Below are 144,179 nucleotides of genomic sequence, written 5' to 3' on the forward strand. Positions count from 1 at the left end.
AAAGCCCGGCCCTGCAGTGGCACACCTCCCAACACTCCCTCCCAGCTCAGATGGCATGGACTTAAGTAGGCCCATCCACCCACCTCCCTCCCATGTCAGCATGCTAGCGCACTGCATGCACATGCATCCCATCAACAAATATGATGACAGGGGTGTCAACCCCTTAGGGATGCCCCCACTGCATGCATCCGCAGCATGCCAGCATGTTGATGCAGCAACATGGGAGGTAGGTGAGTCAGGTGGATCAGGCAGGCTTATTTAAGCCGACACCACCTGTATTGTGTGCATGTGTTGCCTGGAAGCTCCCACTCTGCGATCCACAGCCGTGTCAGGGCACTGGGTCCCACAACCCAATGCTGGCGTGGACTTGGAGCTCCACCCTCCCAGCCTAATGAGGGGGCATTCAGAGGCCCTTCTGGGCCATAGGGGCCATCAGCCAGGGCCTGACTTGGCCGCCCACTGGTGCCAGGCCTGAGCACTTTTATAAATGGGGTTAAAATAGATAAAACTGCATTTAAATTGAGTTTATATGCTGACAATATTATTATCTACCTAGCTAATCTAGAAAAATCTTTTTGGAAAACTGCTGTCTTAACTTGAAGAACTCAGTAGAAAGTCTGGGTATAAACTCAATCTAAAAAATTCAGAATGGATAGGGTACAACTTAGAAATATAAAGGATAAAATAACAAAACAGTATGTTGTACATTGGAGAGATACCCTCTTTGTCTGTGGATATAATCATCACAGACTTATGTAAGAGGCTATAAAAGATTTAAATGAATGGGTACATTTAACAATCTCATGGATGGGAAAGATGGCTACTGTTAAGACTGTGATTTTGCCAAAGATATTATTTTTGCTATTTAATATTCCACTGTAAATATCCTTGAATTTACTGGTAAAATGGCAAAAAACTGTTGATTTTGTGTAGGGAGAAAGGAAACCCAGACTAACTGAAGAGACACCATTTAAAGCTTTGAAGATGGTGGTTTGGCATTCCCATGCATGCAAAGATATTTTGAAGCAGCAGTGCTCATGCATGTAAAGTTCTGGCATCAAACAGATAAAGTGCAGGATCTTAAACAATATAACTTCACAACTATTTGAAAAATGTATGACGGTACCAAAGCTGATTTGACAGGGATAGGAACAGAAAAAACTCACGCTTAAAAAATTTGTTTAGTATTTGGAATAAGCAGGAGTATCTCCATGCATATTATAATGGAGATGTACATTATAATGGAAAAGTTGATGATGTAATCTTTTGGGGGAATCTACTACAGTAGGGCCCCACTCATACGGCGGGTTATGTTCCGAACCCCCGCTGTAAAGCAAAAACAGTTGTAAAACAGAACCCATTGAATAGAATGGCACGTGATGCCCAAAAACCGCTGTAAAAGCGGAACAAGCGCCACATGAGTGGGGCTTTAGTCTAATTGCGTCTAATTGAGACCGCTGTATTAGCGAATCGCTGTAAAGTGAAGTGCTGTAATGTGGGGCCCTACTGTACTAAGGAAAAAATATCAGTTAATTAAGTAGTCTAAATTAATAATGGGAATTTTAAGACATATAATGAGATTGTTAACATTATGGAATTAAATTGTCCTTTATACCTCTAGTATCTTCAGTTAAGGAATATTGTAAATAGTATAACAATTTAAAATGGTCCAATTTGAGAAAAACTGAATTTGAGGATCTATTAACAAAAGATGTCAATATAAACTATTTAAGCAAGTTATATAAAATAATCATGACATTCAATGCAGTACTGAACAACTATCAGATTAAATGAGAAATGAATATGGGACAGAGTATTTCACCTGTCATTTGAAAATGGCTTTGGAAAACTGCCCCACAACAAATCAGCGTTACTTTAAAAGAAAACTTGTATAAACTTCTTTTGTGGTGTTATCTCAACCCAGCCAGACTAAATCAGATTTACTCACCTTCTAGTAATATGTGCTGGAGATGTAAAGCCACACATGCTGATTGTTTGCATGTTATTTGGTCATGTTTAAAAATAAAACTTTTCAGGGCTGATGTATTAGAGGACATAGAAAGGGTTACTTGATATATTTTACCAGCAAATCCTTTAATAGTACTCTTAAGATATATAAGAGATTATGTATTAGCAGAAGACAGGAAAGTGGTCACACATCTCTTGACAGTGGCTTGGCTGACAATAAGCCAGCATTGGGGAAAAAATAAACCCTCCAAGTATTGGATAACTGGATTGTAAAATTATGGGATAATGCTCTAATGGTGAAATTAACCAATATAGTCAGAATGAGAGAGGAATGGCAAATAAATAATTATTTTATGGAGCTTAGACCTCTTTTGTTATGTATTCATGTAACAAAATACAGGAGAATGTGGAATCACAGATATTTAGGAACACTGTAATAATCTTATTTCTTCCTCTTCTCTTCTGCTTTTACATTTTTTAAATATTTATTTTTCCGCATTTTCTTCTTAGTCTTTTATTTTCTGACTTGTTAATGGTTTATCTTAAATGGCATATGTTTCATTTTTATTGGTTACTGGGGGCTCTGCCCCCCTCACTCTGCTTGCCAACCCCCTCGCCACCTCCCCAGGCAACCCCACTCCTCTTGCTACCCCCAGACAACTCCCCTCCCCTCCCCTCTCCGACACCCCCAACTCCCCTCGCCACCCCACTTGCCTCACCTCTTCCTCCACTGCCACTGCTGTGGAGCAACAGTGCTGTTAGGCTGTGCAGCACAGCTAGGCCGCAGACAAGCCTCCCACCTACCTGTCCAGGTTGCTGCTGCTCTGCACCACCACCTCCCCTGGGCAAAGTTCACCACCATGCAGTGGGCTGGCAGGCCGCCGCCACCACCCTGGCCAGGCTGCCTCTGCCGCTTTTCCTGCTTGCCAAGGCGGGCAATGGCAGGCAGTCCAAGCCGCAGGCAAGTGGAGGGGGGGAGTGTTCACATTACAGTTCACAGCCTGTTTGCAGCCACCTGCCTATGGAGTTGCAAACTGCAGCATGACAGATTTTTATTTAGATTGATATTTGTATCTGTGTAAATACAGTTAATAAATAAATAAAAAGAAATAAAATTTCTTACATGCTTTTGAAGTTCATTGTGGGCTGATTCTCATGTACTAGGGTTGCCAGACCTCCATTTTTCAGCCTGAGACTCCGGTTTTTGGGGGTCCCCTCTGGCTCTCCGGCTGACTCACCTTAATCTCCGGACTTTCAGCTTTCATTTTTTAAAAAAATTAAGTTTCTAGGTGGTCTGGTTCCAGATATACACACCAAAATGTCAGCTCCCCCCACAACTTCTTGATTGCTCTAAGTTCTGCTCTAATCCCTGCTCTTTCAGGTTTTTAGCCAATAAGAAATCAGGGTTGTGATTGACAAGGAATGATAAAGATAAAAATGTAGAGTCAAATTGAATTGTCTGCCTTCAAGTCGATTCTGAGTTATGGCGACCCTATGAAGAGCGTTTTCATGGTAAGAGGTATTCAGAGGGGGTTTACCATTGCCTCCCTCTGAGGCTGAGAGGCAGTGACTGGCCCAAGGCTCAGAAACATGCTTTTTCCTGCTTTTCTGAACATCTTCACAGATTGAATAAGCAAGCTTTCAGTCTTTTTCTCTCCTGTGCGTAGGAGTCAGACAGGTTTATATTTTGAAGAGGGCAGTGTTTTGCAAACTTCCCAAATTAAAGCTTTAACCCTCTTTTCTCTTCTCCCAGGCATTTTAACAGCATTCGAATAACATGCGTTTTTAACTTGCTTATCTGTTTTTATCGCTTTTAATGGTTTAAATTTGTATATTCGTTTTTAGTGTTTTTAATTGTTGTAAACCGCCCAGACAGCTTCAGCTATGGGGCAGTATATAAATGCTATTATTATTAATAATAATTAATAACCTCCAAGACAACCTGGTTGCTTTTCTATACTCATCAGCCCTTCTAAATTGGCAAAAACAATTTTTAAATTCTAATGCCCCCTTGGACTTTTATAGAACACTTATCGAGACATTAAGACCTCGATTGTCTACCTCTCGCCCCTTATCTAAGAGACCTAATGGATGGTATGACAGCAGTTGTGTACAACAAAAAAAGGTCTTAGCTGGTGCTTTACGAGCCCTGAGAAGAGTAAACTCCCCTGAAAACTTAGCCTCCTATATCTGTAACTGCAGGGCTTATAAAAATCTACTGCACAGTAAAAAGAAAAAGTTTGTCCACCAGCAATGGGCGGACTTGTCCCTAGCCTTAACGGAACGAAATTCAACTAGGTTCTGGGCTATCATAAGGGGAGGGATTAAAGGAGATTCCTCTGCTATTGACAACTCAATCACTCCCTCCCAATGGTGCCTACACTTTACAGCCCTTTTTGCCGGGGATCCCGGGACAGATACCCATCTTAGTTTACTCAAGGTGACTCTGCAAACCTGTATGGAATGGCCACCAGTGTGTCAGGAAGAAGTGTCTGTATTGATCAATTCTGTATCTTCCAAGAAAGCGCCTGGTCAGGACATGGTTCCTGCTGAGCTCTAGAAAGCTGCTCCAGGTTGGTGGGCACCCATTTTTGCAAAATTATTCACTTTTATCAATCAGTCTGGTTCTATCCCGAAGGGATGGTCTGATAGTATTGTGGTTCCAATTTATAAAAAGGGCCTTAAATCCGACCCCAAAAACTATAGACCTATCAGCCTCATTGATGTGGCTGCAAAATTATATTCTAAATATTTGCTAGAGAAATTACAGCTTTGGGGCATTGAGAATAAGAGCATTGCAGAGGAACAGGCGGGCTTTGTGAAGGGTAAATCTACTTTAGATCATTGCTTTACCCTTACTCACTTGATCCAGAAATACGCCTTTCAAAAGAGGAAAGAACTTTTTGTGACCTTTGTAGATTTTTCCTCGGCGTTCGACTTGATCGATAGATCGAGACTCTGGCAGAAACTCGCAGCCACTAACTTCGACCGCCACCTGCTATGTCTGCTACAAATATTCTATTCCAACACTTCTCTCAGGGTTAGAGTTGGTGCTAATGGATTCCTCTCTGAGACAGTGCCTATTCATAAAGGGGTCCGGCAAGGGTGCCTTTTGGCGCCACTTCTTTTTAACTTATATGTTAATGGTATTGTAGATGCCTTAGCAGGCTCGACTTCCCCCCTCCCCATGATCTTAGGTAACACACTGTCAGTACTCCTCTATGCGGATGATCTAGCATTGATCTCTATTACCCAGGTGGGTATGAGGTGACTACTATCTGCGCTAGGTTCCTACTGTCGAAGTGAACATCTTGAAATTAATTATTCTAAGACAGTGGTGATAGCATTTGGGAGAAAGCATAAGCAGCATGTTTGGAGGCTAAACGACCAACCTATACTCCAACTGCGCCATTTTAGATATCTTAGCCTTACTTTTACTCAGTCTCTCTCCTGGAAGTTACATTCTGAAGCAATGAACCTTAAGACCTCTAATTCTATCCACTCGTTATATCGTTTTTTCCACCTTAACGGTGGAAAACTAGTTCCGCCTGTAGTCGAGGTCTTTCAAAAGAAATTCTCCCCAATCCTACTTTACGGTGCTGAGATTTGGGGTTATGCAAAGATCCCTTCCTTAGAGAAGCAACAAAATGCTTTTGCCCGTAGGATCTTAGCCCTCCCTAAAGGGACCCCATCTGCCCTTTTAAGATCGGAACTAGGACTATATTCCCTAACAGCGTTAGCTCATGTAGCCCTCGCCTCCTTTTGGCTTAGATTAGCTGGCATGGATGATTCAAGGTTACCAAAAAAATGCTATCTAGAACAACTTCGTAACCCTGATCCAAACAATTGGCTTACTAGGACTAAATCTATTTTAGCCTTTTATGGGATTAGTATTGAAACTGCCCCCTCATATGTTTCCTCTAGAGCTAGAGCACAACTCAGGGATAGAATTCTTTTTTATGCCTCGAGGTGGGATATGGCATATGCCTCCCAGTCCTCCTTCTCGCATTGGTTTCCAATGTATAAAACAGCATTCTCTCTGGAGCCCTATTTTTCTTTTTTAAAATCACCATGGCTGAGATCCATTTTTACTGCCCTTCGTTTTCAGACCATGCCCTCAGCATATCTGGAAAGGAGATATAGCCAGACTCCTATACACCTCCGATGCTGCCCATGCAACTCAGGTGAAGTGGAAGATATCTCTCACTATTTGTTGTTCTGTACCCTTTATAAAGACCCTCGGGCCAAGTTTCTATCCCCCATTAATCTTAAGAATAGGACCCCTCTGGAACAAGTTTGCATTTTACTAGCGGGAAATGCCCCTTTTATAACACATCAAGTTGCTCTTTTTGGTCATGCGGCTGCCAAAATTAGAGCTAAACTTTTCAGATAGCTTTTTTTATTTTCTAATTTTATAACGGCTTTTTAAGTCACCCATAGTTTTCCATTGATGTAATTATAGCTATGCATTCACTTATCCAATACCTTTTATGTGATTTTAACAAATGGTGTAAATTCTGTAAATGTTTGTTTTCTTAATCTATGTTTTGTATGTGTTTGCGGTGGCTCATGAGCTGTAAGCAATAAAGATTCTTCTTCTTCTTCTTCTTCTTCTTCTCCCAGGCATTTTAACAGCATTTGAATAACATGCGTTTTTAACTTGCTTATCTGTTTTTATCGGTTTTAATGGTTTAAATTTGTATATTTGTTTTTAGTGTTTTTAATTGTTGTAAACCGCCCAGAGAGCTTCAGCTATGGGGCAGTATATAAATGCTATTATTATTATTATTAATAATAATAATAATAACAACAACAACAATAATTAATAATCTAGTACTTGATTTTCCAGAGTAAACATACCCAGAGTAAACCCCATTGAATTCAATAGGACTTCCTTTTGAGTAGACATGGTTAGGATTGTGTTGTAAATTGATGGGACTTTTGAGTGAACATAGGAAAAAATTGTGTTTGTGCTGTATATCTTTCTCTCCTCCTCCAATCCTATTTTTAAAGCAATTAGGCAGGGCTTACTTAGGTATCACTGTTTTTATTATGTTGGAAACTAATACTGATTTTATTTTTTTAATGTTCTGCAATGATCAACTGGTTTTAACAATAAACTATTACATGGGGTGTATGTATTTTTACATCTACAATGCGTGCGTGTGTATGGGAATCTTTCCAACAACCCTGTGAGGTTGGGTTGCAGTCTGGAAACCAAGGCAGCTCACAATAAGAAATAAATCCCTTTAATATCCGATAGCCATAAAAACAAGTATAAACAGTTGTAAAACAGCTTAAAGTGGCATGATTCTGAATTTTGGGTTGGGTGAATGAAGTTGCTTATCACTTGAGGTTGCAGCTCTGTCCCTGTGAGTAAGCCCCACTGAATACACTGGGACTTGCTTCTCAATAAATAAACGTAAGATTGCACTATAAATATCTTAACAGGTTGTGTAAATAATAAATATATTTGATAGTCATGCTTATACAAATATTTCTTCATTTATCATATTTTTGGTTAGGAATCCTGACTAGTTGTGAGATGCTTAGTTTTCTGCCTTACTCATAGGAATCTTGTTGTGGTTGGTATGGTGTTGCATTTAAGAAATCATCACTGTTTTGTTCTTTTTCTATTTGCATTTCATTTACCTTTATCCTCACTCCCTTTCATCCAGAGAAGCAACAACAGTGGTTCCATGTGCACTGTTCAACCTTCTTAAACCCACTGATTATTCACCTTGTTGTTTGTTTCTTGTCCAATAGTGGTAAAAGAGAATTCACATACTGGGCAGCATGGCTGCAATTTGTGTTGTTCCTAAGCTACTGCCTATGAAGGTAGACCAAATCATGTGTGCTTTCTCTCTGTCAATTATATTCACTGGGATTGGGTTGGCTGATAAAGTGAGCTCATAGCAGCCCACAGGGGAGACAGAAAAGGGCAGAGAATCTTCTTACTCATTACTCAGACCTCTTTCTGAAGTGAAGGGTCAAATCTGTAAAGAAATTTGGATGTTAAAAGGTAGGGGCAGGGCATTCCAGGCAGGGGGTTGCCAACCCTACTTGGATATGGATATCTTTGCAGAGGATCCCTTGTCAAGCTTTACCAACAACACAATCTAAACCATATCTACTGAGAAGTAAGTCTTATTGAGTTCTAATAAGTGTGTTTAGAATTGCAGCCCTTCAGAGGCATCCATCTTTATTCCTGAGTGCTCCCATCTAACATGTCCAAAACACTAGGCTCCTTTCTTCCTACAATTGCCTTCTCGTGACTGGCCTGGCCTGGCCTGAGGGCACTTGAACCCTTTTTGCCAGAAGCTAATTGGCTAGATTAAATGTTCCCTATCCAGGCTCCATCTTTTAGCTAAGATTTATGTCTTAATTTCCAATCAGATAAATGTTTTTGTATGAATTGTATGCGCCAAGCAGCTGTGGTTGATGCTTAAGGTATCATGCTTAATGACATCACTTTGACCTGCCCCATGATGTCACTTGGACCCATCCCATGACATCACTTGGACCTGCCCCATGACATCACTTGGGCCCGCCCCCAAAGTCTCAGGGTTTGGGATGCTTCTGACCTGGCAACCCTAGCATGTACCCCTAGCAAAGTGGGAGCCACTTCCCTATGGTGTTATCCCACATTGTCCTAGGAGTATGTTCAGGACGGAAGATGCTCCTTTCTAATGCATGCACTCTGAACAGAAAGGAATTACAAAACAGGGAAGCATCCAGTAGTGCATATGAATCAGTCCCTGAATTGCACACACACACACACAAAATCGATATTGTGGCAGCATGTTGTGTCACTTTCACCAGGTATGGCTTCTTATAGGATCCTTAAAATAAGTTTTTTGGGTGCAGAATGCCTGTTCTCCCCCCGCCCTTTCAGGTGTTGCAAAGCTAGCAGCTAGGGCAGGACAACAGAGCAGTTGCTTATGAGAAAGCAGCTAAAGAAAGCTAAATCCCAGCAAGGGCTCCCTAACAAAGAGTGACTAAGCACTGACTCAGAGGAAGCAATTGGCAGTTTGAACAGAATCACAAGGGCTGTGGTGGGAACGATGCTCCCTTTCAATCAGTACCTCTTGCACTGATCTCATTCCCTTCCTGCTTCATTCAACTCCCTATTCATGCCCCTCTTTATTCTCATCCTATTCCAGGACTGTAAATCTTCCCACATCATATTCACAGCAGTTTGTTGATTCACTGCATCCCCAAACCATCTTTTCATTGGCACCCTATGTGAACGAACTTTCCATTTTTATCATTCTGTTAGTCAGCCATGCAGTAAAGATACACCAGAATCGAAAAGCATATTAACAGCTGCTGCTTTCAGCAAGAAGGGCCTTTTATTTCATACTGACCAAGCGTTCATCGCTATGATACGTGGAAATGTGCATGGAGGGAGAAGCTGCGTATTACAGGGAGCCCTCAAAGAAAGGTTGCAGACCCCCACCCCCTACAGGCCACATCCGTCCGTGTGAGGAGCAATAAGCATGCTTCGCCCCACAACAATGATGTTCTCAACTGGAGTGCTCTACTCTTCTCCCATCTCTCAAGAAACACCTGGGTCCAAGTCAGTTACGAGTCCACCAAGTCCCATCAGCCTCAACCAGCATGGCCAGGGGCAGGGATGATGAGCTAGTGAAGCAGTCAAACAACAACTAAGGTTCCCCATCTGTGGCTCAGTGTTGTTTCTCTATCAGCAAAAGGCTGGCTGCACCATTCCACACTCTCCAGGTTTCTCGCATCACCAATGGCAAAGTGGCAGGAATCTCCCTTCACTCAATGGCTCAGCCTGCCAGGAATAGATTGGAAATCTCTCCCACATGTTACTTTTTTACTGCCACCTTCCTGGATTATTGAAAGGTGTCAATTGCCTATCTCCTCAGGTGTTCCTTTCTGTACACATGGGCATACCCTGTCCCTAGTATCAAAACTCTGCACCCAAAGATGTGTCCAAATTCCTCACTGACCCCCTCTCCCTTTCAAAATGACAGTTTTTCATAGCAAATGATTCCCATCATGGGTGATTCTTGCTCCCCACCAACAAAGCTCAGATTCCCCTTTAAGCTTATGTTATTTCAAGAGTAAACTTGGTGGTGGTTTTGTTATACTACCTGATTTCCCCTCCTGTCCCCTGATAACTCCATCCCTGATTTAATACAGCTTCTTAATTTGAAACTTGTGGCCTAGTTCTGCACTTTCAACATGCCCAGGGATTTGTCCCCTGAAGAGACTTCCCGCTACAGGTTTGGAGGGGGGGAGTGAAAACCAGGCTCAGCTTGTCCTGTGGTGAGACAGTCACTGGTTACCACTGCCAGCCACCCCTCCCTTGGATGGAAGCTTCTTGGGATGTTTCTGAACCACGAGCAGCGTAAAGTGAGAGGGTATGATCAGGAGAGCTGTAGGTGAGGCTGTAGGCAGGCTTGATCCAACCCACAACCCCTGCATGACACCAACATTCAACTTTTAAGGAAGAAAGTACAGGAGGGTCCTATTGGGATGGGAGGGAGGAGAAATAAACCTGCACTTGAGTCCCCAAAACTTGGGTCACAGGGAAAGGGAGTGTTGTGGAAAAACAGAGAGTCTGACCACATCAACTGTGCTACAACTGAACAGCCTGTTTACTTTGTCCCGTGCAACTCACTGGGAACAGAGACAGCCCTTTTCTTCACAGAGCAACTGTTGGCTCCTTTCTCGGCCGTTATTATTATATGCCTGAATGGGGCTTCTAGTGTGTCAGAAACGTGATTTGATGTAGAGTTTATGCAGTTGGCAGTGTTTACAACCCCTGCCGCCATGACTCATTTTACTGAAGTTTTCCACTCATCCCTGCCTGAGACAAGCTGCAGAGATGCTGGCAAAGTAAAATCCATTGCCAGAAATATGGCAAGCGATACTGAGGCTTGAAAAAGAGCCTCCATTACCCATGCCCTGATAACCTCCTGCTTAGAATACTGGAGTGGGTCATAGCGGGAGCTGCTCTTCCCAAAACTCATTCCTGACATCGACTGATGTGGCCTCTACCAAAAGAGATGCCGTTGAAGTGGGTAGAACATTCTGCTGAGGGCTGCTGGTGGTTTAGCAGCTAGAAACCCACTCATCAGGGTTTCCCCCCCCTTCCCATAGGTTGTTCTTCTGATGTCAAAAATCCAAATGTGTCAGTTTCTAAGCACATGATAGTCCTTATTTTGATGCGCTACAGAAACTCATGTCCATCAGAATCTCCTGCCTGAAGGCACAGGAATCAAAATGGGATTCCAAGTGTGGGCAACAAAATGGCAAAGGGCATCAGTTGTACCTGCTGATAATGCTTTGTGTCATTATAGTGGGAAAACTGACATGGTGGGTTTTTAATTGTTACCCCGGTCCATTTCTAATCAATTCCCTTTGCAGTCATAAATGGCTTGAGACACTGCAGGACTGCTTTCTCCCATAGAAGCCTGCTCAAACTTTTATGATCATCATCAGAGGCCCTCCTTCAAATCCCTCCACCTTCTGAAGTTAGGCAGGTGGTCACTGGAAAGAGGGCCTTCACAGTAGTGGTACCTTGTAAGTGGAGCGCTTTCTCCAGGCATGCTCACATAGCACCAAACCTGATGCCTTTTTAGTGTCAGATGAAGACACTTGAATTTGTCTAGGCTTGCCTGCATGTCATCAAACGTGGTTTAAACTGACTTTTTTAATTGATTTTTTAAAACTGATCCTGATGGTTCTAATCACTCTGCTGCACTGTTATTGCTTGGGCTAATTAAATATTGACTTATGTTCTATTTGATAGTGTTTTAGTGTGTGTTTTTCCTGAGGCCCCTGGGACCTTTGTAAACTGAACAGATATGGTGTTTCCAATAAACACGTTACTTCAGTGAGTCAGAAACAGCATCCTTTCAAATAAAGACAGGGTTAGTCTCCCAGTACATGCCCCCTGTGGTAAGGGGAGCAGAGGAAGGAGTAAGCCCTGAGCCTTCCACTGCTGGACATACAAAGAGCTTCACATGTCAACATAAACACCTTGAATCCAGCTCACCAGCAAATTGGCAGCCATCGCAATCCTTTCACATGGGTCCAATACGCACAGTGCAGATTACATCACATGGCAGCATGGAGCCTTAAGCTAGGAAAAGACACTGTTAGCCACAGAGGTCACTTGCACCTCCAGTGGCAATTATGGATCCAGAAGCACTCCCAAACTACATACCTGTTTCTTCAGAGGGAGTGCAACCCCATCTGAAACAGACAACCTGCCTAACTACCTTCCTTGTGAACCACCCATCTTACAGGTGAGCCTCCACCTTATCAGGATTCAGTCTCAGCGTACTGGCCTTCATCCAGCCCACCACTGCATCCAGTGTAGGCTGGTGGCTCCGATGTCAATGGGGGCAATGAATCCGCTCTGAATTTTAGTCTGAACTTTCAAGGAGCTGTCCAAGGTGCTGTGAGAGCTCCTTGGAAGTTTGAACTAAAACCCGGAGCGGATTCACTGCCCTACTGACATTGAAGCTACCAGCTTCCACTGGATGCATCCAAGCACCAATCCAGGACCTGCATGGCCTAACCTCAGTGCTGAGAGAGTGGAACCATGCAGAGGCCTAACAAAGAAAATACTGCCCTTTCTTCCACACCTTAACTGAGCAGAGCCTCCTAGGACAAGTCGCAGCAGATGCTAAGAGTGAGGGTCGCTTCTGATCTCATCCTGAATGAAATTCCAACAGTGGCAAGAGGGGAAGAATATCAACAGCAGAACAGGCCTTAAAGAAAAATATTTATAGGACATTCATTTAATAACTCATCTGAAGGCAGACACTGAAAATTGAGCTCAGTGCTCTGGCTCAGTTTTATAGAGATAAGGCTGAAAGCTCCTCTGTCTCCAGCACATCTCCACACAGGCAGTGAGAAGTATTTCAGCACACACTAGAATAAAACGAGCGCACACTCCTCTCTCCAGCAAAAAAATTTAAAAAATGAAACGTGGGTTACAGTTCAGATCTTTGCACTCTGAATCCTTCAAAACAAGTGCATCTGATCCCTCAGCCCCTTTTACAGCAGGCCAAGGCTAGAAACACACACACACACTCACAAAAGCTTCCTGATTGCACAACGCACAGGAAAAAACTAGCAATTAAAAGCAATTACATTACAGTGTGGAGTTAGAGGTGGTTTCATTAAGAGCAATTTGGCAATTTCCATATCAGTTCATGGCATTCATTAAGACTGTAAAACATACCTTTTCAGAAAAGCTCAAGAGACCCTAATGATCCAGTCTTGTTCTAACAATCACCATCAGCAAGGTGTGACTGAGCTGTTATTAGCAAAACTAAAATTAACATGGGGGCCCTGAGGCCTACTTGGCATTAGGAAGGCAGGGCAGACACAGCTGTACTCCATCCCTGTGGCCCACTAATAAGGGCACAGGATACAGGGCTGTGTATGGCAAGCAGTTCCATGCAAAGGCAGGGGGAAAGCCATAATGTACTTTTGAGATAAAGAGGGTCTTTTTTTTGTAAAGCAAATTTCTAGCTCTGATAGTTGCAAGCACAAAGCCAGAGCTATTTTTGCCAGATACTTATGCTGCTAGCAACCAAACAAGCTAAGGGCCAAGCATTGCTGCTATTTAAGATGGGTTTACGCCATGCGTGTTTTAGTACTTGACATGATGACTGCATCATCAGATAGTGGCTTGCATGTGTGAGCAACGCATCATAGATCTAACACCATGGATAGAATGTTCATATCGCACATCCAATTCAGCATTTTCCAAGTAGTGTTTAGACCTTCCGCTGCAACCGGCAGAATGAGGTCAGCCAGAGGAACAAAACTGGTGGCACAAGAAATGCACCCCAAAATATATGGTGTGACAAAAGGACCTGATCTCTATGCACTATTCTGCCTGGGTGAGGAAGGCTTCTTGCTTTTCCCCAATCCACAGGTTACAGATTAGACTGTGTAGCAGAGAGATAAGGAAAACTGGTGATGACATGACTTATGATTGGCTGGCCACCTGTGAATCAAGGCCCGCCTGAGCCAGATACTCTTGAAAGATGACTGCTGTGATGCAGTCTTTGTCCTTCACCAACCATCAGAGAAGACTGCAACTGACCATCTATACTGTATTGCTCATGAGGAGACCAGAAGCCTATTTGTAAATAAGATCAGGGTAGATAGACTTGAGCTAATAAACTTTGTTCAGTTGTCCTCTTCCTTTCCTTTGTTTATTCCTAATAAAACTTCATACACTTTGGCTGTTGGAGTCTTGTGTACATTGTTGCCAAACTCAGGATTGTTATAAATGCCCCTCAAGCCTCAGTCACTTGGTTTATGCCACAGATGTAGAAGATTTGGGTTGACAGAGAAAGGCAGGTTGTCTGATTTCTGGAAGAGGCTGGAGGCTGTCTCTGCCCCCTTGTAAGCTGAGTGGGATCTTGGCAAAGAAAAACAAGTTTCCTGCACCCTGGAGAGGCACAAGTAAGCTGGATGCTATCTTTGGGTTCCCATTTAAGTATTTGCTGTAAAGCCCCAGAAAGCACCTGTCTGGAGTCAGAAAGAGTGTAATGAGTGGCAGCCTTCAGGAAACATTTGGGACACAACTGACCTACCTTGCAAGGAAGATTGTAAGCAGGCTCTCTTAGCCTTACATATGGTAGGAAACAAAATACTAAAATTGTACTAACAGTATAATCATGACAGATAGACGTCAACGGTAATCTGTAAGGATACAAACAGGTACAAATGACAGAGATAAGAGTCTGAAAACATAACAAATATGCTTGCAGCACATTACTAGAAATACTGAAATCTACAGTCCAACATGTATGTAAAGTTGCTTGAAAGCCCATTAACAGAGGGAAGATTGCTTATCTTCTGGATAAATTCCAATGGGAGGTTGGTCCTTTGGTTTATTTCAGATTATCTTATTCATAGGAAAGATAGCAGCAGGAAAACATCAATCCTTTTGTAAATCAACAGTAATGTACTAAACATTAACAGTTTATAATACTGTGAAACGCAAAAATCTTGACTTGTTAAGTTTCTCCTACAGAAGGGGAAGGAAGAAACTAGAGGATCAGCTGTGCTTGACTTGATTCTAACTAATAGAGATGACAGTGGATGAAGTGGCAGTTCTGGGAACTCTGGAGGAAAGTAACCATGTTATACTTGAGTTCTTGATTTTAAAAGAACTAAAAGCTGTGAGTAGCCATGTATGTACCCTGAACTTCAGGAAAGCCAATTTTGATAAACTCAGAACAATGGCAAGTACAGTTCCGTGGCATGCGACCCTAGTGAGAAAAGGACCCCAAGATGGGTGGGCCTCTAAAAAGGAAATTCTAAAGGCACAATGGGAAACAATTCTAATAAAGAAAAATGATGGAAAAGCAGAAGAAGCCAATGCACAAACAGCTTAGAAATTACCGGAAACCCAAAAAGGACACATACAGGAAATGGAAGGAAGGCCAGGCCACAAACAAAGAGCACAGATAGGTAGCATGGGATGGCATCAGGAAGGCTAAAGCTGAGGATGAGCTGAGGTTAGTGAGAGATGCCAAAAGCAACAAAAAAGCTTTCTTCAGGTACATCCATAGTAAAAGACAGAGAAAAGAAATGGTAGTACAGCTAATGAGGATGGCAAAATGATAACAGATGACAAAGAAAAGGCAGAAGTGCTCAATTCCTACTTTGGCTCAGTCTCCTCCCAAAAGAGGTTCTATAAGCCTCCTGGCAAATGTGAAGTACACACTGAAGGGGCATGCTTGAGAGAGAGAGACAAATGGTCAAGGAATACCTAATCACTTTGAATGAGTTCAAATCTCCAGATCCTGATGAACTGCATGCTAGAGTAATGAAGGAACTGGCTTGGAACCACTATTATCTTGGCAAAATCATAGAGGATGGGTGAAGTGCTGGATGACTGCAGGAGGGCTAATGTCCCTATCTTCACAAAGGGGGGGGGGGAGGAACCTGGGAACTACAAACCAGTCAGCTTGACATCAATCCCTGGGAAAATTCTGGAACAGATCATAAAGAAGTCAATCTGTAAACACCTTGAAAATAATGCAGTGATTACTAGAAGACAACATTGATTTATCAAGAACAAATCCCACCAGACTAATCTTACCTCATTTTTTTTAATTGGGTAAACCTCCCTGGTAGACTGTGGGAATGCTGTGGACATAATATATCTCAACCTCAGCAAAGTTTTTGACTAAGTGCCCCATGGTATTCTGATTAGCAAGCTAGCTAAATGTGTGTCCTGTTCAGAGCAGGATTCATGAAGCTGAGACGCAGGTGCAACCAAATTTTGTTTTATTAAAGTAATGGTTACGTCAAAAGCGGTACGCTTCATAGAAATCTCTAAGCTAGCTCACTAGAATTCCCTAACTGCACTCTAGACATGCTCTGCAACGCGTGAAGAAAGTTGACTCAGCAACTCAACCCAGAGAGCTGCAGTTTTAAGTAGGGAAAGTTTTAGATCGTAATCTCTGGCTCCTGCGCAAGTCCTGCCTCTGTCCTGTCCGCTTCTCGCGGCATCGAGAGCAGGGTGACGGGGGCTGCGCTTCCAACGGCTTGTCTGAAAGAACCGTCTCCTTAGCAACCAGCTTGAGGTCAGGGGCGGTGACGCGCTTGAGGCATCCCAAGAACCGCTTGGTAAAGGGGGAGTCAATGCCCCCTCTGGAACATCTTCCAATGGCTCCTCTGACCTGTCTGGGGGCGGTGCACTCTCCACTTCCAAGACCGCGCCATCCGTGGGAACTGGCCCGGAGTCAAACTCACTCCCCCTCCCAAGGTCTTGCTCAGACTCAACAATTCCTTGGTCTTCCGCAGCTTCTGACAGCTGGGAAACCTAGAACTCATGTCTCCCCCCCTGGCCCTTGTGGGGAAGCGGAGGCTCAACATCATCCCCCCTTCCATGCATTAACCCTTCCCACCCCCGAGGTCTGGGCTTCTCTGGATATGCCTCATGGAAGTCTCTCACCAAATCCAGGGCGTACACATCCTCTGCCATTTCCCACGAACGTTCTGACGGATGATACCCCTTCCAATGGATCAAGTATTGGAGTCTCTCCCAGTGCTTCCGGGAGTCTAATACCTGCTCTACCTCATATCAAAGGAGGAGCAGCTTAATCCACGGCCAATGGGGGTCAGGAGGAGAGTCCTTGGTTAGTAGGGAGGCAGTTTGAGTCAGTAAGCCACGGGGTTAATCTGTGCCTCCACCTCAAAAGGTCCCACTCTCCAGTCCTGCAGTTTACGACACCGGCCCGTCATAGGTAAATAACACATGGACACCCACACCTTGTTGTCCACTTGTATGAGGGGCCCCTCTTGACGATGCTGGTCGGCAGCCCGTTTGTAATCTGCCTTGGCTCGTTCTAACTGCTCCTGGAGTAACTGTTGCATAGCTTGAAGTTCTTGCATAAATTCCTCGGCTGCCAGGACAGCTGGGAAACCTGGAACTCATGTCTTCCCCCCTGGCCCTCATGGGGAAGCGGAGGCTCAACATCGTGGACTGAATGGAATAATCATCAGGTGGAGCCACAGTTGGCTACAGAAACATATTAAAAGGTGCTTATCAATGGTTCCTTTACAAAGTGGGGGGAGGTAATGAGTGTGGTACTGCAGGGCTCAGTCCTGGGCCCAGTGTTCTTTAACTTTTTTATTAATGACTTGGATGAGGAGGTGCAGGGAATTTTGCAGAGGATACAAAATTGGAAGGGATAGCTAATACCCTGGAAGACAGAAGCAAATTTCAAAGGGATCTTGATAGGATGGAGCATTGGGATGAAAACAGAATGAAATTTAACAGGGATAAGTACAAAGTTCTACACCTAGGAAAAATAAACCAAAGGCACAGTTATAAGATGGGGGATACTTCGCTCAGCAATACTACATGCAAGAAGGATCTTGGAACTGTTGTTGATCACAAGCTGAATATGAGCCAACAGTGTGATGTGGCTGCGAAAATGGCAAATGATATTTTAAGCTGCATTAAGTATAGTTTCCACACTGTGTGAAGTACTAATTTCCCTCTATTCTGCACTGGTTAGGCCTCATGTCGAGTACTGCATCCAGTTCTGGACACTGCACTTTAAGACGAGACAGACTGGAATGGGTTCACAGGAGGGTAACAAGGTTGATCGGGGGACTGGAAACAAAGCCCTATGAGAGTGAAAGAACTGGGCATATTTAGCCTTGAGAAGATTGAGGGGAGGTATGATAGCACTCTGAGAAAGGAGGGCCTGGATCTCTTCTCAATTATCCCACAGTTCTGGACACGGAATAATCAGCTCAAGTTACAGGAATACAGATTTTGGCTTTCTGTTAGAGCAGTACAACAATAGAACCAGCTACACCTAGGGAGGTTTTGTCGTTCCATCACTGGAGGCATTCAAGAGGCAGCTGGACAGCCACCTGTCGGGTATTGGATTCCCGCATTGAGCAGAGGGTTGGACTCAGTGGGCTTATAGGCACCTTCCAACTCTACTATTCTGTAATTCATTGAGAATTCTGCTGGTGAAAAGACTGCAGCATCGGTCTAAGGGTTCCCTTTCAACTGAAAGAAACATACCTTCTTGCAATCTAACACACAGCACAAGAGCTCAGCTATGACCAAATAGTATACAAATCACAGGTATTCTTGAGACAGCAATGCCAGTTTGCCATCATCAGAATTTTGAATAATTAATGTCCAGTCCACATGGCATATCCCCCCCCGCAACTAATCTTTCTTACAAATAATGGTAAGCTTACTGAAAACCTTCCTCTTTCAACAAGCCTTTTAAATAGATAATTTATCCCAGTCTGCATCTGTGCTGGAATTACTTTGTTTTTTTAAGGATGTTTAGTTTTAATACATTGTTAAAGATGCTTTGTTTTAATATGTTTTAGAATGTTTTTATTTGCCACCCTGGATTCCTCCTAGGAGGAGGGGCAGGATATAAATTTCATAAATAAATCCATTTTGGAGTAATACACCAGCCTTCCAGCAGGCACCTGGTTGGCCACTGTGAGAACAGGATGCTGGACTAGATGGGCCACTGGCCTGATCCAGCAGGTTCTTCTTATGTTCTTAGGATTTACTGAGCACATTGGTACTGGTGGTTGGGGAGCACCTTTATATCCATGCTGGACAGCGGATGTTGATATTTCTGTGTCCTGCATGCATAATTTGGTTATTTGTATTTTTGGCATTTTCTGTCTTTTGTACATATTAATTGTAATCCAGATCATCACAATTGTCCAATTATCTTTCGTCACTTTTTTTAGTTTAGTATTACTCTTGTTGCCTTGCATATATTGGGTGGATTTCTTCTGCTTCCCATTTTTTTAAAAAATAGACAAATCCATGGAAAATAAGTGTATTAAAAACTTCTAGGTATTCTTTGTATGATTTCCTCGTATCTTCTTCACTTTTCCACAGTCTCTTTATTTCTCAAGTTTTTCCCGATGGATCTGTTGAGAGTAAAGCACCAACATGTGTAACAATTAACCTGGAGTGAGGGGGGGTAGATGGAAAGGCAATCTATTACTCCCTTGCTGATTGATTCCTTCTTTAGTAATCACTTGTTTTTCTCAGGCTTTGCTTCCTTCCTTCCTTCCTCTTTCTTCGTGTGTGTGTGTGAGTGTGTGTGTGTGAGAGAGTGTGAGTGTGTGTGATAGCCTCATGACTATAATGGCAACATGTACGTCTGCACTTAGAATGCTTTGTTTCCCAGACGCAATAAACCTTGTTTCTTTACTCTTTCAACCAGCAGTCTTACTTACCAGACTATTCATTTCTATACTCTGATGCTATGTAAACCAAACTCTGATAGGATCAACTGTGGTTTTCTGCTCCTTTGTCATTTGCATTTACTTTGATTACCTCCACTTAGAATGCTGTTGGCATGATGAGATATAGTCCATTCATTCCCTTCCAGCCATTAAAAATTCATTTTAATACACATGTTATTGTATACTTTGTTTGTGTATCAGAGCCCTTGAGAATGTCACCCCCTTCCCCCAGTGCTACTGACATGGAAACAGGATACATTTTGTGACAGGTGTGTGTGAGTGAGAATTGGAGGCACAGATGTGCATCTTCATGTGCAAACATCAAGGAGGGCAGCACACCAAGTTGGATTCCAGAAACAGCCTAGATGCTCAGCACCCTTAAAACAGCACAACTGAGAGCCAAATTAATCAAAAGGGGGGGAAACTTTATTTAAAGCAGAGAAATAACTTAAGTACAGAACCCACACAAACAGTGAAAGAAAACATGGGCTAAACACAAGTTAAAATGAGGACAGAAGTTGGAAACAAGGAAAAGTTGCCAACATTGAAGTGCTTGCTGTACTGATCCTTGCAGTGCATTCAATTTCTGCTCTGGACTTGGAATACTTCTTTTCTCTGCCCCAAATCAACTATTATTGCAACCCACAGTCTTGGGAGCTATCGTTTGAGCCCTAGCAATAGACCTTGTCCTTTTGGCTTCCTGACTGGAAGATTATCCCATACCTTTTAAGGTTGAAATTCAATGCAGGTTTACCTGGGACAGGGAGTAAACTCCACTGAACATGGTGGGGCTTCTAAATAAGCATTCACAGGATTGTGCTGCAAGTCAACGCAAAAAAAAAAAAAAATCAACCCAGGCTTCAGTTTGTACAGAGTAAAGTCAATAGCTTAAGGAACATCATTTTAAAACTATTAAATGCTAATCCAGTTTGTTATCAAAGCACCCAATTCTCCTGACATTTCCTAGGAAATATCTAAGGTCAACACCTCATTTCTTCAAAACTGGCAGAATCTAATTTTTTCCATTACAATTAAACTGCTTACCACCACCCCATATCAAAATTCTAAATTTCTGGATATTCTCTTCACATTTTTTTTTCAAAACATCCAAGTTGTGCCACCCAAAGTTTGTTTCCATGGTTGACTTTACACAAGTAATAAACCCGTCACAACTCCTCAAGATACATCAGCTTCCCCCTTTTTAAAAAAAAGGTATATTCCCCCTCTCATGGTTTCCATTTTAATTTTCAGAAAGCCTTAAAGCAGAAAATATGTGATTTAGGGCTAGCTGAGAATGCTCCCCTGAAAAGTGGTGTGGTGTGGAGGGAAGAGAGAAAGACAGCCTTTATGGCAGGGGTAGGAAAACTTCAGCCTGCAGGCCAAACTTGACCCACCAGGCTTCCCCATTTGACCCATCAAGCCGTTTGGGGCAAGTCACGCCCACCTGCCCTACACCTGACATTATACATGACATCAGGTGTGGGCAGGTGGGGCATGGCTGAAATGGGCTTTATACTATGCCTACAAATTCCCTTGTACAGCTTCCGAAGTGCCTGACAACAAGTTGGGTGTAAGGAACTCCTGAAGCTTTATGCAAAGCAGGATTGTGCTCCCACCCATCAACTGATACGCAGGGAGGTCATCCTCGCTTGCTCCGGGTATGCAAGAAGGGAACTCTCTTCCATACCTGAACCAAGCGCTAAGCACGATTGACCTGTGCATTGTCCAGTGCAAACAGAGGTCCACCCAGCTAGATTTGAGTACGCAAATGAACTCCCTGCAGAGAACTCTTTTGTACACCAGAACCTAGCCCTAAGCAGGACTGATCTCCCTGCTGATTGCTGTAGAGTCTACAGGGAGAACCTAACTGTCACAGATAATAGTTCAGCTTAGAAAAGTAGTATGCCTGGGAGAAACTATGCGTTTTATATTTTCACCCTTCAGGGTAAGCATACAAATATGCCATCTTTCCATGACACTCTTACAAACAATTGCACTCTGAAGTGCCACAGTCCAGGAAAGACATTTGCTACATGATTCTACTGACAACGTAAAGTGGCTAAATCAATGGGCTGCATGTCATACTACAAGTAAGCAGACCTTACACTGTATAGTTTAAAAGGCAGTAGGGAATTTGAATTATAATGCATTAACCCAATTAAACAAAATGGATGCTGAGAATGCTTAAAATAATCTTGAGCTTAAAGGTTCACACATGGGATATTCTGCTATGACCTGAGGAACTGACGCAGCTACCCGTCTGATTGTCAAAAGGGGGGGGTAAGGGAAGGGGGAAGAAATTGTGCTTCCAAAACACTTGCACTAGATATAATTGGGCACAATAATCATGTCTATTTGCTTTCTGCAGCAAATTCAAAGGGGCAGTGCGGCTGTTTCCTGCTTCCCAGAAGAATTTCCTTGTTAGACCAAACACCTGACAGTTGCATTGCAAACCTCTTGGGAAGCAAGCTGTCTTTGAATAGCAGGAGGTCTCACGAGCACATAAGCTAGTTAAAACAACATTTCAGTCATGGGGAAAGCTGCTGTTCTTACATTCAAAGCCCATTCAGCAGAGATGTAGCTGAAGAGAACAGAACTGAATTCTAATGAAAAAACAACCTCCTGTGCTGAAATTATATTATGGTTTGTTTTCCTTGAACCATGGTTTGAAACCATGGTTTGATGTGGGCTTGTAAACCATGGACAAAGAATTGCATTTGCGCCAAATACACCATAATTAAAGCAGTTTCTCTACCCCTCCAACCTTTCTGCTTTCATTGTGACTAGCAGCAGTTGTCATACCCTCTGGGGACAGAGCTTAGATTGCCAAGCCAAACTACAATTTTTATTATTATTATTATTTATTGAATTTATTAGTCACCCATCTGTCTGGCTGTCCAGCCACTCTGGGCGATGTACAAAATAGGTATACAATACCTAGACATTAAAAATCTAAAACCAATGAAGATAAAATCTAACCCACCCCAAAAGCCTGCCTGAAGAGCCAGGTATTCAAGGCCCGGCGGATCATGGAAGGGGCATGGCGGAGATCATTTGGGAGGGAGTTCCACAGGGTGGGGGCCACAACTGAAAAAAGCCCTCTCTCTAGTCCTCACCAGTTTGGCTGTTTTGACTGATGGGATGGAGAGAAAGTCTTTTGAGGCTGATCTTGTTGGGTGGTATAGCTGATGATGCTGGAGGCGCTCCTTTAGATAGACTGGGTCAAAACCGTATAGGGATTTAAAGGTCAAAACCAACACCTTGAATTGGGCCCGGTAAGCAACTGGTAACCAGTGCAACTCTTTTAGCACTGGAGTGATATGATCTCACCGGCGGCTGCCTTTAATCAGGCGCGCCGCCGCGTTCTGTACCAGTTGCAGCTTCCGGACCATTTTCAAGGGTAGCCCCATGTATTATATTTAGGGGCTTACTCTGGATTAAGACAACAAACCATGTTTAGCACAAAGCATGGCTAACCATTATGTCCATGCCAGACCTATCTGGAGAACAAAATGAACAGAAGTGGTTTGGAGAGTTGTCATAATATCACTTAGCCTTCTACTATTCTCCCTTATTTGAGCAATAGAGCTCAATCGGCTTCACACATTATGCAGCAGCAAATCCAGAGTTGCCATGTAAAGTACAATTCATGCTTTTAAGATCTAAAGTTGGATACATGCAGAACCATGTTTATACAGCAAAATACATTTGTAGCACTGCATTAAACACAGACGTATAAGCCATTTTTTCCCTGATCGAGTTTTCTCCCTTCCATTCCCTTTCTTTCTTATAATTTTGTTTGTAATCATGCTCCCGACAAGTCTTTTTCTTTTTGGTTTATGTTACTGAGTAAAGCACCATGTGGATAGATGGTGCTAAAGCAATCATGATAATAAAACAATATATGCTGGTACATGTGCCAGAATTTAAGCGGTAAAGGGTGAAATCGGCTGGTTCACGCATCAGAGAAGTGCAGCCAGTTCTAGTTCCCTGACATGCCTACTGAAATGAGATTTTTTTTGTAAACACATTTGTTACACGCACACTTTTATAATTTTGGTATACTTATAAAATGTTTTTATGCACACAAATAAAAACCTGTTTGTGAAAAGGAGTGAGCAATTCCATGCATTCACTCATTTTTCTTAACCCATTTTTGGAGTTCTAATCTTTCCTGGCAAATGGGCAGTTTTACTAGGAAAAAAGAATTGCATATAGTTTAACAAGCCACAGAAGTTGCCTCTTTTCATCTGATCCTGCCTCTTTACCTGGCAACGTATTTGTATAAGGAAATCCCAGTAAAAATTCAAAAGCATCAGTCAATTATAAACGTCTAGTCTGAAAAACCAGATCTGATTTAAAAATCAAGCTTCTGACGGTTTAAAATTCACATATCTCCTGAACAAGGACACCTTCTAATTGGTGCTGTGAACATGTAAAACATACTGATTTACAACTAAATACAACCTTTATATAGCCTAGGACCATAATCCAAAGACTCTGGTCATGCAGCCCGTAACTTTGGTACTACAGAATTTACATATGCTTAAGGGCAGAGGGGCAGTTATGAAATTAAGTATTGCTATCCTATTTGGCTTTCTTTATATACACACAAGATACTACGCAAGATCACTTATTTGAAGACTAAGTGCTCAAAGGACTGGTAGTTATTAGGCAAGAGATCTCTGTGGAGATGAAAAGGCAATGTGGTTTAGTTCACTAATACATGATTTATTGTGCCACTCTTACAACACTTGACTTCAGACGTCAGATATTTTTGCCACAGGTCATTCTTTTACATGGAGAAAGCAGGCTTTAGTTTATTGGACCAGCAATGTGATGACTGAACCAAACCATGGTTTTCTGAATTAGAAATGCACCATGTGCATATGCAATCCCTCCTGCCTTCACATGCCCAGCTTAGTCCAAATGTTCCTGGCTTGCTAAACCAGTTTGCTATGAGATTTAAACCAGAAAACTGTTGTTTGAGCCCTCCCGACAAACCATAGATTAATCCTGACTTCCAATCTTGATTTGTAGGGAGAGCTTGTTTCCCCATGGCATGATGAACGGAAAAGACATTCATGGACTCAGTTTTAAGTGAGACACTAAGGGTAGGTTTTAAAAACATGTTTATAGTACATTCATGCTGCATTTTAAATCAGGTTAATGGCCAAACTGGAAATAACATGGGAGATCTGTGATCAGAGCCCAGGTATTGGAATGGGCTCTAGCATGGGAGAAAGGGGCAGCTTAACCACATGCACAAGTTGTTATTTGCCCTGTGGAGAAGATATTGTGTGTTCCCCACCCCCAAGGCCAATAGCAGCATAAGGAGTTAAATCTGCCTCCCCCCAGCACCCTGACCCCAGTCTACTTGCTGCCTTGGAGAAAAACAGAAAAACCCTGGGAGATCTGTGATCAGATCTCCTGAACTGAGACAAAACCAAAGATTTTTATCTAACCTATGAAAAACAGTGCCTGAAAAGCTGCCATACTATCTAAAATATTAAGCTATATACAGGCCAGAATGCTTGTTTGGATAAGTTCAAAAGTTATTTAACATATGTCATGATGTTTTTTATAAACGATTTTTCTTTGTGGTGGAAAAAGGCTCAAGTGGTCATTTAACCCTAGCACAGTAGTTCGCCAAACTGCATGGTGGTGCACACTGGAGTGCTGCAATAGAAAGATAAAAACGATTAGACCCCGACGAACCCTATGTACCTGCATGCCATGTCTCTGAGGGTCAGTTCAAGGTGTGAGACACACACACAAAGTGGCCTCTGACAGCTTCCACACACAGAGCAAAATTGCCTGTCCTCAGAGGAGGCTGCTCACAGGACCTCTGCTCTGGTTTTACCTCCTTCCAATCAGAGGAGAACCAGAACATTAACTCACACTGAGATGTGTGTGTGGGAGGCTCCTCTGAGTTCCCTTTGGAAACCAATGCTTAGAAACATAATGAGAGAAAGAGACTAAGCTTCTAAAAGTAAGAAGAATATTAACACTGCTGTGGTTGTTTGCCAGAACAGTGCTTTGCTGCTGCTTACCATTCCAACAGATTTCAATAGCATGTAAATAATCAAATGCTTTCAGAATCGTGTAGCTTAAAACAAAGAGATCAACAGCTGCACGTGCAGAGATGCTACAGAAAATCCATTATTAGCCCGTTTGCATTCCTGATCTGTATCTCCGTAGGAAGGAATAAAAACACCTTGTAAATCACTACTGCTCATAATACACAGCATTTCACCTTTCACTGCAGAAAAAAAGGAAAGTATATCCTAGTTAGACATTTAGATCTGACACAATTTCATGAAAGGTGATCAGCTTGAACAACATGGGACCTGAGTGCACAATCTGAGTATATTTGCTAGTTTGGACCAGGCTGTATTATGGACCAAGTTTGTATTGTGTTGATGGGCTTTTCCTGCCTCCATAATCAGCCCCACCCCTGGCAAATCTGAGAAGGGATAGTACAGGCTGATAAAGGCAGAGTGCCCCTGTTTGAACCTTATGGGAGTGCTTATAATTGGCTTCCGCTCATACCACACTGACTGGACTCTCAGACAGGTAGCATCTGAACGAACCTGAACAACAGCAACAAAAGGTCTCACCCAGGAGAGTTCAAGTTAGCATAAATATAACTCCTTATTAAAAACATAGATTTTGCATTTCTTATTTTATACAAAACTTGTCAGCTGCAAGTATACTGACATTAGTTGATAGATTATTTATATAATTACATATATAATATGTAACATTTCCATGCTACAATTCAGCTATCAAAAATAATGAAATGAGTTGCTGTTACCTATAACTCTCCCCCTCATTCCATTAATGCTCATAATTTCACACATATTTACATATATGCCAGCTGTTTAAGCCTCCCAGAGCTTTCATACTCTCTGATTAACGTTTGCAGAAAATGACAGGAAACTGTGTAAGCTGCATTCATATAACTGTGACATGTGCATAATATATATGTATATACATGTATAGTTTCTTACATTGTACACACAAGCCATCATGTTTGGAGTACATCAAAGAAACCAAAGACAGGCAATTGGTCTGGGGGAGACGAATATTAGAGATGCATTATGTCATCCCCTAAGTCTGGGACCTGGCTTTGTAACTCAAAGGGGAGAGGAGGCATTTCTGACTTGTTCTACTCCATCTCCAACTGAGAATCTAGCTTTGGGATGCATTGCTACCCACCCCCTCAAAGGCAGCCCATTGATCTGGGAGGGTGAAGGATAACATTCATTTTCCCCCAAGCTAGTTCTTGGATTATGGGAAGGCACTATGACATAGCATGGCTTTGGAAATGGGTGTTCTGGAAGTAGATGTGCTGAGTGGGGGCAAGAGAAGGGTAGCATGTCATAAATAAAATCTGTCAAAACAATTCTAACAGATTAAATGGAAACACTGTTCTCTCTCAAGTTCAGAAAACTGATTTAAAATGCAATTTCTGGAGCCTGCAAAATTTGTTTGGCTATTTAATGAGAATTCATCCCAGTTTGTCTGTGGGGAGATTAGACAATGTTGTGTCAAGCAAGGGTTATCCCACACTTTCCAGTGCATTTTCCCAGAACTTTTATTTTAGGATCACAAATTTATTTCAGAATTTCTATCTCCAAAAGCAAAAAGCAGCCATAGCAGTCCAAGGTAGGCAAACTTCATAGTTTTAGCCTTTGGACCAAGGTTCATCAGCCAGCTTTCCATGGAATTTGATAAGAGGATAAAAAACCTAAGTTTTAAAGATATGATTAACATTGAAGCAATGAGAAAATGGCAACAACAGTGAAATAAAATGTCAACAAACAAGCATAGTGACCCTGCCCCCCGCAATCTATTAAAGCCTGGTAGATCATTATCTAAAATGAAACAACTCCAATATGAAGGAATGAAAACCAGTAAGAACTCCTTTGAGGTACAATTGTTTAAAACCAGATACATTTGAGCTACTGCACATACAATAGGGGTGAACTCTCAATTACAATTCAGAGACTGGGAGTAGACTGTGACCTCTCTCCCCTTCCAGCACCAAATCCCACTGACTACCTTAACCACAGTTAGATGGTCAGCATGGATATTAGTCATAACTGAGCCTAGCCAACTTCACATTTAACCAGAGCCTGTTAACCAGCTTCAAATTCTGGTTCAAAATCATGATTAAGCACAGAATTTGATTAGTTGAACTGTGATTAAGGCAGACCGTGAAAATTAGCTCTGGAAGAGAAGTGATCTCGCAATCCATGTGTAGCCTTTTAATTACAGTTTACAGACAACCCCTTCCTCCCCATCACATTTCGCAACAGCACTTGATGGACTCTTTGTGACAAGGCCGATTTTTATACATACACACACACGTTCGCTAAAAATAGATTACCTAGTGAACTTTAAGGATCGATCTAAAGGCAAGAATCCACATTCCAGAGTAGAAATTCAGTCAGTTGTTCAAAATTATGTAAGGTTCTGCCTAACAGTTCTTTCAGTCTTAGACTTTACGCAAGTGGCTGTGATCCATGGCTGTGAAGAAGGCGCATATAGCTGCTGTAATGAAGACATGCACCCCCTCATAGAGAAGCTTTGGTGAGAAGACACTCCAGATGAAGAGGTGGTACCGCAGTCCTGTGACCATGATGATGTACACTGTAACAGGAATGGAACGTAGGAGCGCGTAACAGAAACAGCCATGCCCCATGGCCGAAGAATTCCTTTAAGTAAACAAACAAACAAACAAAAACACAATCTGTTTAATCTCAGCGTGTGATGATGCCCTACCCAGTAATGTTCTTTACATATGAGTGGGTTGGTATATATATAAAAAAGTCTCCGTGATCCAAGAAGCAGCACATTTAGGAAACATGGGGTGATTAGTCAGTGTTCTATTCTCCTCTTGTATAAACCCAAAAAGCACTAAGGTGGAGCTATGCAGAGTGGAAGCACGATTCTCAACGGCTTCTGTCGGTGGCGCCATCACAGTAGGACTTTGAGGCCGATGTCCAGGGCCCTACTCAGCAGTATGAGCAGATGGGCCCCACATGCAGTAGCGCTGACTTACCATATGTTGGAATGAGTGAGTGAACACACAATCCCATCTAAAGAGCAGGCAGCCTGTAAAATCATTAAGTCGAGTGTATTACTGACTTCCATCAAGTCATATAGGACAAAAGACTACAGTCAGGAAGGGTGTGTGCGCGTTCCTGACCTTCTGGGAATCCCATTCCGCACCCGGTACTGCAATCAGTGGTACACTATCTGGACGACTTCCTGTTTGCGGGCCCTGCAGCCTCTGGCACCTGTAAGGCATTTATGGCTTATTTCACGGGGCTGGTGGAAGAACTGGGTGTCCCCCTTGCAGCCAAGAAAACTGAGGGCCCATCCACCACTCTCACTTTTTTGGGCATCGAGACAGATGCCGTGGGCCCAATGCTTTAGGCTCCCTATGGATAAGCTGGTAGCCCTGAGGGGGAAAATCTCGGAGATAGTCAGGTCTAAGAAGGTGACATTATTCATGCTCCAGGAGCTGGCGGGCCATATGAACTCCGTGTACAGGGTTATAGCACCCAGGCGCACATTCCTGCGTTGAGTATATGACGCCATGTCAGGCCTGTCATGACCCCACCACCACACGCGGGTTACGGCCGCTCTTAGAGCTGACCTGGCAGTGTGGTCTACCTTTTTGTGAGAATTTAATGGGGTCTGCCTATGGAGAAGGGATTGCCTGTTGGAACCTGAGCTACAGGTCAACTCTGATGCCTCAGGTTCCTTCAGTTTTGGGGTCATTCTCCATGACTCTTGATGCCATGGCAGCTGGCCACAGCACTGGCCACAGGCTGGGCTAACCAGAGACCTTACTTTCTTGGAGTTCTTTCCCATTGTCGTGGCCGTACACCTCTGGCCCGACAAGTTGGGTAATTCCTCAGTCCACTTTCGGTGCAACAAACTTCCTATGGTCCATGTCATCAACACACTGTCCTCTAGAAACTCCAACGTTATGCGCCTTGTGCGAAGGTTCGTGCTCCAATGTCTTCGCTATAATATCCAGTTCCTTGCACACCATGTTCCGGGTATTGACAACAGTATTGCTGATGCTCTATCACGGAACCAGATGGAGAGGTTTCGCCAGCTGGCACCATGGGCAAGGGCTCAGCCAGACATGGTCCCCCCAGAGCTATGGGAGATTGGAGGACCGAATCAGAAAGGGTCATAAGCCTGTCTGTGGCACCCAGCACTTTGGCCAGCTACCAAGGGGCAGGTAGGGAACTGTCAAACTTCAGGGAGACCAGAGGCTACACCCAGGAGTGGCCCATCCCTGTGGAGCATCTTATGGAGTTCTGCGTGGAAGGAAAACTGAGGGGCCTTTCAGTCAGGACCATCAGAGGTAAGCTCTCAGGTCTCTCTTTCTTGGCGAAGGCACGGGGTTTTCAGGACTACTCGGGTGACTTTAGGGTCCGCCGTATGCTGGAGAGTTGGTCCCGTGAGTGCCCACGCCCCCCCCAGATGCCCACCTCCCCTTTTCCCCAGAACTACTGTTCGGCTTGCAGGGACAGTGGAAGGACTTGTGTTCTTCCCCTTCTGAGATGCTGCTATATCATGCTGCGGCCCTCACTCTGTTTTTCAGGGCCTTTTGAATTGGGAAGTGGTGGCGGGTTCTAAGACTGATGAGACCCTCCGGGCTCTTCTGGTTTCCGACCTCAGCTGGAAGGCAGAGCGGGCCTCCTGTGACTCAGATGGTCCAAAATGGACCAACATCATAAATGGCACCTGGTTGTATTAGCCCCTTGCCAGCAGGAGGAACTCTGTCCGGTGACAGCCCTGCAGAGCTTTGTGGCAGTGCGGGGGCCGCAGTCAGGGTACCTATTCATACACAGGGACTCCCAGCCCCTTACCAGGTATCTGTTTTGGTCAGTGGCAAAGGCCGCGCTGTGAAACTTAGGAGTGGACCCCCGTAAGTTCGGGACACACTCCTTCCGGATAGGCATGGCCTCCACTGCGGCCCACCTGGGTTTCTCCAAGGAGAGGCTACAGGGAGTGGGCAGGTGGTCCTCAGACGCATACAAGGCTTATGTTAGACCACTCGCTGAGATGCATGAGGCCAGCGGCTAGATGTTGCCCCCTTTACCCTGATGTCGTTTGTTGTTGTTTTGACAGGCTGCTGGAAAAGATCAGAGTAGGCGCGCATCCTCCTCTGCGGCCACAGCATAGTTTTCTGGGCAAGCCGCAGGGCGGCAAAGTCTTGCTTTAGTATGCAGCTGGGCTCAGTCAATGGGCCTCAGTGCGGTGGCTGGGACGCCAGGGGATGCGTTGGGACGGGCTCCTACCTGCCTTGTTCCAACCGACTGTGGACCTGGCGGTACCCCAGGTGCTGGTCATCCACCTTGGGGGTAATGACTTGGGTCTGTTGAAGGGCTAGGCCCTAATCTAACCGGCTTGTAGTGACCTCCGGGCCATTGCACATCACTGGCCAGGGGTGCACTTGGTGTGGTCAGACATCCTGCCGCGCAGGAAATGGAATGGTACCAGTGATCCACGGGGGATGGACAGGGCTCGGAAAAAAGTTAATAGGCAAATTCAGAGGGCCCTCAGGGACTTGGGGGGTTCTGTCATCCACCACCCAGAGATCGGGCACGATAGGTTGGAGCTGTTTCGGCCAGACGGCGTGCATTTGCTTGACAGGGGCAACGACATCTTTCTGATGGACCTGCAGAGTGGCTTACAACAGATTCTTATCAGGTGTGGGGTAAAGGGAGACTAAGCAGAGGCTTGTCCCCCTTTGGTGGCAAAGAAGTGCGGGGAAAGCTTAAAAGGGAAAGGGCAGCTAGGTGACACCTTTAGGCACCTTTGGGGGTAATAGGGAGTCCAGAGGCCTGCAGCTCAGGGCTATACGGCCCGGGGGCAGAATATGGGCCGCCTTTGGGGCCAACGTGCCTCATCCGCTCGGAGTTTCAGGGCTTGGGGGCGGTGATGCAGGTTGGACCCCCTACACATCTTCAGGGGTGTGCCCTGAGCTGGGGTCTGGCACAGGGCAGCCCCGGGCTCAGGCAGGGTTTGGTTGCCCTATAACTGCAAGCAGGCTTTGCCTGGATCATCAGAATGCTCCCGCGCTTAATTTTCCCTTCTGCAGGTTCATTATTTGAATTGATTATGTTTAATAAAGTGGCCCATGATTTAACCCAATGAATGGTGTTTGTGTTTTATTTTGGCAATGGGCCCCAAACTAGCATCACTAGGGGCAGTGAAAGCCTCAGAGTGCTTCCAGACAACTTATTTACTGAACATTCATCCTGATTTGTTTGTGGAGAGATTAGAGGATTTTGGCAATTTCATAAGCATTCATCCCAATTTGTTTGTGTGGAAATTACACAACATTCTGTGCACTTTCCTTACTGCAAAAAGTCCAGAGGTCATTTTGCAAGAGAGCGCTCCAAATCAGCTTTTACACGCCTGAATGTGTTGGTATGTGATTGAAACCCACCTGAAAATAGTGACAGTCTGGACCCGCACTAAGCCCCCACCCCAGCAGTATTCCCTTTATTCTGAGAGCTGTAGTCTACTGGCTAAAAAGACTGTGCGATAAATCAGAAAGCCCTCCCACATTGAATCTCATATCTGCCATGCACTTACTAGGTGGTCTTTAGCCCTGCTCTCGGCCTCAGTGCTAACTACATTAATGTATCAGACCAAAGCGGCCAGCCAGGTGCCTCCAGGAAGCCCACAAACAGAACAAAGAAGGCAATAGCACTCTCCCACTCTTGTGGCCCAACAAACTGGTATTCAGAGGCATGCTGCCTCACATTCTGGAGATAGTGAACAGCCATCATGACTAGCAGCCATTGAGAGCCTCATCTTCCATGAATTTGTCTAATCCCCTGATCTACGTAGGAGGGTTGCAAGAGATCACAATGAGGTATAATGCATGGAACACTATATAAAAGTGATAGCCATTATTTTTCTAGCCTATCACTGAGAGTGGCTACATCTCCATCCTCTCCCTGACAGGCCTGAATGATCTAGTGCTGCATTTGGGGGACAGTTATGACCTGCTCCTGACTTTGGCTATGTGGCCTGTTCCCAACAGAGGGATTTGGGTGGTGTGTGTGTGTGCTTACATGCATGTGTAGAGCCAGGAAGAGATACTGCACCCCACAAGCTCCCTACAACAATCAGGTTCTCTTTTTACACAAATTTGCCCACCCCTAGGCCCATCGTGAGATTGCAAGGGGGATCTACAATAAAAGGTTGCAGTGTGAAATGCTCCTGTACCGGATTCCAGCTATATAACACTTCTTTTAGCATACTTTATTCCATTTAGCCTTTTCCTCTCAGTTCCCATTCCGTAGCCATTAAGCAAGTTCGCTCCCCACTGGGATGTTTTGGGTTCCCACCCTAAAGATTTTTGTTACTTTTGCAAGCTTTGGTGTTCCTCCAAGTCTGCCAATGCCCTCCCCCTTTGGTGTGTGACTGGTGCCCTTGTAGCTGTAGAAGGGTTAGGACTTAGAGAATACATTCATGATTAGTGTACATGGCAGAAATAGAAAAGCAAATGCTTGCTTAAGCATTTACACTGATCAAGCACCTCTCCATGTTCCATATGGAGAATGTTGGTGTTTTACACGGGGAGAGACAGCTCTTTGCTTCAGAAGGGCTTCTGATGGAGGGCTTGCTGCTGCTAAAGACAGCAGGTCCAAGAAACCGATGGAAACCATCTAAGTGCCAGACAGAAATCCAGATGTCTACTTAAGAGTTCAAGAAACGCTTTGGTAAATTCTAGACGGCAATTCTAGAAGCAGTGTTGCTTCAACCCCCTCCCCCCCAAAACCCCCTTCACACACTGGTGCTCCCAAGGCTGTAAAGATTACACACAACCTTTTGTAATCCCTGTCATAAAGAGGAGGCTTTATCATCATAGCAGGATGAGCCAGGAAATAAAACAAAATGACAAGACTGCTCATAGATGCAGGCAGCTTACATTGAATGGGTAATTGGGTAGGAACCAAAAATGCAACATGCCCAAAGGGAGCCATTGCCGCCAAGCACTACTAACGTTTCAAAGCAGCGGTTCTCCACATGCATTCCAGAGAACTGGGGTTTTCTTGAAAGTATGCCAAGGGCTCCTCATTGGAGCAATCAGTAATGAATAATTGGAAAGATAGCCTGCCCAGCGCTACTGATATACCCTGACAACCTGAGGCCATGGGAAAGTATTGTGTGTTTTCTTGGGTATATCAGTTCCCACTGGGCACTGGCAAACTGCAACAGACTTCACAGTGGCCTGTGTAAACCCAGAGTGTATCCCAGAATCCCCTGCAATGCATAGGTGTTCCATGGCAGACAAACAGGGATCTCTCAGCAGACAATTATATAGGCAGAGTGCGCATACAGAGTATGATCAATCACATTCTGTAGTCAATGCAGTATGTTGCACAATCAAGTTCAGGCACTAATGCTCACTCAGTATTTTTATAGTACAACAGAATCATTTTTACATTTACACCCTGAACTCACTTCCAGTAGCTAAACACTCCTAACATTATCCAGAATTTGCCAATTCTGTTATCTAGCTGGCTTCAGCATCCATTTCAGTAACGCATTTCTATCCCTGCCCTTCCTCCAAGGAGCTCAGGGCACTATATGTGGGATTGCCACATACTATCCTCAAACAGACTCACACCTGGAAGTAAAGCAATTTATGAGTTTTCTGCTTCTCTCTCCCTGCCCTCCCCTCATCCCAATATCTCACAGCTCTCTAAGTCTCATGATCCTGGAGTGATACAACTCTGGCTGAGGAGTTGGGATCAACAATACAACTAGGACAAAATTTATTATTTATTTAATTAATTTATTTAAATCCTGCCCTTTCTCCCAGGGCAGCAAACAAAAACTCTAAAATATCATACAAACAGACTTTAAAATATATTAGAACAAAACATACTTAAAAACATATTAAAACAAAACATCTTTTTCAAAGAGCTTTAAAAGCATATTAAAAAGCAATTCCAACACAGACGCAGACTGGGATAAGGTCTTTACTTAAAAGGCTTGTTGAAAGAAGGTCTTGAGCAGGCGCTGAAAAGGTAACAGAGATGGCACTTGTCTAATATTTAAGGAGAGGGAATTCTAAAGTGTTGGTAACACTACACTACAGGTCCGCTTCCTATGTTGTACAGGATAGACATCCTGATCAGATGGTATCTGCAGGAGACCTCACCTGCAGAGCTTAGTGAATGACTGGGTATATAAAGGGTAAGACAATCTTTTAGCTATTCTGGCCCCAAGCTGTATAGGGCTTTATACATTAAAACCAGAACCTTGTACTTAGCCCAGTAGGTAATGGACAGCCAGCAAAATACCTTCAGCAGCGAGGTGACATGTTGGTAATACCCTGCCCCAGTGAGCAGTCACGTCACCGCATTTTGCACCAACTGCAGCTTCCGGACCAACCTCGAGGGCAGCCCCACATAGAGTGCCTTACAGTAATCCAGCCTGGAGGTTACCAGTGCATGGACAACAGCGGTCAGGCTATCCTGGTCCAGAAATGGCCAAAGCTGTCTCACCAGCTGAAGCTGGTAAAAGGCACTCTTAGCCACGGAGGTCACCTGGGCCTCTAGCAACAAAGATGGATCCAGCAGCACTCCTAGACTACAGACCTGCTCTTTTCAGAGGGAGAACGACCCCCTCCAAAGCAGGCAACTGACCAATTATCTGAACTCAGGAACCACCAACCCACAGCACCTCCATCTTGCTAGGAATCAGGCTTAGTTTATTGGCCGTCATCCAGCCCACCACCAACTCCAGGCGCTGGTCCAGGGTTTGCATGGCCTCTCCTGATTCAGATGTTATAGAGACACAGAGCTTGGCATCATCAGCCTACTGCTGACACCTCACCCCAAATCTCCTGATGACCACTCCCAAGGGCTTCATATAGATGTTGAACAGCACTGGGGACAAGATGGCACCCTGTGGCAGCCACAGCACAACTGCCAGGGGGCCAAAAGACAATTGCCCAATGCTATTCTCTGAAAATGACCCTGGAGGTAGGATCAGAACCACTGTAAAACAGTGCCTCTGATACTCATCTCACTAAGTCGGTTCAGAAGGATACCATGGTCAACTGCTGAGAGATCAAGTAAGAATAACAGGGTCGTCCTCCCCCTATCCTTCTCCCGATAAAGGTCATCCATCAGGGTGACCAAGGCCGATTCAGTACCATAACCAGACCTGAACCCAGACTGGAATGGGTCACGATAATCTGTTTCATCCAAGAGTACTTGCAATTGCTGTGCCACAACCCTCTCAATCACCTTTCCTAAAAAGGAGATATTTGCTACTGGGTAGTAGTTATCACAAGCCAATGGGTTTAAGGTGGGTTTTTTCAGGAGTGGTTGGATCACTGCCTTGATCAGTTGGAACCATTCCCTCCTGCAACAACACATTGACCACACCCTGGATCCACTTGGTCAAACCCCCTCAGCAAGTGTTAATAAGCCAAAGGCAAGGATTGAGATGACTTGTTGCTGGCTACATCTACACAAGCACCTTGTCCACGTCATCAGTGTGTATCCACTGAAACTGATCCCAAGAAATTGCAGAAGACTTTGCACTGGACACCTCACTGGGGACTACAGTAGATGTGGATAGAGCATCAAGATTGCTACAGAGGCGAGCAACTTTACCCTTAAAGTGCCTTGCAAACAATTCACAGTGGGCCTCCAAAGAGTCTAAAACTCCATTTCCTGATGTCAACAGACTCCAGACAATACGGAAAAGCTCCACTGGACCATTACTTGAGGATACAATGGTGGCAGAGAAGTGGGCCTTCTTTGCTGCCCTCAACACCGCACAGTTTTAATGTTTTACTCATGACTCATCAGACTCACAGCACATCTTTCACCACTTACACTCTAGCCATTGTCCAGCTTGTTTCATTGCCCTTAGCTCACTGGTGTATCAAGGTGCAAACCAGGCTCCACAATGCTGGAGAGGGTACTCAGGGGCAACTGTGTTAAGAGTCCAACATGCCTCACTGTTCCACAGTGTGACTACGGCTTCAACAGGGTCACCTGCTCTATCTACTGGGAACTCCCCCACAGCATTCAGGAATCCAGTAGCTTCCATTAGTCTCCATGGGTGGACCATCTTAATCTGTCCACCACCTGCAGGGGAGGATTGGAGCCGTAAGTCTAAATGTAAGTCTAAAATGACAATAGGACAATAATGATATGCTACCATGAACACACACATACTCTCTTAGGATTCTAAGCAGTCCCTGCTGAAATTGTCTCCCTCTGGCAGTGCCATAGCAGCTCACAGCAGATGACAAGACGTTTTAGGGAAGGAACCAAAGTTTAGTCACTCTACTGGTCCTGCAACAATTTTATTCCACATTTTCCTCTGTTCACTGCCTCCATACAAAATTAATAGTCTGAATGCATCACTCGGCCTACTCTACCTTAGTCTCTCTCTAGGTTTAAATTGCTTTGCACGTGGGCTACATCAAGCAAAGTTACACTGGGCATCTGGCAGGTCAAATATTGTTGATTCTTTAAACACATTTTTTTTAAAATAGTTGGTACTGCAAATCCAAATACTCTTCAATAGTTGAGCATTGAAACTGGAAGATAGTAGCGTGTTGTCCCACATCAATTGTCAGGAAGATTTCACACAAGGGTTACTGGATGAGATTTGCAGTTTGATACTCAAGGCCAAATAGGGAAAATGCAAAGAGAAGATTGTATGTTTTTGGCAAAAGACCCAACAGCCCACTACATCCGATGGAAGGGGAAAAAAACCCGACTTGGACTGCCAAAAAGTGACAGGCCAATCCCACTACATTAATGAAGACTAAAGAGTCAAGAATGCAGCCACTTAGCTGGCAGAAAGCCTATCCTTCAGCTCGAGCCATTTGGCTCTGCTCACCACTGGTCTTTTGCCAATTTGATCTTCAAAAGTTGTCACAATTTAGGCAATTTGTTCCATTTACTCTGCGTGACAATGCCCCACTGATATAAAGGCATTCAAGATTTAAAGGAACAGTGACTTCAAATCTTTGATTCTATATACATCTCTAGTGCTCGCCACCAATCATCAGCTGGGCGACCCACCACAGGGACCTACTTACACCACATTATAATTAAGGTTAAGGCATATGCCAAACAGCACAAAGACATCTGAATGTAGGGTGCATAAGGAAGTAGTCAAGACAAACAAGTGTGCCTAAGAGCCCATGGTCTTGCAGGGTCACTACATTCATTAATTCAATTGCTCTCCAATCCTTAAACAAAATCTGTGTTCTCCCAACTTCCAATACTTGTGGGATAGGGTTATTTCTGGATTAAAAATAGAGTCACATGTCACCGTTGTTTATTTAAAACATTTATTTGCCACTCTTTAGCCAAAGGGCTCTCAGAGCAGCTTACAACCTAAAACATTACATATATCATAACTACGGGAGGATTTTCTCCTTGCAGCTGCCTGCTAAATCCCTGTACTTAGCAGGGAGGTGGGAAGGTTGCAGAACACAATGCGATTTGGAAACTCAAGTGAGCCCTCTCGAATGCTGTACCTCGATAGGGGCTTCTTCCCCCTCCAGTCTTAGCCTATAAATGAACTAAGGTCAGCTAAAAGCTCTCTACGTGCTAGTCTACATGAGGAGCATTAACAGGGTCAGGAATAAGCTCTTGCAATTCTATAGCTGCGGCTACAGGACTGACAACACAGCCTCTGCATCCAAGAAGAACATATTTATGCAGGCTTTGCAGCTAGCACTGGAATTGTGTACTGCACAAAAAACAGCTTATTACATTTAATAAAGGGATTGAGGAGGGGGAGAAATATGCTGCAGGTTTTTGTAACGCAAAACAGAATTACACACACGCAGGCAATCTCTCTGATGCACAGTAGTTGCTCGATAAGTCTGTAGAGATGCAGTACCAAAGTGCTTGGTAAACAAAATCAAGTGCCAGTGAACATACTAGCCATTGGATTTACAAGCAGAGGAAAGGTTGTTGTAGGCCTAAACACAGATTTTTATATTGTGCAGTAGAGCGATGAACCCATCTCTAGCGTAGCACAAAAGCTGAGCAACTGAACTGTGAAATCAGGAAGGCCCCAGTTCATATTTCCTTTCTCCCACCCAGAAAGTTTGCAACATGGAAACAGCAGTAACCAACCTGATGGTTTACCATCAACCTAAGACCACCGGTGTTGAAACAATTATCCTCCAACAACAACTTCGCTGGACCGGCCATGTTGTTCGAATGCCCGATCACCGTCTTCCAAAGCAGCTACTTTACACCCAACTTAAGGATGGAAAATGGAATATCGGTGGACAGCAAAAGAGGTTTAAAGATGTTCTCAAAGCTAATCTAAAAAAATGTAACATGAGCATCGAGAACTGGGAAACCTTGGCCCTTGAGCGTCCCAATTGGAGGTTGGCCATTATCAAAGGTGCTATGGACTTTGAAGGAGCACGAGTACAGGGCGAAAGGGACAAACGAGCTAAGTGGAAGGCACGTCAAGCAAATCCTCATTGTGACCATCTTCCATCTGGAAACCTATGTCCTCACTGTGGGAGGCTGTGTGGATCCAGAATTGGCCTCCAGTCACTTATGGACCCACTGTTAAAGACCTTATCTTGGAAGACAATCAAAAATCAGAGTAAAGGTAAAGAACAACAACAAAGCAATCATAAAATGCCAAAATACAATTTAAATAACATCCCAGAAGAATATAAAGATCAAATAAGGAACAGATTTGAGGCTTTAAACTTAGTTGACTGAGAACCAGAAGAACTATGGAGTGAAGTCAGGGACAGGGAAGAATGCAAAAAGACAATACCTCTAGTTAAAAAGAGAGAAAGACCTCAACAGATGACTGAATACACTGAAGAACTCTAGAAAAGAGATGACAGGATGACAGATTCATTCACGGAGGAACCGTATGATGAAGAACCAGAAATTTTAGAACGTGAAATGAAACTGCTCTTAAAATACTTGGAAGGAACAAATGGCATACCAATAGCGTTGCTACAAGCTACTGAGACTGAATCGGTCCAAATTTTGACAAAAATTTGTCAACAAATATGGAAAACTAAACAATGGCCCACAGACTGGAAGCGTCCGATATACATCCCAATTCCAAAGAAAGGGGATCCCAGGGAATGCTGTAATTATCGAACTATTGCCTTAATATCCCATGCAAGTACAGTAATGCTCAAGATTCTACAACAAAGGCTCTTACCATATATGGAGCAAGATATACCAGATGTCCAAGCTGGATTTAGAAAGGCAAGAGGCAGTAGAGATCATATTGCAAACATACATTGGATAATGGAACGGAGCAAGGAATTTCAGAAGAAAATCACCCTGTGCTTTATAGATTACAGCAAAGCCTTTGACTGTGTAGATCATGAAAAACTATGGAACGCTTTAAAAGAAATGGGGGTGCCACAGCATCTGATTGTCCTGATGTGCAACCTATACTCTGGATAAGAGTCTACTGTAAGGACAGAATATGAAGAAACCAATTGGTTCCCAATCGGAAAGGGTGTGAGACGGGGGTGTATTTTATCGCCCTATTTATTTAATCTGTATGCAGAACATATCATACAGAAAGCGGGTTTGGACCAAGATGAAGGAGGTATGAAAATTGGAGGGAGAAATATCAATAATTTAAGATATGCAGATGATACCATACTACAAGCAGAATCCAGTAATGATTTGAAACGAATGCTGATGAAAGTGAAAGAGGAAAGCACAAAAGCAGGACTACAGCTGAATGTCAAAAAGACTACACTAACGACAACAGAAGATTTATGTAACTTTAAAGTTGACAATGAGGACATTGAACTTGTCAAGGATTATCAATACCTTGGCACGGTCATTAACCAAAATTGAGACAATAAAGAAATCAGAACGCAGCTAGGACTGGGGAGCGCAGCTATGAGAGATCTAGAAAAGGTCCTCAAATGCAAAGATATATCACTGAACACTAAAGACAGGATCATTCAGACCATGGTATTCCCGATCTCTATGTATGGATGTGAAAGTTGGACAATGAAAAAAGCGGATAAGAGAAAAATCAACTCATTTGAAATGTGGTGTTGGAGGAGTTTGACTGCGAAAAAGACCAATGGGTGTTAGAACAAAGTAAACCAGAACTATCACTAGAAGCTAAAATGATGAACCTGAGGTTACCATACTTTGGACACATAATGAGAAGACATGATTCACTAGAAAATACAATAATGCTAGGAAAAACAGAAGGGAGTAGAAAAAGAGGAAGGCCAAACAAGAGATGGATTGATTCCATAAAGGAAGCCACAGACCTGAACTTACAAGATCTGAACAAGGTAGTTCATGACAGATGCTATTGGAGATCGCTGATTCCTAGGGTCACCGTAAGTCGTAATCGACTTGAAGGCACATAACAAAAATCAAATTGAGTTATTTGTTGGATTGTTATGTTTTGAAATGATTTAGTATTTGATTGTTTTGATATAGTGGTTTGCATTTTTGTTCTGTTATGAGCCACTTTGACCATATTTATATGGAAAAAATGGCATAAAAATGAACAAATAAGTAAAAATAAGTAGAATCTACCCCTAATTATTTAAAACATTGGGCAGGGGAAAAGCTTATTTACTAGGTGTTAACTCTGTCAAAAGTTTCAGAACTCTAGTTAGTGGCCTTGCTCTTTAAACCAATTAACCAATTATTATTTATCAATAATTTAAAAGGGTATTTTATAACAATGTTATCAGTGACGGTATTTGTGCAGTTTCATGGATTTTTAAAAAATATTATATATTGATTGCTGGTACTCTTTAAGATAAAAAGTGTCTTATAAATACAAAACTTAAATAAATACTGGTTTTGAAATAGGTTGCATTGTTCCAACAGCCCCCATCAGACATTTTCTTGCACAGTTCAAGTGGCATTATGCAGTAAATAGAATGCAAACCCATAAGAAAAATGTTGGCGGTGGCCCTAAAATTGCTAGAAGGCTTCTTGTTTATCACCTACTTTAGGATGATTTCAATGAGAAATAAAAGATTAAAAAAACTGAAGGATAAATGTGGAAATGACTTTGGAGTCAATATATGAGAAGAGACAAGGCATGCCATCTTTATGCAAGGAAACAGCAACACCACTTCCATGAGCTTGAAGAGGAATATGTCTACCGATTCTGTAGACTGACCATGTTTACTTTCATTCGGTTTAAGATAGATAAAACACTGTTTGAACATTTCAGCTTCTGCCTTCTTCAATAAGCATAGTAGGGATTTCATATGAACGTTGAGAGCCAAAGTGACAGTCTAAAGAACACTCACAATGGAAGAATTAAAACTGCCACTTTGGCTCCCGGCATTCATTTGAAATCCCAGCTGCATTAGTGAGGAAGGTAAAAGCCCAAACAACAGTGTTAAACTCTGGTCATGCACTTATTTTCACATATTGTACCTTGCAGTTTAACTGTACCCTTTTAGGAACCACAGCCTACTTGTTCACACTGCTGTTTGGTTGCTGTTAATTTGTGTATACTAGTGTGTACACCAACACAAGCACGCACGCACACTCCTGCCCCTGGTTATTTTTCTACTTAGCTATTTAAAGGTTTTCAAATAAAAATCGTTAAGAAACGGGTGTTAATTTGACTGCCACTGCAAGAATTGAATTAGCTAGTCAGTAGGAATCTGTGGTCTAATACATATATATAGGATCTGAACTACACTGCATATGGTGAAATTCACCCATCTGGTAAGGTTTTACGAAAGTAAAGGAAACACCCAACTAAACCAAGATTCTCTTTTAAGAACATGAACAGTATTTGCAGCTTAGTGAAACTAGAGATTTAATCAAGCAGTCCAGGCAAGAATTGTCATTCTCATATAATGTAATTAACCTTTTCGCTGTATTTTGGGGTGGTTGTTTGAGTTGATAATAATGCTTGAATTATTATGGAAATACTGAGATTTAAAATTTAAATCACTTTTATCCCATCAGGGCTGATCTAAACATGACTTAGAGCTGATGTTAAAATATTTTAACATAGTTCTAATGAATGAAAAATACTGTAAATTCATTCTTCTTAACTGTTTAATTGTTTTAAGTTATTATTTAAACTGGCTTTATAATAGATTATAAGTTGATATTAAAAAGTATAAACATTCTACTGGGCATTTAGAGCTGGCTAACAAATATTGTCAAGTTCTATGTGACTCTTTTCAATGCTGTCATTTAAACCCTAATTGTTGCCCTGGGCTGCAGCAACAACAACAACAACAAATAGTTATTGTTGTTATAGTATTATGTTATTGTTTTTTAGCTTTCATTTTGGAGTTTAATAGGGCATTTATTTGATATTTGTAGCATGAACAGCTTTGAGGATCTTTATAGGGGAGAAAGGTGGTTAAATATATATAAAATGAACAAATGTATTAAAGAAAAGGAGAAAGACAATATATATCTTGAGTTAGAAGTTTTCCATAGCACTTACCAAAGAGCCCTAGCGATGGATTCAAATTAGCTCACAATTCATGAGAAAGCTTCAAAGTCAGTGATCAGTATTCAAAGCTGATATAAATTCAGCAACAACTCCTTTACATTCTGAACAAACACAGTCGCTCCATATGGCAGTCTGCAATTGTTTGCTGGCCTTGCTAGCCAAGCCCCAAAATGTAGTCACCAGCCCCCTTCTCTCTGGACAGGTCTTCCACCCAAGGGCAGAGTGGTAGGGGAACTAGTCAATTGGGTGATGCTGCTTAAAGACACCTTGAGTGCCTTCAGGCTGTGGCATCCAACGCTCCCCCCTTCCATCTTTGCTACTCTGAAGCAGCAAAGGCCTGTGGGGGTGAGGGTTGCAAATTTGGCTCTGCCATAGCCAAGATCCTCCATAAACCTTGGCCACATATCTGCTGCCCACCCCACCCCCAGCTTTCCTCCCACAAGATGAACTCTGTATATGTCCACAGCTTCAACGCTGGGAGGAAGGCTGGGCACTTATCACACTCACTAAAGGCTTGTTTTGGAGAGTGCAGTGAGCTGAATTGTTGAAGCCCAACTCCATATTAATGTAAATACTAGTTCAAATCAGGATTTGTGTGTGTGTGCATGCGTGTGCATGCGTGTGCACGCGTGTGCTTGCGTGCATTTTTGATATGAAAAATGGGGGTCCTCATGAAAGCTCAAAAAGCTGAGCACAGCAAAGCATAAATATAATCTTAAATATTTAGTTCAACAAAGAACGGATTATTCTTGGCATCAGAAAATTTATTCCCAGAATTCCCTCCAGAGATCCATCTGTTCAACCTGTCTGCCATGGAACCTGTACAACACCAGGGATGGGGAACGAGTGGCCCTCCAGTTGTTTCTGGACTACAACTCTCATAATTCCTGATCCCTTGCTGTCCTGGCAGTGGCTTATGGGAGGTGGAGTCCAACAACATCTAGCAGTTCTCCATCCCTGCTCTAGAATTTGCATAGGATTTGTTCACACAGGGTTCCCACCAGGTCTAGAACACGTTTCTCTCACCACCTGAGTATCCCAACCCCCACCCCGGTCCAGTGGCGGTAGCGAGTCTCCATCTTTTTTGTCACTTCTCAAATAGCTCAGCTCCCTTTTGTCCCCCGTCCCCCAGGAAAGTAACTCTCCATTATCTCCTTCACCTCTTAAGAGAAAAGTGTCACTGGCCCTGGAAAGATGCATCTTCAGGAAACCAGCTAGCATCATGAGAAGGTCCCTTTCCCTACCCGCAAGCTGCAAAGACTCAGGTTAAGGGGATGAGGTGGGTAAAGAGGGATGAAACAGGAAGAGTGAAAAGAAAAGGAATCTCCCTCCCTTTGCTCTCTTCTCCTAATCCTCCAGAGGCCGGCCACCGCACTATGACATCATCAGTGCTGCAGCTTTGCCTTGTGTTCTGCTGTGCATTAAACGTGTATTCATCCCTCCTTCCCTGCTCTCCTTCATCAAATGACTTCCATGTGTGTTACTACAGGCCAAAGTTGATGAAGCAAACACAGGTCTTCTAACCCAATAAGCCTTTTGTCATTCTGATATGGGGGCGAGGGTGGACCACTGCAACAAAGAATCAGCCGACAAGCAGGTTTATCCCTCCCCCTGTCCATCAATTCTCTTCCCACCCATCAGTAGTTAACATCTTTTCTCCAGCCAGGCTCTAAAAACCCAATGAGTGGGCAGGAAAAAAATGAACCTTCCTGCTTGCTTGCCTGCTAGTCCCCTCCCCCTCTAAATGCTCCATTATCTCAGCCAATGTAAGTCTGGGCCCATATATTTGCCTAAACATCTCTAGCTCGCCCCTTAGGCTTGCTAAGTTCACTGGAGCATGGACGGTGACATTCAGCATACAGACAGAAAGAAATTGAACAGTGAGCAGTATTCATAAGCTATGATCAGTGTAAAAATGGATTACCTGCTAACTTCAGAGCTCAAATAACATAGCAAGTGAGCGGCCCACAACAAAGGTCCGGAGTAGGTCGCAAATCCAGTTAGAAAGACAGCTGGGATTTCTACATAGCTATCAAGCCCAACAAAACCAGCTGAAATGTCCACAGAGGCAATGCTGTTCGAGTTGCCCTGGAAGAAAAGAGAAATGCTGAATAATGAGATACAGTCCACACAATGAAGATTTAAAGCTACCATGCAAGGTCAGCATATCCAAAATTCACTTTGCAGTCTCGTGGGATTGGCTCTTCTGTGCTATAGCTCCATCTTTACACCTTTTCCTCAGACCAGGGGTAGGGAGCCTTTTTCAGCCGAGGGCTGCACTGCTCATAGCAGGCAGTCTTCCAGGGCTCGCATGCTAGTGGTGGGTGGGGACAACGGATGCGACTCTCATCTTTGATCAAGTGGCAACAGTCCGGCCCCTCAAAGTCAGAGGTTTCTACATGTAAATCTCTCCATCCAACAAGCAAGAGACATTATTACAGGACAAAGACCATTCCACCTAAGCAAAAGAACTGGTGGGGGGGAGTGTGTAACAGGGTCAGCGAGAAGTGTGGCCTTTGGAAGAGTCCCTAGGGCCAGTCAGAGAGGCCTAGGGGGGCACATTTGGCCTCTGGGCCTGAGGTTCCCCATTCCTGCCCTAGACATTAGACAGGTGCTGACCACATCATGCTTTTGGTGCCACCTTAAAAAACTTTTCTGTTTACCAAGCATTCCAGATTGTTTTTGTTAGCTACAAATGCCACTGATTACTGTGCAATCTGGCCTGCTGTTTTTATATTTCATTTACACTGCTTAGAGATTTTTTTTAAAAGCAGTTTTATTTATTTTATAAATACATAAAAGACAACCATTAAGAGTAGTAGCAGGCAAATATTCTTGGGGCTTTTTAGTTTAGAGAAAAGGCAAGTAAGAGGAGACACGATGGAAGTGTATAAAACTATGCATAGCATGGAGAAAGTGGAGAGAGAGAAGTTTTTCTCCCTCTCTCATTCATAACACTAGAACTTGTAGACATCCAATGAAGCTGAATTTAAGAAGATTCAGGACCTACAAAAGAAAGCATTTTTGTCATACAACGCATAGCTGAAACGATGGAATTTGCTGTCACAATGATGTTAGGGATGTCCACTAACTTGGATGGCTTCCAAAAAGGATTAGACAAATCCATGGAGGATAAGGCTATCAATGGCTACTAGCTCTGCCTCTACAATCAGAGGCAGTATGTCTCTGAATATCAGTTACTGAGAACTTTAGGAGGGGCAAGTGTTCTGTGAGAACAGGATGCTAGACTAGATGGGTCATCAGCCTGGTCCAGCAGGTTCAGAGCCCTCCATCATTATGCACCTCACTCACTTTCCTAAACAGACCCAAGCAAAGGGCCCTTTAAACCTCTAGTCTCCAGTGTGAGTAGCAACAGGGACCTTTGAAGGCCAAACTAGATGTGACATCAGGAACTGTGTTAATTGAATTTTTAATAGGCTAAATGCACCAGTCCATGGGTGGAGAGAAAAGGGTACTGATTATGGCCACAACACCGCAGGAGATGAGGTTTAACCCTTTCAGTTTTCTCAGTCCAAATCCAACCAACCCCCCCAATCACACTTGCTATTTACTTCATTAGGGGGACCATAAATGTATGGTCATGGATACCTGTGTGCTTTGACACATAGGGTAAATAGCAGCTCGAAGAGGAGAGAATTTGGATATGATCTCTCATCTAATTTAGCCTTCAAAGTCCTCTGTTATGCTCCTCATTCCCACTTGCTAGTGTCCTAGCTCACACATGGAACTGAGTAGCTGTTGCTGTTCCTATTCAGGACTGGAGTGCTAAAGAGCTCCTTGATCACATCTCAGTCAGTGGGAGAAGCCCATGTCACTGACCCTTCAGCCCTCACTCAATTCAACTCAGGGACGAAGAGGACAATATTAGATACCTCCAGTTTTTAAAAATTTCTGTATAAATCACAAATAAGTTATTTATTTTTAGTTTGCTTTATATGAAATATTTAATATACTCCCCTACTTGAAGTCAATCTGTTTTTGGTTCCTTATTTGATTTTGCAATTTAGAACATGGTATACCTTAAGGTAAAGTGTACTGTGCAGATATTACATTTTAAATATTTAAGCCATGCTATGCGAATTCCATTTCGAGGAGGATGTCAGCTTCACAAAGCCCTATAAACTCACAGACACATACAAATCATGCCTTCAGAGAAGACAAACCATCAGTATGGAAGCACTATATGGAAGCGGCTGCCATATAATCTCTCTGTTACAACAGTAAGTCTAACTGGCCAGATAAAACCTCACTTTTTTTTATAAATCTTTGAAGATGCATTAGAAAAAAAATGAACAGAACAGTAATACTTAATGAAGACTAGGTTCTATATTAAGAGGTGGACAGAACAGGCTCCAAGCAGAACATCTGTGCAGTAGAACAAACATTCAACATCACTGTCACGCTGCTTTGAGAGCCAGTTCACAAAGCACCCCGGTAGATTTTGTCTACAAATAGTGAGGTGAGAGGGAAAACCTCTGGCTTGTGCCCGCCTGCACGGATACAAATGCACCAATGCCAGCCACATTTAGAGCATGAGATGAGGCCTGCACATCAACCCTTTAGACCATCTCTCCGGATTCATCCCCCCACCCTTGTTTGGCGGATGCGCATTTGGTCTGTATCACGTCTTCCTCTATAGCAGGAACTTGTAGCCCAACAACATCTGGAGGATGTTCCCCACCCCTCCTGTACTCACACTGGCTGGTAGAAGCAAGAGGTTTGCTCTGACACATCACCACACGTAAAGCAGATACATTTCTGAATGTTTAGGGAGGGGCCATTTTATTTTATTTTTACTCAACAAAATTTATCTATCACTTGATTGTAGAAACCTTCTAAACAGTTCACAATTTTTTTAAAAAATTATCAATAGAAAGTTAAAAACAAGTAATTAAAAACTTAAAACAATTAAAACAGCAGTAGACTAAAAAGAGATTAAAACACATCAGCATCTATGTATCTGGATATTGTTATTATTTATTAAATTTATATCCTGCCTTTCCTCTCAGTAGGAGCCCAGGGCGGCAAACAAAAACACTACAACACTCTAAAACATCATTAGGCTTGCCTAAACAAAAATGTTAGCTCAAGCGAACATTCTTTGCATGCAGAAGATCTCAGGTTCCAGGGATGGCACCAGCCTGCACAGGCCCTCAGGCATCAAGCTGCTGTGGCCCAACCTCCCCCAAGTGTGTGTTCACATGCACACGCACTTTAATATGCCTGGTTGTGCCACCATGTATCAATGTGGATGCCTGCCAATCACCCAAGATGGCAGCAGGGACATGTTGACTCCCCCCCCATCTTGGGTGATGGCAGGCATGCCCACTGACATACGATTTGAAACGACTGTCATATTTAAGTGTGTGCCAGCTGCGCACACATGTGGGGGAGCTGTTGGCTGGGAGAGCAAAGTACCTGCTCCGCAACCCACAACCAGATGCTGGTGGGGATCATGGAGCAGGAGCTCCACCCTCCCAGCCCCAGGGCCCCTCGGGCAGTGCCCAACCTGGCCACTCACTGGCACCAGGCCTGCCAGGTTCAATCCCTGGCATCTCCAGTTAAAACACTCAGGTGGACAGGTAATGGATATGATCGCTGCCTGAGACCCTAACGAGTTGTTGCCAGCCAGGATAGACAATACTGGGCCAGCTGGACATTTAGTCTGACCTGCTATGAGACAGCTTCCTATGGTCACCAGTGCCAAAGGAGACATTGGTTAGTTTTCAAGAAGCAAAGCCAGAGATGGCACAGTTTGGTCCTACAGGCAGCAAATCCAAAATGTGTTCCCCATGGTGATAAACTAAATAATTTGCTTCTTTTTATTTAACCACCCTGCCTCAAAAAAACCCCAAAACACAATCATCATCATCATCATCATCTGGAGCCTGAGAGTAGATGCCTCATCCTGCTCATTTATTATTTATTTACAACATTTATACCACATCCCTTAACCAAAAGAGGCTCTCAAACTAGCTTACATGAATTAGTTCTAAGACAGTCCTTACCCTCACAACCCTAACAATCTAATAAGACAGGGCACACAAGGAAAAAAGAAACTGGAGGGAATCATTCTAATGGTTGAATGGAATATTCTTTGCATATCCCTGCAAGCCACTGTAACAGTTTACACATCCCATCATTACATGCTTTATCAAAGCCAGAAGCAATGAGCCTTGCTCCAGTTCTGTTTAGCCCGTTTATAAAATGGTGGCCAGGTGACTTGGCTCAGGAAACAGGGATGAACACTACAGAGTCTTGAACAGACTATCAATGTTCAGCATCTACACAAGGATTGAGTCTGTGTGGATGATGCAAATGGCAGTTAAAAAAACAAATAGACTTAGGTCAAAACCTGTTACACTTTAATAGATCAAAACAGAAATAACAGGATATGGTGCCATCCCACAGCTCAGGAAAGCAACCAGTTAAGCTACAGAACTGCAATCTATTTCTGTGACATGCGTTTCCAAGCATGGTGGTGGTGAACCTGGTATACAATTTTATATTAAGCACTGAAATAGGCTCCGATTTCTTGTAGGAGTTCCTGCAGGCAGAACGCTATGTAAAACTATTCCAACGTCGAACAGTTCAAATGGCGGTGAAATATGTGCAAAGAAAGTACTTCTTCACACAGCGCAGAGTTAAACTATGGAATTCACTCCCAGAAGAGGCAGCGATGGCCACCAATTTGGATGGATTTAAAAGAGGATTAGACAAACGGATGGAGGGAAAAGCTATCAATGGCTGCTAGCCATGATGGTTTTGCTCTGCCTCCACAGAAGGAGGCAGTATGCTTCCAAATATCCGTTACTGCAGGAGGGCAGAATGCTCTTTGCACTCAGGTCCTGCTTGCAGGCTTCCCATAGGCATCTGGTTGGCCACTGTGGGAACACGATGCTGGACTAGATGAGCCACTGGCCTGATCCAGCAGTGTCTTCTTATGTTCATATGTTCTTATTAGACACAACACCCAGAATTACAGAACTGGAAGGGAAGGGAAATGGCTTCCAAACTAGGTTTCAGGGAACTCAAGAGTAACTCTGTCAGATGCAGGATGCCTCTGAATCCCAGCTGCTAGGAATCACAAGAGGGGAGAGTGCTGTTAAGCTCAGGCTCTGCTTGCGGGGGCCACTGTGCAAACAGGATGCTGGATTAGATGGGCCTTTAGCCTGAACCAGTAGGGCGTTTCTTATGTTTAACTTAGAATTTCTCAGCAACAGATCAGGGGTTCCTCAAAGAAGAATATTAATAACGGCGGGCAAGCTTTCCTGTAACACAGCTTGCCAATAGATATTAATCTTTCCTGACAGTATGCAGCCACAGGGATGTGTTGAGCACACTGACGCACACACTCAGTTCACCTGGGACTATGATAAGGCCCAACAGAGCAGGCTCAAGCAATGTATGAACTGAAAGAATCCCAGAAATCTCTGCAACTTTCCAGGGTTCTATGGCAAATACCCAGGGATTCCTTAGCAAACAAATGTATGTTGAGTGGTTCCCTGAAGACTGGAAAAGTGTTCATCTAAGCCACCTTTCTCCTCAGATTTGCCCAAATAATTTAGACTATGTGGTCTAAAGGTGTGTGGATGGATAATTCAGTTAAAACCAAAGAATGAATCAAAACCTATTTATATAGTCTCTAATGCACCAGAAAGTCTGTCTCATCACCGCTGCTCAATTCTCAACAGTTCTATACAAGAACGCTATTAAGAGAAAGTGGCAACTCAGTGTTTAATTTAATAGTACTCCAAAAATAGTATTCCTGAGGTTTTTTAAAGAGTTTCCAATTTCTGTTACAGGACTGTTCACATGAACTGTCTTTCAAAGGCTGATTGCCTGTTAATCCCTCAAGCTTCTTTTAATGCAAACACAGGGGAGGAAATGTATAATGACTTCCCTGGGTATAGGGCATGCCCTTTATTAATAATCAAACAATGCCAAAAGAAAATATTCAGTGTTTTCATGGACCTCAGCATGTTTATTGGGCCCCAGGACAGGGTCTAAAGAACATGTCCTGGACATAAAATGTTAAGGAGATACCTTTTCCTTTGCCAGAATTGCTAATCCTATATTCCAAAGTGGCATGAACATACATTTCCTTGGAAGCTGTTCCAAATGCCTTGATGCAAATAAAATAAAGTGGAAACCTGTATCCTAAAATAAAGTCCTCATTTGGGAAGAAAGGTGGGCCATACATTTAATAAATAAATATAAAAAATAAATAAATGGTGAAACTGCATGCAAGAAATTTGCCAGAGAGCAGTTACCTCATGTACTCCACAGTAACTAGTATGTTCTTCACTACACACAGGATCTTCTGTATTTGGGGATTAACAACTACTCAAAAGCAATTACCAGTCTCTTCATGCAAACATTTCCATAGTACAAAGGTACAATGACCACTACAGACATTCTTCAGGCCACTTCTCTCCCTTCCATATAAAGAATATATTTGAGCAAAGCTTGTTTAACCTATGAAAAGGACTCAGTCTGATCTTTTTTTTGTAAACTGAATTAAGCTGGCAGGATCTGACCATTGTTGCCATTGCTGAAATTTCTTGGTAAGTAGTTTTAAGATACTTTGGAGGTCTTTTAACTAAAAACAGAGCTTGCCTAAACACCCAAGCCTCCCACAATGCAACATTGACCACCCAATAATTCATTTCCTTAGAGGGCCTTTTGGCCCAGCAATTTAAAAACAAAAGTTAAATTCAGAAAAGTATAAGTGGCAAGCAAAATATAGCGTAATCCATCAACTAGCTAAAATAGTTAAGAGGAAAAAAACAGGAAGTCTTTAAATGTTCTCTGAAAGCCCCAAAAGAGCAACCACATGAGCTTCTTTCAAGCCAAAAACTTGCACAGAGAAGGACCTGCTTCTGGTCACCCTCAAGCAAATCTCGCAAAGTCAAGGAACTTAGATCCCACCTCCCCACCCTCACATCAAGCCATAAAGATCCTCCAGATGGGAGAAAGCACTCCATGAAGTATCTTGGACACAGATCAGTTAAGGAGGAAGTCACTGACTGGAGGCACCCTGGCTAAATGTAGCCTCTGCGATGCTTCACCCCGTAACGTCAAGGCAAAAGAGGAGCGTGAAGGACACAACAAATGGAGCAAGAGACCATGCCACCCTCTGTCCAAACTCCATTCTCAATGACATCCTCTGGCAAGACTAGTTGCTGACGAAGGGCTGAAGGCCTAAGAGATAACTTTGAATTCAATTCAGCACTTTGAATTGAAACCAAAAATGGCTTGCTACTTAACTGAGGGAAAAAATAACTGCATGTTTCTTCTGAAGATGTGAAGTACTTACCTGAAAAAAGAAGAATGCTTGGCCAAACCAGTAATGCATGATAGTAACTTGAGCTGCATCAAACTCAAGTGGCTTCCAGACGTACTTTGTCATCATGGCTTGGATAAGTAGACTGAAGACCAAAACTGGCAAGTTATGGGGCCTGAGCAGGAGTGCAGCTAGCAGGACTAGTCCACTATATATTTCCCACAAACCTATAAACTTTATCCTGGCATCTGTTGAGAGAACCTGAGATTTGAGCAAATCTTTGGTGCCTGAGAAGACGATGCCAAGAACGAAGACATAAACAAAACGAGCTTCAATTATGCCCCTAAAATATGAGAGAGAGAGGATGTAATGAATCCAATGGTTCCAAACACTCACTTTTGTTAAATGGTTACAGCTAGGGTTGCCATATTGCCAGGTTAGCCGGATTTTACCCGGATTCTAGCCACACTAACCAGTGCCCACTTAGCCCATTAGGGGGCCCAGATTCCCAACTTTCTTTAAAAAAAAAAAAAAGCAAGTCTCTAGCTCTTGTAGATCCAGAGATGTAAGGCAAAATGTGGAGGCAGCTTCCTGCCCATTTTGTGAGAAATCAGCCTGTTCCTACCTTCCATTGTTCTTAGCCAATGAGCCACATTGACTCATTGAGCCACAGCTAACCTGGGAAAATCAAGAATTTTAGTCTGCCTGCCTGCTGCATATGCTGCTAGCACATTATTTATTTACTTATGAAATTTATATTCCACTCCTCCTCCCAGAAGGAGCCCAGGGCCTACATGCTCACTTGATCAACACATGCAGCTCTATTCCTTATCCATAGATTTTTTAGTTGAGTCAGGAAGGAGAAGCAGCCTTCATCTCAATTGCCTCTGTATCTCAGGGTGTGTATCTTAAGTGGTAAATGCAGTGGGAGTGTCTGCTTGCCACCATGGAGGATGGAATAAAGGGGTGTGGATCCACCAAACGCTCCCTTCCCTGTACAGATGCAAGATATAAAAGCAAACCTCTCTGTAGAAAAGGCTGCAGTATTAGCATTTGCATTTTTCGGCTCTGCCCCCACCCTGTGAAATGGTGCTTACTCCCAAGTAACATTGCATTGGAATGCAGCCAAACTCACCCCGTTACCTGGCAGAGACTCTCTTCAGCAACTCAGAAAAGGCTAAAAAGTATTTTTAATACATATTCTTCTTCAAAATGATTGACAGGCATCTCCCCACCAAAGATCACCCAACTTCATTTCCTCCCAAGGGATGGATGGGGGTCTTTGTGCATTTGTGTATGTACATATATGCATTCACACAGCGATATTTTATATTCATATATATATTCAATGCAGTAGGGGTGTAACGTTTCCCCCCTTAAGATCAATAGAAATGGCTTTTCCCCCCTTAAGGGCAATAGGAATTGAACCGCTGCCCTGTCTAACACTAGCACTGCTTTCCAGGCCTCTAGAATTCACTGAACTTTTTATTTTTTTTAAAAAAGAGGTGCCAGCACTCAAGTCTCTATCCAGTTCCAGCATTTCTCCTCTCCCTGATCTGGTATGTGAGAATCAGTGTACTAATGCTCACATGCTCAGGCACTACTCTCTTTATAGAAGGTGACTGACTGAACTGATAATACTGAAATATTTCTATCTGCAGTACAAGTTGTAGTGGTGTGTTCATTTCACATTTCTGAACTGTTGGTACAGACAACCTCTTGGTCACAATATTGCTTTTAATTGATGTTTCGCTGGTTTTTTGGTTTATGCTGGATTTTTATACTGCTGCATTGACTTGTTTTATGTTTGTTTATATTTTGTGTTCCATTATGTTTTTATGCTGATTGTGTATTTTTATTGTTTTTATTATATCTGTAAGCTGTCCTGAGCTCTGTTTTTAACCATGGAAGGGCAGGATATAAATCCTCTTAATAAATAAATATTCCAGTGTTGGAAACTAGAATGTAGATATTTAAGGCTGGAAATGTAAGGTGTTTTTTAAAAAAAAGAAAATTTCCTAACATCCTCCCCCAGGTTTTGGTGGCAATTACTAAGCACAAACACAAAACAACTGCACAATACAACAATTAATATGCTTAGTTTGCATGATATGCAGATTAGTCTGCCCGGATTTGTGGAACTGGAAAATGGCAACCCTAGTTACAGCAGAGTCCTAACCATGTCTACTCAGAAGTCAGTCCTATTGAATTCAATGGGGCTTACTCCCAGGTAAGTGGAGTTAGGATTACAGCCTTACTTTATCTTGTTAATAAAAAGGAATACTGTCATTTCAGGGTTTTAATAAAAAGTATCTTGTGTCCCATCTTACTTAAATTCTTCCATAGGTAAACCCAGAATATGGTATAAGGGGTGAAACTGACTAGGAAAAAAAGGAACCTTAAATGTAAACAATAAATACAACCAATACTAGAGGTAAAAATTGCTAAAATGTTTCAGGATCAAATCTATATAAAAACAGACACAAAACATAGTGTGGGGGGCTAACAATTCTCACATCTAGGGGCCATATTTTCAGTGGTGCCTTTCATTTTAGGTAAAGCCCCATGCAGAGAGCTAGTGTGGTTTAGTGGTTAGAGTGCTGGACTAAAACCTGGGAGACCAGGGTTCGAATCCCCACACAGCCATGAAGCTCACTGGGTGATCTTGGGCCAGTCACTGCCTCTCAGCCTCAGAGGAAGGCAATGGTAAACTCCCTCTGAATACCACTTACCATGAAAACCCTACTCATAGGGTCACCATAAGTCGGGATCGACTTGAAAGCAGTCCATTTCCATTTCAAAGCCCTGTGCTACCTTCCCAGGCAAAGAAATGGGCAGCCAGATTCAAGCTTACAGGGCTTCTCTCTCTCTCTAGAAATCATTATCAAGGAGGATGTAGAATTCAAAGGCAATCAGACCCCTCTGAACTCCTTCCAATACCTTAAGAGGAATGGGAAGACTAAAAATAAGGTGACAGTGTTGATGGGACTGATTTCCACTATTCACATGCTTTTTGAGCATCAGAAGGAATTGGACTTTTGCACACAACAAGGATGCATCAGACCTGTTACTCTGCAATCCACTATTAGCTGATGAATTGCACTCTCGAATGTTTTAAGAGAATCTGAGCAAGAACAGACAAGAGAAGCTGGAGCCTTAAACAACTATACTTAAAATCACACTCTGTTTTCAGCAGTAGCTACAGCCAAATCCATTACCCAGTGGCTTTCAAACTTTTTATCTTCAAGAAAAGCTTTCCACATTGGCTTATCTGCTGAGGAAACCTGCATATCTGCCATGGAATCCCCAGCGTGTCCTAGGTTTATACCCCATTTATGAGGAGCAGGCCAGGCCTAGTAGGCCTGGCCTAGTAGGCCTTAATGTTGTTGTCCCACTTGACTGGTGAATGGGATCTAGAACTTACCCTACACTCTCCTGCTCCTGCACGTTAAAGAAAAAGAGCAGTAGTAGTAGGGTAAGATAGCTTTCAAATAAACTTGCCCGCTACAACTGATATTCTTCCACCAAGTGGGCATCATCAGGAGGGATGCACATGGACTGGTAAGAGAGGAAGGGGACACAAGCTTAGCCAGCCAGATCAGCTGAATCAACCCTGGTGATCAATGGGGACATACGTAACAGCTAGAAATACCCTCACATCCTACTGACGTTTTTACTATCGGGATTTGCAAGGAAAGCTTCAATAATATCCATGGAGGGGGGAGGGGAAAAGATTCCTCCTAGATCTGCGGCAACAGAAAATGTGCCCCAAACAGTTTTTGTTAAGAAGCATTGAAAAACGAAGGAAAAAAATCATTTAACATGATGAAGAGTTTCTTTAGAACAAGTTGGGAACGGTATTTGCCTGTTTAAATTTTGAAATCAGAGGGTTCTCCAGAACAATGTGAAAACCACAACCATAACCACAACAGTGGCAACATTTACAATATTATTACTCTGGCGTATGGGGTTGGAGGAAGAGGAGGTGAGAACAGCATTACTAGACATGACTCCTTACAGAACTGCGAAAACAATCAGGAACAAAAAACATGGTGGATCGATACTGAAAGCTGAACTGTCAGATAGGAATCAACTACGGAACCCCATCCCTAACAGACAAGCGGTGGCAATATTGCTGAGAAAGGAAGGGAAGGAGGTTGTCTGTTGGTGGCTGTAGAAGCTGTCAGAATGGCTAGTCACCCAGAGGCTTCTCACAGGGTCCTTGCGTGAACCAGCCCCATGATCAAACCACATTTTTCTGCTACAGTCAACCAAGAATAACTGTGCCCCCTTTCTTTGCTATTTGTTGTTTTAACGACTTGCCAGCTAGCAGTCGAGCAATCAATAAAGTTACAAACAAAAAAAGTTCCACTTCTTACTATCAGTGCTGAATGAGTATTATCAAAAAGTCCCAAGTAATCAAGTAATCAGCTGCCTGTCAGCCTTAGGAAAGCCTCCCATTTTGCGACGCTTCCTGCCAGCCTGCAGAAAACTTTTAAAACACATGCCCAAACCAACACATCTCTTGCTCATGTAACATTTTCTTATAGACCTCACAGTGTTAAGTACATTTACATAGCTGCTAATGAACTTACTTTGAAATATCTTTGCTGTCTCGTTGCCATGGAAATTCCACATTTCCAATGGCTGCCCGGTAACTGTACACTCCCAAGAGTCCAAGTGCCATTGCTATTTTCGAAACCAGAGAACATCTCCGCTGAACGAGAATAAAGATCATCACTAGGGATACTGATGCCAGAAGAGAAAGTTCGGCTTTATGCTCAGAACTGTAAAAATATAATAAAAAATTTAATTAAATCCATTTTAAGCAATTAAGCCACTGCAAGTTCTTAAAGTTTTTTTTTTTTTAATTGATTGGCAAGACCTCTAAGGAAGGTTTTGGGGAAGGAGGCTGAAGAGAGTTAACTTGTTTCAATCCAGCCACAAGTTGTAAAAAGCAAACCTCATACCCTGCCATATATGCTTTTGTAGATTCTATGTAGCATGTTGCTTCCCATCGTCACTCTGTTCCAGACGTCTTGTATGATATGCAGAAGGGCAAACAAATGTCTGTTCCCATTTCGGAATCTTCATAACTAAAAGGAGAATGTCGCTTGAATGGTGCAAGGATCTCAACTCCTTGCAAGTGGCCCTCTAAGGATGCATTTATTTCCTTCTACCATTTTCTTCTTAAAAACATACGAAGGGCCTTGCTACCAAAAGTCTGTCTAGTCCAGCCTTCTGTTCTCCCAGTGGCCAACCAGATGCCTACAGGAACCTCACAAGCAGGGTATGGATGCAAGAGCATTCTTGATCATCTCAGGCCTGACAGAACAGCTTACAGCCATGGTCTTTAACCGTTTCCATCTCCAGTGAGCACTTTCCACGTTGTTTTGCCCCTCAGGAAACCTGAAGTGCCTACCAGTTCAAAGTGCTGGTGTGCACCTTCAAATGCGTACAAGGTTTGGGACTCAAGTACTAAATGGAACACCTTCCCCTGCATCAAACTGCCCATGCATTGTGATCTGCTCTGGAAGCCCTTAGTGCTCCCACCATCAAAGCTGAAAGCAAATGGCAACCAGACAGCTCTCGATTGCAATGCTCCATTTATGGAATTCTCTCCACAAGGAGACTTGCCTGCCCCCTACACTGCTATCTTTTAGGCCCTAGGCAAAGGCTTACTTTCTCAGGCTTTTAAAACATGGATGAGTTTTCAGGAGGGTCAGAATCTCTTCTTGATCATCCCAGAGTGCTTTGACTTAACATGAGGAAAATGTCCTAACTGTTAGAGCACTACAACAATTTAACCAATTACCTAGAGAGGTGGTGGGCTCTCCAACTCTGGAGACACTCTAGAGACAGCTGGATCGCCATCTGTCAGGTATGCTTTAACTTGGATTCCTGCATTGGACAGGGGGTTGGACTTGGTAGCCTTACAGGCCTCTTCCAACTCTATTATTCTATGATTCTATGATTTCTGCTGAATGATTTTACAGCTGTTTTTGACTGTTTTTTGTAATTAATGACACACAGTCTTTTGTAAGCCACTTTGCAACATTTTAATTGAAGAGTGGTATAAAGATCTTAGATGCCCTTGCAACTCCACATGGCAGGGGAAGTTAGGTACTGTCTTTCATGGAAGCTTGTCTGTCATGTCTGACCTCAGTGACGAACTGCTGATAAGGTTGCCAGGGGAAAAAAACACTCATTATAGGATAGCTAAAATGCCAATCCTTAGTGTAGGGATGGGGAATCTGTAGCCCTTCAGACTCCAGCGCTCACCAGACTCAGCCAGCCTAGCCAATGTTCAGGGATACTGGGAGTTGTAGTCCGTCGTCATCTGGAGGTCTACCAGTTCCATATACCTTAGGGAATCCCTTAGGAGCATCACGCAAATCATTCTCTGATTAATGTTTAATGTTAAGAAAACAGACTTGCCTCCTGATTGGAACCGCTGAATTCCCCCTACCATACCTTTTCCCAGCCAATGGAAATAATTGGTATTTTTCACCAAAAAAAACCCGATAACTGATCCAAGGAAGCAGACTTACAGCACAATCCTACCACTGTCTAAGAAGTAAGTCCTACTGAAATGGGGGGGGGGGTTATTCCCAGGTAAGTGAGGTTAGGAGTGCATCCACAGTGCCTTTCTTCTGATACCACACACCTGGATTTGTTCTGGGATAATTTTACTAACCTGAGACAAATGGAATTTGCCTTGGGGTAGTAAAATGTCCCAAAATCATTTGTGAAAGGGTGGTTTTTTTAAAGTTCTTGTCAGTGAAAGAGCAACTTTCTAGCCATTAGGACTGCAACATGTGGTGCCAACACCTGGCAAAGTTGCAGAGGTGAGAGTTTCAAGTCTCCTCACAATTAGCAGAAGCAGAATATGTAACACACACACACAAAAAAGTATCAGCTGCAGTATTATGCAAAACAAGAAAAACGTGCTTAATTTATGCAAGCGGCATAATTTAGCTTTTTGCATCCCAGAATTTGGATGGCCTTTGAGCACAGTTTCCACTGTATTTTTAGCATAGATCCCACACAGCTATTTTTGCCGTGGTATTTTGGATGTCTGGCACCTTCCTCCTCTTATACCCTGTGTTTGCAGTCCGAGGCAGACAGCACATACCTATTATAGTGAAGGGCCATAGCTCAGTAGCAGAGCGTCTACTTTGTATGTAGAAACTCCCAGGTTCAATCCCTAATGTCTCCAGATATGGCTGGGAGACCCCCTTGCCTGACAGCCAGTGCCAGTAGACTACACTGAGCTAGACAGACCAATGGTCTGACACGGTTCAAGGCAGCGTCGGCTTCCTAGACTCTTGCTGCAGATTTACCAAACCTCTAATGGGTTGCCACCCAAGGCTGGCTAGCACTTAAGTGTGCACTTAGGTGGAACACAATCTGCACAGCCTTTCTCCAAACATCTTATTTCACAAGCCAAGCAAGTCCGACGAAAAAAGTATGTGATTCAGAAATTAGCACGTTATGTCACACTATGTCACTTTGCCACCCAAGGGCACATAACACCTTCCTAGGCAGAAAGGGAAACTTCAGGAAAAGACGCAAAGGCAGATTGTCCCCGTCTCCAAAAGCAATCAAAGAAATATAACTACCAAGTAAAAGCTTTTACAGAGCTAGCATAACATAATTAAGCAGTAAACATGAAAGCTGCTAATTCAAATCTGGTCTCTGCCACGAACTCATTTAGTGGCCTTAAGCAAGACACTGTGCTAACTGATCTCACCCACTGGCCAATTAGAGATAGAAAAAACAGTAAGGGGAAGACGAGCCTGGCCCTAACTATTGGAAGGAAGACCAGCAATTGCTGGGAGCCTGCTTTCCTTTCCCTTTCAAAGCACAGGAGTTCTCAAAGTGTGGTCTGTGGAGTTTTATTCAGGTGGTATGCAGAAAAGCTGTGGAACATGTCAAGAGTATCTGTCCTTAGCTGTCCACTTAATTCATTCATCATTCTAGTGATTGAGGCTCTATCTGCACTATACATTTTAAGCAGTATCATACCACTTTAAACAGCCTCGACTTCTTCCCAAAGAATCCTGGGAACTGTAGTTTCAAGGGGTTGAGAGTTGTTAGGAGACCCCCTCAGAGAGCTACAAATCCCAGAGTGGTTTAACAATCAATCCGTCTTCCCAGGGAATTCTGGGAACTGTAGCTCTGTGAAGGAAATAGGGGTCCCCTAATAACTCTTAGCCCCCTGAACCACAGTTCCTAGGAATCTTTGGGGTCATGGCTGTTTAAGGGCCATGATACTTCTTTAAATGTATAGTGCAGATTGGGCCTGAGACAGAGGCTTTCATCAGGGCTGGATTATAGAACTGTCTGGTACCACCCTGGTCTAGGGCCCCATGAGTTTCATAATACACCACTGGTTTTTATTATGATGCTGATGCTGAAGTAAAGAAATATTAAAATACGAGTTGTGCCTTGATTTGTAGGAGAAAAACACTTAAAGTTTTCTGTGGAGAGGGGGGGAAATTTAAAGAACAATGTTTTAAAGCTAGTCAGCTGCTCAGTATCTTCAGAGGCAAGAAAAACTCTAGTTATAATCCAGCCGGCAAGTTGTCCATTTTCTTCAAATTTCTTCTCTCTTCACATTCTCCACAACCCAGAGAACAATGGGATTGCCAACCCCCAAGGAATAACTCCACCAAGGGGGACACAGCACAGAGAAAAAAATATTCTGATGTAACATTTTGAATATCTGTGTAACCTTCTGAGAACCTTTGAAGGAAGCAGAATAGACAACTTATCGAGTTTATATAGTTTTGGGGGTTACTGAGAAAACCTGTACGAACACTCCAAGGCACTATGAAAAAACAGAAAGTATTATAAATACTAGCTAATAAATCTACAAAGTGTTACTAACTTTTCTGCTTTGCACATAACAATGGGCAGCATCCATTCCACCAATGCAAGGATTACCACTAGTGCAACAGAAGCCACCACCACCCCTGCTGTGCACCACCTACATTTGTTCTAGAGATTACCCAGTGACGGCTGGTGCCCACTAGATCACATAGGGCTGCTATGGGAGCGTGGCCAATGAGGTTGTGGGGGAGTGGCTAAGTTTTGGGTTTTCCCCATCTTCCTCCCTTGTAAACATACTATGGATACTTAAGCATATCAAATTTTCAGATACCTTAAATAAAAAATAAATTAGTCCAGCCCAGTCCATTCTTGGGGCAGTCTGCCCACCAAAAATCTTCTTTTCCTCCCTCCCTGACAATAAAAAGGTCTAGATCAGGTCCAGCCCATGAAAAGAAACCCAGATTCTCTCTCTACACACACACTAATGATGCCAGCCAAACATTTGCAGGGGAGGGACAGTCTGCCACCAAGAATCTCCTCTTCCCCCACCCTGACAATAAAAAGGCCCAGTTTGCCTCATGAAGGAACCAAAAAAAAACCCCACACACCTTATGATGCCAGCCAAACATTTTTGGGGCAGTTTGTCACCAAGAATCTCCTCTTCCCCCCCACTCTGACAATAAAAAGGCCAAGTTTGGCCCATGAAGAAAACAAATTTCCCACCTCCTTATGATGCCAGCCAAACCTTTTGGGGCAGTTTGCCACCAAGATCCTCTTCCCTCACCCTGATAATAAAAAGGGCCAGTCCAACTCATGAAGAAACCAGATTATCCTCCACACCTCCTTATGATCCCAGCCAAACAGTGGGGCAGTTTGTCACCAAGAATCTTCTCTTCCTCCTACCCTGACAATAAAAAGGCTTAGTTTGGCCCATGAAGAAATCAGATTTCCACAAACATACACACACACCCTTATGATGCCAGCCATATTCTTTTGGAGGCTGTTTGCCACCAAGAAGAATCTCCTTTCTTTTCTCAACCTCCTATAATAAATAGGGACCAGTCTGGCCTATGAAGAAACCAAACCTGCTTTTACAGTAGTTTACTGCCACTCCTCTCACTGATTTGTCCAGATATATCTGAGCATGCCCAGAACCAATGTGTGATACTGACACAGGCTAAGACTACCAAGTGGGCTACTCTTGAAGCAACCTAGACTCCTCTCTGACTCCTCCCTAATTTGCTATGGTGCCTTTGTTAGATGGGCCTCTAACAACAGATGGAGCAGAAACCTTCTAAGAGGGCTGGACAAGCTAGCAGACCAAGAGGATGGACGTCTCTGCCATAGCTACACTTCTGGATTAGGATTGGCTAAATGGTGCAGAGAGCTGATTGGCCAGAGAACAAGAAGCTGATTGACGAAAATGTTTGCAGAGCTTCTCTGCATTCAAATAGAAGTATAAAATGTGTGTGGAAGAACAAAGTGTGTGGCTTTGAGATTTGGGGGGGGGGTTTAAAAATTGCTTGACATTCTCAATGGGAGGACTGTGCCTCAGTAGCCCCAACAGACCACCCTCTACTGGGATTACTCCAATCCTCTTGAGCAGATTTGGGGAAGAGGCAGGGCATGCACAGGGAGAGGACAGTGGGGAAAGTTCAGCTGCACAAGCAGTAAGCCTTGCACTGACAGAATGATTTAGTTGGATACCACCCAATACAAGTAACTTGTGGCCCAAAGAAACACATTTTATTATGCTTCCCTTGCCAGGTCAATTGATGGAATTTCTACACCTTCCTACAGGTGAATTCCTATTCACAACCTTAAGTCATTATCAACATATAACAATTCAAATACACACCTTGTCAACCAATGTCCAAAGTCTGACCTATGAGCCCACTGGACTCCTGTCTGATTTAGCGAACGAAGCAACCGGCAGCAAATAAGAATCACCCATGGAGTTGCCAACGCCATCCACTTCTCAGAGCCCCTCACATTTTCAGAGGAGACTGCCTTGCTTGTTTTCAAACAATCCGCCAGGAAGTCAGTGTCATTCTTGTGGTGGTAACAGGCTCCCTTGACTTCTTCAGGATTCGGTTTGGCCATAGAGAGAAGCTGAAGATCACAGTCTTTGGCCAAGAAATAGTGTCTGCAGATCTCCTGGCAGAGGGCAAGGCAAAGGGTATTAATGAGGAAGTACCAAGTTTGGTGCTCCTCTTCAATGAAGCTGCTAGCGCCCAGACTTGACACGTGGCCAATGGTGCCTGCCAGGATGAGCACATCTAATTCAGACCAGCTGGAAGTAGCAGCAGCTGGATTCTGTGAAGAGAGAAAAAATGTGTTGGTGATATAATTTGAAAGAATCCAACATATCATTAGTACCGTTGGCGTATAAAATTGCACACAGTTGCTTCTTCAATGACAACTGTATTTTTGTTATATTTTATGTAATTCTCCTATATCCCTAGCCCGAAACAAGGTTAATTTCAGTGTAATTCAGAGTTACTGTCAACATTCGGCTAATTGTGTCATTGAAACGGCTGCACATTCTCCTTCAATGACTGTACGCAGCTTCTCTCTGAATAACCAGTACAACATTTAAAGTTCATATTGTCTCTAGACTTGCAACAGAGTCCAAAGTGGCTCACACGTGGAACTAAAAATAGAACTCTTTGCAATCAGAAAATTCAAAAGGAGGTAAGTAGGGAGCCGTTTTTCTCATCTCTTTTAAGTTTATCCATTTTCCAGAGTGTTGCAATGCAAGACGTCTACATTCATTTGTGTAGTTTAACAGCCACTGTGAAGAGAATATTGATCTGCTGGTTATTATGTTGCACATACCGAAACTATGAGTTTATTTCATAAGGCATCGTCAGGCAAGGCTGCTTCAAAAATGGGTATTTTACATGTTAATTGCTCTAGAAGGGACCGATTTAAAGAAAGCTGAACCCATTCAAAAACCGTTGATACATCATTTTTAGCAAATTGAAGTTCACTTAGCTGTACAGAAAACAGGACTCAGGAAAAACATAATCAAGTAAGATACTGGGACAACATCTGCACACTAATAAGACATGGAGAGATAACTATTTTAAAAAATCCACAAACAGCAATTCAGTTGGCCGAAGTAATAGATTACAATGCTCCATGTTAGGCCAGTCAGACCACTTAATGAAGCTCCAACATGAGCTTAGGCAGTGCTTCAAAGGATCTTGATGGTATGCACTGAAATCAGAAGGAATGACTTTACTATCAGATCATTGCATTCAGTGCTGCATTGCATTCAGTTTAACCTGTCAGAAGATATCAGGAATAATCACTAGTAATTACAGCATATCAAATAATGCTTTGTCTATAAGCAGCCTTTGCCAACGTGGTGCTCTCCAGATGCTTTGGAGGTACAACTTCCATCAGACCCAAGCCAGCATCTGAGGGCACCAGGTTGATGAAGGCTGGCCTTTAGGCACACCACTTATCCATTTTGGATACTGTTTTGAAAAACCTAAAGCTCATAATATAACATGAAGCATAATTATTACAGGTGGCAACAAAGGCAGCAAAGAGAGATTTCTTTGCTACCTCTATTGCGTCGGCAGAGTGTTGTCCCAGGAGACTGTTCCAAGTGGTCCGAAGCCTGGTCGGTCCAGTTGCTCAGGAACCCATGGAACATTCTAAAATCTGCTGTGACACTTTTGCTAAACACTTTGCCGATAAAATCGAGCGCCTGAAGAGCATGCTTCCGCTCGCCGTGGAGACAGGAAGTGGGCCAGAGTCGGCCAGTTGCATTCCGGTCTGTTGGGATCGGTTTCAGCCTCTTCTCTCTGAGGAAGTGGACAAGGTGCTCTGTACTGTGAAGCCGACCACCTGTCTGGTTGATCCTTGCCCATCATGGCTCATCATGAGCTGTAAAGAGAGACTGAGCGAAGGGATCAAGGCGGTGGTGAATGCATCCTTGCAAGAGGGTGCAATGCCATCAGCCCTCAAGCAAGCGGTAATAAAGCCCATCCTAAAAAAACCATCCTTAGATCTCCAAGAGCTAAACAACTTTCGCCCAGTCTCTGATTTACCATTCTTGGGCAAGGTGATTGAGCGGGTGGTGGCTGCACAGTTACAGACACACTTGGAGGAAACGGATTACTTAGATCCATACCAATCGGGTTTTAGGACTGGTCATGGTACGGAAACAGCCTTGGTCGCTCTGGTAGATGATATGCGGAGGGCATTGGATAGGGGTGAATACACCTTCCTTGTCCTCCTGGACCTCTCAGCGGCTTTCGATACCGTTGACCAGGGTATCCTTTTAAACCGCCTAGAGGGATTAGGAATAGGAGGCACTGTCTTGCAGTGGTTCCGTTCCTATCTCTCGGATAGGCAGCAACGGGTGGCATTGGGAGATGAGGTTTCAGACCCTTGGCCTCTTCATTGTGGAGTGCCACAGGGCTCTATCCTCTCTCCCATGCTATTCAACATCTATGTGAAACCGCTGGGAGCAATCATCAGGAGTTTGGGGTTGCAGTGCCATCAGTACGCAGATGACACTCAGCTCTATCTCTCCTTTAAGTCCTCACCGGAGTTGGCTGTGAATACCATGTCCAAGTGCCTAGAATCCGTAAGTGGATGGATGGGAGAGAATAGGCTGAAGCTGAACCCCGATAAGACTGAGGTGTTACTCATGGGAGATAAAAGAAGGTTAGGAATTACTGACCTGGTGCTTAATGGGGTCAGTTTACCCCTGAAGGACCAGGTCCACAGTCTTGGGGTCATTCTTGACTCCCAGCTGTCCATGGAGGCTCAGATTACAGCAGTGAGCCGGGCAGCTTGGTATAAATTACATCTGATACAGAGACTGCGACCCTACCTTCCTGTCCATCTGCTCCCCCAAGTGATACATGCCCTGGTCTCCTCTCGCTTAGACTACTGCAATGCGCTCTACGTGGGGTTACCCTTGAAAACGGTCCGGAAATTACAGCTGGTACAGAATGCGGCGGCATGCTTGATTAAGCAGAGCCGTCGCTGGGATCATATCACCCCAGTGTTATTAGATCTCCACTGGCTACCAGTTGTTTACCGGGCACAATTCAAGGTGTTGGTGTTGACCTTTAAAACCCTATACGGTTTCGGCCCAGTATAACTGAAGGAACACCTCCAGAATCACCGAGTATGCCGCCTGACGAGATCAGCCTCGCAAGACCTTCTCTCGGTCCCACCGGTGAGAACAGCTAGGCTGATGCGGACCAGAGAGAGGGCATTCTCTGTTGTGGCCCCCACCCTCTGGAACTCCCTCCCTTTTGATCTCCGACATGCTCCCTCCCTGTCAAGCTTTCGCCGAGCCTTAAAGACCTGGCTATTCAGGCAGGCCTACAAGATTGGGACAGATTAATTCCATGCTATATGAACTGAAGGATGGTTTTAGCTTAAATTTGGTTGCGTTGATATATATATGTATTGTTTTATTTCTGTTGTACGTCGCCTAGAGTGTCCCTAACCCGGACAGATAGGCGACTGAAAAATAAAATTTTATTATTATTATTATAGGATACCATCTTCAATAAAACTAAACCCCTTAGGTTGGGAAGATTAAATGTTTCTCACATCCCTGCACTGGGTGGGTCAATTTTCATTCCTGAAATTAAACTGTGTAGACACTATTTTTAAAATTAAAAAATTGTTCACTACAGGCATAAACTCAGGTTGTTCAGCCCAATATATTACATTTGCTAGACTTCAGGGATTTTGTAAAGAACCAAACTTACATTTAGACCGTTGCTGCGGAGAGAGAGAATAACCACCAACTCTATTGACTAGGGCTCAACAAGCTTAATACATGATGCTAGTTCTTCGTTTGCTACTGGTCTTTGTGAGCACAATCGAAAGTGCTGGTCTTAACCTTTAAAGCCTTATAGAGCTTGGGACCCAAAACAAGAATTTACTTCCTCTTACAGCTGTTTCTCTTGCACTGCAACATGCGGCTTCTGAGTTTTCCTAGGATCAAGCACTTACTTAGAGAGCAGGGATGTGCTAGAATTCCACCCAATTCAGATTTGGTACAGAATTTTCCATTAATTCGCTTGTTTGCTATCATTGTGGATTGGATTTTTACATAGTTATTTTCCACGGCTATTTTTGGAAAGAGTTTTTTTTAAAAAAATCAGCGTCTAAAATATTGATAATATCAATATTTTCATTTAGTACAGGCATACCCCGCTTAACGTCGCTTCATTTAACATCGCCTAGCTATAACGTACATGCTCCATACGCCACCATACCCTGCTTAACGTACGCGTGCCTCGCAATTACAGACACTTAATGGCATGACACCGCTGCCATCTAGTGGCGACTGCAGTGCAGTACATGCATAGATAATTGCTTCACTTTAAGTACATTTTCACTTTACATACACGCTATGTATGTAAAAAATGTAAAAGTATGCCTGTACTTTTTTCCATTTATCAATATTTCCTTTAAAATATTAATATTTTTTTCTAAGGGAAAGCAACGGATTGGTAAAGTTAGCGACTTATGGACAAAGAACAAACTTGAATCCATATCAGCCTGTTAGGTTGAAGGAATGCTTTCAAACCAGCACTAGCCAACGGATTCCATCCCAGCTAGACAGTAGGATTTATTGGGGTACAAAGTTCAACACAAATGCAGAGGGGGAGGAGGAACTGCTACAGTTGTTTTGGGCCTGAATACGTTGTACTGAACCCAGATAGTGTCACAATAAACCTGTTACAAACGGTAATTCAAATTAGTATTGCTTCCAAATCAGCAATTGATTTCTATATCTACGCTGTGCAGTCCTCTAGATCAGGGGCAATCAGAAGGTCAAGTGGGATCAGCTGGTAGATCACCAGATTGGCAAATCCTCGATTCCCAATTGTTGAATAGCAAGAACAAAACAACTTGCACCACCTAAATTAGGCTGCTGAACTGAAGAAACCTAACCAGGAGTGGGCTTTTGTGTGAATGGACTGTGTGCTCCGTGCAGTTCTGGTAATGAAAACAAATGCCAAGGCTCAGAATGTGATTGAAGGCACCCTGCTCTTGAATTCTAACTGTAAAATTCTACTTTATAATTTGGTAATTACTTTATGAAACTGTTTCATTCTGTTCTTTCATTGTAGGAATGTCTTTTACACTTGGCTCTGGTCCATAGATCTTGAGGTTCTAATAAAAAAACGGATACAGTAGGGCCTCGCTTCCCGGCGTTCCGCTAATGCAGCAGCTTTCATTCCCCATTTTAAAGCCGATTTTGCGCTTTTGCGGCATTTTCGCACAACGTACCCCATTATACTCAATGGGGTTCTGCTTTACGGCGATTTCTGCTTTACAGCAGGGGTCCGGAATGGAACCCGCCGTATAAGCGGGGCCCGCCTGTACACCTGAAGTCTGCCCACCTCTGCCCAAGATCATATGTCCCAGTTCTATCAGTATGGTTTGCTCATTCATTCATTGCTATCCTCAGAACACCGAAGGGTTGAGACAAGATGGGGCATTTCAGATGTTTTAAAAAAGTAAGAGAGAGGCATGACAGCCAGTGTGGCGAAGTGGTTAGAGTGTCAGACTTGGACCTGAGAGACCAGGGTTCAAATCCCCACTCAGCCATGAAGCTCACTGGGTGACTTTGAGCCAGTCCCTGCCTCTCAGCCAAACCTACCTCACAGTGTTGTTGTGAGGATAAACAGAGAAGGGAAGAAACATGTATGCCACCTTGAGCGCCTTAGAGGAAAGATGCAATGATAAATACATAAATAAAGCAACTCTTGTACTCTCTCCTGGTGTTTCTGGTCTCATGGGCATTCTGGCTCCACTTCAAGCAAGTATGCACCTTGCCTAATCCCTTTTGCACAAGTGGCAGACCAGGGAACATGAGTTGCTCCTGTCTCTCTGTTGATGTTTCTCAGGAAGCCTGAAGTGACACAGGGAAAACCGGCATGAGACCAAATCAACCAATTAAATGTTTGTTAACTGTTTATATGTCCCTTTTACTAATCTCCGTATTATCAAAACCTCAACAAGACACTGAAGGAGGTGCACAGTTAATTCACAAGTTAAGGAAGTTCTTGCTGCTCACTGTTAGGAGAAATATTTTTTTTCACTGTCCAATACAACACCACCACACCAGAGCCAAAATAGCCTTTAAAGGTTTGCTCATAATTTCACAATCCTGCTGATTTTGGTCCTCACTAAACTGGTCAAAAACAGGTTCAAGATAAAGAAGTTAATTTCCTCCTTCTGCTCCCCCCTTTTCTATTTTAGTTTTTCTAAACATAATTTCATACCACTTTTATATGAAATTAGTCTCAGAGGAGTTTGCAACAAATTGCCTGTTAAAACAGAACATTTCATCCAGTTAAACCGAATCTGTAGACACCACTTCAAAACTAGAATTTTTATTACTGCTCCAGTATAAAAATCGGATAACATGGATTACCGGGAGAAGCAGCTTTCAAAGCAGTGGTTTTCAAAGGTTAAAAGATGCCCATCAAAGCTCTGCAGAACAGTTGAGTCAGCAGCAGCACTTCCACTAATCTCCCTGAACTCTGCTCTTAGGCTCTGATAATTTAGTCATTATAACTGAACACAGCTTACCTTTTCAGCAGCAGTATTCTCACTGTGACAAATCAATGTTCACAATTTGGTACGCTAAGATCATTTGTAGCAGCAATGGACTGCAAGACCTCACCAACCTAACATGATCTGAGTTGTTTTTATAAAATTCAACAAGCAATGAAAAAGCAAAGAAGTATGAGCCTTTCAGTGCCCAAATCCAGCTTGGGGGAACAGGGGAGGCAGAGAAGCCACCAAGCTGAAAACAACCCCTTTACAAGCTTCTTCCTGGTTCTTGCCCTACCAGCATAAAACACTGCAATTGATGTAACCTCTTAATTCAGGTCATATCTAAGCATGATGGCCCTGCACAGTTCCTGCCCCTTTATTTAAATATGCAGTCAGAGAAGTGCATGATATTGCAGCACAAACGTCCCCCACTTCTTTGAGGAACAGACAATAATTCAGAGTGGCATGCGCCACGAAATTCGCAACATTTTATTTAACACATTTATATACCACCCTTCAACCTATTTAGCTTTTTCAGGGCAGTGTACAATCAATTGTTTCCCAGTAAAAATACAGTATTAACACAGATGTAACATTAGTACAGTTTTAACAAGCTAATATGCCTGGGTGAAAATGGAACATTTTTGCTTGGCATGAAAAAGATTGCATTGTGGGTGCCAGGTGAGCTTCTTTAGGGAGGCCATTCCATATCCAGGGCACCATTCCTGAAAAAGGAGGCACCTCTGCAGAGAAGGATCTCAGCTGAAGATCTTAAAACACAAGCATGTTGTTATGGGACAGGACAGTGTTTCAAGTATTTGAGCCCCAAGTCATGCAAGGCCTTCAAAAGCTAAGAACTAATACTTTGAATTTGATCTGGAAGCAAACAGGCAGCAATGACGTTCTTTTAAAACTGGCATGATAAACCCAGCTGCACCTGTCTACCTTCATCATTCCACTCAGATGAATAGTGAGGATCAGACACAGAAGGAAAAGAGAGAGGTGGCTCCAAAAAACAAAAGGAAAAAAAAACTGAACACATGAACAAATATTGTTTATCATGCTTAAGAGTCTCTCTCTTCCTGGTAGTTGCAACAACCCTCCAGTCACATCTGAAAGGGGGCTCAGCAGATCTTCCCATGCGCACAGAATAGTAGCTTGGCTACTACTATTGTCAAGATGCTCCTACCAAGGTCTCTGTGGTGTTAATAGTACCTATCCTCCAGCCAAGCCACTTAAAGAGACATGCCTGAGTGACAATAAAGAATCTCATACATGTATGGATCTTGAAAGTGTCAGTTAGTGAATGTGACTTGTATGCCTGGGTGGCCATGTCTGCCTATCAAGAGATGAGGGGTGGGTGAAGGAGTATCAAATGTTATTAAAACTATGACAGATTACAGACTGAAGGATCAAGTTAAGGTTTTGGGGGGAGGGTTAAAGCATATTAAAGCAAAAGATGGGCTGTTTTATCATGAATGTATTAGTTGCTGCTAAAAATTGCCAACGCGGCACTTGATCAGAAACAATGGGCATGTAAGGTTTGTTACACAGCAGAAATGGGCCTGGGGGGAGGAGAGACTAACATATATACCAAAAATTACCCTTCCCCCCCCCCAAGGGCTATAAAAACATTAGGTTTCTAAATAGATCAATATTATGTAGTAGTGAGGAACCTCCAGCCTGCAGGCCTAATTAGCTGATTGGCACAGAGAAGATGCCCGCTGAGAATTCCCTCGTGCAGCTGAGGAGGATGGAGGAAGCAAACTGGATTCAAAGCACTTTCTCCAAATGGCGTATTTGTTCCTCTGCAGTCTGCCAAGGTAAAAACACTCTCTGCACTTTGAATCCAAACCACTGCTTCTGTAGAGGGAGAAATGATTCAGCTTTTCCCCATCTGCAGAGATTTTAAACGGCTCCCTATTACAGCAAGCCTCTTTGAAGGCGCACCGCCAAAGCCAATCAGCTGATTGAAGATGCACTTGTTTCAGAGCCAGAGGAAATTGCTGCAACCACCAATCAGCGGTTACAGCACCCTCCTTTGAACTTTAACAGGTGTCAATCACCTGACATCATGACATCAGATGATTAACAGCTGGGTAGTTCCACCTACCTGTCAAAGTTGGCCCACAGGGAGTGGGGGGAATTAAGAATCCACCCCACTGGCCACATCCAGTGTGCTGCCTCTGATATAATGGGAAAAGCATTGTTTTGGACCAAGGAGACCTACAATCAAATTCTCTATGAAGTTCACTGATTGACCTTTAGTTCTCTCAGCTTAACCAACCTCACAAGCTTGTTTCAAAGATAAACTGGTATATCCCTTGCATAGGGCATCCTTAGCACCTCAGAGGAGGAACAAGGGGATACAAATGTGATATGGAAATCAAAAATATGCTGTACTGAACTGGACTTATGCTAGAAAAGTGGATTTCCAATCAATTTACCATTGTTAGTGTTCCATTATTTTTCTTGTAAATTAAGGAGAAACTACACAAAATGCAATTCTGCAGTTTTTTGCTTGAATTGTTTTTTAAAATAACACATAATGCAAATGTCAAAGCTGTAATTTGAATCAAAAACTGACCTGGAGGGAGAAGAGCAACCTTTTCCCTTGCCATGTTTTCCTGTTCAAAATCTTATCCTCTAACTCGGGGACAACCAACGTGGTGCCCTCCAGATGGTGCTGAACTACAACTCCAATCATCCTTGACTCTTGGCCATGCCAGCTGGGGCTCATGGGAGTTGTAGTTCAGCAGCATCTCCAGAACACCACATTGGCTATTCTAGCTCTTGCTGTTCTTATCCCCGGAACGGAAAATATTAGGTGGGCTTGTCTGCCTAACAGGGCCACTATGAATGAGCAGCATTTGCATCTTTTCCCTTGCAAAGCTTAAAGCAGCACGAGGAAGGTATGGTGATTTTCAGAAGCAATGAGAACCAGGGGAAAAGAGATAAAGACAACTATAGATCCACATTCACAGACAGCTTACATTATATTCCTGTATCTCTTACCTTCGCCAATTGCTTTGGATTCACAAACGCCTTTTCCAGGGCAGAGAGGATGATGCAGAGAAGCCCAGACATCAGCACAATTATTCCAACTGCTGTCAGCCACGAAATGCTGCAGAAATAGCACAAGCTCTCCGTCGAGGTGCACACAACCACGTGAAGCGCACAGAGCATCAGGCATGTCAAGTAGAACAGCAGAGAGCACAATGGAGAGAGGGGCACTTCAAGTTCCGCCCTGCTGCTTAGAGCTTTTGGGATACTCAAGAGGAGCAGCACCAACACCTATGGAGAGGGAAGAAAACAGACAAGGACAATACATGAGAGTCTATAAATCAAAACTGGTGGAAGAAGCAGTTAGGGTCTTCCATTATTTCACAGGACATGCGAGACACGGGACAGACCAGAGCGCTTAACTTTTCTAATTATTCAGCATGCCAAGCAAAATAGTGATTCTCTGTGTCCACCGCTCTTGCATATTATTTCATTGTGACCTTTTGTGGAGCAAAGGCAGACTTTGTCTCGCTATCCATCACTATATTATTTGAGCCACAGACTCTATACAAAAGGCCAGGATCTGCGGGGGGGGGGGGGGAACAGATTATTTCCCCCTACTTCCAAGAGTTTCAGCCTTGGGTCTCTCAAAGAGCAGCCCCCTTCGCATGCCATGTGAAATGCAAAGTGTCAGAAACCGTGGAGAAAGTTTGCAATCCACCATAGAGGTCTGGCATGACCAAGCCTTTCCGCACACCTAAAGGAAGCTCAGATCTGGGCCAAATTCATTATCGAGGTTTGTAAGCAACTAAGTCCTACTCAGAGCAGATCACTGAAATCAATGAATCTGTTAGTCATGCCTATTAACTTTCATGGGTCTACTCTGAGTAGGACTAGCACTGAATACCACCCTTGAGTATTTGCTACTGCGAACAAATCTGCCAATAAAAACTAAAGATAAAGCAAATAAGGTGCAAGGTGATGTCAGCAACAAAACCTTAGCTCCCTTCCCCCTTAGGTGCTATCTAATTGAAGGTGACGGCACATGATTAAGGAAAAGCAGAGCTGTATTGCTGGCCCCACCCTCAATGTCCGCATGATGCATGTGGATGTCTAAAGATGGGGACCCTACCTGATCTGGAATCCCAAACCCACACAGGGTAAGCTTTCCCTTCTTGAAACACCCATGCTCAGTGTGTAAAGACTGGGGCCAGGTATGGTTGTGATGCTACCGTGTGCCCATTTTCCTTCCTTTCCTTCTATGTCTGAAAAGACCTTCTATATTCTATACATCCACAAGCCTAAACTTTGGTATCTTTCCCAGTTCCTGAAAAATGTCACCTTCCATTTAAAAACACACACAAGTTCTAGGATCCACTATATATTTTGGAAAGTTGTTTGTTTGCTATGCATGTGGACACCTCTTAAGGTATCATAACCAAATTGTGCAAGGTGATTCCTGAGCTCAAGGAGCAGGTTTTTGTCTACGTTTGGACACAGCTGGGCACCATTTTAAATCGAGAGGATAGACTGAACCTTTCAAAACTGCACTGATTTTTGTTTTTGTTTTGCTTCTTAGAATACCTGAGCAATGCTGCATAGGAGGCTACTAGGCACAAATAATTTTAAAAATTGCTACCTAGCAAGAGCTCCAAACACACAGAACTACCAATTTATTTATTTATTAACATTTATATCCAGCTCTTCAACCTACAGCCAGAAGTCTATGCAATTTCCTACAACTGCTTATTAACAACTGCTTATTAACAACTGTGATAAAAATGGGTTTCCTGCATGCCGTTCCACCTCGAGAGAAAAATTCTTAATAGGCTGCAGTCTAAAGTGGCTAGATCCCAATGAGGGTTGCGTCCCTTTCTTTCCTACCAGCAGAACCCTGGCACCCTCACCGCCACCAGAGTAATTCCAGTTCAGTGTCTCTGTACCTTTCATACCTGCCTTATGCGAACATGGAGCCCCCGGTATTTCTTCCCTATTTTTCTGATGAGCACAGATCCACTTCCTGGAGTCACCCTGGCTAAATACAGCTGCCACAACAAAGGGTTTTCTTTCCCAGTTCTCCCTTTCTGTCAGTAGCAAAGCCCAGTAGCAGCCAGTGGGATGGCATTGGTGAGGCTGTCCTGATCTCCTGGCTTCCCAACAGTGTGGGTCACTGCTGCTGACCGAGAGGGAGGGGTGCAAGGCGTGAGGAACTCGGCATGCAACAGTGGAACCAATCCAGTGCTCCTGCCACCATGTGCCATGCTGAGCTCCTCTCCCTCTGGGTCAGTAGCTGCGACCCGTGGTGTTAAAAAGCCGGGAGAGCAGCACAGCCTGACGCATGGTGCTCTACTGGCCTCTACAGAGCTATGCTACTAAAAGGTGCAAGGTTATGTCAGCAACAAAGCTCCCCCTCCCCCTCGTGCCATCCGTTGAGAGCCTGGGAAGATTCTGGCAAACTATTTCCTAGAAATGTCAGCTATTAATTACGCCTTGTCAGTTAACGGATTATCCCAGTCTAGAAATTTCTAGGAAATAATGTAGTAGATAGGCACTTTATAACAACAAAAGCCAAGACATTCACATCTTCAGTGCTCCTCGCTGACATGTCACCACCTAAATCTGACTCGAGAGGCTGGCTTTGTGTCACAGTTTCAGAACAACTCAATAAATTCAATAAATTTATTTCGGTCCGTGACCAGAAGAGAGATTACAACAATACAAATCAATATGACAAGTGTAACAAGAGAAACGTTAAAAAGGCCACAATAAAATGTGAGTTAAAATTTAAATCAAAGTCATCTGGTTAAAATGGGTTGGCTATAGTTAGATATTCATCACAAGGGGCTCATAAATGCCTTCCTACGTGCCATGGCAGCTACACAAAAGGAGGCTACTTTCATGGTAATCCGGGGATCCAGGTCCGCCAAAAAGCGCTGTAAATAAACCGCCTCAGATCCCCAGGAGAGACTGAGCAAAATTGGGTAGATAAATTTACGGCGAAGGTCCAAATATACAGGGCAATTTAGCAATACACATTGAATGGATTCCACCTCCTCGGCTCCACAGGGGCAGATCCGTTCACAATGGGAGACACTCTTATACCTGCCCTCCAAGAGTGCTGAGGGAAGGGTGTCAAATCTTGCTAAGGTAAATGCTCTCCTATATTTAGAATTGAGCAATCTTGAGATATAGTCAGCGGGGACAAAAGGTTTCATATTGATGTAACATTGCGAAAATGCAACTGCCAGGCTCAAGTTATTCTGGAATTCGATATCTTTGAGGCGTTGGGTAATAGTTGTTTTGGCCCTCGTATAACCTAAGGCCCCAATCGCCGGGACACAGTTTCAGAGCACAAACAGAACACTTTTTAAATACAGGGACCATCCTACTTTAAAAAGGGCTAGTGCAGCGCCATATCAACTGCACTAAAAGATTCAGTGGCTTCACGATACGAAGTCTTACCTCAAGAACAATGATGGTTCCCACTATCATTGAATACATGTCATATTGTGCCACTTGCTTGCTTAAAGAGGAGCTCAAGATCTTAAGGGCCTCCAAATATTGCTTAAGGACTTTTTTGCCAAGATTTAGAAGGACTTCAGAAGTATTCCCCTCCAAATAAAGCTTGATCCAATTTCCATGGGATTTTTCTGCCATCTTGAACTGCTCGAATCCAGGATCTAGTAATAAGAGACATTAATGCAGATCAGAAAGTTATCCAAGGGCTCTGTAGAAAGGTTTCTTCTTATTTGTTATCAAATCATAAAGTACAGTGATGGCTCCCTTGTAAACATGGATTGCAAAGCCACTTTCTAAACAAGAATCTGAAATGTAGTTTACAATAAAAACAAAATTAGTGTTTGCACACGTCAAGTCTAAACCATGGTTAGTGCAGACAAGGGAAGGGAACCAATGCCTCCCTCCCCCACCCAAGGCTGGATTATGATGCGCAAATCACCACATGCAGGGCATCAGCCTTCTGTCTGCAGCGGACCAGGACCTGACACTCACAAACCACCAGTAGGTTCTACACCATCTGAAATTAACTAAGACTTCTTCACTGCTTTTATTAAAATATTTATATACCACCTGTTATGGGGGCATCTCAAGACATTGCACAAAAATAACATAAAAATATAAAACACATATAACCAAGGTATTTAAAACACAGTAAAATACAATCAAGCCAAGCAGTAAAACTATCCTTAAAATCCCGTAACGGCTGGCATCAGTAGCCAGCAAAAGCCATGGTAAACAAGCGCTGGAACTGCATCACTGTCAGTACATGCCTTATTTCTGGGGGAAAACCATTTTAGAGAATGGTGGACGCCACCACAAAAAAGGCCCTTTTTCTAGTTGATGCCACTTGGACACCTTCATACTGAGTAACATCCAGGAGAGCTTCTATAGATGATCTTAGTGATGAGACATGCCCTGTCATCAAATCCATATGGTTGAAGACCACACTGACATTGAGATATCACACACCAGCCTGGTAAATTATCTCCTCTAGCATCTCACTGACACTTGCTGAGAAGATGAACAGGGGTACTCTGCTCTGGTGAAGTTGGTCAAATAAAATGTTGAGGCCATGCCCACTGCACTAGAAGTGTGACCCCAAGTTTTGCTTCTTTTGTTCAGTTTTGACCTCCAAATCAAACATACTATAAAATATTTTTAAATTGTTTTCATTTTATCACAGATGTGTTTGATGCCCTGGGTTCCTTTGGGAGGAAGGGTGGAGCATTAATTTAATAAATTATTGTACAATAATAGTTATATTTGATCCTGTCACTTTCTGTGCATGTTATAACCAGCCTACTTCCATCCCCTAATGATCCGAGTATTATTGCTTTTTAAAAAGTGGATGTTCTATGTGTAAAGAATGTCTCCACAAATACGGTAAAAAGCACAATAATTAACTTACTCGCCTTTTTCATATTTAGGCACGTTCTCTTGGAGAAGTCTGCTGAGCTGGAATCCATTTAAATGCAAGTACCGTAGCTGTTCTCTCATTGGCTTCTGTTGTATGATGGGCAGTAAAAGCTTCCCAACACTGTTCCTTGAGATTGGCAAGCCAAGACCTATTGCCAGCGTAACGGCTAAGTCAGTCTGTTGAACAAGCTCTGGAGGCTTCTGAGGACCTAAGAGGAAGAAAATGTGGCCAAGACTTTACTTGTTTGCCTTCCCAAAAATATGATCTATTTGGAAAGGTACTTGTTGCACAACAATTTCCCTTCCTTTGGGTCTATATGTAAACACCTCAGACTTGTTCGAAGTCTACTTTCGAAGAGCCACACCTGTTGCTCCTCCCATTTTTGCCTCTGTCCCCATTCTCCAATGGTATATGGCCCCTGGAAAGTTGCCCATAAGGAAATATGGTCCTTGGGGTGAAAAAAATTCCCCATCACTGCTGTAGATATTACTTTTTGCTCCATGCATAAAAACAAAGCCACACCATTGGACAGGTGGGTGGGGCCATCTACTTGTCAATTATCTGATGTCAGGTGACCCATTTTCACCCTGTACAGGGCACAGAGCTTTGAATCTCCACCTGCCTGTTGGGGCTTCAAAGTGCTGCACACAGCTCTCTGCAATCACCAACAAACAGATTGTTGGGGCTTCCAAAGAGCCACATGGTGCGCTATACACAGAGAATTGCAGGTGCCACTAATATGTGGTTCCTGCAAATCCCATTTTGGCCCGTTTGTGACTTTACCTGTCCAATATCTGACATATATGATGGCAGGTGAGTGTGACCTGGCCAAAACAGCCTTGCGGGTCTAAGAGGCCTGGCAGGCCTAATTAGGCCTGTGGTCTGGCAATCCCTCGCTACTGATTTAATGTTTTGTAAGCAAGCTCCTACTTCATCAGATGCATGAGGCTAACAGCTGCTCTTCTAGAAAGAAAGGCCTCAGGGCCTTGTTTTCATTGTGGTCGTAAACCAGTGCCTAGGCTGTACCCCTTCAGATTGCAAGAGACAGCTCACCTTTTTGAATGCCTCTCCATTCAAAAGACTCCCCAACATAAGCCCTGTTCATTTGTTCACTGCCCCACACCACCTCACATGATTACCATCATGAAAAGGGAACACTGGGAATGACTTGTTGACTCCCCTCCCCCATTTGTCCCCTCACCATGTGTTCGGGGCTAAATGTCTGTAATGAAGAGCCTGGTCCCTTTGGGTTGTCAATCGAGTGGCAAGCCAACCAAAGGAGAGCAGTAATCCCTGCTCCAAACGTTCAACCCCCTACACCGGGAGGCTGTAGGAACAGCAACCAGGACATGCAGCAGGGGGAGAGGTCAATCTCCCCCTCATGGGATTATTATCACATGTTGAAGGCGGGGGGATGAATGAACCTGCCTACAGCAAACTAGGTATCAGGGTGACGAGTGTTAACCTGGCGGAGCCCCCATCAGAATGCAGGTGGGGGTTCACATCAAACTTTCTACAGCAAGTGTGAGGAACCCTTGGCCCTCCAGATGTTGCTAAATTTCAGCTCCCATCATCCTTGGCCATTGCTGGGGCAGAAGGGAGTGGTAGTTAAGCAACATCTGGAGGGCCAAAGTGTAGGCCCCCTACATCCCCTGATGTAAGGGATGGCTTGTTCTGTTTAACCAATTCAATCATGTAAGCCCCCACCCTGCATTCTGAAGTGGTACAGCCCAGGCTCAATCACTTCCTCTTCCCTGACAAATTTTTAATAAAGCAACTTAATCTCTTTGTTGAACTAATAGGACCATCAAGAGAAATTCCGTTCTTACCATTGGCCCTGTTGAAAGCAGAGCTCATCAAAAGCAGGGGCGTGCGTATTTCACCCTCTGAGGAACCTCCATGGCTGCCTGTTTCAGACATTCCATGATCGCCACATACCACAAGCAGACGGGGCGAAGCTGCTTCTCCCTGCTCCTGCAAGGGATGAAATTGCCAAGGACTTAGCAGCCTACAATGACTTCCTTTGCTAACTGTTTTGTTTCTGCAATTCACAGATCCAAGGTTAGAAAGCACAGCTGGCCAGTCAATAAGTTTGAGCAGGGATGGGGCACCTATGGCTCTCCAGATGTTACCAGAGTACAACCCCCATCCTCCCTGATCATTGGCCATGCTTGCTGTAGCTGATGAGAGCTGGACTCCAACACCATGGGGAGGGCCACAGGTTTCCCATCTCAAGATTTGACGAACAGTGGCCATTCACCCAAGTCAGCTGTTGGGGGGTGGGAGGTACAAAGCAGCACCATGCCACAAGTAATTGAACACACAGCACAATCAGGGTTGTGTGTGCGTGCCAAGGCTCACCCCGTCCCCCTGGCATCTGATTTTTAATGCCAGGACACAACACTAGAAGTGGTCCAGAGGGCATTTCCTAATGGCTTAGTAAGTACAGAGGGTCTCAACACATCATGGCTTCCAGATCAGGTGGCATTCTCAGAGTTGAGCCCCACGAATTACTTTTTCAAGGAAGTAAGACCTAGGCATGACTTCTTAAAAACATGCATACACACACAAGCACTTATAACTGATCGAAGGGGCATCTCTCTACTAAAGATACCACCAGGCTACATAATGTTTGAGTCAGTTCACACAGGACCTCAAGACCCTCCTTTATGGGTAAAATTAGACCGCTGCTGCAGCCCTCTGCAATGAGCCCCCTTCTGATCCACTTGCCCACCTCCTCACCAGGTGGCAGGTGAGCAGAGAAAAAGTAGTCACAGCATCTTTCTCAGCCTTCTCTCCTGCAAGTACCAACAGGATGAGGCCAGACAGGTATACAGCAGCATTCAGCGACAACTGGTGGAAAGCTCCTTTCAGATGGCTAAACAGCAGCTGTCGACTGCATAGGTACCAGGGTTACTCAGCGGTTGCTTCATTTACTAAAATATTTATTTTTTTAAAAGTATACCATAAAGATCTCTGCGTGGTTAACATAAAAACAACACAACATTCAATAACATTCCCTAAAAACTAGAGAAAAACCAAGTTAAAAACGCAACTGTATCTCACAAATGAAACTGAGGCATATACAAAACAAAACATTAAAAATGAAGGGCAGTATTCAACTCACGCGTCCCAACAGTGCAAGGCTTTCTGCTAGTGCAACAGGACTTTCCCCCTCTCCTCCCCTATGTGCCCCCCTATCTGCTCTAGAGGGTTGGGGTAACCCCAGAACAGATTTAGGAGGGCACGGGAGAAAGAAGTCCTATCGCACCAACAGGAATCTTTGCACTGATGTGGCCGTGACTTAGCACTTTGTTGGATACAACCCTGTGTCCAGGAAAGCTTGGGTAAACATGTAGATTTTTAACAGGCGCTGAAAGGTCATTACTATGTCTGGCTCAAAATTACCCATGGGAAGGCATTACGGAGGGTGGGTGCCATGACTGAGAAAGGCCACTTCTGTGTTTTCACCAAGTGTCAACCCACTGCTCGTGGAATCACCAGCAGAGTCTCATAAGGAACATAAAAAGAGCCTGCTGGATCAGGGCAACGCCCAGGTAGTCCAGCATCCTGTTCTTACAGTGGCCAACCATTTGTCCTTGGGAAGCCCACAAGCAGGACCTGAGTGCAAAGAGCACTCTCCCCTCCTGCAGTTTCCAGCAACTGGTATTTGGAAGCATACCACTTCCAACTATGGAGGCAGAGCATAGCCATCATGGCTAGTAGCCACTGACAGCTTTATCCTCATGAATTTGTCTAATCCTCTTTTAAATCCATCCAAGTTAGTAGCCATCACTGCCTCTTGTGGGAGCAAATTCCATAGTTTAACTATGCACTGTGTGAAGTAGTACTTTCTTTTGCCTGTCCCGAATCTGCCAACATTCAGCTTCACTGAATGTCCATGAGTTCTGTTGTTATGAGATAGTGAGAAAAACTTTTCTCTACCCACTTTCTCCATGCCATGCATACTTTATACACTTCCATCACATCTCCTTGGAAGATCTTAACAATCAGCTTGGTCTATACTAGTGGGAGGCTGTCTGACAGGTATCTTGGTCCCAAATTGTTTAGGATTTTAGAGGTCAACAACAAAACACTGAACTTGGCTCTGTAACTAATAGGCAGCCAGTGGAGATCTTTCAACATTAGTCTAATGTGTGTAAAGCTGGGCGTTCCACCCAACTCCCTAGTGGCTTCATTTTGAACTAGCTGAAGCTTCTGAACCAAGGGCAATGTTAGCCCCACATACGGCACATTACAGTAGTCTAATTATGAAGTCACCAGGTTACAAACCCTCATGGTACGACTATGCCTGTCCAGGAACATCAAAGTAGGTAATGGGCATTCCAAGAACTGAGGTCATCTGGGCCTTGAATGATAGTAATGTATGAGCACCCCCAAGCTACGGACCTGCTCTGAACCAGTTATTTTAGAATTAGCCATAATAAATGGATCACTGTGATGTATTAAACAAGCACAAATTTCAGTCAGCTAAACTCTGTGAAGAGTAAGGGTGAAGGATGTCACCAATTATGACTTCAGCAAGTTGGACGCACACAAGCCAACCGTCATACACAATGGGGAGAATCATTTTATTTCTTTGGGAGTTCTACCCAGCTCTTTTGACACTCTTGATTGCTTAACCATGATTAAGCAGTTGGGGCTCATGATATCTGCACCAGTCTAGGGTGGCTTACATCATCAGCACCATCAAAGCAGCTCTGTAGCCCTCTGCAACATCGTATAGCATTCAGGCAACATTAAAGCAGAACTTCAGCTACAGTTTTTCAAAACATTTTGTGAAAACAACTAAGCTGTCTGGAGAGTTTTAAGCTTTCATTTCCTGAAGTGCGCCTGCCTGGAAGTTCAACAGAATGTCTTTTATTTATGTATTTATTTGATTTATATCACACTCATTCTCAAGTAGGAGCTCAGGGCGGCAAACAAAAGCACTAAAAATACTCTAAAACATCATAAAAAACAGACTTCAAAATATATTAAAACAACCAACCATTAAAAACATATTAAAACCAAACATTTTTTTAAAAAGCTTTAAAAACTTTTTTTATATACAAAAGGTTAAAAAATGTATTACAAAGCAATTCCAACACAGACACAGACTGGGATAAGGTCTCTACTTAAAAGGCTTGTTGAAAGAGGAAGGTCTTCAGTAGGCGTTGCAAAGATAACAGAGATGGCGCCTGTCTAATATTTAAGGGGAGGGTATTCCAAAGGGTAGGTACCACTACACTAAAGGTTCGTTTCCTATGTTGTGCAGAACGGACCTCCTGATGAGATGGTATCTGCAGGAGGGCCTCACCTGCAGAGCACAGTGATCGACTGGGTATAGAAGGGGTAAGATGTCTTTCAGGTATCCTCGTCCCAAGCTGTATAGGGCTTTGTACACCAAAACTAGAGACTTAAACTTAGCCCGGTAGCTAATAGGTAGCCAGTGCAACTCTTTCAGCAGTGAGGTGACATTTTGGTGATACCCTGCCCCAGTGAGCAGTCTCACAGCTGCATTTTGCACCAGCTGCAGTTTTCGGAACAACCTCAAGGGCAGCCTCACGTAGAGCGCATTACAGTAATCCAGCCTGGAGGATAGACAACTGTATAGACAACAGTGGTTAGGCTATTCCAGTCCAGAAATGGCCGCAGCTCTCTTACCAGCTTAAGATGGTAAAAGGCACTCCTAGCCACGAGGGTCACCTGGGCCACTAGCAACAAAGATGGATCCAGGAGCACCCCCAGACTACAGACCTGCTCTTTCAGAGGGAGTACAACCCCATCCAAAGCAGGCAACTGACCAATTACCCAAACTTGGGAACCACCAACCCACAGTGCCTCTGTCTTGCTAGGATTGTAAATTGCTTGCTTTTAAAAAGCTGTGTGACATAACTATCCTTTTTGTCAAAGTCAAAGGTGTAGGCTCTTGCAGACCGTACCTTGTTGAGATTGGTTAGATATAAGAAAACAGCCCACTCTTAATTACTTGGATGCCGTTTAGGTTTTTGACACAAAACTGCCAGAGTTCCTGTGAAATGACACTCGAGGTTGCTAAGCAGCACAAGTGCCTCCAGGTTCCATGAGAAGATAAAATTGGCCTCAATGGCCCTTGACTTCATAGATGTTCAAGTGCTAAAAACCTCAACAGAAACCTATTTTTCTAGGAACCCAAATATACATTCATGTTAGCTAAATTGAATTTTAGCGCATTTGTCCCCTGTTACCTTGGGCTCCCCTTTCCCCATTCAAAGTTGATAATTTGTCCTTGTTGCTTATGCAGCTCTAGAGTCACTCAACACATTTTATTGAAAAATGTCAAGTTGGGGTAAGATAATCATGTCTATCACATACAGGTCCGCTCATCAAGACCACTGCCATTGGAGGCAGCTGCCTGTTGAGTTGTCACACGGGTGGCAAACTTGGGGTTGTATCCATTGTAGTGCTAAGTCATGGTCCCATCAGAGCAAGGATTTCTGCTTGAACAATTGGACTTTCTTCCCTTCTTCCTGCCACTTACCCCTAAATCTGTTTGAGGGGTTTCGCCAACTTTCTGCAGCAGATTTAGGGAGGGCACACAAAGAAAGCTGGTGGAAGTCCCATTGTGCAAGTGGAAATTCTTTTGCTGACAGGACCGCCCTTGGGTTTCCCCCTGCAGAATGCCTGAAACTTCCCTAATGCGTCAGATTATATTGTAAAAATTAACAATTACTCGTGGTCTTAATGTATTGGCTAACACATTCAAGGCCACCAGGTTCACTTCCCAAAGGCAGCATCAACACACTTCAGTAAGGCTGTAATCCTATGTCTATTTGTCTGGGAATAAGCCTCATTCCATGCAGTGGGACTTCCTTGCAAGCCAACTTGCACAGAGTCAGGCTGGTAAGTGTAAAAATGACCTTGGATCGAAGCCTAAGGCTTCACATGCTGTTCCTATTCTCAGGATTAGATTTACGTTTAAAAAGCAAGCAGGTCACCTTGGAGAGGAGAGAAGTATGAATCTTCTTGATGATGTTATCCATTTCAGAAAGCTTTGGCCCTACTAAAGGGCTGTGTGGTCCACTCAGGTGACCAATGTGGTCCAGTCCCAAGTAGTGAAGGATGAGTAAATCCCAGTCTTCTCTTTTCAGCACGTGATCCAAATGTCTAGTGACGTTATCATCAACCTTGAGGAAAAGAAAAATCAGAGCCAAGTTGAAAGTTCTGCTCCACCCCACTCTGCTTTTCAAGCTTCCAGTTCATAACGCTCCACAGAATCAAGGGGTACAAGATTTTCCTGGACTGTGCCACACTGGAACAATTCCTTACAGAAACTAAAGCTTCACACACAAAGGGAAAATGGCACATCTCTCAGACATGCGAACTTTCTTCATACAAGAAGTCGTTTGCAACTGAGGAGTGCTCACACATGCTGTCCTTCAACTACAATATGAAGTAAGGCATGCCAAGAAATGCTGCACCCATTGACACATTTAGCTGCATAAAAAGACCCTTAGGCAGATGGCCACGTGACAAGAATAAAGTCAACATATTGCCCTAACTGAATTTCCAAGCCTCTAGAAACAGCATGTTGCAGGCAATTGGTTCTCTAACTCAGAGCACACTCAGCTGCAATGTACAAGCCCAGGGTGCCCGATTCCCATGCTACTCCAGGCCAAGGCTCTGGCAGTTGCTTTAAACTCCTGCAACAAAAGTACAGATAATACCATTGAAAACACATTTTAAGAAAGAAAGAAAGTGCAGTACATCAACATGGAAAGGGCCAGAGACTAGTGGTAGAGCATGTGCTTTGCATGGAGACAGAGACAGGCCACTTAAAAGGCTTTTTAAAAAGCCATTCCCTCTGGTTGCAGAAGAGGAAGAGGTAAGAAAGCTAGGCCCTCTCCTTTAGCTCACCTGGAACAAAGTGCCCAGAACCATCTCTTGCAGTGACTTTTCCACCTGGTCATTACATATCAGCATGAGAGAACCAATACCCAAGTGTGTCTATATAACTCTTCCTCTTTCCTTCCTGTTATCTTATGTATTCATTATTATAAAATATAAACATCTTCAAATTCTTTGGCAGAAAGGTGGCACATAAACATAGTACATGCAAAATAAAAAGGGGTAGCAAACAGCGCTTCCTGAAACTTTGGAGACCCACTCCCAGTCGGACCAATGGTACTTATTATATATGGCAGTTCCAAAGCCCTTGTGAGTTTGTCCAGGTTAAAGCAAGACTGAGGGAACCAGTGGCCCTCCAGAAGTTGTTAGATGCCAAATGCCAGCAGCAGCAGCCCACATGGCCAGCGATCAGGGATGATGGGAGCTGTACATCGAAGAGCCACAAGTTCTCCATCTCCGGGCTAAAGAAAGGCCTGCTGGCCTGCGATTTTTCTAAAGACCACGTATGGAACATTTAGAATGTCACCTTGATGGGGAGACAGAGGCTGCCAATTGTTTGATTACCTCCAATTGCCAAAGAAACCACAAAAAAACAAAAAACAGCTGAGATGTGAAAAACATAATTACCCATTTTGGAAATAAGCGGTGTCTAAGACTTATTTAAGAATATGGCAGATCAATCCAGTTTCTGACTAGCAGCCAATACACTGATTTTTAAGAACACATACAAAACAAATAAATCAGATTTTCACACACTGATCTATCTGTGCAACTTCTTACATTGCTGCACCAAAGCAACTTCTTACCTCAGTATAGTCCGAGACAAAAAAAGACGTCGTTCCATCATATTCTACAAACTGCTTTGGAAACAGCCGCACCCAAGTATCATCCCCATAGAAGATTATCCTTTTTCCAGCTGTTTTGGCCTGCTGTATCAAGTTGTCTTCCAGCAAAGCTGGAGAATTGAGGTTCATGATGACATCAGTGAAGCCAGGAATGCTGCCCGTTGTCAGTGCCTGCAAACAGATGCCCCAAAAGCAGAGAGGAAAAGATCTTGATAGGATTCAACAAGGGAAACAGACTGGCTTAGGATAAGGATGCATGTTTCTAGGCATGTATGCACATTTGATTTTTAAAACTGTTATTTATTCAATTTGTTAGTCGGTTGTCTTCCCAGAAGTGAACCCAAAGTGACTTACAATCAATAAAAAAGTAAAAACCAGTATAAAAGCTTAAACAAAATAAAATGTTAAAAAACACATAAATATAACAGCGATGGAATGACCCACCCGCTAAAGAGGCTCAAAAGCCCTCCAAAATCAGGAGACGACATGCTTGGGAGAAGGTAAATGTTTTTTCCTGGTGCCCAAAAAATAGATAAAGATGGCTCCAGGCATGCCTCCCTGGGAGAGCATTCCATAAGCAGTGGGCCACCACTGAGAAGGCGCGCTCTCATGTTGCCACCCTCTGCACCTCCCTCGGAGGGAACACATGAAGAAGGACCTCAGATGCTGAATACAGGGTTGAGGAGGTATATATGGGGAGAGGCGGTCCCTGAAGTCTTGGGCTCCTGGACCGTATAAGATTTTATAGGTCAAAACCAGCACTTTGAGTTGAACCCAGAAACTAATTGGTAGTCAGTGTAGTTGTGCCAGAATTGATGTTATGTGCTCAGACCATCTTGCCCTGGTGAGCAATCTGGCTACTGAACTCTGCACCAACTGCAGCTTCCAAACTGCCTTCAAAGGCAGCCCCACATGTAATGCATTTCAGTAATCTAGCTTAGAGGTTACCAGGGTGTAGACAACAGAAGTCAGGATATCCTTGTCCAGACAGGGTCGTAGCTGGGCCACCAGCCAAAGCTAATGGAAGGCACTCCTCTTTACAGACACTATTTGAGCCTCAAGTGACAGTAATGGATCCATAAGGACCCCAAACTACACTACCTGCTCCTTCAGAGGAAGTGTAACCCCATCAAGAGCAAGCCACATCCCCTCCATCCAGTCTAGAGATCTACCCACGAACAGTGCCTCAGTCATAAAAACAGTTAACAGATTAATGAGAGCACATCTACACAACTGTTAAGGGAATCCTGCTCATAAATGTACATCGGGGTATCCTCCCAATGGTGTTGGACTTCCAACTCCCATCAGCCCCAGCCAGCATGGCCAATGCTCTGGGATGATGTGAGTTGTAATCCAACAACATCTGGAGGGAATCATGACCATGGTCAAATACTGCTATGTATTCCATGAAGCCAGGGATAGTCCCGTATAAAATGGCAGTCTACCTTCTTTATAGCATCACTTTGCCTTCTGATAGCAATCACAGGAATGAGGGGTTCTTGCTCCACAGCCCTGCTGGTGTCTGGATTTCACGGGCCCACAATCCCACATTTAAAATCTTCTTCCCTCCTGATAAGGCTAGGATGGTTTAGCACATTTTTTTAGGGTATGACAGTAGCACATACTCCTCTTGTGGACCTCCAGTAATGTCAGGTGTTCTGGACAACACAGTAGGAGCTCATACTGTGGCTCTTGTCAATGCCAGCAACGCCCCTCCAGGGAACAGCTGCAGCACGAGGGGACTTAGGAAGACCTGCCCTGGGAGTCAGTATCTGGCATCTGGGTGCTAGCTACTAGCTCCTTTGGGCTGCTGTCTGTCCAGACAGCTGAAGTCCCTGGTAAATGCTGCAAGGACTGGGACCCCCTGCCTGGCCCTTGCTCCAGAGAGAGGCTGCAGTTAATCTCGCAGCCCCTTGCAACAGCTGCTGGCTGGGCCAGGAGGCATAAAAGCCCAGCTGCCCTTGGGCAGCGGGTCTGCCACCGGTGGGGTCACCACTGAAGAGGAGACACCAAAGGGGATTGCCCCTTGGGGAGCCCCTTTAGGGGGTCCCAAGGGCGAGGGCGCTACCCCCCTTCTATTACTTTTTCTTGTTTTTTTTTTTAATTTATTTTCTGTTAAACCAGTCTAGAGAAGATTGGTGGTGGGGAGGGTGTGTGGTGCATGTGTAGTTCCTGCACAGGGTGGGAGCCTGTGCAGTGAACTGAATGAGAGAAGAAAGTTGCCACATGCCTTCAGAGTGAGAGTCTGTAACTGGCAGAAGGCTGGCCCTCCCTGGGTGTGAGACAGGAGGGGGAGTAGATGGGCCCTGTGTGAAAAAGTTTGAATGGGTGTGACTGTTCCCAATCCTCACAGAGGCCTACTGGGATAATTCGCTCCGCCAGGCTTTGTTGGTGAGCTCGTGTTGGGCCCATATTAGGTGTTTAGGAGGAGTCTTAGTAAAGAGGAACATGGGTGAGGCCACCCCAATTTCAGTGATTACGGGCAAAGGGAAATATAGCCATGGGGAGGTGTTGAATTACTCAAGAAGGTGAAGGCAAGGCTATCTGCGCTTGTTCCCTGCTGTCACTCATGGTTTGGTTCCTCGTTGCAAATCTGCTGTGCCCACTGGCCTGTGTGTGTTGTTGTTTAACGCCAGATCGGTACATAAGAAGACCACTCTCATCCATGACTTGATTGTGGATGAAGGTGCCGATTTGGTGTGCATTACTGAGACCTGGGTGGGTGAGCTTGGAGGGGTTGATCTGACCCAGCTTTGCCCACCCAGATACTCGCTGCAGCACCAGCACAGGCTGCAGGGACTGGGGGAGGGGGGAAGTTGCTGTGGTCTACAGAACTTCCATCTCTGTCACCAGGAAACCACTCTGTCTTGGAGCTGGCTGTGAGGGCCTGCGCCTGGTGTTGGGCCGAGGAGACAGTAAACTAAGGTTGCTGCTGGTGTATCGTCTACCCTGCTGCCCAGCAGTTTCTCTGATCGAGCTGGTGGAGGTCATCTCGGCTGTGGCGTTGGAGGAGCCCAGAACAATAGTGCTGGATGATTTCAATGTCCATGCTGAGGCTGCCTCTAGTGTTCCGGCTCGGGACTTCATGGCCTCCATGACGACCATGGGACTGTCTCAACTTGTTACTGGCCCAACACATAGGGCAGGGCACACCCTTGACTTGGTTTTTGCTCCAGATGGAGGAAGGGATGGTCTGGAGATAGCGGGGGTGGATGTCACCCCATTGCTGTGGTCAGATCACTTCCTGGTGAAGTTTAGACTTATGGCTCTGATCCTTCCTTGCAGGGGTGGTGGACAGATTAAGATGGTCTGCCCCCGGAGCCTAATGGAATCCACTGGATTCCTGAATGCCCTGGGGGAGTTCCCGGTAGATAGAGCAGGTGAGCCTGTTGAAGCCCTTGTCATGCTGTGGAACAGAGAGGCACATCGGGCTCTCGACACAGTTGCCCCTGAGCACCCTCTCCGGCACTGTGGAGCCCGGCTTGCACCTTAGTACACCAGTGAGCTAAGGGCAATGAAACAGGCTGGATGATGGCTAGAGCGCAAGTGGCGAAAGACGTGCTGTGAGGCTGATCAGGCACGAGTAAAACATCATAACCGTGCCTACTGTGAGGGCGGTGAAGAAGGCCCACTTCTCTGCCTCCATCGCATCCTCAAGTAGCCGTCCGGTGGAGCTTTTCCATATTGTCAGGGGTCTGTTGACATCAACTCCAGGAAATGGAGTCTTAGACGCTTCGGAGGCCCACTGTAAATTGTTGGCAAGGCACTTTGAGGGTAAAGTTGCTCGCCTCCGTAGCAGTCTTGATGCCCCATCCACATCTACTGTAGTCCCCAATGAGGTGTCCAGTGCAACTTCTGCTGCAACTTCTTGGGAACGGTTTCAGTTGATGTGGCCTGATGACATGGACAAGGTGCTTGCGATGATGGGGCCAGCAACATGTCCTCTCGACCCTTGCCCTTGCCGAGGGGGTCTGACCAAGTGGATCCAGGGTGTGGTCAATGCATCATTGCGAGAGGGAGTGGTTCCAGCCACCTTGAAAGAGGTGGTGATTCGACCACTCCTGAAAAAGCCCACCCTGGACCCATTGGTTTGTGACAACTACCAACCGGTTGCAAATACCCCCTTCTTAGGGAAGGTGATTGAGAGGGTTGTTGCGCAGCAACCACAAGTACTCTTGGATGAAACAGATTATCTTGACCCATCCCAGTCTGGGTTCAGGCCTGGTTATGGGACTGAATCGGCCTTGGTCGCCCTGATGGATGACCTTTATCGGGAGGACAGGGGGAGTGCAACCCTGTTATTCTTACTTGATCTCTCAGCAGCTTTTGATACCATTGACCATGGTATCCTTCTGGGCCAACTTGGTGAAATGGGTATTGGAGGCACTGTTTTACAGTGGTTCCGATCCTATCTCCAGGGTTGTCCTCAGAGAATAGCATTGGATGACTGTCTTTTGGCCCCCTGGCAGCTGTGCTGTGGGTGCCGCAGGGTGCCATCTTGTCCCCCATGCTGTTTAACATCTATATGAAGCCCTTGGGAGTGGTCATCAGGAGATTTGGGGCAAGGTGTCAGCTGTACACTGATGATACCCAGCTCTATTTCTCGATAACATCTGAATTGGGAGAGGCCGTGCAAGCCCTGGACCGCTGCCTGGACTCGGTGGTGGGCTGGATGAGGGCCAATAAACTGAGTCTGAATCCTAGCAAGACGGAGGTACTGTGGGTTGGTGGTTCCCGAGTTCAGATAATTGGTCAGTTGCCCGCTTTGGATGGGGTCGTACTCCCTCTGAAACAGCAGGTCCGTAGCCTGGGGGTGCTCCTGGATCCATCTTTCTCACTAGAGGCCCAGGCGACCTCAGTGGCTAGGAGTGCCTTTTACCAGCTTCGGCTGGTGAGACAACTGCGGCCGTTTCTGGACCGGGATAGCCTGACCACTCTTGACCACGCACTGGTAACCTCTAGTCTGGATTACTGTGATGCGCTCTATGTGGGGCTGCCGTTGAGGTTGGTCCGGAAGCTGCCACTGGTGCAAAATGCAGTGGCGAGACTGCTCACTGGAGCAGGGTATTGCCAACATGTCACCCCGCTGCTGAAAGAATTGCACTGGCTGCCCATTTGCTACCGGGCCAAGTTCAAGGTTCTAGTTTTGGCATACAAAGCCCTATACAGCTCGGGACCAGGATACCTGAAAGACCATCTTACCCTTATATACCCAGTCGATCACTGCGCTCTGCAGGTGAGGGCCTCCTGCAGATACCATCTTATCAGGAGGTTCATTCTGCACAATATAGGAAGCGGACCTTTAGTGGGGCGGCAGCTACCCTGTGGAATTCCCTCCCTTTGAATATTAGGCAGGCACCATCTCTGCTATCTTTTCGGCACCTTTTGAAGACTTTCCTCTTTGAACAAGCCTTTTAAGTTGAGACCTATCCCAGTCTGCATCTGTGTCAGAACTGTTTAATATGTTTTTAATGTTTTAACCCTTTTTTAAGGTTGTTTTTTAAAATGTTTTTAATGCTGTTTTGTTTTAACATATTTTAAGATCTGTTTTTATGATGTTTTAAAGTGTTTTTACTGCTCTTGTTTGCCACTCTGGGCTCCTGCTGGGAGGAAGGGCGGGATACAAAATAAATAAATAATAACTGAAGCAATTCTGCTGTGGGCTCTTCCATTTGGTCCAGAACTTCTGACATTACAAGGGCATATTGCAGTGGTTCCCAAACAACGAAGGTAGCACCAGAAGCGATCCCTTGCTTCGGCCACATGCTGTAACAGTGGGTATCTCTGAACACTACCAGAAGAGAATCCAGAATTCAGGCACACCCAGGAAGCAAACACTTACAAAGCAGACCCCCATCAAGCCCCCTGCAGCGGCTGTGTAGAGGAGAGGCCTCAGTGAGCACTGTGATGTTCCTGTATTAGTGTAAATAGGGTAAGTGCTGTTTGTATAGGAGATACATGGTAAGTAGAATGAAAGAGGAAGGGGGAGTGAATGGGCAGTAGAATGTTGGATGATTGACTGAATGTTTAAAATGGCTGACAGTATAAAAGGAAGAATGACAGTGGAATCTGGGTGGTGGTGAATGTTAGTGGGTTGTTTTGGTGGGTTTTGAGAGGAGATTGTGTGGAGAGTTGGTGGATGTGAGGAGAGGGTGGAGTTCGGATTAATACTAAGACCAGTACCTCAGGAATAGATGTAACCATATGCTTAAGTGCCTTTTAAAGAAATCTTGTTATCTTTGTTATTCAATAAATACTTTTGGTTTACCAAAGGCCTGATCCTTGGCTGGGGTTTCACAGACCAGAAGGGAGGGTAAGGTAAATACCAAGGCTGAAGGATAACAAATGGTGGCAGCGGGGAAGGGAAGAATAACACCACAAGCAGTCTGAGTAAATCAAAGGGATTGGGTCAGCTTAAGCACGCAGTCACAGAGGTAACCTAATTGAGGGAGACTCAGGCCGAGTCTCTGGGACTACTGGTTATAGGACGAGACTGGTGGTGCTGCCTAGCAGGGGGATCTGTTGAGATCTGTGCTAGAGCGGGGAGAGAAACCATAAAAAAGGACAGTCCGGACTGGTGGAGTCCCTGGTGGTGCCTAGAGACAAGCAGTAACCACGAGCAGGTAGGAACCTGACAGGGACAGCCAGGGAAGGGCGTCACACGTGGTGGCAGTAGCGGTGGGACACGAACCAAAGAGAGTCCCAAAGACACGTGGTGACAAAGGAGACTACGTCACAGGTGTTGGCTGTAGCAGTGAGATACAAATACTAAAGAATCCCTAACAGTGGTGTGGCAACCAGAAATAACAAAACAAGATTACTGGTGAGAGTGACTGGCAAAGAGTGAGTGAACTCAAACACCATGGCTGAATACATAAAAATGAAAAGAGAGGAGCTGGTGGAGAAGTGCATAACATTCAATTTACCTCACGAGGGTAAAGGGGTAGATGAATTGAGAGTAGCACTTATAGGATTTGCAAATGCCCAGCAAAAACAACCTGTCAGGGAAGAGACCCCAGAAGGATACTTAAGCAATCCTGCTTATACAGAGTATTTGAGAGAGAAGTTAAGATGGGAGGCTGAGGAAAAAGACAAGCAGAGGGTCTTTGAAACAGATGAGAAAGACAAGCAGAGGGAGTTGGAAACAGAGATTGAGGATGGAAGCTGATGGGAAAGATAAACAGCGAGAGTTAGAAACTGAGAAGTTGAAGATGAAAACTGAGAGATTGAGGATGGAAACTGAGAGAATGAGAGTGGATGCCGAGATACAAGGGGAAAGATTAAAATTGGATAGAGAGAAATTTCACTCTGAGGAGACAAGGAAAAACAGAGATGGAGCAAAAATAAAAATTACTCCAAAGGACTTTGCAGTGTTTGAGCCTGGACAAGATCCACAGATTTACCTCAGCACTTTTTAAATGGCAGCTCAGTTGTGGGGGCTACCTGAAGATAAATACATGCAGTATTTATCAAACCTGATCAAAGGGGAATTGGCAGAGGTATACCAATATTTCCCCTCAGACAGGCCCGTCACCTATGCTGAGTTTAAAGAGGCAATATACAAAAGGTTCAGACTGGGACCTGACTACTTTAGAAAGTTATTCCAAAACTGTCAGATCGAAGCAGGGAGGTCTTTTGTTGAACTGGGAGCAAAGCTGATGGATATATTTGGAAAGTGGATGAGTAGTGCCAAAGCTCAGTCAGTGGAAGAGGTGAAAAGCCTCATGATACTGGATCAATTATACCATCAGTTACCACCAGAAATAAGGCTCCTGGTCAAAGACCGTTCCCCTACATCGGTGCAGGAGGCCGCAGAGATGGCAGATCACTTTGCCTCCAACAGAACTGGCTGGGTGGGGAAAACATCAAGAGAGTTTAAACCCAGACCATATAATGGTGGCAGAAAGGATGTGGTGCCACAGCGAGTGAGTCCTCCAGTAAAATCTGAAGGGCACAGGACACCCCAGAGTGGATCTGTGTACCCTAAAACAGAGGAGAAATTATGCTATAAATGTGGTAGACCGGGGCACCTACGTTTTCAATGTGAGGTTGCCAACCCCATTAGTAATCCAGGCAAGGGCTGTAAAAATAGAACCAAAAGATTTAACCACAAAAAAGGTTCAGTTCTGCCAGATAAACTGGACAGAAGTAACAGACCTTGATTCAAGTCTGAGAGAGGAAATGAGTGTACAAGGGGCAAATTATTGGGCATTGCTTGACACTGGTGCCGCTCAGACGTTACTGAGGCCAGATTTAATAAAATCTGAAGAAATATTACCTCAGGAAACGGTGAATATCCAAGGAGTGAGGGGTCAACCAGAAAGCTTGCCTGTGGCCCTGGTGAAAACGGCGTGGAGAGGCCGAGAGGGCAGATATAAAGTAGGCATTAATGCCCAACAACAAGAATCAGTGATACTGGGAAGAGATGTTATGGGGGCACAAGGGAAAATATATGTGGTGACCAGACAGCAACTTGGCAGAGAAACAGAAGCCATGTTAAGGGGGGCTGAAACAAACAGGGTGGAATCTGTTTGCGAGCCTCAGGTCCCCATAGCAACCCTTGGCAGGCCTGCTGAAGGAGACAAACTGTATCAACTGGTCTCTGGGGAAGAGACAGAGCATTTCAGAAAAGAACTGAATAAGGATACCAGTTTGAAGCAAATAAAGGAGCAAGCCCTGACCCAACAGATTCCTTTCACTGACAAACTGAGGAATCAAGTTGTGTGTGAAAATGGGATTTTATATAGACTGTGGATGCCTGCTGAGAGAAAGGATGAATGTGAACCAGTGAAGCAATTGATAGTACCTAGCAAATACAGAACCAGATTGCTAGAGGTAGCCCACCATGTCCCATGTGCAGGACATCTGGGAATAAAAAAGACCAAGAGGAGATTGGCTGCACACTATTATTGGCCAAACATCTCCAAAGATGTAAAACAACATTGTCTATCTTGTGGTATATGCCAAAAGGTGGGAAAAAGTGGAGTAAAGACTAAGGCACCCTTAAAGCCCCTTCCTATAATTGGACAACCCTTTTATAGAGTGGGAATAGATTTGGCGGGCCCTTTTTCCAAACCCACAAGGCATGGCAAGAAATATCTATTGGTGGTGGTGGATTTTGCCACCAGGTACCCAGACGCAGAAGCACTGAGATCTGTAGAAGCCCCTGTAGTGGCAGAGGCTTTATTAAAAATCTTTATGAGGCTGGGTTTCCCTCATGAAGTGCTGACGGATCAAGGCAGTGTATTCATGGGAGAAGTGATGCAATGTATGTGGAAATGTTGTGGTCTAAAACATCTAAAGACCACTACTTACCATCCCGCCACTAATGGGCTAACAGAGAGATTCAATGGCGTTTTGAAGGGCATGATAAGAAGCTATGTTCAAGATCACCCACAAGACTGGGATGAACGGTTGGGATGCTTCTTATTTGCATACAGAGAAGTCCCTCAGGAGTCAACAGGCTTCTCACCCTTTGAACTGATGTTCACTAGAAAAGTGAGGGGACCTTTGGAACTGTTAAAAAATTCATGGGAAGGAACTCTGGGAGAGTACAAAACATCTGTAGTAGATTTTGTATTGGAATTCCGCAATAAATTAACATCAATGATGGAGGTGGTGAAAAAGAATTTGAGTCAAGCACAGCAGAAGCAAAGTTACTGGTATGACAGAACAGCCAGGGAACGTGTGTATGATGTGGGAGATATGGTTATGGCATTCATACCCAGGAAACATGACAAATTACAGGCTAACTGGGAAGGACCATATACCATCAGAGAAAGGCTTGACACAGTGACGTATGTAATCACCACAGACCAATTAAACAAAAGCAAAGTGGTTCATGTAAATATGTTAAAGCCTTACCATACCAGGGATGCACGGGTGTTGCAAGTTACCTTATTCCCTGAGGGAAGTGGGCCTGAACTTCCGGATTTGGTACAGGAAAGCAAAGACAAAGGAGGGGTAGATCAAGTGGAATGGTCAGAAGAGGTGAAGGAGGAAGTAAAAGAAGAGATTCTCAGAGTTTTGAAAAACTATGGGAATCTCTTTAGTAATAAACCTGGCCGAACCAGTATAGCCAAACATTCCATTAATACTGGAGATCATGCCCCAATCAGATCTATGCCATACCGTGTGAATGGGAAAGTTTTGAGTGAGATCAAAAAGGAGGTGGAAGATATGCTGGAATTAGGAGTGATCAGGGAATCCATCAGTCCCTGGGCCTCAAGTATTGTCCTCGTTCCGAAAAAAGATGGAATGACAAGGTTTTGCATTGATTATCGGCTAATCAATAAAATCATGGTCCCAGATGCGTATCCTATGCCCAGGGTAGACGCAATGTTAGAGTTATTGGGGGCAGCAACCATTATCTCTACGTTAGACCTCTGTAAAGGATTTTGGCAAATGGAACTAGACGAGCAATCCAGAGCCAAAACTGCCTTCAGTACACCAGATGGGTTATATGAGTTTGTGACCTTACCCATGGGACTAAGGAACTCACCAAGTTCATTTCAGAGGCTAATCAATACTGTGTTGCGAGGCATGTCAGATTTTGCAGTGGCCTATATTGATGACGTGGCCATTTTTAGCAAATCGGTGCCTGAGCATGTCCAACACCTGACAACAGTATTAGAGGCCTTAAGAAAAGCAGGCCTCACAATAAAAGCTAAGAAATGCCAGTTTGGACTAAAGGAAGTAATCTATTTAGGACATAAGGTGGGAAGTGGGAAAATCACCCCCTTATGGAGCAAGGTGGAGGCAATACAAGCATGGCCTATCCCCTTAACCAAAAAACAAGTAAGGGCATTTCTAGGTGTGGCTGGTTTTTATAGGAAGTTTGTGAGAAATTTTGGGGAAATAGCAACCCCCTTGCATGAATTAACAAAGAAGAAGTGTTCTGAGCGGGTGGTATGGACGGATGAATGTCAGAAGGCTTTTGATCTGCTGAAGCAAGCCTTGTGCCAAGGACCCATATTAATAGCACCAGACTACGAGCAACCATTCATCGTGGCTACAGATGCATCGGACCTCGCGCTGGGAGTCGTCTTGCTACAGGAGAGAGAAGGCACCAGACATCCAGTGGCGTATCCGAGTCGCAAGCTGACGCCGAGGAAGAAAAACTATTTGTCGGTCCAAAAGGAGTGCCTAGCGGTCGTGTGGGGACTGAACAAGTTGCGCCCATACGTGTGGGGATGAAGATTCACGGTAACAACGGATCATCGGGCCTTGTTATGGTTGCAGACTATGAAAAACCATAACACTATGCTGCAGAGGTGGTCCTGGGCCCTACAAGACTATCAAGTGGACTTCCAGTTCATCAAAAGCAAGGACAATGTATTGGCAGGTGGCTGGGACTGCAGTGACGTGACCAGACGGAGGAACAAAGAAAGACATTTTCCCCATAGAGACTTGTTATATTGTTAACGCGACGTATAAATCCTGGAACAGGAATAATACTCTGCCGTTGTTTTAAGGGGGGGGGGAAATGTGATGTTCCTGTATTAGTGTAAATAGGGTAAGTGCTGTTTGTATAGGAGATACATGGTAAGTAGAATGAAAGAGGAAGGGGGAGTGAATGGGCAGTAGAATGTTGGATGATTGGCTGAATGTTTAAAATGGCTGACAGTATAAAAGGAAGAATGACAGTGGAATCTGGGTGGTGGTGAATGTTAGTGGGTTGTTTTGGTGGGTTTTGAGAGGAGATTGTGTGGAGAGTTGGTGGATGTGAGGAGAGGGTGGAGTTCGGATTAATACTAAGACCAGTACCTCAGGAATAGATGTAACCATATGCTTAAGTGCCTTTTAAAGAAATCTTGTTATCTTTGTTATTCAATAAATACTTTTGGTTTACCAAAGGCCTGATCCTTGGCTGGGGTTTCACAGACCAGAAGGGAGGGTAAGGTAAATACCAAGGCTGAAGGATAACAAATGGTGGCAGCGGGGAAGGGAAGAATAACACCACAAGCAGTCTGAGTAAATCAAAGGGATTGGGTCAGCTTAAGCACGCAGTCACAGAGGTAACCTAATTGAGGGAGACTCAGGCCGAGTCTCTGGGACTACTGGTTATAGGACGAGACTGGTGGTGCTGCCTAGCAGGGGGATCTGTTGAGATCTGTGCTAGAGCGGGGAGAGAAACCATAAAAAAGGACAGTCCGGACTGGTGGAGTCCCTGGTGGTGCCTAGAGACAGGCAGTAACCACGAGCAGGTAGAATAAATAAATAAATAAAACCTGACAGGGAGAGCCAGGGAAGGGCGTCACAAGCACCTGGAAGAAAGAAACCACCTCAGGATGCTCCTCTCACATCTGAGAGCTGACTGATCCAAGAAGGCCTCCAGAATACAGCCCTGTTGAACATAAGGCTGCTTTATGGAAGTGTGGCCTGCAGCCATTTCTTTCAAGGGAAGAAAAGCAGATGAATGCACAACCTTCTAGCCTTAAACAGCTACTATCACTTTAAGGGCTGGCTCACACATAATGCTAAACCAGTTTAACACCATGTGGACCAGACTTTGGGCTCACATGCTCTCTCCCCACCCCTCACTTTCTTCCACCAAAAGAGGGACTATTGCTGATATTACTTTCCATTTCCAAGAATCCTGACTTACTATTATGTGAAAACCAACAATCTTGGTTTCAAACAAACAAATTGGTAAACAAGGCATCTTCAAACCATGGTTATGAAGCTAGTCTGTTAGCAACTAACCATTGTTTAGTTTTAAAGCAGGATTCCTGGTTTGCACAAAATGCAAAGCTGCGATTCTCTAAAATGGAAGGTAATCTTGGCAATAGTCCTCCCCCTCCTGGTTGTATTAGGGATGGGGGAAGGATAAGAGCTTGGTGCTTTGTTCGGGCTTGCTGAGGCTCATCTACATAGTGCAATACCATGGGTTAACATTATGTGTGAATCAACCCTAAGGCTAGAAGGATGGATGGGGACTCATCTGGCTAGTAATTCTTACTCATCACCAGCAAGAAGGCAAATGATTATTTGCAAGCATGCTTTTTAAGTAAAACAGGACTTCTATATATCAACAATTAGAAAAATGTTTCCAGTTCCCCCAGGCACCAACGTCAGATGTTTAGATACTAGATCAACAGCCTGGAAGTATTCCAACTGTACAGCAAAAATAAGGTAAGCAAGAGACACACAAAATTAAAAAGTTGATAACAGCACTGTAGCTGTTGCACATAATTTCTGGAATCAATTCCCCAAAATAAAAGAAACCAATACTAAAAGACAAATTGTGATGATGACCACTTTCTAAAAGAGAAAAATAAATCCTCACAAATGTCTATTTTGGGATACAGATTGCAAAATCTTTTTTTGGAAACTTCGCAGTAAGTTTTAAGGGCACAAAATGAATTAATTGCATCAGCTCATTAAGTTCTAATAACACACCTCTTGATGTTGGCAGAGTATTTGATTAGAATCTCATTTAATGTTAGCACTAAATAATATCCTGAGCACAAAATAGTATTCCATGTTCTATGCCGTAGGGATTCCCGAGGACTGCATATTGTTTGTAGAAGAGATAGAGTCTAAGGTGCATATTTTATTTTGTTCATTCCTAAATTTCTCACAGCCCAGTAAGGCACACATCATAGCAATCATAATTATGAATTTGACTTTCAGTCTTGAGCTAGAATTGGTTACAAAAATCGTTTTGTCTTGCTTGACAGCCCATTGCATTAGGTGGAACACATCCACTATATTATTCCATAACAATTTCCTATTATGTCTATTACTTCTATAATGTAAATTGCTTGCACGGCCTGGTTTGCACATCATGGTTAACCAAACTGTGGCTTACCATGACTGTGTGAAAGTGGCACTCCCGGTCTTCCTTACTCCTGCGCTCTGCTGAGCTAACCCAGGAACAAAACTTGGCTGTAGCTCATGTGTTAGTGAGGAGAGACCTTAGCCATATGTCCAGGTGTGGACGACAAGCTAAACCAAATCTTGGGATAGGTCATCATGGCACATGAGTAAAAAAAAGACCAGAAGGAGCAGAGTGGCTGCAAGCTCCTATCCAGGAGCCCACGTGTGTTCATGGCCTCATTAAGCCACAGTTTGATTTACCATGATGACCAGGCCTAAGTGTGAATATATTTACTAGTAAATAAAATCTGCATTCTGCCAGCAACACATATGTTTATTAGGGGAATGTTAAGGGAAGGCCACTAGCTCAGCGGTGGAGCATCCGCCTTGCATGCAGAAGGTTCCAAGTTCAATCCCCGGCATTTCCGGGTATGCTTGGGAGAGACACCTGCTTGAAACCTTAGAGAGCTACTGCCAGTCAGTGTAGACAATACTGAGCTAGATGGACCACTCATCTGACTAGGTATAAGGCAGCTTCCTACGTTCCCAAGGGTGTTCCTGGAACTAACCCCTCCCACAAAACTGAGTTTAAACAGGCAAGACGACTCTTAAGAGACCAACATGAAATCCCATCTCTTCCCTGTGCTGGAATGCTGGCCTCTGTTAGGAGATTAAGTGTCATGCCCCAGATTGTTAATTCATTTATTTGACACCACTCCCCAAAATTGTATCCCGCCTTTCCTCCATACTCACAGCACTCAGGGCAGCTTACAATGAAATCAGATTTTTAAACAGCAACAATCTAAAAACAAAGGGTCCCAACACTATCTTGAGAATGCTAGGCATTAGAATATTCTGTTTCCAGATGTTTCTAACAACTAGGGTGCTTTGGACTATATATTTGTCAAATTGTTCAGTTTTCTGGCTGGTTTGGAAGTACATTACTTTGACGGTACATTTCAAGTCTCCCAAGTTCAGGGAGAGATGTATGGACTCTCAGCCCCAGACTTTTACACTCGTAGTCTTGGACTGAGCATATGCCAAGTTTCAGATTCTTAGGTACTCTGGGGGTTTTCTGAAAATATTTCATTTAATTTTTTCCCCTTACATTTATATCCCACCTTACTTCATCATGGAACTCAAAGTGGTGTACATGTCGTTCTGATATGGTCACCCATCCAAAATACTGTGCTTCAGAAAGAAGTGTAAAAACGCTGCATTTTCAGCTTTTTCAAGTAATCAAGGTGCTTTTTGTCAAATTTCAGAGGTCTAGTTCATTTTAGTTCGTACTTAAGACTCCAAAACTGAGGGATCTTAATTACACACACGGCTGTCCTACCCTAACAAAAGGGATCATCAGTGCATGGATGAATGTTTACATCTAAACACGAATGGCTAAGAATGACTGCAAGCAAATGGGGGAGAGGAAACTGAAAGAAAATACCTGCATTCAACATCCGATGGTGTATATTCACTGATCCTGTATTGTATACATCATTACTTAACACAAGGATGAGGAACCTGTGGCCCTCCAGGTGTTGCTGGACTACAACTCCCATCAGCTCCAGCCAGCATAGCCAAGGGCCAGGGATCCCTGCAGCTGGAAGAGTACTGTAGTGGAAAATTCAGAAGAGCAGGCTCCCCATGATAGTCATGCCAGTCACAGTCCTGCCCCCTTTTCCACTTTCCCTTGCTCTCCCTGTCATCTTACAAATCCACTGCAACAGAGGTCCCTAACAGCCAATCAGCATGAAAGGATAGGCTGTGTGTTAGCTACAGAGGAGAGTCTTCTCAGTGGCTGACTCACCTTCTTTATTCTGACTGTGCTCCAATCACCATGAAAGGATAAGGACTCTTGGCTCATATACAGCGACCTGGCTGGGACCCTGCTCCCAAAAATGTAACAGGTCTACAACCCACCAAGATCCCAGACAACTACATCCCTAAGTTGGGGTTCAATAACGATCTGGTGGGGCACAAGTTTCCAATCAACTTAACTGTTTGTGCGCAGTCGCTGTGCTCTTAACCGTGCTGATTGTTAAAACCTGGAATGGGTGGGGAGAAGATAATGGAAGTGTTTAGTTTCACCTCTTCTCCTCCCACCCTCTCAGCATCCAGTACTGCATAAATGCGGCCTTGAAGCAGCCTTTGGAAATCTTGTTTGGCAACTTTTGTTTTGCAAGGTTAAAAAGAACACAAGCAATTTTATATCTAAAAGTATGCCTCCTTCCCTATAAACCAGTCTGGGAATTAATATCAACTGAGGAGGCCCTCCTGGTGGAGTTTTTTTTGGGGGGGGGGCTCACAAGAGGACTTTCTTAGTGATGGCCCCAAGACCATGGAACTCCCTCCCCATAGAGGTGCATCTGGCATCATCTCTTTACAGTTTCCATCAGTTCCTGAAGTTATACCTGTTTATTCTGGCTTTTGAAAACTGCTCTTGCCTTCTTACTATTTAGGATATAGCAATGAACATCTTAGTTGTTCCTGCCCCTCAGCAATCAAACCACCACAGTCACATATGGCAAATATTGAAGATCTGAGCCCTTTATTTAAGCAAATGGCCTATCATTAACCCTCAACAAGAACATTAATGCATGGGACCAGATCAATACTTAAAAGCACTGAAACGTATTTCCATCCTTAATACTGGTAGCCTTTGTTGATTAGCTTAAGCAAGGTCATGGAACCATTATCTTTCACATGCAATCAGTTCCAGTGCAGAAACTGCAATGCATTCATGTTTCTAAAAATTTTCTGCTACAGCTATTAACATGCCACTTCCTAAATAGATCAGCGCACACGTTAAATCTTCAAATGCGTATTTGAAGGTTGTGTCAGTTTTACTTTGTTCATATTTGTGATCTAAAGTTGTTTTATGTAACTGGTTTATACTATTCTATTTTGTGGAATTTGGATGATGAAATCCCAATTTCTTTACAATTATTTTGTCTGTTCGGTTGGAACTATAAAGAAGGGCCCAGAATAGCCACAGGATGCATCACAGAATTCAGCTTGGAGAATCTGTTTCCATTTTTTTTTTTAAAGTAAGTTTCTAGCCCTCCATGGTTGTGAAATATAGTAAGTGTGAGGGAAATTGTAGGTATAAGAAAAATTATCTCAGAAAACAAAGGAGACGCTGGACAAAATTTCCAAAGGCCAAAGAATATACATGGAATCAACCCGGATCTCAGTACTTAGCAATACTTAACAGAAGACATCAGTAGCTCTGGTCAATAAAAAATTTCTTTTTCAAAAGCCATTGTGGAACATCCACCTTCAATAGGACTACAAGGCAGATTGTTCACTGCCTGCCCTACAACCTAGGTTTCAGCAACTACTAAAGCCTATGCCTAGGATCCAAAGGAGGACCACGAATACGTGGAAACAGAGCCACAAACATATACCAAGTTTTGTTAGTTTTCCTCTCAGCAGTTATTGCTGCTGAAGAAACAAGCCTCTGCTCTGTTTAAAAGCAGGGCACCTCTTCAGCAGTGGGGAACTGCTAAGAAGAAAAACAGCTAGCAAGACTATCTGTCCTACAGTTGCAGTGGTTCCAAACCAGGAAGTCTGCTAAAAAAAAATAAAGAGCAACCACTCACATTCTGAAGCATTTTTAAACAAATGAACAAATCAAATAAGCATCAGTTACAGTATGTTACATCTTTCAAATATCAGAACTTACTTTAATTCGAGGCATGGTGACTGTAGGTGGCTTTGCTTCTGCTATAAAACTATGAGATATTCCTCTTTCCACCAGCTGGGTCGTGTAAGGCATGAACCGTTTGCCTTTTGAGCCAAACACAAAGTCATCCCTCAAGGCATCAATTAATACTATGACAACTTTTTTAAAGAGAGGAGATGGCATCCTGGTCCAGTTGGAAGAGAATCCTATATATATATATATATATGTAAGACATATATTAGGCACCAATACAAGCCAACAATTGATTTTCAATGTAAATACTAGCCACAATTGTCTATTACGTCTTACAAATCCCTCTAGAGGTTGAGATCAACGAATACAATCACTGTGGTTACAAGGGTGGCCATGAATTTAATTCCAGCCCTCATCTCCAGTGAAAGTCAGTGATCTTTACTTTGGGTTGTTTGGCAGCCATTTACTGAGTAGCTTAAGCCACACTGCCAAAACAGCAAGAGATGAAGACTTGCAGAAGGGCCTCTCTCTCTCTTTTTCCTCATTTTCCTCTGTAAATCAAGAGCGGGCAACCTTTGGCTGTTCAGATGTTGCTGAATTACAACTCCTGTCAGCTCTAGCAAGCATGGTCAATGGCCAGGGATTATGGGAGCTGTAGTTCAGCAACATCTGGAGGACCAAAGGTTTCCACACTTGCTGTGACATGTCATACATGGCCTAATATAGTTTTCATAAGCTACAGGATTGAGCCCATATTAAGTCCTGAAGCTTTAGAGGGCTCAAATAAAAGAAGGGGAAAAATGTACCTCAAAAATGTTTTGAGGTAAATCCTCAGAGCCAGTATCAAATGTCTGCACAGTCAGATTGCTGCAGAGGCCCCACCATCTCCAACCAGCTGCAGCTAAGAGACTGTAGGTCCGGGTGGGGGGTGTCTCTCAGCTTGGGTTGTGCATAGTAATGGCATTGCATCCTCCTCCCCACCCAGATTCAGAGGACAAGTAGCACAGGGCAGCTGCTGTTGGCTTACCATGAAAGCAGGTGAGTGAGCGGTGGTTACAAGGAGCGGCCATCACATCTGCCCACTCCCACTAACAAGTATGACAGCAGAGAGACCGGGCCAGTCGCACCAGCCAGAGGGAGAATACAGGCGAGCAGGTAAGCAATAGATGATTTATTCCATTTATATACCACCTTTCTGCCAAGGGACCCAAAGTGGTTTACAGTTTTAAAATACTAAGAGACATAAATGATATAAAATGTAAAGTTGGTCTGTGGGAGGGTCAGGCCAACCGAAGCAGGCCCTGATGTTGCCTTTGCCCGCCTCCCTCGCTCTCTCATCTTCCTTTTCACAGAGCAGCCCTGCTCCTGCCTCCGTCCACTCGCCACTTCTCCTTGGGAACCACGGCAGGGAGACTTTGGCCCAGCAGGCAACCAAGATGCAGCTTCTCCTTTGCCGAAGCAGGCACTACCCCTATTTCTCTCTGAGTAGTGCAATGGATTGGGGTCACGGTGCTGTCCAGAGAAAGAGTTCCTGTGCCCGCTCACCTCTTTCTAAGCAGTGCAACATAAAGGGTTGGGCTTGCTGCACTCAATTCCCTTCACTACACTGCCCATTGGGAGAGAGCACCACCTCCTCTTGCTCACTTACACACTCTGGGTGAGGCTACCTAACCCTCCCCCCACCGTGCCAGGCAAAAAGAGAAGTTATGAAACATAAGAATGGCCCATCCAGTCCACCTGTTCTCACAGCAGCCAACCAGATGCCTATGGGAAACCCACAAGCCAGACCTGAGCGCAACTGGGCTCCTGCTAGGAGGAAGGGTGGGATATCAGTTAAATAATAAAACAAATAAACTGCACTCTCTCCACCTGCGAATCCCAGCAACTGGCACTTAGAGGCATTACCACCTCCATCAGTAACAACTAGGCAGAGTGGGCAGGTCTCTCTCCTTTAAATGAGCCACGGGGCCCGATCCTCTACATCTCCCAAAGGAAAATAGAGTGCAAGCAACCTTCTAGCTCTCTACCCACCCACTTCCCCCACCCCCGGCATTGTGAAGGGGAGCATCATCGCACCCACGGGGGACAAGGAAGAAAGTGAGGGCCCAGGATTCCTTGCAAGCCCTGCCTGGTAGGTGCCAGGAAGGCTGGGAAACAACACTCCCACAACCGCCTCTTGGGTAAGAGCAAACCTCGCAGATCTGCACCATCAGGAAGGGCGAAGGAGGAACTCTACCTGTGGGAGGCGGCTCTGGCGGAGGACCGACGACTGCCCCATTCCGAGGCAGAGACCTCACTGGCACGGGGAAGAAGCCTCTAAGGAAGAGCCCGACGCCCAGCGCTTGCACGAGCAGGCAGGAGGAGGCGAAGACCCCCGAGCGCAGCCGCATCTTCCGAACCCAGCGCAAGCAACACCAGCAGACAGGGAGGCAAAGGGCGCACCTGCGCGCAGCCAACAGTTTCCAATGGGCCGCAGTAGTCGGGATGGCGGAAGAGAATGGGAGCCCAGCTTGCACGGCAATTGGCTGACGGCTGACCAATCGCAGGCCTACGGAACCAACCTCTTACGAAGAGCATTGCGGCAGGAGCCAATCTGGGGAGGGAGAAGGGAGGAAAGACTACATTTCCCAGAAAGTCTCTGCGTGACAGAAGCCTTTACGCTCGTAAGGTGCTTAGTTTGTAACCTCTCAGCTGCTCCTGTCGATTACTACCTATCCGGGGCAGGAAACAGTGCGGTTGAATAATTACAGCTGTACATATTTCTCTCTATCACACACACCCTTCTCTAAAATTAACTGACAGCACATTCATCTTGATGTTAGTGCACATGAATGTAAAAATAAGCGCAAATGAGAGTAATACGTCAGCAAACTGCTTTCCTTGTAGCCAACAGGCCAGCCCTTCTCTCCTAACCAAGGCCACACCAGTCACTACGGCTGATTGCGCTACCGCAGCCTGGTGAAGAAAGGCCTTTCCTGTGGTGTAAACGCAGGAGCCGCCGGATCGACGCGTTTCCATTAGCCACACCCCCTGAGGAGGGACAGGTTGATCTGCCCATCAGTTGCGAACTCTCTTTGAAGCTGGATTTTTAAAAAAACGCACGCAAGCGGCTCCCACTTTTACAGTTTAAAACAGGGTGGGGTCTGGCCTCGTGTGCTCCTGTTTTCAGAAGAGAGAGGCGGAGACACACTGGAACCAGCAGAGCAGGGAGGGTGTAAATGCACAAGTTGCTAGATGAAAGCATTTCCATTAGCCACACCCGGAGGGGGGGGGTTGGAATTAGGCCGTACGCTCCACAGTGCATTACACCAGAGTAAGTTGCTGGTCTGAACGGCAGACGGAGTTCCAGAGAAGGCAGCTTGATTGATTGAACCAGACGGTGGTGAGCAACATGGCTGTAAACCTGTCTGGGGGAGGCTTGCCGATGGAATGACTTAATGACAAGAATTATGGCAGCTGGAAGCCGAGGATGCGGGCTTTGCTGATAACAGAGGATTTATGGGACGTGATTGAAGAAAAAACCCCGGCGGTATTGACCGCGGCCTGGAAGCGTCGAGACCAGAGGGTGCAGGCGTTTATAATCTTGGCTCTATCGGATTCTCAACTATGTGTGTGAGAGATGAGCCGTTGGCTAAACAGACGTGGGATGCGTTGCAGGATTTGTCCCAGGAATGGCAGCGGAGGCAGGAGGCGCAGAGAGCCCAGCCGGTGGAAGCTGTCAGAAGCAAGGAGGAGAAATATGCCGAACCGGAGCAGGCTGCCGAAAGCAGACAGGAAAACAAGCGGGAGCAGCAGCGGCTGAAGTCTTGTTTTGCCAGTGGAGCTCATGGGCATCTCCGTAAAGATTGTCCAGTCAAGCAAAACTCCAGGGACGGAGGCTTGAAGCAGGGAAGTGTGAACTTTGTTTGTAAACAGAAGTCTAAACACTTGGAACAAATTAACTTTATTGTCGACAGCGGAGCAAGCCATATACTAATTAAAGACAGGAGTCTGTTTTACATGTCTACAGATGAGCAGGACTTTGTTTTACTTGCTGATGGATCACAGAAATCCGTAAAAGCACGTGGTCTGGTTAAGTTTGACAAACTTGGACTAATGTCAGAATGTTTGTTTATTCCAGGATTGGCTCATAATATTTTATCTGTGAGAAAACTGGTGAGTTGTCAATTTTCAGTCTGGTTTGATAAAGGAAAATGTTGGGTGCAAAGAGGAGAAAATGTTGTCTGTCAGGGTTTCATGACACAAGGGCAGTTTAAAATGACCGTGGGTGTGAAGTGCGCTAATGCCTTGAGTTTAATGGGGCGGAAAGGGAATGACCGCCAGAGCTGTAAGAAGACAGCTGTTAAAGGCACACAGCCACAGTATTCATGTAATGCAGTCAGGCTGATGCCTGAAAGAGTGCATCGCAGCCGAGTTTACAAGCCACAGGGTAAGAGACGTGGCAAACGTGCACCGAGAGCACAAGAGAATGCATATTTCAGAGTTTGGTGTCCAGAAACACAGCAGTTAATTCTGAGCAGAAGCATTAAAGTCTCAGAAAAGCCTTGGGATCAAAGGGAGACAGTCCTTCTTACAGGAACAAATGACACATGAACACAATCACAGAAATTTCAGCCAGATGTTGACATTAAAGTGGAAGGTACACAAATACCTCTCAGAGATGCTTTGAATGAGCTCATTTCTGGAAAACGCAGATCAAAGAAACAAAAAGCAGAGGAAATGGAAGCTCCTGCGCAGGTTGTGCCAAGCACAAGCACAAATGGGGGGGCAGAGAGAGCCGAGGCTCTGGTTCCTTTAAGACACTCCACAAGAGCGAATTTAGGCAAACCGCCTGACAGATTTACTGTGGGATTAATAACAAGTCCTGGCATGAATAAAGTTGTAGACATGGATCCTGAGACACTTTATTTGACATGTGTTGAACCAAAGTTTGATTGAACAACGTTTTAGCTAAATGTACAGAGAGGTTCTGAAATGTACTGCTATGTACTGAGATATACTTTTGAACTGTACTGAACTGAAAATGCAATGTACTGAAATGTATTGCAAGATGTATTGTAGAAATGTGTTATTGTTGTAATGGATTTACAGACATGATGAAAAAGGGGGGCTGTTGGCATTAGACCGTACTGCCTAAGGATGTTTTCATCAGGTCTGGAAAGTTACAAGCATGTGTTTTGAGAAGCAGTCTTATCTGCCATGTCTGGCCTGAGAGAGCAGACTTGAAGGTCAGACAGGTTGTCATAGTAACGGGAGATAACAGCTGGGGAAGTTGTAACAGAGTCTATGTGAGTTGTTGCTCTTCTGAATTATGCCTCTGAGCTGAGAGGCTGTCTTTTGTGTTTATCTATGGAGAGAGATGTACCAGAAGGGGGGGGTGACTGAAGAATCTCTACATGTATTTACTCTTAAGCCTCTGGCCTTAATGTCTTAATAAAGACTCTTAACATGCTCTGAAGAAGTTTCTTGCTCAACTTAACTCCAACGTAATGTATGCTGTTTCACACAACAACGCACACAAGCCAACAGGGGGACGGGTTGATCTGCCCATCAGTTGCATAACCAATTAGAAGTGAATTTTTAAAAAACGCAGTCAAGCACCTCCCACCAGGTTTTACAGGGAAAGGGGGCAAGGTTTGCAGAGCTTGGAAAAGTTACTTTTTTGAACTACAATTCCCATCAGCCCAATCCAGTGGCCATGCTGGCAGGGGCTGATGGGAATTGTAGTTCAAAAAAGTAACTTTTCCAAGCTCTGGTTTGAGTAGTGTATGTGTGCCCGGTTTTCAGAAGAGAGACGCAGAGACATGTTAGAATCAGCAGAACAGAGTGTTTCTACTGTCAGACGGCATCCACACATTTATTACGCATTAAACAGTCATGGAATCCTGGGAAGGGTAATTTGTGAAGGGTGCTGAGAGTTGTTAAAGGTAAAGGTATCCCCGCACTTATAGTGTGAGTCGTTTCCGACTCTTAGGGTGACGTCTTGCGACGTTTACTAGGCAAACCGTATATATGGGGTGGGTTTGCCAGTTCCTTCCCCATCCTTTCTTTACCCCCCAGCATATGCCGGGTACTCATTTTACCGACCACAGATGGATGGAAGGCTGAGTGGACCTCGACCACTTTTACCAGAGATTTGACTTCCTCCTTCCATTGGAATTCAACTCAGGCCATGAGCAGAGCTTTGGCTGCGTTACCGCCACTTACCACTCTGTGCCACAGAGTTGTTAGGAGACCATTATTTCTCTCACAGAGCTCCAATTCCCAGAATTCTCTGGGAAGAGGGGCTGACTGTTAAACCACTCTAGCCACTAGAGGTCTGTCAGGGGGACAGGAGTCTCCTAATTTATTTATTTATTACATTTATATACTGCCCATTGCCGAAGCTCTGTAATAACACTCAGCATTCTTCACGAGCTACACTTCCCAGGATTCTTTGGGGGACACCATGACTGTTGAAAGTGGAATAAAGGTCTGGTGTGGATGTGACTTCATTGTGTTTCTACCCTCAGCCTGTGGAACAACCTCCCCTCTGAAATAAAGCAGGCACCCACAATGTAAAAAAACCAATTTGGTGTCCCAGGCTTTTGCTGGGCATTGATAGCACCTATTTATTTATTTATTAAATTTATATTCTACCCCTCCCCCCCGGAGGAGCTCAGGGTGGGAAACAAACAAGAAAAACACATACAAAAAAACTTATTAAAAACAAAAATCTTTTAAAATTATTGTAACATTTTCTTATGATTGATCCTTACCCTGTAGCTCAGGGATGGGGCCCCTCAGGCAGTCAGGCTCCAAATGTGGCCGTCCAAGCATCTCTCTCTGGCCCTTGAGGCTTACCCTGGGTCCCTCCTCAGAACTCAACCCTCACAAGTTGTCCATGCCCTCCTTGAGGGCTTTTGGCTGACTGGAAGATGTCCTTGAACAACTATGGCAATGCCGATTGCCTGCCTGGATGGAGGGTAGAGCGAAATATGTGAGTGGGTAGAAACCTCTGACTTTTGTGTAAGTAGAATATAGGCTATTGTACAAAGGTAAGAGCCACATCCACTGCTGTACCGTTTTTTGGCCTCAGACTGCACTGACATAGTTGGGAAGCCCAAAGGTTACCCATGTGGAGATGCAGCTTGCAATGCTGCTGTATTCTTTACTGCATTTTAAAGTATTCTTACAGGTTTTTTTAATCATTGTGAACTCTTTTGACATTATTAAAAATGATATTTATTTTAATTTTAAATATTTTATAAGAAAAAAGGGGGATGAAGGAAACCACACAGAATTCATCTTGAGGTTAATGGAAGGCTAGGATACAAATGTGATTATGAATAACACTAGTACAATACCTTTTTTTAACAGAAGTTTGATGAAGTTGTCTAACTCTTCATCTGAGATATAGACAATTTTAGCAAACTTCTCTGATGCTAGCCTAACACAATATTAGAGGTTGTAATAGGAGCATAACTTGGAAAGCTCATCTGCCTAAGATCTTGGAGAACCAATACCAGTCAGAGTGGACGATACTGGGCTAGAGGGACCTTGACTAAAAACAAGTCAGGCATATGTAATGTCACATAGCTGGAAATGCTTGTAAGATGAGATAAGTTTTCACTTGCTAACAAAAGGAAGCCAATGATGTCTGTTGATTGATCTCTCTGGGCAGTGCATCACATTAAAGCAGGTGCCAACACAGAGAAGCCGCTGTTCTGGGCTTCCACTGATGATCTCATCTCAGCAGAACAGGGAGGCACAGAATAAGGCTATGTGACAAAAGACAATAGGTTGAGAGAATGGATTGTGTGAATTAATACACACCCCAGAATTAAATGTGAGAGATGCAAAACTGTTTGCAGGAAAATCCTATCAAGTTCAAGACAAACAGGCAAATATTCTCTGCTGATTATTCATTTTGTCAGGCAATATGATTCTGAACCATAACTAGAGTTCTCCTAATTAGCTGTCCAATTTCCAAAAAGTTAGCACTCAGTTTCTCTGATGCTGCAATTCTTTCTTTTTAAAAAAGTGACTTCTATGTTAATTAGTACTCTAATCCCCAGGAGAGGAGAGGCCCTAGCAAGACAAAGCAAATCATGCAGTCAGGACCAAGAAAACTCAGATAATTTGAGTTTCCGTAAGGAGCCTATTTTGAGGTTTCTGCTGTTACCATTTGGCTTGCCTACTGACAGTGAAAACAAAGTTCTTAAGTCATATTTATGACAAAATAACAACATGACATTAATGTAGGGCTTTGTTTTTATTAACAAAGGCCACCTCTTTGCTGTTAGCAGTTTTATGGCAGATGTTACACTGGTGGCGTGAGCAGAAGGTAGATTGCTGTTGGACCACATGGCACCTGCTGGTTGCTGGGAGTCAAGGTGGAAATACTGGTTGAGGCAGACCTTGGTGTGATCTAGCAAGGGTTATATTGTTGGTAGTGCTTCAAGTCACAATAGCTATGTACTGCCTCCAGTATTAGACAGTATGCCTCTGAATACCAGTTGCTGGAGATCATGAGTGAAAGTGCACTGTTGCGCTTCTGTCCTGCTTGTGTGTCTCTCTATATTCCTTGTCCCTAATGTACTCATGTAAAATATCTCAGCAGAGAACTTTGTTGGGGGTAAAGCACCAGTGCTTGTAACTGTTATGCATATGTAAAGTAACTCAGCATTCTGAGCTGCATGTGCCAGTGTGTGTATTTACCTAAGCGGCAGGCTTTTACCCTGCATTTAAATCACTGAGACTTAAGACTTCGTAAAATAAGAAAAAGCTACTTTATTTATAGAAATACATAGTAGATAGGAAAGGCATACCTAGTTCTAACTAGCTGACTAAGTTGGAGGCGCAATGCCCAGACTTCGGTATTGCCCTCATGATACAGGAGAGAGAGCAAAGACAAAGATGTCTCCTCTCTCCTCAGACGATCAAAGAAGACGAAGGAGAAGCAGGTCAGCTTCCCTGAACATATCAGTTTACAACTGAAGGAAGTTAGGTAGAGAAGAGCACAAGTAAAAGTAGGCAAGCCTAGCCAGCTGGAGGATCTTCCTACTGGAATACAAACAAAATAACCCAAACAAGAGTTGCTCTTGCCCCACTTCCAACAGTAAAGTAACCTGAACCAGTGGAGGGCAATAGACAGAAAGGCAATTTATTCTTCCCTATCTGGTTCCTTTTTTAGTAACTACTTGTTCATTGTTTTCTCAGGCTTTACTTCCTCTCCCTTTCTTGCTGCCCTGGGCTCCTACTGAGAGGAAGGGCAGGATATAAATCGAATGAATGAATGAATGTCAGTTGCAGATAGTGTCTGTGAGTTCTAGCCTCATGGCTGTCAATGGCCACATGTATGTGTAATCAGAATGACTTCATTTCCTAGTAGTAATAAACCTTAAGTTTATTTAATCTTTCAACTGATGGCTTTACCAGACTAATCATTAAATAATTCTGTGCTCCCCTATAATATATATCAAACTCCAACACTCTTGACACATGGGTAGGAGTTCCCTTTGAGCATATGAAGTTAAACATTCAATTTAAGAAAAAATTACATAGGATCAGAAGTATAGAAAAATGGAGGTGGGGGAAAATGGGTAGTCAGTAGAGATAAGACCAACAGCACCACAAATCAAATAAGAACATAAGAAGAGCCCTGCTGGAGCAGAGCAAATGCCCAGCTAGTCCAGCATCCTGTTCTCACAGTGGCCGACCAGATGTCTATGGGAAGCCTTGGCTTAACCATGATCCTGCATTTGGACTACACACAAAGCCAAACCTTGGCTTTTCCGCTGTGCCAAACTGAGCTAAAAGGACCAGGGAGGAGCAAAGCAGTTGCATTTCCAGGAGCCAGCACACTTGAGCTAAGTGATGGTTTGACTTAGCGTTCCATGCAAACACAGCCATAGGTTGCCACCCTCTATGCTTCTCCCCATAATTTTAACTTTGGGCCTTAGTTTCAAGAAAATAATAACTGCAGGCTTCAATGACTTTCACCTTCAATGATTTTGAATGCAGCTTTGGACCAACACAAATTCTTTCACATTTTCTCCCAAATTAAAAGAGATAATTACAATAGTCCCCCCCTTTCACTACCAACGCCTTGTTAGTACTTTGCTTCTCCCACAATGCTTTTCTTCAGCTAATTTACAAAGTGACAAGCCTAACAATCCTTTTTCATTCTTCTTGGCTTCAAAGTTTGTTTTAATTTCTACAAAATCTCTCTGCAGTTATCTTACATTAAAAAAGAATAAAGCCTCTATTAAAACTCTCATCTGTGGTGCTGCAAAGCTCTTTGCTTTCCCACATCCTCTCTTTTAAATTCAGCTGCTGATTCAAGAGGTGACTATGAGATCGGTTCTCTTTGAGGTGAGGAGCTTGGGAGATGCACCAGACTGTGAAGCTTTTTAGCAGAGAGTTGGTGATTGCATCCAACAGATGAAGGGGGGGGGAGGTTTCTGCTTAGTCGCTCTCTTTGGAAATGAGGACTGAACAACCTCTGCCTCCTCTCCCCCCTCCAAAAAATAATTAAATTCATTTTTAGCATAAAGTCATACCACACAGCAAATTGTAATGAAATGTTCCATTTGTACCTAGGGATGTAATAGAATTCCGCCCAATGTTTTCCATTAATTTCCCATTAATTCACTTATTCTCTATCGTTATGGATTGGATTTTTATGTAGCGATTTTCTGTAGTGATTTTTGAAAACTTTTTTTTAAAAGCCTCTAAAATATTGATGTTAAGAGCAATGATATTATCAATATTCCCTTTTTTATATTTTTCCTGTAAAAGATTGATATTAATATCACTATTTTTGCAAGGGAAAAACTGGTCTATAAAAGCAGGAGCTAGCAGACAAAGAACAAACTGGAATCAATATCAGCCCGTTAGGTAGACAGAATCCTTTTGAACTTGCACCAGCTGAATGATCTCATCCCTAATTATAGCCAATCAACAAGATTCTTACAGAGTATGTTGTGTTTGAATTGAAATCCCCAGTGCTTGTAAAACTATAGTTCACTTGTCCTATCTAAACCAGCTTGGGCTTTATGGGAAATAGAACCAAAGTGGCCTTTATTTGACTTTTGATATAAATGTCGGTTTATTTCTTGGTGACCTGACCCTTACCTACATTCCAGTGGCTCGCATAATAAAAGCCGGTTTAAGCTGGAAACTTCCCTACTATGCATTTCTGTATCTCATGTATGCTTGTAGCCTTGCTTATTGCTGCCAATGTGCCTCACATAGAAATGTCAAATGCTGTTCCATTGTCCCTCATATCCTTGAGATGTACTATTCCCTTTTGATATGCAAGAAAGAATGATACCATGTCTGTGTTTGGTTTAGGGGGCGCCCGGTTGCAACTGGGCCTCCTCTTCTGGTCTGCCTTTGTCTGTTCCTGCATAGTGCTTATCTCAAGGACATGCGAAATATGCGGACAAAGAGTCTAAGAGATAGTCTTGATGTTTCCACTTTGTCCTTCCCCCTGTACCCCTTTACCTCTTTACATATGCCCTAAAGCTATGGCAGTTGGCAATTGTGTCTTTTATGTTTTATGACGTGAACCCGATATTGTAAACTTCGGGGTAAGCCTATATAAACCCTTGACCACCAATAAACGAGGTTCCCATGCTCGCCTGCTTCGGCTTGTAAGTATTGGGTCCCCTTTGCAAAGGTTCTGTTTCGTGTTGTTTGATCTCTGATAGTGGGTTCATTTGCACTCAGCTCCGCACTCTTCCCGGGGTGTAATAAGCGAGCTGGGGAGACAGGGCAGCTTGCGTGTTGGGTTTGGACCTAACAAGTACATAGCCAATGCCAGCATTCAACCAAGTGGCTCCCTCCTGAAACCCCCCCCTCGTTTCCTGTCACCAGAAGGAGACATCTTGTTAGCCACTCTGAGCTCTACAGGAGTGGGAGTCTGCTGAAGTGGGTGTGACCATTCTCACATACAGGACACCAGAGCAGGGTGGAGGTAGCCCAAGTTTATCATTGCCTCTTCCCCCCCATCCCTTGAGCATCCCGGAGATCACATTTCTCCAGAAGGACCACACCAAGGGGACAGAATAAAAAGTGGGAACAAAGCTCTCCATCATTGGTTGACACCAGGTCAGAGTATTGTCTACTCTGATTGGTAGCAGCTCTCCAGCATCTCAGGCAGATAGCCATTCACATTACTTTCCACCTGATTGCTTCTGGGTGGTTGTCTAGATTGTGCGCAGAGGAAGGGGGTAAGTTAATGAGCAGCGGTGATGGTGGTAAGGAGGAGATGTGCCCACTCATGGAGGAACAAGCTGAGAAAATCTTGTCCAAGCTCCCACCCCACCCCCCAAAAAACCACAGCATTGGACTCAGGTAGTTTCTGTGGTTGTCCTGGAGAGGCAACAGGAGGCTTAGAAAGTACTAGGCAGCAGTTTTTCACATGATACATGCAGGTTAGAAGGAAAACCCAGTAAGGTGTGTCTGTTTAGAAAAGAGCTTTTCATGTCACGCATCCCACCACTTATCCCTATCCATAACCACCCGGAATTTTATATAAAAAAAGAGGGAACTGAACAACAAAATCCTCTTAGATAATAATTAGTTTAGACTGAAGGATTACTTTGTAGATGGTGCACCATTACCTCGTGACACCTGGAAAGCCAAACTCAAAGACACGAGCTTGTCTTCGCTCTCTTGGTATCAACTAGGGATGGAGGAGAATATCCAATAAATCGGATTTAGTACTGGATTCCGACTGAATTTGACAATTCACTATCTTTTCGGACCAGCACTGATTTCTTGCAGCGGGCTGCGGCTGTAATCAGCACGGGTTTTGCAGCTGCAGCTGCAATCATCAAGATTCCCCTCCCAGTTCCCCCCCATTTTATGTAATTATCTTCGTAATCAAAGCTGCTGCATTCGTAACTGTAGGTGTGATAACAATCGCCATTTATCCATCATATATTACCCAAAAACATTGTGTTATCGCCATGCAATGAAAACATGTTGGCTGCCTGGCCTGCTCTACGCTATATATGTTCTTAATATTAATTGTCAAATCATGCTGTAATTTCACATTTTAAAACAAGACAGCTCAGAGCATTCTGAATCTCCATCCTCTTGCGCGGGAAACATGATGATGAGATTGACCCACACTACCTGCCCTGCTTTTTTTCATTCTCCCGCCATTACACTGTGACTGTAGACAGTACACCAGCCACACTTGGACAGGATCACCTCCCCCACCCCCAGGCTTTTGAATCTGTGCTATCAGTGTGTGTGTGTGTGAGAGAGAGAGAGAGAGAGTGAGGGGGGGGAGAGAGAGAGAACAAAAATACAAGAAGGTGGTGGTGCTACTGCTGCTGCTGTAGTGCTGCTGACAAACTAATTCAAGAATAGTGAATAGCGAAAGGGAGGGGAATCATTAAGTAGCACATCAGGTAGCCCGAGACTAGAGACAGACTCAGAGGTGATTATCTGCCTCATTGATATGTAAATAGGGAGAAAAACCCACATGGAACAGTCATCATTCACATAAGCATTTCTGCTAAAAATTATGCATTTTTTCCACCACCGAAAAACCCATTTGGAACAGTGATAGTTTACATATTTACATTAACAATTACGCAATTTTTTCCCGTCACCAGATAAAAACTATGCTGATCGAATCACCAAAAAAATGCACACAGTAGATCGAATCGGCAAGTGCCAGAGCAAGCAGGAACAAAAAAAGGGTAGATTGGGGTTGAATGATGAAATATCGGAATACAACCAGATTGGAACTAGGCAGCGAACCCTATCCCTAGCATTAACTGAGCTCATTCATATTAAAAAGTCTCATTACCAGGGAACAAGACAGCTAACAGCAGGGGAATCTTCCATTCTTAACCTAGACAGCACAGAAAGGGGGATGGTCTCCAAACTATATAAATATTTAACTGAAAGAGAGATGGGCTCCAATTTAATATTAAAACACCTGTGGGATAAAGATCTAAAGTGTCAAATTGAGGATGAAGAATGGAACAGTATGTGGGAATAGTTTCTATATAAATCTCTTTCAACTACACATGGAGAAACGTCACTGAAAGACAGTGGCGTACCTAGCAGATTTGACACCCAGAGCAGACCATTTTTTAACACCCCCCTCCTCAAGGAGTCCAAGGAGTGGAGTGGGGGGGCAGAGAGACGAGGGCTTCTTTGCATTCAGGGGTCCCTGGGCTCCACTAAGAAGCAACAGATCTATGCACCCCCATGCAGCAGCAGCCTTGCCCCTCCATGTGCAGCCCCCCTGCAAACAGTGCCCACGGGGTCTCTCTCCCTCCAAGGACCCCCAGAGCTGCACCCAGCCCCCCAAAACTCTCCACTGGCAGCAGCATGGCGCAGATCCCATTGGCCTCATGGTCCAAGGCAGAGGCACCTCCCCACTGGCACCAAAACAAGCCGGGGGGTGGGAGAGCACGCACTTGTGTGCAGGCAGACCATGGCTAGTATCACATCCTTGGCTGGGGGAGGAGAGACAGCAGGAGAAAAAGCCCAAGTATGTCCTTGCAGCTGTTATTGAGGTAGCTGCGTGGAGAAGAGAAGTGTGCGGGGCGGAAGGAGGAGCAAAAGAACAGAGGGGGCCATTTACACCCTCAGGAGAGTCTGCCCAGCTTAGGCAAAACTGTGCCCTGGCCCCCCTGCATGAGGAAATCCAGGAACACGAAGCAGGGAGTCCTGGGCCCTGGCGGTGCCCCATGCCCAGATGGGCACCTGGCTGCATTTCCAGCTGGAGGGGCAACTGAGCAGGGGAGGGCGCCGGGGGCTGCCAGCTTTGCCCCCATTTCTTCCCTCCCTCACAGCTCATCCCTGCCTTGAGGTCCCCCCAATCTCTCATCCCTTTCCTCTTCTCCATGGGCCCCAGCGCTCAGGGCAACTGTGGTGGCGAAGTGGAGAGAAACTCTCCCTCAGCCTCGCTCACAGCTGCCCCCCCCCACGGAGAGCCAGAGGAGGGGCGGCAGTGAGGGAGCGGGCATTGCACAGCAAAGATGCTCAAATAAGGGCAGGGGTCGAGGAAAAGGATGGCGGGGAAGGTGGCAGCAGCCCCGGAGCGCATTGCAATATCCCTGTATATATAATACTGTAAATATGGTAAGTGCAGGTTTATTAGAGTATATGTGGTAAGTAGACTGAGTGAGAGGAGTACATGGGTTGGAATGTTGATGAGTGTTGTATGATGATTGGCTGAGCGTTTAAGTGTCTGAAGGTATAAATGAGAGGATGACAGTTGAGAGGGGGTTCTGTTCTGTTCGTTTGTTCGGTTGGTTCTGTGGGTTGGTTTTGAATAAGGTGGATTGGATTAGGTGGGTAGTGAGGCAGGTTATTGATGACTAAGAAACATAAAGAGTAACACATCTTATGATACCACATGCTTGTTGACAATACCTTTAAGTAATCTTGTTATTCCCTGTGTATATAAATAAATATTTCTTGGCCTGATCCTTGGCTGGGTTTACACAGACCAGGAGGGTGGGCAGGGCATATACCAAGGTTGGGAAACAGTATCAATGGTGGCAGCGGTGAAGAGATAGTGTAACATCATCAGGTATCCAGAGCAACTCAGGGCTGTATGCTTTATAGGCACAAAGATGCAGGGGGGTTGTGGCCTGCAAGTGCACCCAGACACAAAGTAGCAATAAGCCAGGAGGAGATTAAGGCACATATTGTTTTACACGGAGTGTCTGGTGGCTGCCTAGCAGGAGGATCTTGAGAGATCTTTGCTAGAGCCAGTGAGAGAACCATTAAGAGACCAGGACCCTGAGGTGGGACCGTGACAAGGCGGTAACCACAGGAAGGGGCCTGACATGCACCATCCCCCCCCCATGGTCCCCAAGAGGAGACGCAAGGGGACCATTCCTTCCGGGGAGAGGTGGCGGGGGAGGAGCAAATTGGCCACCTTTGCAAGGCGCCAAGTTCGAGAAGGCACCTGGGCAAGCGAGAGGCAGCCGCAAGCCTCGAGGTGCGCCTCCGGGACGTGAGGCTTGAGAGGGGCACCCAGTGGCACTCAGCCAGGGAAGGCTGGACGGATGGGAAAATGGTCCAGGTGAAGAAGGGCTTCATCCTGCCAAGGTCATCACGGTGGCAGACAATGCACCCCCTTATTGCCTGCACCTGGGGTGGACCGCTTCCACCGCTTCACCTTTGATATGCCACTGCTGAAAGTTATACAAAAATGGTATTTAACTCCGATATATATAGCATGGGTTTTTAAAAACAGCTCTTATGATTGCTGGCGAGGATACACTACACAAGGCATATTTACATATGTGGTAGGATTGCAGCAAAATCATGGACTTTTGAAAAGAGATTAAGGAAGAAATACAGAGACTAACAAAACAGACAATACACCTTATGCCAGAACTGGCCATATTAAACATCTTCACAGGCCATAACTTGGTTTTATAATATAAAAAGCTGATAGGATTCATCCTGGCAGCAGCCAGGTCGGTGATAACTAAACACTGGAAATCTCTGGACAGTCTGTCAATTCATGAGTGACAACAAACGCTTTGGGAAATTGCTCTACTAGAGAAACGATCACATAAACTGACTCTGGCAAAAGGAATTAAGAAGAATAAAGATTCATTTGAAGCAGAACAGTGGCCTTTTATTTTGGCTTCAACATCAGACAACAGTATTGTATAGGTTTCCCTTGCCGGTCAAAACTCTCTAGATAACATGTAAGTTGGAATTCCACAAGGCAGCATTTGTAAAAAAAGTAAAACAGCATGATTATTTCTTTATGGGAAATTGGGGGAGGAGGATTTAAAGAGGGAGGGAAGAGGGGGGAGTTTATTCTTTTATAAATTCAACCTTTTTCTGTTTATTGTTGGATTGAAAATACTGAAAAATAAAAATAAAAGAAGGGGAACCCACACATTAACTACCAACGAGATTTTCTTCTAAAATCAGGAAAGGGGCAGAGTTCAGCACCACAATATACCTAAATCACACTGATGTCTTCTTTCAGTGACAGTATATATCATCAAATATTTTTAATGTCTTGGAAATCGTGCAAAGGGCTGCGGCTCAACGGTAGAGCATTAGCTTTGGATGCAGAAGGTCCCAGGTTCAATCCCTGACATCTCCAGGTCAGGCTGGAGAGACCCCTGTCTGAAATCTAGAGAGCTGCTGCCAGTCAGGGTAGACAATACTGAGCTAGATGGCCCAACAGTCTGACTGAGTTTAAGGCAGATGCCTATGCTCCTATTCCTAGACTATCAACCATCAGTTCCTATTAAGCAACCACCACCACCAGTTTCATTATGCAAAGCACTGATGAGCAGTGCAGCTATAATACTGTATTGGCAATGCGGACAGAAAATACATCCCTGGGAAGGCCCATAATGCAGACACATTGCACCCATGATGCTGGGTTGTCACCTTATATAATGAGACATGACTACCTTGAGCCAGTCACGCTTTGCGCTACAGAAATGCAAGACAGAGAAAGAGCTTCATCTCTTGTAGGGCTCTCACCATTACCACTGTCAGTGCTGACGGGACTATTTTGGCTACACTCTGATCTATGTACAGTACAATACAACCTTGCTACTCCCTCCTCTTGTCAGACTTGTCATTCAGCAGCCTAACACCTGACCCGTACATAAATTCATCAGCCAGAGCAGCAGCGTAAAGCTCTGACAGATGAAGTCTCGTTGCTCCTTGCAAGTGAGCAAGCGCTGCTGACTCAACATTTTCTGATGGAATTTCCCAGGAAGCATTTGGAATGCTGGAAGGAAATTGGGTGTTCTTCCACTCTGCTGGTTCTTACCAAAATAACCTCTTGGGGAAGGGCTCATTGATAAAACATCTGCTCTGCATGCAGAAGGTCCTGGGTTCAATCCCTGACATCTCCAAGTAGGGTTTGGAATGTCCCCTTCCTGAAACCCTAGAGGACTGCTGCCAGTCAGTATAGACATTACTGAGCTGGATAGACCAATGGTCTCACTCAGTATAAGGCAGCTTCCCTCTCTTCCACTTCTTCCAGGAAGTTACCTGAGTGACTTGATGCAGGTTTATTGAAAAATAAATCCCCCTGTGTTCAATGGGCTTGCTCCCCAGTAAGGATTACCAATAATATTCATTTATTTGCATTATTACATTTCTATCCCACCTTTCCTCCAAGGAGCTCAAAGCAGCACACTTGTTTTCCCCCTCTATTTTTTCCTCACAACAACCCTGTGAGGTAGGTTAGGCTGAGAGGCAGTGACTGTCCCAAGGTCACCCAATGAGTTTCATGGCTGAGTGGAGATTTAAACCCTGGTCCCCCAGGCCCTCATCCAATACTCTAACCCAGCCTTTCCCAACCAGTGTGCCTCCAGATGTTGTTGGACCACAATTCCCATCTTTCTTGACCATTGGCAATGCTGGCTAAGGCTGATGGGAGTTGTGGTCCAACAACATCTGGAGGCACACTGGTTGGGAAAGGCTGCTCTAACCACTACACCACATGCAAAGTAGTCGAACACAAACATGATACATGTCATAAATGATAACTATTACTGCTGCAGCAGCCACTACTACTATGCAAGGGCCCAGGAAAACAGGGGTCCCAGCCTTCAAGGATGTGGATGTGGTGTCTAGTCCAATCCTCAAGCCAACTGGATTAAAAGTTTACATGCCACTGCCTGGTTGGCCCAAATAACATGGAAAGTTCAACACAAGCATTCCCACCCTGGTATGTGGAGAATCACCATGCTCAGTAAGAACCAACTGTCAGTGTTCTAAAAGCCAGACTCACCGCTGTTTGGCTTGGCTAATGAGGGGGCCACACCCACAGCCATACATTTATTTCACTTGAGACAGTCATGGGTTCCCTCAAAGAATCCTGGGAAGTGTAGTTTGTGAAGGATGCTGAACGTTGTTATTCCCCTGACAGAGCTCCAGTGGCCAGAGTGGTTTAACAGTCAGCCCCTCTTCTGGGGATTCTAGATCTATGAGGGGAACAGGGCGCCTCCTAGGAACTCTTACCACCCTTCACAAACTACTTTTCCCAGGATTCTTTGGGGGAAGCCATGACTGTCTAAAGCAGCCTTTCCCAACCAGTGTGTCGCCAGATGTTGTTGGACCACAACTCTCATCAGCCTCAGCCAGCATTGCCAATGGTCAGGAAAGATGGGAATTGTGGTCCAACAACATCTGGAGGCACATTGGTTGGGAAAGGCTGGTCTAAAGTGAACTAAAGATCGGATGTGGATGTGGCCAGGGATAGCTTTGGTTTAAATTTGAGTGGGAGACTACACGTGTCTGCTGTAGAATAAAAAGGTGGGGGGAAACTCAAAAAATTATGATACTGTTAACAATGTTTTCCTTTTGGAAAGGAAAGGAAAAGAAAGGGGCTTTCCCTCTGTCCGGTGCCCACCCACGCACCCAATCTCCTTGCCTTCCTCCCCTCTCTCTGCCACTCACCCAGGTCACTTTCACCTATCCTAAACAGGATTTCACAGGAGTAAATCCCACTGAAAAAAAGCATGATCAAACCTACTCTCCCCTTCCTCATGCCCCTCCCCTCCCCCTTCCTTCTTCCTCCCACCCCTTTTGCAGATTGCGGAGAGGGAGCTCCCAGGCACCTCCCCCCACATACAGTTAGCGCGGGCCATGCATAACCCACCTACCTCTAGTGCTCATGTAAATGACGTGCACACTGCGCATGCATGGCTACCATCAACCAAGATGGCGGTGGAGGCTTCCCCAAGGGGCTTATATCCCCCACTGCCATCTTGGTTGATGGCATGCATGCACGCAGTACGCATGTCATTTACAGGAGTGTTAGCGATAGGTGGGACATGCGGGGGGTTATTAGTTCTGCACGGCCTGTATCAAGGGGTTGTGCTCCAGTGCCACAGGCACAGGGTAGACTGGTGCCGAAGGGCCCCAGCATGCCTGGTGTCGGCCCTGCATATGTGGGTCATTGTTTCCATGTACACACTTTTGGACCTTCATCCTCACATGAACACTTTGAATTTTATGCCTCTGAAATCTATATCAGTGTTTTCCATCCACACCAGTGGGCAGTACTTGATGGGATACATATGAGATGTGTGTTGGTGTCTCCTCCCCTCAATTAGTACTTCCCACTCTAAGTTCTGGACGCCTGAGGTCCCTTGTGGGCACACACACACAGGTATTTGTGTAGCTGTATGCAAGAACCTTATTTTTTTTTAAAAATACATGTTTTCTGATATACAGACTTGCATAAAGGAACAGTTAAAAAAGAAGTGTGTATTGGTCCAAGCTAGGGAACCTGCGGTCCATTGTGGACATGCACACAGGTGTTTATCCAGGACCAGGCAGGTGCATCATTTTTAAAAAACAACACAACTTCGCCAATATATTACATTTGAACAAGAGAGCAATAAAAAAAAATTTTTTTTAAGTATGTATGTTGCTCCAAGTCTGACAAGGTTTGGGCTATGTGCACACTACTTGTTTCAAAAGCAGTGAGACTGTTTTCTCTGGCTGTGCTTTAAAACATATTTGCCCATGACTGGACACATCTCCTTTCCCACTGCTGATGTCAGACCTTTTAGCAAAGCGCTGGGCCAGTCACTATCTCTGTCTGAGCCTACAGCAAAGTGTTTCCATTGGACACACCTCGGAGTGGCAATGGGGTTGATGACCAATCAGTTCTGAAGTCTGTGTGAGGCTGACTTCAACATAAAATGCACTTATCTCCAATTTCCCAGGTTTCAGATTAAAAAGGGCTAGAGTTTGACTAAAGTCGTGTGCCCCTGGTTTCAGAAAACAGAGGTGGAGTTGTGCTGAAACCAAAACAACCGCAAGTCTGTCTCTGGCTGGCATGAAAGGCTGCTGCTTCCTTTCTTCCCATTTTTCTTTTCTGCCTCTTGTATCTGCAAGGGCTATTTTTATTTTTAATAGAACTGTTTTGTGCAAGAGCAGTTTTGCACAAAAAAGCTGATTGAAACACAAAAAATACAGTGAACATGTCTTCAGCAACAACCAGTGGGGAAAAAGCAAGCTGCATCCTTTCTTTTGGGCTGATGGAAACAAAATAGGAGTAGGGGGTTGTGGCGATAGACAGCACACAATGAAAGCTCACTGTGCATGCAAAAGAAAGCCCACCCACACAGTACCCTTCAGTGCATCCACAATTGGGTAACATGTGATTTTATATTGGATTTCCTTCCTTTATCAGATTATCCATGAATTGAAAAAATCTGAGTTTAGTGGAGGCTGCCGCTTGGATAGGGAAGAAGTTGTGTGGACCCTACAAATAAATAAGTAAATAGAGACACAAGCAGCTTCAAATCCATATTGAACTACAGTGTGGATGAGCCCTCAACTAAGTATTGTTTTAAAATAGATAAATGGCCTAGATACGTATTGCAAAGGCACACATTCACCACTTTTTAAAAAAGACGCGGTCATTCTACTGTGTTCGTAAAATTGTTACACTTACTGTGAGGCATAGGAAGTAAGGACAACTATGGTAAAATACCCTTAAATGTGTCCAACTGCTGGCCTTTGACTCTTGCTGGAAGTAGGGATGGGTGAGAATTTTGATTCAGTTCCCATTTCAAGCAGAATTTATCAAATTCACAATTTCCAAAACAATGAGAACTGACACACAGCCATCCTTCAAAATTTGCATTTATTAAAATTTTGGGATGCAGTTCACCAACTAAACAATATTTATAAAAATGCATATATTTGGGGAAAGTGTGCATAAAAATGAATACGTGAGTGAAAATAACATGCGAAAAGGCATGAAATGATGAGAAATGGCTTGCAAAAATGTGTACCTTTGTCAAAACTCACAAACATGTTTATTTGGAGAAATTTGCACTAAAATGGTGGAGAATTTTCATGAGGATTTAAAAAAAAAATCACAGATCACTGTAGAAATGTAGAGAACTGAATTTAACATTGGAAAAATGAGAAACGGAGAGAATCGAAAGAGACAGAACTTTCCATCCCCAGCTGGAAGTCTCTTTCTACTCTGCCTCCCCTTCCATGTTGGCATTTCTCTGCCTCCTGCACTGAAAGAGATCCCCTGGCCCCTCGCACATCCTCAGAGCGAGACAGAAAAATGTTATAGATCCAAGCAAAACATCATTTTGAAGTAACAAGAACGAAAGATACCAGTTGCAAGAAAGAATCTGTCGTGTATCTAATTTGTACACTTTTACTGAGTTTATGAATAGCTCTGGGTGGTATCTTTCCGGCTGAGTACAGCCAAAGGAAGTCAGAGCGCTCTGCCTGGCAGGTTTTCAAGCCACAAGACACTGTTGCTTTGCCATTTTCAAATGCTCCCCGCCATTTGCGACACACCTGGAGAACAATAATTCTCCTCGTGGAATAGAGATGCAGGAGTTACCTGGGACCATATGATCTCCTGAAGCATCGGCTGAGAACACAGAGTGCAACAACAGCACAGAGCTTACCTTGAAATGAGATCTGAAGTACTTGTCAACGTCAGCAGAAGTTGGATTCCTTAAAAATGTTGCCTTTTCAGGAAGGAGGTCGAAGCAAGATGAAAGCTGTGAAATTGGAAGGGACCAGATCCCAAAGACAACCATCCAGGAGAAATGTGCAAGGATCGTGTGGCACTTAAAATGCAGGAAAACTAGGCAAAATTCTCCAAAGGCCCCAACAAAATGCTGGATCCTAGAAAGACTTTGCTTTTCACAAGAGTAAGAGCTATGCGCATTTTCACAAACAAGGCTTCAATCCGCTTCATTCCAAATGAGCTCCTGCCTTGACACAGATGGAAAGCACTGGCTGGGGTCACATGCAACAAGCTTGCCGTTGCTCTTTGCTGCCTCCAGAAGTCATTCTCTCACCTCCCCAAGCAGGTTGGCCCTAACGTGGAAGGCAATTAACGAACACTACCACCACCAAGAAAGCTAGTGATGCTTACATTCCATGGCAAATAGCAGGATTTATGTCAGTTTTCCAAGGAATTTAAATGTAACTTACTCAGCCTAAATTGAGACTTTAACATGTTTCCATTCAGAGGTATAAACAGTGCAATTCTACATGTGCCTCTTCAGAAGCCCCACTGAGTGAAGAGGACTTACTCCCAGGAACATGTGGTTAGCATTAAATTGCCTGGAGCCTTATTCTCTCTAACCCGCTATTGAAGGTAAAGGCTGATCATTCACATAGAAGGATGTGGAGGAGAAAGGCACGTGTTTGGGCCATGCATATCCAATGGTGTGTTGTCTCTCATCAGCCCCAGCCAGGATAGGCAACGATCAGGAGTGATGGCCATTGTATCCCAACAGTATCTGGAGGGCACCATGTTGGCTAACTCAGGTCCAGATATCACAAAAAAGTAAAATAAAATGTAGATAATAGAACAAAAGTAGCTATATATCAACTGACAGCACTGAATTAAGGATACATTGGTTTATATTTTGTGCTATTTTGGTTCTGGTAGACTACCAGAGCAAGTATTAAAAAGAAAACAGTGAAGATGGTCTTCCCTTCTAACAATTATATATTACCTTACCTTTCCTTCCCTCACCAAAGTTGAAAGTTTGGTAACATGCAAATTTATTTAAATCTAACTTTCACACAGCCATCAGCTAATACAGCAGAAGGCACCTCTCTCGTCAGCTTCCATTATTTGACAGCCAGGAGGGATTTTTAGATCGCCCTAGGCATACCCAGACTATAAATCTATATTGGTGTTGTTATAAATAAATGCCACAGCTTCCACCAAGGTGTCCCGGGAATTGTATCTTAGTGAGGATTCTCTGTTAAAAGAACCTTTGTGAACCCTTCCCAGAACTGCAGTTCCCAGGGATCCCTGGGGAGAGGAGGAGACTTTTTAAACCAGCAAGTCTGTGGTGCAGATATACCCTCTGTGTTGTGCTTTTTGATTTCAGAATACTACATTCCACACTGACTATGAGATTATTTCAATCCTTGGATAAAAATATCTGCCCAACTGTCTCAGTGAAGACATCTCATCTCTCAAAAGACACCGTATGCATGCATACAGACATACACACACACCCCATGTTCAGTTTCTATTCCCAATGTGAGCACACTTGGAATTCCAGCATTATCTGGAGATGTAATGCAGAACAAGTCCCCCTCTCCCCTATACTTTAGTTTGTCCACAGATGGCAACGCAGGTATGCTACAATTACCAGTTTCTGAAACAACAGAAGCCCTTTGAGCGATATAAGCTAGCCGGCATTATCAAGCCACACACCCTCCATATCTTGACAAGGCTGTCAGCAAAATTATTCTCTATGGTTCCAGGGAGAGTGGAAGCTGCTTATGAAAAGGACAGGACAGCATCAGCTCTTAGGAGACAGGCATTAATAGTATCTGGGCTTGACACCAAAGTCTCCCTCTCTCAGAACTGATGTGATATGCCTCTTCTGGAGGAATAACTAAATTAAAAGGGAAGCAATCATGTAAAGTGGAAATGGAAAGACTGAGAGCTTGTGGGATCTACTTTTTTTTTGAAATACTAGATCTACAACACCCACCAGCTGGAGCCAAGTGTTTGCATAGTGGCTCAGCAGGGCAAGCATACACTTACAGAATTACAGTGCAATTTTAGAATTACAGCACAATCCTATACATGTCTATTCAGAGATGAGTCCTATTGAAATCAATGGAGCTTAATTTCAGGAAACTGCGCATAGAGCTGCAACTTAAAAGGAGGATAAAATGTTCTCTCCAAGCACACGCTCAGCCCAGGATTTGTTTTTCAGTACCAGAACTACATGTGCAGTCTCTGCCTTTTCCCACAAAATTTACTCCTGGTTTCCGCCCAAGTTTTGTTTCAGGGAATAAACATATATCCTTTCAGTTGTTACTGTTGTTAAATAGTTGGACGTTGGAAACCCTTGTCAATAATCTGCTGGAAATAAACAGATGTATCCATAGATCCCAGTCTACTTTTTGCCCACCTCTGGTTAGGGATGGGCAAATTTGTCAGTTCAGTTTCTCTTTTTTACAATCTTAAGTACAGTTTGCTACATTTCTGCATCAGTTTGTGTTTTTTTAAAGCCCTCATGAAAATTCATCAGCATTTTAGTGTGAATTTCTCCTAATATACAATTTTTGTATATTTGTCTAATACACATTTTTGCAAACCAATTTCCCTCTAATATGATGCACTTTTGTATGTTATTGTCACTAATACTAGGGGCTCCACCCCTGCTCACTTCAGTCGCCAACCCTGACTACTGTCACCAGCTCTCCCCCTTCCCGTCCTCCATATGGGTTACCAGTGCTCTTCTTCCCTCCCTCTACACAGGTCACTAGAGCTCACCCTTCCTCCCCCCACAGGTCTCTCACCCGCCCAGGCAGCAGCCATCTCATCCAGTGCATCCTCTGCCTTTGCCCCTCTTGCTGCTCTCACTACCGCTGCTACCATCACTGCCAGCATGGCCCACCTCACCTCTAAGCGTTTATGGGTAGTGTGATTCTTAGAAAAATATTATAGGAAGACTGGCATTTTAATGCACCCTTTATCCTGTATATGCTGCACTGCAACATTCAAAGAGAACTGTGAGTTTCAAAGGACTGCTGCATTTCAGTTCATGTATTTTTTCAAAATGTGAAAATTAAGGAGGTGCTCCTTTAAATGCTAACAGTCTTATTTCTCCCCATCCCTACCTCTAGTTTAAAGAGCAATCCTACACAAGCATTACCACGCAGGGGTGATCTGACATATGACCTTATTTACAAGAGACAGACCCCATTTACTGGTCATGTATTGTACCTGACTTCCCCAACCTGGTGCTCTCCAGATGTTGTTGGACTACAACTCCCAATGGTCATCTTGTTTCAGTTCTAGTGCAAATATTTATTGATTAGAGCTTCTCAACACAAGGAAAATCCAGCTGAATTTGCCCTTTTGCCATAGGCCAGTTACTTTTTTCAGTGGCTATAAAGAACAATAAAACAAATAAAGCCTGTCAGGGGAATATAAGGGTGGGCGCTGCTATTAGCAAGGCTCCCCAAATTTCTGGCAATTTCTGAATTACACCAGGAAGATTTACTTTTAGAGCCTGTAAGCGTAAGAACTGGCCACCCCCTGTACTTTCCGCAGACACACTCCGGATAGGCAATTTCATCTATGGAAAATAAAAAGCTGCCTTACACCATGTCGAACTACCGGTCTATCCCAGGGGTGGGGAATGTCCAACCTGCCGGCCAAATATGTCCTGCCAGGCCATTTCCCTGAAACAAGCTGCCCAACATGTGATGTTTCACATAGCCAATCTCCTGCTTAAAGCAGGATTGAGCTCCCCCCCCATCAGTTGATGGGAGGGGAGTTCAATCCTGCTGGGTAGCTATCTCTGAAAGGTGGTCATGACTTCATCTGTCAATCACCTGATGTCACCGTGACATTGGGTGATAGGTGGGTGGTCCTGCCCACCTGTCAAAGGTGACCCACAGGGGTTGGAGGAGATAAAGATTTGGCCCTTTGGGCCAAAAAGGTTCCCCCACTCTTGGTCTGTTCTGTCTAGTTCCTGATCTCAGTTCCCGGTTTGTGGAATGCCCCCCATCCCCGGTGAGGTTCATGTATCTTCCTCATTAATAACATTCAGGAGGAATTTTAAAATGTTCCTGTTTGCTCAGGCATTAGATGGATGAAAGATACAGTCCCCGGCTCCCTTGGAATTACTAGTTGTGAGGTTATCTGACTACTTTTAAATGTCTTGAGATGTTCTTGTTTTTTAAAATGTTTAAAAGTTGTTTAATTTTTGATTGCATTGTTTTACTGGTTTGTTGCTTGCTGCTCTGGCCTCCTTGGGGAGAAAGGGTGGGATAGAAATTTAATAAATTAATAAAAATATTAAGTGGCAATGCCTGGGATTTAACCTTCTGCATATAAAGCATGTGCTCCACCTCAGCTCCACCCAATAGGTTGGGACTGAATGATCCAAACACATACCTATGTAGAGACACACCAGAATTCATTTTTAATTAGGTTTTGAATGTTTTTAACTACCTGTTTTTAATTGATAGGGTTTTTTTGTAAACTCCTTTGAGGTTTTATTACAATCCAGCATCTTACTAAACAAAATAAAAATATCTAAATTACCCTGTCTCCCATGGGGTTAACTGGAGGAAGGCAAAGCCAGAGCAGTCACTCATGCAAACCCACCCGTGGCAGCATTTCTGTGGGTGGGTGCACACCTTGGGCTCCCATTCACCTTTAACCTCTATCTTTTGCCACCTGTTTTCTCATGACCAAACTAGCACGCAGCACATGGCTTGGGCATGATCACACTACACCTGGAAATAGAGAGCAATATCCCTTGCCCCTTGGTCACATCATCGTCATCTTTTATTGTCAGCTTGACACCTTTCCCCTGGCGCAGTGGTGGCTGGTGGCTCCTTGTCAGTGGGGCAGTGGAATCTGCTCCAGGTTTTAGCCCAAACTTTAAAGGAGCTCTCCAAGGTGCTTTAACAGATTCCACTGCCCCAGTAACATGGAGCCACTCGCTGCCACTGCCCCAATGTCGTTATATTAAAGTGCTCCAATACTCCAATTTTCTCGCCATGCTCTGTTATTACAATATGGCCTGGAGGCCATTAAAGGCTGATAGTTATATGCTCATGCTTTTTGTCCTGCTGGAAACTTGGGTGCCCTTGAGAACTCCCAGTAACAGCATCTGCAAAGTGCTGAAATTAAAAAGCACTTGCATCCATCATCTATCAACCAGAGCCCTCACATTACACTGCTTGACACCAGCAGAATTAATTTCTAAAGCATGGCTAATTTTGTTTACTGTACCCAACATTTTAATGATGCTAAGGTCAGGTCAGCTCTCAAATGCAAAAGCTGGATATTAAGGAATTAACAGTTAATTCTCTCTTCTCCTGTCTCGGGTCCCATACACACACTCAAATACCACCGAAGGTAAGAGGGGAGAGGCTCAGTGATATTTTTCTTGGTTGATTTTGTGTATCAGCAATGGGAACTTATGGTGTGGAGGCCACATACGGTCCCTAGGTTAAGTTCATGTGTGGCCTTCTACACACTATGAGGTCACTCTTGCTCTCCAGACCATGCTTCTGAGAACTGCTTCATTTTCCACATTGCGTGTGTGGACATGGACAAGGTGGAGAAAGAGATGAGGGGTGCCAAAGAGAGCTATGCAATGCTGTATACTCTGCCCAATTTTGGCTCTAGCCCCCTCCCACCACCAGCATGCAAGTCCCCACCAGATTGACCCTGAGAGAATGCAGCTCTTGGGTGCCTTTAAGTAGTAGTTGTCACCGCCACAGCAAACCAGAAGGCCAGATGAGGCTGGCAGTGGTGGAAGAAGCAAGAGGTGAAGGAGGAAGGGAGGAGCCACCGCTGAGGGGCTGACCCCTTCTATGGTGCAACCCTACTTGGAATACCGTGCACAGTTCTGGTCGCCTCACTTCAAGAGGAAGATCATAGAGCTGGAAAAGGTTCAGAGAAGGGCAACCGGAATGATCAAGGGGATGGAGCGATTCTCCTATGAGGAAAGGTTGCAGCATTGGGGACTTTTTAGTTTAGAAAAAGGGCATGTCAGAGGTGACATGATACAGTTTATAAAATTATGCATGGCATGGAGAAAGTGGATAGAGAAAAGTTTTTCTCCCTCTCTCATAACACGAGAACTCATGGACATCCGATGGAACTGAATGTTTGGAAGGTTCAGGACAGGCAAAGGAAAGTCCTTCTTCACACAGCACATAGTTAAGCTATGGAATTCACTCCCACAAGAGGCAGTGATGGCTACCAACTTGGATGGATTTAAAAGAGGATTAGACGAATTCATGGAGGATAAGGCTATCCATGGCTACTAGCCACAATGGCCATGCTCTACCTCTATTGTCAGAGGCGGTACTGCTTTTGAATAATAGCTGCTGGAAAGTGCAAGTGGGGAAAGAGCTGTTGCACTCGGGTCCTGCTTGCTGGCTTCCCAGGGGCATCTGATCGGCCACTGTCAGAAAAGGATGCTGAACTAGATGTGCCTTTGGCCTGACCCAGCAGGGCTCTTCTTACATTCATATGAGTTTTGTTGATATAACAGCAGAAGGAAGATAGATGGATAGCAGAGTCCCCACCTCCTCAATCCTCTTAGAAAGCTGCCTTAGACTATCAGGCCACTGATCCATCTAGCTCAGTATTGTTTATACCAGAGGTGGCTAACTTGTGGCACTCCCAACATTATTGTTTTATGCATTGGTAAAAATCTCTATGTCACCTACCATTATGAAAAATAACATATAATAAAAATAATAAACAGCATACAATCAATAATAAAATTATATCCATAAATGTGAAATATATCACAAGCCAGTAATGTTTGCATGTCTAAAAGCAAATATATTAGTGAAGATGACATGCAAAAATGCATTACATTAAGAGAAACTGCTGACAAAAATGTTTACATTATATAAAAATGTGTTTAGTAGGAAAAATTTGCACTAATATCCTGAAGAACTGTCATGAGGATCTCCTTGAAAAATCACAAATTGCTGACTTCCGGGAAGGGTGACTTTGCCTGTGCCTGCCTTTGAGACAAGCTCTCGTCTCAGAAGAAGCTTTTTCAGTTTTAAAATCAGTCAGAACGTTTTTTTTGACTGGTAAAGACTTTCTCCCGGGCAGGGAGAAGCGTAGAGATTAACCACAAAAGCCTATGTTTGTTGGGAGGACTGGATTTCATTAGTTTATGAGAGAAGGTTCAGCCAGCAGTGCCGGATGGATTTTCAAACAAGCTCTAACTGATTAAGCGACACATTTATCTTTTCTTTAAAGAAAAATGGATTTTAACAGGCAAGCATCCTTCTTTCTATTTTTATCATCTGGTTTAAATTGTTGCAGCAAAAAGAGATTTGTCAATGAATCAGCTATAAAGAATCCCTGGGTGAGTTATAACTCTTCTCTTTCATTCACGAAATTAAGGAGGAAAGAAATTGAAAAAGCTTATCTTTGTTTTTATTGCAAAAAGCTGGCCTGGAATTGTGCATTTTAAAGATACAAACGGATGAGGGATTTCTATTCCGAGGAGAAAAAATAAATAAATCTGATTTATGAATTTTGGAGTATTATATGTCTGGGACTATTTTTTTTGGTCTATTCCATTTTGACGAATCTGCTTGTTCAAGATGCCACTAACTGTTTTGATGCTGTGAACTAAATTTGTTTTGCATTCCTGAACATATAAGAGATAAAGCAGGCTGTGCTGTCTACACTGTGATGTCATCAGGCTTGGAATATTAACCCAATTGTTGCTGGAATAAGAAGTGGTTTTTTTTTTCTTCGTGGTTTTAAGAATGGCAATCAAGAAAGTGGCTGAGACCCTGGAAGTAATTATGTTTCAGAAAATAATGGATGAGATTGAGATAACGAAACAAACCCTGAGACAGGGTAGACAGGAGATGAAAATTGAATTTGGCAAAATGAAGCAGGAGCTTAAAGAAATAGGGGATCTTGTGAGAGAGGAGGTTGATGAGATCAGAGATACAACTGGACAAGCATTAGAAGATGAAAAAATAAAAATTAAAGGGAAGATGCAAGCCCTGGAGATTGGAACAAATGTGGAACTGGAAAAAGACTTGGAGTTTATGGATATTAGAGATAAAGTTTACTGTTTGGAATTCAACGTTGTCTCTGAAGAAATTAATGAAGATATTAGAGATAAAGTTATCAATGTCTTGGATAAATTTCTGGACTGGAATGATGTGATGGAGCTTGACATAGAAAAAATCTATGGAATTAATTACAGATATGTGACAATGGAAAAACTCTCAAGAGATGTGCCAGTGCATTTCGTAAAAAAGAAGAACAGAGATATGACTTTACAACAATATTTCAGCAACACATTCAGAATTGATGGCAAGGAAATATTTGTGATAAAGGAAATTCCCATCAGACTCTTATTATATGACTATGGCTATGACAGCAAGATTATTATGGGACACTGATAATGGAAGAATGGCTACTGAAATTACTGGACTTAACAGGATTATTATGGGTGCAAGGATGGAAGATGGAAGATGGAATTAATATTGATAATGGAAGAATGGCTATTGAAATTATTGGACCTAACAGATTTGATGAGATGGATTAATTGACATGTTTATTTGGAGAAAAACTGATATATTTATCAAGGAATTGAAACCTCTCTTTGACTTTTTGTGGAAAGAATAAAGTAATGTTTATGAGATTTGATGATTAATTAAGATAACTACTGGAGGAAAGTGATTTTGTAATATAATTTAAGAGGCAGGTTTGTTATATATTGTAGACATATAACTGATCTGCGACAAATCGGAAGTCAACATTTTATTTTATTGTTTAATTATTTTTGTTTTGTTTTGTTTTTGAAAATTTGAATAAAAATTAATGATAAAAAAAAAAAGAAAAATCACAAATTGCTGCAGAACCAAACTTAAGATTGGGAAATGTGAGAAACGAACGGAGAGAACCAAAATTGACAGATCTTTTTGTCCCTAGCCACAGGTGAGCCAGGGACAGACTTACAGCAGTTTTCTGACAGGAGTCTTTCCTGGCCCGTCTGGAGACAATGGGGATTGAAGCTGAGAGCTGCTGTCTGCAAATCATACTGTATCACTGAGCTGCAGTGCTTTCCCCATTGTTACTGTGGGAGGAGAAAGAGACCCTGTCCTGCCATATGCATACCAGGACAGAGAAGCTGTGGTAGTACAAGTGGAGTGATGTGTGTGCCTGTGTGTTTGTGTGTGTGCGCGCATGTGTGTGCATGGTGGGAGTTGAAAGTGCCAAAAAGTCCACTAAGGTGATTACAATGAGAATCAAAGTATTACTTTTGCAGCAGAAACATCTCGTTTGCATAAAGTCTGTGAGAGTAACACAAGATTAAAAAAAGGTTTTACATACATGAAAGGGCATGCTCCAGTTCAAGAAGTATGACGTTTTAGGTGCCACTAGGAGGCAGGGTAGGTTAATATTCCTTCCTTGCCTGGCAGAACATATTGCTTTACCCTAGGGGCGGGTGAGAAATTTGATTTAGTTCGCCTTTCAAGCTGAATTCATCAAATTCACACCTTCCAAAAACACATGAGAACCAAAACACAATGATCCTCTGAAATTCACACATTCAAATTTTGCAATGCAGTTCGCCACCAAGCAATGTTTTAAAAATGCATATGTTAGGGGAAAGTGTCCATAAAAATGAAATATATGAGTGAAAAACATACAAAAATGCATTATATGACAAGAAAGTGCTTGCAAAAATATGTACATCAGTCAAAACTGCCTACAAAAATGTGTTTATTAGGAGAAATTCACACTAATGCTGGAGAATTTTCATGAGGATTTTTTTTTAAAAAAAATGCAGATTGCTGCAGAAATGTGGAGAACTGAATTTAAGACTGGAAAAATGAGAAACTGAGAGAACTGAAATGGACAGATCATTCCATCCCTAGTTTACCCACATGCACCATCCCACAATCACAATGGATGGGGAAAGAGCTGTAGCTCAGTGGCAGAACACATGCTGTGCTGCTAATTAAATGAAACCTCCACATTCTGAGGCAGTATACCACTGAATATCAGACATTTAGGACAATCCACAGGGCAGGGATGCTCTGCCCTCCAGGTTCTGTTGTTGGACAGATTCCAGCTCCCATCAGTCTCAGCAGCCTAGTCAATAGCCAGGGAGGATAAGAATTGTCCAACAATATTCTCACTGGCATCCATTAATCAATTAGCCAGTGATGAAGACTGTTGGAGCACACTGTTGGTTGGTCTGATCCAGCAGGATTTTCAAGTTTGCATGCTGTCACTTCTATCCCCCTCTTCTCCTCTGTCCTTAAGGTCAGCTCTGCAGTGAGGCATCACAAATACATTCTCAAGGCTCTCTCTCTCCTTCCTCCAACAATTAAAAAAAAATAGAGGTTTACAAATGGAAGCAGCAGCCATCAACAAGAGATGCCCGGTCGAGTATTCCATTAACAGCAGTTAGAAAGGACGCCAACATCACTTAATGTTATAGAAATGCACAGTGAAATTGACAGGATTCATCTAATCCCCATTAAGATTAGAAATTAGAATGAGTATTAAGACCCCGTCAAATGAACTAGAAAGGGGAGATTGGCAGAATGGCTAGACTTGAATGTCATTAGTCTAGCTGAAAACAGGACCATTCACAATATTGAATTTCACACTGATGCACGCCCAAATGTGATTATGGCATACTTTCCTGTGTGACTGGATAGGGGGAAAGCCACACGCTCATGTCAATCTTGGGAAATTAGAAACTACAATGGAGCACAAGCATACGAACTCCATCCCCATGAGGTTATTGGGAGCATTTGTACCGTGCACTTCAGTCAAAAAGCCTCCCAGAGCAGCTTACAGACTATCCATTACAAGAAGATATTTCTTGCCTCCCCTCGCTGGATCGTCACCTTGTAATGGTGAGTGGGCTTGCGTGTTCCAATGAACCCTCTGAGCGATACCGTCGGGAGTCATGTGCTCCCAGCAGGGTCACCCATGGCAGTAAGGTCAAGGGAGAGGAACCAGACAAAGAACGATCCAATAATGTCCTGAACGGGAGAACAGGCGGAGGATAACCATGTGTATGTTACAATGGCTGTGAAGGCGGGTGAAGGCTACAGCAGATAAAAGACTGCCAATCGTCATGGTATCCCATGCCATTGGATCAAAGCCTTTTTCTGTCAAGATTGTGTGTTGATCGTTGTGCACTGATCTCCCCACATAAAACAAATTCACGCACAGGCATCTTCCAACCAAACCAAAAGTCCCATGGCGATTGGTGACAGGGGCAGGACTGTGAAATCTGGAAGCCTCTAGTCATGGACCGGCACATGGGTGGTGGATAAGACCTTATCTTGGAAGACAATCAGCCACGAGTGATTGCCAATGAGGATTTCTTGCCTGCGGCTTACAATCTAAAAAAATATGAAACACAAGGGGAAAGGACAGGGTAGTAGTTCTTATGTCTTATAATGACTAGCTGGCATAGGAACAGTTGGGGTAGGAGGTGCCTGATGGGAGCTGGTCTTTCAGCAGAGCTGAGCCCTGCTTCTGAATGCTCCCATGGAGTATTCCAAACTTAGGGGCACTACTGCCACCACCCCGAGCCATATCTTTTTGAGTGAGGAGAAAAATACAGCTGGGCCCCCAGGCAATGAGCCTTGGTGGAGGGAGAAGTTGACAGCCTCATACCCTCCCTCCTTCTCTCTCGCCAAGGCCTCAGACTGAAGACCGGAGAAAAAAAGAAGTCCGTCCTGCTTGTGGGCTTCTCCCAGAGGCATCTGGCTGGCCACAGTGGCAAACAGGATGCTGGACTGGACAGGCCTTTGGCCTGATCCACCAGGCTCTTCTTACGTTCAGCAGAGGCTACAAGGAACGGGAGGAGGGCAGACAAAGTCACAAGGCTTCACAGAGAAGAGATCGCTACCACAGAGCACCCTCTGTTCACGGTTTACCTACCAACCAACACAACACAAGCTAGCTAAAGTGGATTAAAGGGATGCCCCCCTATCACAACAAATCCACTTTTTGAAAGAATTGATTTTTACACTTAAGGAATTTATGGCGAAAGGCACTGAAACATGTGGGATGAACAAATAATGAATAGGAAGATGTATAAGCACACAAATGCAAATCAGGCTGAATGTGCATTATTGTAAAACCTCCTTGCAAGCACATAAGAACAAGAGCTCAATAAAGACCGGACATAGTCTAAGCTCTGCATAAACTTTGTTCAAGCAAATCTGGACAAATATATTATTTATTTTGGGGAGTTGGTTGTCTCTTTGTTCTCTGTCAATTTGGAGACCTCTAAAGAGATCGTAATGAAATTTTTCATGGTGCTTCCTGAGATCAAGGAGCAGGCTTTTGTCTATGTTTGGATACAATTGGGTGCCATTTTGAATCAAGATGGCAGACAGAACCTTTCAAAACTGCACTGTCTTTTGGGGAGGGAGTTTTTAGAATTCCTGAGGAATACCAGGTACTTTCTGCTGGGGTTCAATAAATATGGTGTCTGGAACAGCCCTTGCACAGACACTATTTGTGCCACATGCGACTGAATACTAAGGCAGGCCACAATATGGAAGAGAAAACAGAGAGCACATTTCTACCAATACAGGTTTTACATTATTTATTAAAAACATTTCTGTATCGCCTCCCACCTCAAATATCAAGCTGGCGTACCACAATGTTAAAATACTTATCAAACTACCAGAGGAAAAGGTAGCTGGAAAACTAAGGCAGAGTTAAAATTGTAATATACTGAGATTGAACACCAGCGAATGCTTGGGAGCACAAATGTCTTAAAAATTAGGCTAAACAGCATTACCATTACAGAAGGATTTAAGAGAAAGCCATCTCTAAAAGCATCAGTGGAACTGGGTGAAATCACCCATTGCCTTCTTCCATTATTTATTTCCCAAATTCTTTCCCCGTTAATCTGACCCCACCAGCTCCCCATCCCCTCCTCTCTTTTACCTCCAGTCCATGGAGAAGACTAGCAATGGCTACTAGCTACAATTGCTAGGCTCTAATCCCACTTTCAGAGGCAGTAGGACCTCCTTACCCCACATGTGCCCATTCAAGCACTTCAATCTGTTGAACAGGCACTGTTATGGGTGCCACGTAATACTCTTTCAACACTTGCAAGACATTCTTTTAGTGTGGTAGCACCTACTCTCTGGAACTCCCTGCCTATTGACATAAGATAGGATTCTTTTTGGCACCTACTTAAAACTTTGTTGCTTAGGCAAGTCTGCGTAGACACATAGATGGTGATGTTTTAATCTTTTTAGTCTGTTGCTGTTTTGTGTTTTAAATGTTTATTTATTTATTGTATTTGTATACCACCCCATAGCCAAAGCTCTCTGGGCGGTTTACAGTTTTTAACTGTTTTATCAATAATTTTAATGTTTTTTGTAAGCTACTCAGAGGTTTTTTTTAACAATCAAGTGGTATGTAATTTTTGTTAAATAAATAAAACACTCATTTCTGGGAATCACAAATGCAGAGAGTGCTATTGCACTCAGGTCCTGCTTCTGTGAGAACAGGATGTTGAACTTGATGGGCCTTTCGCCCAATTCAGCAGAGGTTTTCTTATTTCTAATCTTATTCCCTTTCCACTCATTCCAGTTCCAAAATCCATCACCTTTTCCCAAATCAGTTTGGTCTTGGCTCTTCCTATCACTCTGCCCCTCCAGCCCTAAGCTTTTCTGCCTTACCTACCTGCATCTACGAACTTTTGTTCGCATTCATAAAGACAACTTGGCCAATCATATATGCATCGCCAGCTTCGCAAGGATGGAGGTTTACATCGACGGGCTTGCTCTATAGCTTCTTTCCATCCCATTTATTGACTAATCATGGGCTTTAATAGCATAAATTATATGTGAATAAAGCTGATGAACCAAAGCTTAAACTGAGACAGGACACAGGCGCTCCCAGTCAGTAGGGCTGCTGATGTGGGATCAAGAGTTCAACCAGTGTTGGATGGAGGTAGGCACTCTTCTTGAGGTTCACAAACTTGGGAGCATTCTTGGACCCTGCCTTGCTCCTGTATGTGCAGTTGGTGGCAGTAACCAGGGGCACCTTTGCCCAGCTGAAGGTGAGGTGCCAGTTGCACCCCTTCCTACAGAAAACAGATCTGGCCATGCTGATACGTTACTTAGCTACACCAAGATTGCAGTAATCCAATATGTGCTCTCAATGTGTGGTCTTGGGCTGGCCACGGGAGTCAGTTCACACATTCAATTATGTGTCATATTGGGTAATCGGTCCCTGTACACATATGTGAACCGACCCTATGACACTCTGCTTGTGTGCCTTTCTATGCAAGTACACAGTATACAACAAAACAAACCAGACCAGTGTGTTCATCCACCATAAACATACAACACACATGTGGAGATATTACCAAACTGTAAACACCCAATTAACAATTTCCTCTTTTTATAATGATGAATAAGGAAAGCTCCAGGGTTTGTTGTTTGTTTTTTAATCATCGAATCATGGTAATTTCAAAGCAAAATACTTTGATTCAGGACATTATGTGCCAAACATTCAAACAGATTATCCATAATTGTTTACAAGGTGCGACCTCAGACAATGCTCATTTTATATACACATACATTTATACATTTTTCATTTGACTATTACCAAAATTACTGAGCATACAGCAAGTCCAATGAAGACAAAAATAAGATTTAGATTTCCTTTTGTCCATCTGCTTACCAAACCCACACCCCAAAGCAAAATACAAATGCTACTTATATGACAACATGAAATTATGACATGTCATGGAGTAAATAAAATCTTCATTCATTGTTCTTCGGTTTCATGAAACAATATACAGTACATTCACCAAAAGATAGATTTCCAAATATGGCCACAATGCCTTTAAATCCTGTTTCAAATTTACTTACAAAGTTTAAATACATGCATCCTTCATAAAAAAAACAGTTGCATCAATTATTGAAGTTTTATTCTGAAACTTGGTATTCAAAAGCCATGTGGAAACAACATCCAAAAGGAGGACATGAATAGGCTGAAATTAGACAACACACACAACTCCCAAAATGAGAATGATAGATCCCTTTTTATTGCCTAAATACAGATGATTTTAGAAAGCATTTTATACCCATTGCTCAGTATTTTGCAGTTACTGCACTGGTCAATGAAGCAATCCAAAGTGGTGGATGGCAGTTCCTGATCTTCTGAAGAATTTTCTTGCAAGCCATAAAACAAAATAAAAATCAACCAAAGGAAAACTAATAAACCACAGCAAGTTATCTTTTTGGACTGCTAGTGGAGTAGCTAAAAAAAGTTAATTCCAATGTGTTTAACTACTCTGTGTTAACAAAGGTTCCAGTGCTTGTAACAGGAACTTCAGCCTGTGGATGGTACCTCATTTAAGTTACCCAGATCTGCATGTTCTTATGCCCCAAAACCTTCTTCAGGCAAGGGGAAGAGAGAAATACATCACCACCCTCTATAACTGGCAGGCAGTAGAGGGCCTCTAGACTGGTCAGGCCAGCTATAAATACAAGATTTGCCTACTGTGCTCAAATATCTGTGTCCAGCCCTCAAACTCCGACCATTGATTGTAGGAACCCTTGGTTGGACAACACCCATTCAACGCTGGTTCTATGGTTACTTGTTCCTATAACACACACCCATGTGGTGAAAAAGTGGATAATACTATGGGGAAAGCCACATTTGTTTTTCAATGGAAGAGTTTTACAGGATCGCACCACTGATCAATTCATCCCAAGTAATACATTGGGCAACTTTTTCTTAAATCTGCTTCATAACTCTAAAGCATCTTCGGAAGCAACAGATAAAGAGGGGGGAACTTATGAAATCTGACACTGAAAAGCTAACAAAGTCAGACACTGACATGACATTCTTAGAGATTCTGAAATACCATTCTGGGGCTTTATCGTCTGAGTGATTCCTTTTGATGCAACACTGCCACTGGAATAGAAAAGCATGACAGCAGCCATTGAACTGTTTAAAACACAGACATATTCCTCCAGTGACTTGAATGGAAAGTGTGGTTTCTCAGCCCCAATCTGAGCTGATTTCACAGATTGCCCAGAGCCCTACTGATCTCTGCAAGTTTACAGTCAACAATGAGAAAAGCTCCTCTTGCACAGCTGTAGTCTCCTTGCTAGACGAGTGGTCGTGATTAAGCCAGTAGGGTAGCCCAGGGGTAGAACACATGTTTAGCATGCAGAAGGATCCTGGTTCTATCCCTGGCAACTCCAGTTAAGAAAGAATCAGGTAACAGGTGATGGGACAGACCCCAAGGGAAGATGCCGCCAGCCAGAATAGACAGAGTAGCATATATATCCCACAGAAACCACAGGAGCAAGCTGGAGTCTCGGCGGCTGCATCAAGAGCCCCCAGTAGCCATATATGAAAAACCATCATTCAGGGAACTGATTTTCAATCTGAAATCTGCAACCATCTCCAAAGAAGACACTGTAGTTACACCAAGCTTTCCAAAACCGGCACCGGAGATTCCTTGGGCACAGATGCCTATTTTCCACCTTTCTCACTAGGATTTTATATATGATATATGAGATGTGGGAACCTTCCTATCTGGCTACATCCATCCCTTTAACTGGAGGACTATTTTAAATAAAGCCAGTTGGTTAAATTTAAATAAGACTTATATTTTACCAAAACCTCAATATAGGAGCCTTAAAACAAAAGTCACAGAAGAGTAAAATTGCGTAGAACGTAACTAAAAATTTCACGCCTTCGCTTCTAAGCATCTTTTATTTTTATACCATGTTACAATGATATAACAAAACCAAATAGCCTTTACAAACGGGAGTGTGCCTTCTCACACTGGCCAAACAATTAAAGTTGCCCCCTACTTAATCCATGATGAGCTTGCCCTCCCACTTACTACCCTCGTCTTTCCCTATTCTCTTAATCTCTCCATGCCTCCCTCACTACTGCCAACCTTTTGGGACACGGACCTGTCTTTTGGCTTATGTTGCTTGGTAAAAGTGCCATTAACATTGACGGAGCAATACTATTCTTATTTAAAATTCATTTATTTCCCAGCGTTTCCAGGTGCTCAAGTGCAGATTTCACAGTAGATTTCCATCCACCTACCAATGTGCAAAACAACTCTTGGAAGTTGGTCACAGTCCAATACTGGAGCTGCAGTGTCTGGAATAATGAATTTTCCTTTAAACGAGGAGTGTGGGGTTCTCCTTCACCAGATTACTCGATCTATCCTCCTTTCATGCAGCCGTGAAACTCTGCACTGTTGAGAGTAGAACTCTCACATACAAATGTTATCAAATGGTTGTGTAACAGAACCGAGGTGGAGGTGGGGGAGAGGAAATTAATGGCTTCTAAAAAGTCCTGTGGCGTTATGAGACGGTGAGGCTTGGTCTCGAACAGGGGCAGGAGAGGAATTTGTAGTCCTCATTGTTGCTGAGAACATCCTAAAATATATACCAGAAGTTCTGCCCCAACTTTAAGATGGTTCACATAGGTGTCACCCCAATAATTTTTATTTGGCTTAGGATCTTGGTTGAGTTGTTTGCGAGAGGGACAACGATGGGAGAAAACAACCA

General features: G+C 43.8%; 1 protein-coding gene across 3 annotated transcripts; it reads right to left on the minus strand.

The window, feature by feature from the left end:
• Positions 1-27,319: 27,319 nt before the first annotated feature.
• PIGG (phosphatidylinositol glycan anchor biosynthesis class G (EMM blood group)) lies at positions 27,320-106,641 on the minus strand. 3 transcript variants are annotated; one of them, XM_061634052.1, is made up of 13 exons: positions 106,345-106,640; positions 104,136-104,341; positions 86,591-86,800; positions 84,875-85,063; positions 79,724-79,868; positions 77,890-78,102; positions 76,421-76,638; positions 72,971-73,249; positions 63,255-63,712; positions 57,157-57,348; positions 52,595-52,904; positions 45,179-45,342; positions 27,320-28,460 (listed from the first exon to the last, which is right to left on the minus strand). In XM_061634052.1, the coding sequence occupies exons 1-13, from the start codon at positions 106,496-106,498 to the stop codon at positions 28,241-28,243; spliced, it is 2,958 nt and encodes a 985-aa protein (XP_061490036.1). In that variant the 5' UTR covers positions 106,499-106,640; the 3' UTR covers positions 27,320-28,240. The 3 variants fall into 3 exon arrangements, with proteins under 3 accessions (XP_061490036.1, XP_061490046.1, XP_061490054.1); XM_061634062.1 differs by lacking the exon at positions 104,136-104,341 and having other exon boundaries at positions 106,345-106,480; XM_061634070.1 differs by lacking the exons at positions 27,320-28,460; positions 52,595-52,904 and having other exon boundaries at positions 45,185-45,342; positions 106,345-106,641.
• Between the last annotated feature and the right edge of the window lie 37,538 nt (positions 106,642-144,179).

This window comes from Rhineura floridana, chromosome 1 (genome assembly GCF_030035675.1).
Source record: "Rhineura floridana isolate rRhiFlo1 chromosome 1, rRhiFlo1.hap2, whole genome shotgun sequence".
NCBI classification, from domain to species: Eukaryota; Metazoa; Chordata; class Lepidosauria; order Squamata; family Rhineuridae; genus Rhineura; species Rhineura floridana.

What these genes read in the sequence shown, in the direction of transcription:
- PIGG (XM_061634052.1), bottom strand. Translation starts at nt 106,498, where the DNA reads ATGCGGCTGCGCTCGGGGGTCTTCGCCTCCTCCTGCCTGCTCGTGCAA. An exon ending in ATACTTCTCTCCTCTCCAAG is followed by an intron (nt 79,869 to 84,874) that starts GTGACCTGCTTG and finishes CATCCCTTGCAG; the next exon opens with GAGCAGGGAGAAGCAGCTTC. An exon ending in TTTGGACATTGGTTGACAAG is followed by an intron (nt 57,349 to 63,254) that starts GTGTGTATTTGA and finishes ATATTTTTACAG; the next exon opens with TTCTGAGCATAAAGCCGAAC.